The sequence below is a fragment of the Nicotiana tabacum genome, chromosome 1 (genome assembly GCF_000715075.1).
Source record: "Nicotiana tabacum cultivar K326 chromosome 1, ASM71507v2, whole genome shotgun sequence".
Classification (NCBI taxonomy): domain Eukaryota; kingdom Viridiplantae; phylum Streptophyta; class Magnoliopsida; order Solanales; family Solanaceae; genus Nicotiana; species Nicotiana tabacum.
In genome coordinates this window covers 22,896,313-23,040,491 of record NC_134080.1, presented here as the reverse complement: position 1 = coordinate 23,040,491, position 144,179 = coordinate 22,896,313, and the positions used below count along the sequence as shown (strand labels likewise).

General features: G+C 37.0%; 7 protein-coding genes across 14 annotated transcripts; 4 read left to right on the top strand and 3 right to left on the bottom strand.

Moving 5' to 3' along the window:
- Nucleotides 1-2,051: 2,051 nt before the first annotated feature.
- LOC107773983 (uncharacterized) lies at nucleotides 2,052-5,990 on the top strand. The gene is made up of 7 exons (XM_016593424.2): nucleotides 2,052-2,328; nucleotides 3,852-4,022; nucleotides 4,212-4,376; nucleotides 4,446-4,610; nucleotides 4,970-5,104; nucleotides 5,434-5,531; nucleotides 5,618-5,990. Exons 1-7 carry the CDS (start codon nucleotides 2,152-2,154, stop codon nucleotides 5,832-5,834), a joined length of 1,128 nt encoding a protein of 375 aa, XP_016448910.1. The 5' UTR covers nucleotides 2,052-2,151; the 3' UTR covers nucleotides 5,835-5,990.
- A 453-nt stretch (nucleotides 5,991-6,443) lies between these two features.
- Nucleotides 6,444-9,963, bottom strand: LOC107773982 (uncharacterized). 2 transcript variants are annotated; one of them, XM_075246997.1, is made up of 2 exons: nucleotides 8,202-9,962; nucleotides 6,444-6,930 (listed from the first exon to the last, which is right to left on the bottom strand). In XM_075246997.1, exon 1 carries the CDS (start codon nucleotides 9,859-9,861, stop codon nucleotides 8,236-8,238), a length of 1,626 nt encoding a protein of 541 aa, XP_075103098.1. In that variant the 5' UTR covers nucleotides 9,862-9,962; the 3' UTR covers nucleotides 6,444-6,930; nucleotides 8,202-8,235. The 2 variants fall into 2 exon arrangements, with proteins under 2 accessions (XP_075103098.1, XP_016448908.2); XM_016593422.2 differs by having other exon boundaries at nucleotides 6,843-6,980; nucleotides 8,202-9,963.
- Nucleotides 9,964-36,745: 26,782 nt separating this feature from the next.
- On the top strand, nucleotides 36,746-41,596 carry LOC107802892 (formyltetrahydrofolate deformylase 1, mitochondrial). Its single transcript, XM_016626476.2, has 8 exons — nucleotides 36,746-36,996; nucleotides 37,085-37,197; nucleotides 38,677-38,827; nucleotides 38,932-39,005; nucleotides 39,086-39,245; nucleotides 39,562-39,660; nucleotides 39,754-39,840; nucleotides 40,966-41,596. The coding sequence occupies exons 1-8, from the start codon at nucleotides 36,838-36,840 to the stop codon at nucleotides 41,116-41,118; spliced, it is 996 nt and encodes a 331-aa protein (XP_016481962.2). The 5' UTR covers nucleotides 36,746-36,837; the 3' UTR covers nucleotides 41,119-41,596.
- Nucleotides 41,597-41,907: 311 nt separating this feature from the next.
- Nucleotides 41,908-45,377, bottom strand: LOC107802891 (VAN3-binding protein). The gene is made up of 7 exons (XM_016626475.2): nucleotides 45,245-45,377; nucleotides 44,358-44,680; nucleotides 43,283-43,664; nucleotides 43,008-43,184; nucleotides 42,843-42,892; nucleotides 42,678-42,735; nucleotides 41,908-42,377 (listed from the first exon to the last, which is right to left on the bottom strand). Exons 2-7 carry the CDS (start codon nucleotides 44,619-44,621, stop codon nucleotides 42,142-42,144), a joined length of 1,167 nt encoding a protein of 388 aa, XP_016481961.1. The 5' UTR covers nucleotides 44,622-44,680; nucleotides 45,245-45,377; the 3' UTR covers nucleotides 41,908-42,141.
- A 3,827-nt stretch (nucleotides 45,378-49,204) lies between these two features.
- On the bottom strand, nucleotides 49,205-51,276 carry LOC107802889 (putative aquaporin TIP-type RB7-18C). The gene is made up of 3 exons (XM_016626472.2): nucleotides 51,072-51,276; nucleotides 50,310-50,560; nucleotides 49,205-49,853 (listed from the first exon to the last, which is right to left on the bottom strand). Exons 1-3 carry the CDS (start codon nucleotides 51,196-51,198, stop codon nucleotides 49,479-49,481), a joined length of 753 nt encoding a protein of 250 aa, XP_016481958.1. The 5' UTR covers nucleotides 51,199-51,276; the 3' UTR covers nucleotides 49,205-49,478.
- Nucleotides 51,277-56,499: 5,223 nt separating this feature from the next.
- On the top strand, nucleotides 56,500-64,910 carry LOC107802890 (uncharacterized). 2 transcript variants are annotated; one of them, XM_075246923.1, is made up of 11 exons: nucleotides 56,500-56,633; nucleotides 58,193-58,268; nucleotides 58,409-58,516; nucleotides 59,196-59,312; nucleotides 59,661-60,017; nucleotides 60,956-61,272; nucleotides 62,930-63,029; nucleotides 63,118-63,177; nucleotides 63,459-63,545; nucleotides 64,017-64,157; nucleotides 64,401-64,910. In XM_075246923.1, the coding sequence occupies exons 4-11, from the start codon at nucleotides 59,211-59,213 to the stop codon at nucleotides 64,728-64,730; spliced, it is 1,494 nt and encodes a 497-aa protein (XP_075103024.1). In that variant the 5' UTR covers nucleotides 56,500-56,633; nucleotides 58,193-58,268; nucleotides 58,409-58,516; nucleotides 59,196-59,210; the 3' UTR covers nucleotides 64,731-64,910. The 2 variants fall into 2 exon arrangements, with proteins under 2 accessions (XP_075103024.1, XP_016481959.1); XM_016626473.2 differs by lacking the exon at nucleotides 56,500-56,633 and adding an exon at nucleotides 56,669-57,174.
- A 9,541-nt stretch (nucleotides 64,911-74,451) lies between these two features.
- LOC107802887 (protein SWOLLEN 1) lies at nucleotides 74,452-91,739 on the top strand. Of its 6 annotated transcripts, none has more exons than XM_075246755.1 (15): nucleotides 74,452-74,828; nucleotides 78,131-79,974; nucleotides 80,095-80,613; nucleotides 82,262-82,572; nucleotides 82,658-83,118; nucleotides 83,697-83,749; nucleotides 83,841-83,948; nucleotides 84,020-85,863; nucleotides 86,171-86,279; nucleotides 87,325-87,499; nucleotides 88,512-88,579; nucleotides 88,666-88,775; nucleotides 88,981-89,796; nucleotides 91,207-91,301; nucleotides 91,457-91,739. In XM_075246755.1, exons 2-15 carry the CDS (start codon nucleotides 78,141-78,143, stop codon nucleotides 91,458-91,460), a joined length of 6,507 nt encoding a protein of 2,168 aa, XP_075102856.1. In that variant the 5' UTR covers nucleotides 74,452-74,828; nucleotides 78,131-78,140; the 3' UTR covers nucleotides 91,461-91,739. The 6 variants fall into 6 exon arrangements, with proteins under 6 accessions (XP_075102856.1, XP_075102752.1, XP_075102826.1 ...); XM_075246651.1 differs by having other exon boundaries at nucleotides 83,832-83,948; nucleotides 84,005-85,863; XM_075246725.1 differs by having other exon boundaries at nucleotides 74,498-74,855.
- Nucleotides 91,740-144,179: the final 52,440 nt, after the last annotated feature.

Sequence of the window (144,179 nt, the reverse complement as noted above, 5' to 3'; positions counted from 1 at the left end):
GATAAGTTATATTGATATAAGTTATGCCGGGATTGTTTTTTATCCATTGTTTGGTATGTTGTATTAAATATGACGATTGCATCATTTGTAAGAAAAATGTATAAGTTATACCGGTGCTAATTACCACACCATTTATAAGGTATAAGTTATCCCGGTGTTAATTTTAATCCTGGGATAACTTATACCTGATTTGCTAACCAAACGAAGTATTAAGGTGATATTAAATTTTTATACTAGTACTATACCTTCTTATACCCATGCCAAACGACCCTAAGAGATTTCTCCCAGATAAATAAATAACCCCATGTAGAGATGTGGGAACGGAAAATGGAGGAGGTACATACTGTTAAAGACTACTAACTTATATCGGATGTTTACGCGAAGTTAATTCTTTACCTTTTGAGGAAAAAAAAAATATGACAAGTTTTTGAAAAAAGAAAAAGGGGGGTTTGTTCTTTAACAGCAACTACAACAAATCTAATGTAATTTCACGAATGGAGTTTGAGGAGGGTAGTGTATATGAAGACCTTATCCTTACTTGGTAAAGGATTAAAGGGCAGTCTGATGCACAAAGCATCCCGCATTCACGCAAGATCTAAGGAAAAACCGCATTTCTAGTGTGTGATGTAAACAACCTAACCTAATGCAAGCGTTAGTAACTAATTAACTATTTTTACGGATCAAATTTGTGACCTATTAGTCACACGGAAATAACTTCACTCTCACTTATTTGAGAATTCATGAGAGATTGGTAAGTTAGGTTTCTTGATGTACGTCTTTTTCGAGGGTGACACATATCCACGATTGCAGATCAATTGGTCCATGCACATATATCCAGAAGTATCCAATATCCAAGAATTATACAACGAATTAGGATAAGATTTTGTATTGGAATATTGATAAATTGACTTGATTTTAAAGTAGCCATCAACAATAAATTAGAAGAGTATCATATGTGAACAAATATAGGAAAAAAAATTAAAATTTACATCATTGAAATTGGCTAATATAGGAGCAATATGATTGAGAAGAAGATAGAGTAGTGGGCTGTAATTCATCTATATTATTTGGCAAATTTAGTGCCAAGAAAATGTATAAACTTTTTAAATATATAATCGCTAGTATACACGCAATTGCAAAACAGAAAATTCAAAAAAAGAAAAAAAAACTCGCTTAAATTTAAGAAATTCAACAATTTATACATAATACACGTAAAAAGAGTATTCACCTATATTACAATACAATTTCCAAGTTCCAACAAAGATAATTTAATTGAACCCCTTCATTAAATATGGTTTCGCCACCTTTTTCACAAAAATTAATTAATATAATACATATGCTTATCGTATATGTATTTATTATCTAACTTAACTCTACGTTAGATAGGACAAATATTTTCCTTCACATATGCGGCTTTATAGTGGCAGTGGCGGCTACTATGGATGAAAGGTGGATGCACATTGGTCAAAGTAGGTTTAGGTTCTTAAGGGGTTGGTATTTCGTACCATATAAAAATTAATATTCCTTTTTTAATAAGGATAGACATAAAAAATTATTTTAAAGAAAGATCTACATGTCCAAGTATGGAACGTACATAATCATATGACTAAGTCTAAAATAATGGTAAGAAAATATTTTAAAATTGGAATAATATAATATTCCTTCCTTACACAATATTGGCACTCAATAATTACAAGATATACTTCTTTATTAGTCCAACTCCTCAGATCTGTGAGTCTCTATCATCCAAATTGACATAATACTGTTGCAGCCATACACACTTAGTCACGCAGCCGCACAACACTTAACTTAGTATTATTTTTAATTTTCTGTAGAATTATTATTTTATTTAATTCTTTTGAAATGATAGATGCTAAAAACATACAAACCCAATTGGTCAACTCATAAAAAATAGTTCGGTGCACAAAGTATCCGCTTTATGGTCCGGGGTCCTGGGATGGGCTGCATCCAAGCATCATTGGCTTCCACGGCTGAACAACTTAGGTCAATTCATATCTTAGGATATATATATATATATATATATGAAGCAAGTGACCAACTTGTAACTGCATTATAGAGTATCTCTGTGAGAGATTTGTGGAGACATTGCTTCTCTGTTTTTATTTTCAAGAATTAGATTACTCTGCAGCAATGGTAGCAATAGTTAAGTATGGGATAATTGGTGTTGGGATGATGGGAAGAGAACATTTAATCAATCTTTATCATCTCAAAAGTGAAGGAGTTGCTGTTGTTTGTATAGCAGACCCACATGTCCCTTCTCAAAAATATGCCCAAAAGTTAGCAGAATCGTTTAACTGGCCTCTCCAGGTATGAATTAAATCATCCTGTCACAATTTTGTTAATTTCTTAGTTTTCCACTTTGGTTTTATTATAATGGTGTCCGGATTAGCTTGACACGTAAGTCTACTATTTTATTGTGTACCTGATTGATCATCACGTAACTCTACCTACCAAGGGTTAGGCAGATAGAAGATTTAAATCCTTATTTCCGGTGATGATTTTCACGTACTCCATTGATCACTAGGCCTCATGCAAATAGCCTAAAGACACTTTCAGCCTGTTCAAAGGCACATTCAAGATTTTAGATTAACTGGGGCAGAGTAAACCTGCAATCGCTACATGTTGCTAACAATGAATTTGGATATAGTTTAAATGTATATTTAAATTTTTTTACGTAGTTCTAGTCGAAAGCAATGGGACGTTTGCACCAACTGCAAAAAAGGTAGATCCATATCTGGCGGAGTTTCAAAAGATTTGTTATTACTGTTAACACTATCAACATATCATGTCTAGATACAATGAATGGTCTGGCTTTTGAATTTGTTAGAAGTTTTGAAAGTAAAAAAAAAAAAAGAACTGTTACATTCTTAAATGTTATTGAGCTTTAAAAATCTTTTGCTGTTTCTTTGTCAACTTTTAGGATCACTCCTTCCCATTCTTGTTGCTGGCGGAATTCAATGTCTGCAATCAAAAATTCTTTTTTCACTTTTATATTTGAATCACTTATAACTATAATAATAATAATAATAGTAATAATAATAATAATAATAATAATAATAATTATTGTTATGTTTATTATGTAATAGAACCCCTTGGTATTGAATTGCTAAAAAAATCTGAAGCCATATTTGAAATAGTTTGTGAGACAAATAAACAACTCAGAAGCCCTTACCACCCAAGGTTGTGGTGTGGTGGTAATTATCCCTCCATCCTTGGCCAGAGATGTCAAGTTCGAATCGTGGGAATGGAATTGCCTTTGGTAGAGAGCACTTTACTTACAACCAAAGTTGGACTTTCCGGCACCAGTCCGGGTTTCTGTTGGCCTCAAAGCCGGTACTGGACACCGGGAGAAACAAAAAGAAACTCAGAAGCCCTTTACGATCTAAAATATATGAATGGAAACCTCAGCTTATAAAGTCATCTATCATGTGGTACCTGCTGCTGGAAGGAAGATGGATATATAACCTTGAATTTGAGCTAGTAATCTGGTTAATTAACTGGGAGTAGAAAAGATTCAGCGCCCTATAAAATCTCAATTCTTGGTCAAGCATTAAGGTTTCTTTTGCTGAACTTTGCTATGAACCCCATTGTCCATGAAAGACACCGTCAAACAACACATTTTTTACTCAAAACATATTAGGAAGTATCAGTTGCAAAAGCATAATATGGGAATGAATGTGTCATCCATTTACTGCTATAGGATGGTTGTTTTACAATGTACTCACTTAAAAGAAGTCACTACAGACATTATTGTTACATGTTTCTTTTAGCATCTTTTCCTTTTCTTTAATGATGAGTAACATTTTGATATGTCGTTGCATTGCATACAGGTTTTTGCAGGGCACAAGCAGATGTTAGAAAGTCGGCTGTGTGATGTGGTGGTAGTATCAACTCCAAACATGACTCACTATGAAATTCTAATGGATATCATCAATCATCCAAAACCCCATCATGTGTTGGTTGAGAAGCCTTTGTGCACAAATGTTTCAGACTGCCAAAAGGTCAGTAGTATCTCAAATACCTCTATTCCATGAGAAACAAAAAACCGGCATTAGCATAAATTTTTTGCATGTATCTTCTGGAGACATTGACTTACTTCTGTAGAGTTCCTAGGCCTCTTGTTTTCAGCTATGAAACATTCACTTTTTCCCTCTTATCATATTCTGAAATGGTTTTGAAATATGGATCAGGTCATAAATGCTGCTAAAAGCAGATCTGATATGTTGGTACAAGTTGGGCTAGAGTACAGATATATGCCACCTGTTGCAAAACTGATAGACATTGTTAAAGAAGGAGCTTTAGGACAAGTGAAGATGGTGGCAATTCGAGAACATCGATTTCCATTTCTTGTTAAGGTGGTAATTCAGCTAACAACTTTTACTTCCATTGTAGTGACAAATGCTAATGACTTGTTCTTCTTATAGGTCGATAACTGGAATAGGTTCAACTGCAACACTGGGGGTACTCTAGTAGAGAAATGCTGTCATTTCTTTGATCTGATGAGGCTTTTCATTGGAGCTAATCCTGTTCGTGTTATGGCTTCTGGAGCAATGGATTTGAATCACAAAGATGAAGTATATGATGGACGGGTAATTTACTTCTTTTGCTACAAAAGTTCAATTAGATATAAATAATCTGTAGAAATAGCATTTCAAAGAGCGCAAAAGCAACATTTAGCAGTCATCTATCTAAAACATAGAAAGAAAACTTGTCTAATTTTTCATGATTCATAACTTCAAAACTACCTTTTATTGGTCCTACTTCGTCAAATACTGGAACTGTGGAGCTAGCTGATCACTATCACGTAGTTTAGGGTTGACGACTGGCTAATCCACATAAGTTTTTGAACAATTCAAGATAAAGCAGAGTAAGCATGCTTAATTAAACATGGTTTTGGGAGATGTTAGTCTTGTGACATGGTCTAACTACTTCTGTTTTCGATATTCAGGTGCCTGATATAATTGACAATGCTTATGTTATTGTGGAATTCGACAATGGTTGTCGTGGCATGCTTGACCTCTGTATGTTTGCTGAGGGAAGTAAAAATGAGCAAGAAATATCTGTAGTAGGTGATATTGGAAAGGTAAATCTCTTCCCCTCTTTATCCCCTTCCGCTTCTTACACTAATGAGAGGGAGCTTTGGTGTAACTGGTAAAATTGTTGCGTTATGACCAAGAGGTCACGGGTTCGAGCCATAGAAACAGCCTACTGCAGAAATGCAGGTTAAGACTGCGTACGATAGACCGTTGTGGTCCGGCCCTTCCCCGGACCCCACACATAGCGGGAGCTTAGTGCATCGGGCTTCCTTTTCTTCTTACACTGATATTGTAATAAACTCCCACTTATGAATATCTTGCATAGTTTGCTCTGAACTCATCCTCCTCTTTTGATGTTCTTTCTCAAATTTAACAGGGTGAAGCACTTGTGCCTGAGAGCATTGTGCGCTGGGGTACACGAGCTGAAGGAAGAAATGGTGTACAAACATTACTAGCTGAAGATAAGCGTATAAAGTAACTCATTTTGCCTTATCTTGAGCTATTAAGTCTTTGTTATCGCTATAATTTCCTCATGTTTTCAATTCGATTTTCTTTGACAGATACGATGGGCTACATCATGGTTCAAGCTACTTAGAGCACCTCCAATTTTTGTCAGCAGTAAGAGCAAGAGGAGAACAAGCTCCTGCTGTTGGTTTACATGATGGTTTGGTTTCAGTAGCTATTGGAGTTGCTGCACAGCTTTCTATTCAGATAGGTCGAGCTGTTACTATTGAGGAAGTCATGAATGAAAAGTTTCTTCAATCTACTAAGTCTTAATATCCAGCCTTTAAAATTAGAATGCAGTAACAAAACAGATAACAAGGGTGGATAGTGCTTGATCTATTCTTGACTTGTCTACTATTCATCTTAATATTATGGAAGAATCATTTTACCAAGTATAAAAACTGTTAGTACACTGATGCATTTGATCAATCTGGTTCTTTAATAGTTTGGTAGCCAATGGCTAAGTTAATGATGTCAGTGGTGGAAAGGTCTAAGCTCGTTTTGCTTTTTATTTTCAGAAATTTCATAGGTTCGTGACTTTCAGATATGGAACCAGTTGTAAGCTGACAATTTTTTCGAATTGGTCAAACTATTCGTAGAAATGGAAAAGGAAGACCATGTGGAATCAAAGAAACATATGAACTTATCACTAAAAAGATTTAAATTGGTGCAAATTCTATCATCACCACAAGTTCTCTCTCGCTCTTTGCTGGAGAAGTGACATAACAGAATCACATGTAAAATTTAAAAGTTTATTTTCATGATTCATAAAGAGATATTGCCTATTTTGATGTTTCTGTTTGCCGTTAAACTATTTGTGATTATGGAAACTTGTCTCATCTTTGTTAACATGTTCATGTTGTTAGTATTAACAACTAGATGGAAAAAAAAAATTCCAAACCATGCAGTCATTACTGTTATGCTTCATTTGTCATGTCCAATACACAAGCGTGCACAACTAATGCAGTAGAAAGTATTTACAAAAAACTGATAATAACTCCAAGCCCCATCATTCTTCTCTAGCATTAATACTCATGTTACAATCTGCTATGTCAAAGTTGAGAAAGATGCTAGAGAAACCGAAATCAAGGTCAGCTGAAACAATTTTTGAATCAGAAGCATCATCCCAGGTGAAACAGTAAGCGCACTGCCATCTGCCAGAGCATGTATTGCTATAACATCTTGCTCCCTTCAATTTGTAGGACACTTTTCTTTAGCAGTATTGCGCTTCCTCCTCCGGCCTTCAACTGTCTCATCTGAGGTTGAACATCTTCTATTAAAACTGGTTCTAACTTTTATGCCGTTGAATCTCAGGCTCCATCCAAGCATGTCAACTTTTCTTCCCAAAAACATCCTCTTCTGAAACCACCTTCACATAGAGGAAAGTGATTTAATTTTTTCATAGCTATGTGGAACGACCTGGTTTTAAGCAAAAACCAATTTTCCATTATCCATAAGAATTTATACTGGCACTTTTTTCTTTCATCAAACACAGAAATTAGCCAATGATCGATGCTTACTTCCACGATGATCAACAGCCAGACTATGAGCAATAAGAAATTCGAACGCTAACTTAATACGTCAATAGATGCTTAGTGTACTCTATAAATCTCAAGTTAATTTGTCTAAATAGAGTACTTTATCTTCTTATTTTTTGCATAAACAATGCCTACAGGCTACAGTTCCAGGAGAGACAAGCTGATGGTATTGGTACTAGAAATTAAAAGCTCATGACAGGTGACATTAACTAGTGCTAGCTAATAAGTCTCTTTCAAGCATTCTCAGATGCAGCAAACAACAATCTCAATGTATCCTTCTAGCGCTATTAACTAGAAATTCTGCTAAATTCTTGACCGCATAATATTTTACTTAAACTTACAGTATGGGAGTCTATTCCATAACCTAGTCTGAATGTTATAACTAATATGCAGTTACTGAGAACGCTAATGCCCATGTATTCAATATTATATTAGAATTGGAAATAACAGGCTAGTGTCCCACGTTTGGTGCCCACAAGACACTGTTTTGGACCTTTGCTGTTTCTAAACTATATACGCATAACTCAATGATAAGTATCCCTGCTTTGGACTTGAGAAGTCATCGAGCATTGGACTAAATTTCTGGACATTGGACATATATATGCATCAGATTCATCACTGTCAATAAAGAACAGAATTCTTTTTTTTTTTTAATAAGGTAAGTAAATTGCATTAGAAAAGGAATCAAGAAGATGCAGAATTACTAATAGGAATCAAAATTTAACTTCAGTATAACTACAGGAAGCTAACCAATCAAAAAACTGAAAATAGCAAAAAGCTAGCTCCAAGCCATATCTACACTAGTACCAGGGAGCTAACAAAATCCAACAAATTATCAACTCTGTTTACAGGGGCATGAAAATTCCAACTGAATAAACTAAGCATTTAGCTTTCAGAAAGGGAGTTTAACAACAGAATGAAAATGTTTTGTTATCGACGTCTTAGATTGCTTCAACTAACTGAGAATCTGTCAGTTTTTGTAAGTAAACAAGGGTTCACAATACACAGATACAACAGAGCAGCATTTATGCAAATAAGAAACTTAAGTATGTCTAGAAAATGAATTCTCTTGATAGAAACAACAATGCAACAGAAAAATTACCTAAGAATGTAAAGCTCCCTACTGGGTCCTCGGTCTAACCCTCTGGTATTCCATCACAACCCTTTGCATTCTTGTGCTGCAACATGAACTCCTGAAACTTCTCTGTTTTCTGTTTCATATCTAAAATCATCTCCTCAGTGGCGTCAATTATTTGTTTTGGCAAATGAACCTCCAAATAATCAAACCACTCTCCAAGTGTCATTTTCTCTAAATCCACCTCCTTCTCCTCTTGGACTTCACTCATACTTACACCAGTATTATTAACTGACACCTTGCAACCCTCCCTTCCAAATTTCACGGCCGCCTCATCAATCACATTTCTTTCTACTTCCTCGTCGGCATTGTTATCTACTGCTTCTTCACGACCTTTTTGGTTTCTTTCCAACCTCTCCATCACCCCCTCTTCCTCCAAACACTCCCTTCTTGCGGCACTTCCCTTCCCTTTCTCAAGTTGCTTCAATTCCATGTTTCCACCTGCATTTTCATGGATATTTTCTGCATCTTTTTCCTTCCTTGAACATCTAGTCCTCCTTACATACACTTTCTTCTCTTTCTCAACATCAATTGCTACAGAATTCTTAGCGTCCTCCACAACATCATCCACATTTTTAACACTTACCACTTTCCTAGAACCCCTAGTCCTCCTCGGACTCGGCTTCCTCTCTTGCTTTGCATCAACTAAAGCAAGACTCTCAGTTTCCTCGACACCATCATCCACATTTTTAACACTTTCAACTTTCCTAGAACCCCTCGTTCTCCTCGTACACCGTTTACTCTCTTGCTCTGCATCAACCACGGCAAGCCTCTGACTTTTCTCCACACCATCATCCACATCTTTGACACTCTCCACTTTCTTAGAACCCCTTGTCCTCTTCGTACCCCATTTAGTCTCTCTTCCAACATCAACTAAAGCAAGATTCTCAGTTTCCTCCACATCATCATCCCCATCTTTAACACTCTCCACTTTCCTACTCCGTGTACCCCGTTTTGTTTCTCTTTCAACATCAACTACAGTAAAATTCTCAGCTTCCTTCACACTATCAACCATATTTTTCTCACTCTCCTCTTTCTTAGAACCCCTAGTCCTCCTCGGATTCGCTTTCCTCCCTTTCTCAACTTCAATTACAGTTAAATTCTCATTTTCTGCACTCTTAGAACTCCTCGTCGTTCTTTTAGAACCCACACCCACACCCACACCCACATTCTCAATTCCACCATTTCCAAACCCTAATTGGGGGCAATTTTCATATATAACCCCCAATTCCTTACGCCTAGCATTTCGCCGGGTATTTTTACACTTCATCTCAACTTCTTCAACTGAATCAACTTTCATTGCTTCAATTTTGACTTCGATGGAGGTTAATTCGCCGAATTTTATTTTATCACCATCGGTAAGTTTAGCGGGGCGAGATGGATCGACTGCTAAAGTGTTAAGAAATGTACCGTTGGAGGATCCGAGATCCTCGATCACCCATGAACCGGATTGGAAGTGGATACGGAGGTGTTTGGAGGAGATTCCAGGGTCTTTGATAGGGAGTGTGTTGCCGCGTACGACCCGGCCGATTTGGATCTTGTATCCGGGTTTATAGTCTAGTTTTTGCCCAGAAAGAGGACCCTTCTCCATTATTAGGTGGAGCGTTGGTCCTTCTGGTTCTTCCATTTCTTTGCTACGGGGGAAGAGGAGAGAGGAGAGCTTGGTGTAGTGAACAATGAATAGCAGAACGGTAGGATTTCAAATTCTTCTTAAAACGGAAAAAATAAAGAGGAAACAGAAAATTGGAACAAAATATTATTACTGTATGATTTAACAGAAAAAGAAAAAACAAATTGCACTTTAATCCTAGAAATATCGATAAATTTTAGGTTTGGTCCTTATAAAATATGATTATATATATTTAACTTTCAATTAATAGTAATATGCACTTTTAATCCATCTGCTTGTGAATCAACACAAATCTAACGAATTGTTAATCGTCATACCATTTAACTACCCATACATTATGATAAGGTTTTACCATTAGTTTATAATTCAAGGTAATATCATTCTAAAAATAGTCTAAATTTGATGTAGTTACAATATAAATGGACCAGAATATATAATTTAAAATTATTTGAAAGGTTAAATAGTCATATATTTTACGGATAACATAAAAGTTTACTAAAAACTGAAGGACTAAAAGTTCTATAATTTCAAAAAAATGTCTATGTTACATACACCATTATCAACTAATCGTGGGTACTACTTCATATATATTTTGACCTTAATTTATTATATAATCATTATAAATTAATGTGATTCGACGTGAATAAGGATAAGTATTAAATATTTACATCTTATAGAATGGTAGGCACAAATCATTCAACTGAAGTAAGTTAAAATTGGAACAAAAGCACCCTACTTATCAAATCGTTATTGACTCTTGCATGTACCTATTGAGGAGGTTGAGGAGTCCAACAATCCGGCATAGCTTCCGACAAGAAAACAAAGTAGCTCACGTTTTGGCTAAGGATGGAACCAAGCAAGCCAGAAGTGATTATCTGTCTATCATGACAACTCTCTCAGAACCTGTGTTATCAACTGTTCAAGCAGACAAAGACGGTTTAGTCTTGAAAACCTTTATGTACATCTATGATAGTGTCTATGCAACTAATCGTTCTACTGGAATGCCTTAGTATTATTAATAAAATATTTTCCTTTAACACAACAAAAAAGTAAGTTAAAATGATGTGACGAGCCAAAAGTCGTTTCATTTAGATTTCAAAGAAATCCCTAATAGCTCAACCGGACCAAAGGCGCACATATTCTATAGACTTAAAAACATGTATGCATTTAAACAATATTTGAAACTAAAATTAAAAAGTTTATGAAAGTTATTTATGTTTGTACGTGAATGTTACTTTTGCAAAACATTTGTAAATATTAAAGGTATTCAAGTAGAAATAAAATTTGTAAAACTTGAACTTATATATACTCTTATTGTAATAAATTAACCAAATAATGCTAAAAAAACGAACCAAATGCTACTTTTCACATATGTGCTTTGCATATTTTTCTCATAATAACTACATACAGTGGTGAAGCTAGGAAATTCCATAAGAGTGTTCAAATTTTGAACATCACTGGACTATGTAAGGATGTTCAAAGTCTATTTTTTTAATCAATAACAAGTACTAATATTTTACATTATACATAGTATAATTTTTTGGCGAAGGGTGTTCAGTTGACCACCCTTAGGCCAACAGAGCTTCGCCCCTAACTACATACTAGTAAAAAATTTCAGCCAAAATTGCACATTTTGGGAAAAAATTCTTTACAAATATCATAAAAAATCAACTTTATTTCCAAGAAATTAAATCCAAATTGTTATGATAAATATCATATTATGGTGGATGTTTACTCTTCCTCCATGATCTTCATGTCAAATGCTTAATGACATGTTTTCTATGTTCAATGACATATTCCATGACATATTTTCTTCACTTTTCATGCCTATATAAAGGCCTTGTAATAGATAGGAAAATACACACAATTAAAGAAAAAAATCTCTTCCTTCTCTCTATCTCCATTTCTTGTTCATGTTTTACTAAATTGCTTTTATTTCCTTGTTACATATTGCTACTTTGAGTTATATTTCATAACACGTTATCAACACAAGTCTCTAACCAATTGTGTATATATATATATATATATATATATCTACAAAAAATTTCCTACATCCGGAAAGATTACAATTAGAAGTCATGCATATCATCACCTTAAATGTAAAGAGAAACTACATATGGTAAGTAATGAAATGTAAGAAGGTATAATTATCTTATACTTTTCATTCCTTTAAAATCTCATATGCACATAACTTCGTACTATACCTGTATTGCATAAGCACATATTAATACTACATCTTTTATATCACATGAATGGAATAAAATTTTCGAAGTTCTATATGTGAAAATCATAGTAGTAGTTAATTGTTGATATGATGCATGTCATCGTAACCAAGGATATTTTATATAAATTGTCTTATGCATATTTATGTGTTAACTATCTTCAATCTGTCCTGCCGCTTTAAACATTTTCTTTTACTTGGATGAATATTTTTTTTCCTTTTGGATTTTTACACTTGCATATAGTACCAAAAAAAGGAATAAAAAATAAAATAAAATTGGTCATACTGATTAAAAGCATAAATCATCTTGAAGAAAACAAGAAATACTTCACATCTTTATCTAGGTTGATTAATTACTTCTTTGAAATTTGGAAAACAAACCAGCTATTGAGAAAGTATACTTCATAATTTATGGTCGTATCATTTGAAAGCAAACAATGATTAGTATGACTACTAGAAGAGGTATTTTTGAGTATCCATGACCTACTTGATGCTTGCTACTGACTTACCATTTTTAAGTATTTTATATGAATGATGCACAAGCTACAACTGGTAAGTTGTGACCTATAATGTCACTTTTCAGGTAATATAAATGTTGAATTTATATATTAGTACTATATATATGTATTGTTACCTATATGGTGTACTTTTGATAAATTTATTCACTAATTGCTTGGTTGAATTGAGTGAAAGAAAGTCATGGCATTTAATCAAATCCAATAGGTAGGGTATACCCTGAAAACAATAATATTTTTGAGAGAGACTCAATAAATATTATGACAATGATTTTATGATCCTTTTAAACTCTAATAGAATTTAAAAGAAATATTCTGACTACAAACGGTTGTATTTCATATAGATGTTACAAATAATTAATAAAGCTTTACGCTGATTTGAGATTTGTACACTTATTTAAGAAAGCAAATTTGATTTGTTAAGTTGCAAATTAGTTGTGTATAACTTTCTTGGCATGTGATTGAAATTAAGGCTTGAGAATGAATCTCAATATTGTTTAGCCTATTATGCCATTGATTGAGGGTAAGACATCGGGATCAAGTTCTGATGCTCCATAATGATAAGAGTTGAGTTTGGGTCCCAATTTATTATGGCCTAACATGCCTTTATATTGGTAAGATATTGGGTTTGAGTCCCAATGTACCATATTGATGATATAATGATGACTAAAGAAAAATAATATATTTTTCATGAAAAGGCATGAAAATTGTCCCACTTGATTTGCTCCATTCTTGAAGTGAATGTGATAGCAGTGCATAATAAGTTTCAATGAAGACAAGTGGTTGAACAATGAACGTGGGCGTTCCAAATATCAAAATAATAATAATCATCACTATGATTATAAAAGGAGAACAATAAGGGTTCTCAAAATAGTCCTTCAAAATGTGAAGGCAATGCTTACCATCAAATTGGTATGAAAATAATAAAGCACGTCGCTGATTATGATCCATTCCTTGAAGAGAATGTGACTTGTGATAAGCATTGAGAATGCAAACTCATTCCTAAAGTTGAATGTGGCAATATGTGATAAAAGCAATGAATAAAGACATGCAATTCATGATTATATGAATACCACACAACTCACCTCTAAGGGAGGTTTGAGTAAAATAAAGAGAATAAATATTATTGTGTGGTTACATGAATATGTCATTGGTCGCGTACATGTGATACGCCAAATATTATTTTGTCATGCCTTATAAAAGTTATTAAAGGCAAAGTTAAAGCAAGAAATGATTTTGCTTATGATGATTTTGACCATGACAATTTATTATGATATAATTTTATCCGTGAAGGAGACATTTACCATATGAATGGTATGATAAAAGATCTTGAAGTACAAAAATTGTTAAGAACTCCGGAAAAACTAATTTGTTACTACCCGGATGAATAAACTTATTCATGACATTGATATTATAAAGTCTCAAAAGAAACTTTTTGAGTTTCAAATATATAAGTCAAAGTGATTGGCATATTGAGACTATAAATGAAAGGAAGATTGAATATCTTCATATTTCTATAATCATACCGGGTAAATATGAAAGGTTACCCAATCTTCTTTCAATTTGTACTATACAAATATAAGCATGATGTTGGAATCATATGCCACAATTAAACTAGAGGTTTACTAAAACAAATATTAATTGGCATGACCGGTTGACCATCTCGGTTCAATTATGATGCGAAAAATTAATTAAGAATTACATTGACATATATTGAAGAATAGAAGATTCTTCAAGAATTCTCTTGTGCTGCTTATTCTCATGATATACCAGTTAAAGGTTGGGATTGAATCCCTTGATTTCTGGAAGGAATAAAAGGTGATATATATATGGGCTCAGTCACCTGCCATGTGGACCGTTTACTATTATATGATTTTAATAGATGCATCTATTTTATGGTCACATGTGCATTTGTTATCAACTTGCAGTTTGGTTTTTGCAAGATTGCTTGCTCAAATTATTAGAGCACAATTCCAGAGTATAAATTATGATAATTTATCTTGATAATACTGGTTTAAATCCAAGTAGGTTTAGCGGAAATTGTATGCCTCCAATTATAGCTAAATCATTGGTTATGAGAATAAAACTCCCAACAATGAAATTTGGTATGAGATGTATTATTTAATATACACCAGCACTTGTACGCATCTAGCCAAGTTATGAAAATTTCTCCCTATCACAATCGTTTCAGGGTCAGGAAACAAATAATTTCTATATAGAAATATGAATGTGCTATATGATTTAATTATGCTACCACAATGCACAAAGTTGGGTTCCCAAAGAAGGTTGGGAAATGTGTTGGTGATCCCAACATTAGGGGGAGAAAATGGATAGCTGAGAAAGTGATATGTGAAATAAATTATTATGAATACATATAGATCCTCGTACAAGAAAATATGAACTTGAAGTTCAAGTGATAATTAATTTATAAATTATTGCCAGACGCATTTGTTGACCCAAAGCTAAATGTCATATTTCAGCTGTTAATGCTCCAAATAGAATAAAGTCCATGAAGGATAGAGTATATGGCACGCATGAAGCATAACAGACCAATCGATTCCAAAGATAAAACTCTTTGAAGAAGGAGAGGGGCAAAATGGTCATAATAAGGAGGCAAGTGCTCTAGAAGAGCACCACGACATAACACTTCGTAAGACCTCATGTGAGAGGCTCAGGTACCTGAAAATAATGAGAAAAAGAGATCTCAATAAGTTATGTCTTTATTGTGTAATAATTGAACCGATATAAAATGATCGTCGACGGTATTGTTAACATAATGTAGCGCTCAATATTATTAATATTGACGAGGATCTTGAGCTCAAATCTGTCATGAAATTTGGACAGATAAATGATTGGCCAAATGAAAAATACGCAATGAAAATTGACTTCACTTGAAAAAATATGAAGCTGGGCGGATAGTCCCAACACCTGAAAGTATAAAGCCAATGGAGGTATAAATGTGTTCTTGTGCAAAAAGTTCATGTCGATAGACATAAAGACGACTTATGACACAAGAAAATTAGTAAATATCCTCACATTGACTATATGGAGACATGTTCTCTTATGGTGGATATAATTATTTCAAGTTTTAATCTGGCAATACATGAAAACTTGATATGCGTATAATGGAAATCATTGAAGGATTAAAATTGTTCTGAAGCATATTAATGTTTCCAAGAAATCTATTAAATAAAGCTTCAAAAATCCTTATACAGATTGAAACAATCAAGGCGCATGTGGTATAATCGCCTGTGTGAGTACCTATTGAAAGAAGGGTACAAGAATGATTCAATTTGTCCTTGTATCTTTATAAAAAGATCAGGATTTAAATTTGTTATAATCTTTGTGTATGTTGATTCAAATATCATTACAACTCCCAAGTAGCTTCCTAAAGCAGTAAACTGTTTAAAGAAAGAATTTGAAATGAAAGATCTTGGAAAGACAAAATTTTGTCTTAGTCTACAAATTGAGTACATGAAAAATGAAATTTTTATCAATCAATCAGCATACACTGAAAAGATTTTAAAGCGATTTTATATGGATAAAGCACATCCATTTAGTACCCCGATGGTTGTGAGATCACTCGATATAAATAAAGATCCATTCCGACCTCATGAAAATAATGAAGAACTTGTTGGTCCTGAAGTACCATATCTTAGTGCAATTGATGCACTAATGTATCTTGCTAACACTAAAAGGCGTGACATAACATTTTCAGTTAATGTCTTAACAAGATATAGCTCTGCTCCTACAAGGAGACATTGGAGTGAAATCAAACACATATTGTGTTATCTAAAAGGGACTACCAATGTGGGCTTATTTTATGGCAATGATTGCAATCCCGATCTTGTTGGTTATGCCGATGTAGAGTATTTATCTGACACACACAAGGCTTGATCTCAAACATGCTATGTGTTTACATGTGGAGGCACTGTCATATCTTGGCGATCGACTAAGCAATCAATCATGGCTACTTCTTCTAATCATGCCGAGATAATTTCTATTCATAAAGCAAGTCGAGAATGTATTTGGTTGAGGTCTATAATGTATCTTATCCGAGACAAATGTGGTTTGAAGTGTGACAAACTACCCATAATTTTGTATGAAGACAATGCAACATGCATAGCCCAATTGAAGGGATGATTCATAAAAGGAGATAAGACAAAGCACAATTTACCAAAGTTATTTTTCACACATGATCTTCAAAAGAATGGTGATATCAATGTGCAACAGATTCGTTCAAGTGATAATATGGTTGATTTGTTCACTAAATTTCTACTGACGTCAACCTTCAAGAAACTGGTGTACAAGATTGGGATGCGAAGGCTGAAGGATGTGAACTGATGCTCTCATCAGGGGGAGTTAATACGCGGTGTACTCTTTTTTCCTTACAAGGTTTTGTCCCGCCGGATTTTCCTTGCAAGGTTTTTAACGAGGCAACCAAAAGGCGTATATGTGTACTCTTTTTCCTTCATTGGGATTTTTTTTCCCATAGGGTTTTTTCCTAATAAGGTTTTAACGAGACACATTATTTATGGACATCCAAGGGGGAGTGTTATGATAAATATCATATTATGGTGGATGTTTACTCTTCCTCCATGATCTTCATGTCAAATGCTTAATGACATGTTTTCTATGTTCAATGACATATTCCATGACATATTTTCTTCACTTTTCATGCATATATAAAGACCTTGTAATAGATAGAAAAATACACACAATTAAAGAAAAAAATCTCTTCCTTCTCTCTATCTCCATTTCTTGTTCATGTTTTACTAAATTGCTTTTATTTCCTTGTTCCATATTGCTACTTTGAGTTATATTTCATAACACAAATACGTTTTTTCTCAACTTCAACTTCAAATACTACATTATTTTTATAATTTTAAATAAATAATGTCTAACCACTCACTTGAAATACAAATTCAAGTCATAATTTTAATTCACTTGGAATTTAAGTAATATGTCACTTGAAAATGAAAATACAGAAATAATTATTTCATGACCGACCAATTACCATGCCCTATTTCTATTTAGATTTATTTAAAAGCGATGAGGCCAACTCCTAAACCTGAAAACCATTTAGGTAAAAAACTATAATTATGACAAAAGAGAGGGGCAAGAAGTGTAATTACGCAAAAGAGATAAAAGGGCAAAATCCCCTCCAGATCAAATCTTCAGTAGTAGTCTAGACCCTCAATAAAAGTTCGATCCGATCGATTTTAGTTGCATAAACCCCAATCAACAACGCTCGTAAGTCATTTCTTCCGATCTCCCTCTCTCTTTTTTTTTGTGTACAAATATATGTATTTCAAAATTCCTTTTAACAGTTAATTGAAGGTTTCTTTTTCTGTGATTGCAATTTAATTTTGGGTGCAGATGACAGTAATAGAAGTGGAAGCGCCGAGCCCAATGAGGTACATGATGGGAGCAGCTGTAATGATGATCGGAGTTGTATTGCCGCTTGCTTATATGATGTTTAGGAACAAGCGTGTTCCTTCCTCTTCTTCTTACGCTAAACAGACGTAGGTATCTCCCTTTCTCTTATTTCCTTTAGTTAATTTTTTTTTTCTGATCCTTTATCTTGAATCTCACAAAGCGTGGTCTGGGGAGGATAGAATGTACCCAAACCTTACCCCTACCTTACGAAGGTAGAGAGGTTGTTTTCGATGATCCCGGCTCAAGAAGAAAAAAAACTAAAAAGGAAGCAGAAACAACAAGTAGTAACCACAGCAAGCAAAGGTGCAAAGGTGATATAATAGTCGGAGCGAAAGAAACAACATATAGTAAAAAATATCTACAGATATGAAGAAATGAAAGTACGAGATTAACACTAACAAGACATGAAAAATAAGACACGCCCGCTTAATCACTACCCTTTTACCCTAATTCTCAACCTTTATACCTCTATCGGGTCATGTCCTCAGTAAGTTGAAGCTGAAGTAGAGCCATGTCATGCCTAATCACCCCCCCCCCCCAACCTCTCACACCTCCTCACTGGGGCATATATGCACCTAGGGGTGTCAATGGTTCGGTTCGGCCGGTTATTTTATAAAATTTGTACCATACCAATTTTTCAGTTCTTCTATTATGTATAACCAAAATTAGACTTTTCGAAATCGTACCAATCATGTCGGTTTCTCTTCGGTATCGGTACGGTTCAGTTAATTTTTGGTATTTTTTTAAATATCATGTAAAATTCACCAGTAGAAGTAGAATGCAATAACATACGTTCTTTTATAGGACTTAGTAAAATTCTTTAGATATTTTTACTATTTAAAGGGTGATGAATTAAAAAACATAAAAGATGACTAGAGTATAGATTCATCAACTATTCTACAACAACGTAAAAGAACCATGCACCTAGGGGTGTCAATGGTTCGGTTCGGCCGGTTATTTTATAAAATTTGTACCATACCAATTTTTCAGTTCTTCTATTATGTATAACCAAAATTAGACTTTTCGAAATCGTACCAATCATGTCGGTTTCTCTTCGGTATTGGTACGGTTCAGTTAATTTTTGGTATTTTTTTAAATATCATGTAAAATTCACCAGTAGAAGTAGAATGCAATAACATACGTTCTTTTATAGGACTTAGTAAAATTCTTTAGATATTTTTACTATTTAAAGGGTGATGAATTAAAAAACATAAAAGATGACTAGAGTATAGATTCATCAACTATTCTACAACAACGTAAAAGAAACCAACCAAACGGCAAACAAAATATAAATCACACAAGTAGAAAGATATTAACCAAGCTAGGACTCAAGAATAAAGTTTATAGAAGATTAAATATTCAAAAAGGTAAATCTAAATTATATGGAAGGAAACATATTCAATACATTGTAGTTTGCTACTTGTAATCGCTATAATACTTTGTGTCTTGCTAATAAAGATACTTGAGATAACTTAGTTTAAGTATAAGTAGCATAATAGGTTTTAGGAACTAACATTTTGAGTTTAATTACTTGTTGGCTTGTAATAGTTTTCATAATTCCAAGGCCCAAAGAAAAATTTAATGCATTATTATTTTTAAACTTACTAGATAAATATATTTTCCACATGTAAAATTTATTCGGTACGGTTTGGTATTTTTTCGGTTTAATTTTATAAAATAAAAAATCTACCCTAATTATCGGTGCGGTTATAGATTTATATAAAAACTTACGGTTTCTTAAAAAGAAACCTAAAAATCGGTACGGTGCGGTATGGTTCGGTCGGTTTTCGAATATCCATTGACACCCCTAGATGCACCTTCTCTTCACATACCCGTACCATCTTAATCTAGCTTCCCTCATCTTGTCCTCTCAGGTGTCACTCCCACCTTTTCACAAATATCAACATTTCTTATCTTATCCAACCGGGTATGCCCACACATTCATCTCAACATCCTTATTTCCGCTACTTTCATCTTTTGGACATGGGTGTTCTTGACAGGCCAACACTCCTTCCTATATAACATAGTAGGTCTAACCACCACTCTGTAGACCCTTAAGTCTTGATGGCACCTTCTTATCACACAAAGCCCCCGAAGCGAGCTTCCATTTCATTCATCCTGCTCCAATACGATGTTTGACATCATCGTCTATCTCACAATTACCTTGAGTAATAGATCCGAGGTACTTGAAACTCCCTTTTTTAGGGATGTGTGAATCCAGCCTCACTTCCATGTCCGCATCATGAGTCGCGTCGTTGAACTTTCATTCCAAGTACTCTGTTTTAGTCCTGCTCTTCTTGAAACCTTTTGACTCCAGGCTTTGTCTCCAGACTTTGTCTCCAAACCTCCAGCCTCGCGTTAACACCACATCGCGTCTCGTCAATTAGTACTATATCATCCGCAAATAACATACCCCATGGCACCTCCTCTTGAATGTGCCGCGTCAGAACATCCATCACCCACGCAAATAAAAATAGGCTAAGCGCGGATCCCTGATGCAAGCCCATCCCGAGAGGAAGTGTTCCGAGTCGCCTTCCACCGTCCTAACCTTTATATAAGCACATATACGAAATTTGTGTATATAAATACAACAACAACAACATACTCAGTATTATCCCACATCGTTGGGTCTGGAGAGGGTAGTGTGTATGCAAACCTGACCCCTACCTTGTGAGGATAGAGAAGTTGTTTCCAATAGACCCTCGGCTCAGGAAAGTATAAGCACCATATTAATGAAAATGTAGACAAGGTACAGTACCAAAAAGCCATATAAAAGCAGGATAAAACAAGAAGATAGTAAGGAAGACCCTGACTAGAGAATAAATAACATGATATGATATGTACTCTTAGATTCTTTGTGTTTTAGAGAATCCTAATTGTACTTGACAAGACAAATTATTTAATATTGGCAGAGAATTTATATGAAGACCCTGATTAGTTTTGAATTGTAGTGGCGTTAATTGATTGGTTGAAATGACTATGAATGTGCATTTTTTCCGAATAAACTTTTTTTTGTCCGGATGTGTCGGGAAGTCTCACTTAGAGTTGGGGGTAAAAAGTGCTTCCTACCAAAGGCGATTCCTTTCCCAGGGCTCGAACCATAGATTTTCGGTTAAGGATATAGAGATACTTACCACCCCACCACAACCTTTGGTGATAGTGTGTGTATATATCAATCAAGTGAATTTTGTTCTTGAGGGATCAATTCAATAAAAGAAGAAAAAGGTAATTCGAGTCGGTCTTGAAACAATTCATTGCATTTTCTCTTTTTTTATTTTTTTTGATGACCGAGAAATCCGTTTGGGACCGATCCTTTGGACCAACTGCAGCCTTCGAAACTCGATGGATTCATTGCATTCATTGCATTTTCACTTAAACTTGCTAGGTATCGTCGTTGGAGCTCTTCATGCTCTGGTACCTTTGTAGAACATTAATTCATTTGTTCGTGTCTGAACACTTCCAGCCACGAATTTAGTGCCACAAGGTGCTCTATAATGTCGGGCACTCTAGAAAGATGCTATTTTGTTTAATCAATATGAGGGGAAATATTTATGTTCTGATGATGTTCTTTTGGAGTATATGGTGTATGAATTATGTGATTCTCACATGAAATATGGTCTTTAATTTCCAGGAACAAGGTTCTTATATAGAACGTGGAGGCATACGGAAAACAAGTCTTTGAAAAGGAGAAGGAGAAGAGCACAAGAGGGTGGTAGCTCAGCAACTCTTGTAAAAGCGTTGTACTTCTTATTTGGTTCCAGTTCTGCCGAACGATATAGTTTAGTTTTTCTGATTCAATTAAAAACAAATGAAAGGAAAAGGATAGTCGATATAGTTTCCTAGTGTTTAGTCCGTGTTTTCCTCTCAATGATATAGTTTAGTTTCCTAATCACGGATCAAATAGAAAGGAAACCTAGTGCCCCTGTATTCATATTCTTATTATCCCCTTTATTGTGAGTTGTTATCGTGATTTCTATTGCCTAGTATGCAAACTATAATACCAGCAATCCCTTTGGGCTTAACCAGAATTATATTTTGTTGCTCCAGTTTTACGGTTCAAGCCTGCGTTGATATATTTGATGTGCCTACGTGACCATGAAGATGCATACATTCCCAAGTTATGTGATGTTCACTAAAGCGTGGTACTGCCGAGTTGCAGTAAATTTTTCCATTTATCCTCTCTTTTTCAATACTTAGCATATGTAGTTTCTTGGTTCTTTTTGAGCAGAAGATGTTCATTAGGCAGTGTGATCTGCATCTTGGGCAGTGCATTTCTAACTAATGGGACTTATGGTGTATGCTTGATTGCTAGTTCACCTAGCTTTTACTGATAAGTGTCCCGTGGCCTCTTGTGATTCTGATGATTTCTAAGAAATATGATTTACAACATAGGTCCCATAGCTAACTTAGCTTTGCTACTATTTTCCTCATTCCTCTTGTGATATTGATGTATTTCAGTTACAGAAAGATTGTTAGCTTTGCTGGTAGGTTCCTCATCTCCTACATGATTGTGTGATAATATTTTAACGGGCAAAGGATCAAAAATACTCTTGAGCTATGCGAAATTAAACACTTTTACCCCCCATTAACAAAGTGACTCAAATTTGCTCTTGTGGACTAACATGCCTCATCTCTTAATTTTTTTTAATTATCATTTCTTATCCCAAATGATATACCACGTGTTTGAATTAAATCACCCTTAGGGCTCGTTTGGTATGAGGGATTAGGAATAATTAATCCCATGATTAAATTTGAGATGAGTTTATCCCACATTTGGTTGGGATAAAATCGTGGTATAAAAGCAACATATTAGTTATGCAGATCATGTGAGTACATTTTCTCATTCGGCATTGTAATGTAGTTTCATGAACGATTAATTTTTAATTTTTTGCTAAAAGTACACTCACTAGTCTTTTAGAGTATTTTTATTTTTTATAGCAATTATCCTAGTAAAACCTTTAAGTATATGTTATACGAGTGGTGAAGGATGGATGCTAAGGCTGCTTGGTGGGCCGGGCCTGAACCGGACCGGGCCTGCGGTCCTAACGGGCCTGGTGGGCCGGTCCTGGTGGTCCTGAGAAGCCCGTGACGGGCCGGTCTTCATATATTAGCCCACGAGCCCGGGACCGTTTAGCCCGGGACCGTCAGCCGGTCCTGGGCCGGGCCTGGCGGGCCCAACGGCTATTTTTTTTAATTTTTTTTTTTAAATTCTCCAACGGCCATATTTAAAATCTAGCCGTTTGGGCTGACAATTTGACCGTTTTTAAGTTTAGAAAATGCCCATTTGGCCCCCAAACTTTTTTTTAACCCCAAACTTTATATAATTACACTTTTTCCCATTTCTCAACTATAAATACTCCCTCATTCTTTCATTTTTATTCACCAATTCATCAATATCTCTCAATCTCTCTACTACAATTACTTAATTTATTGTTGAAATTTCGTGAAAAATTGTGAAGTTGTTGAATTGAAGTTTTCAAGTGTTCAACGATTTTTAATTTTCAAGAAGTTGTTCGGCAATCCGGTAAACTCGTTTCAACTCTTACGTTTTAAGAATATATTTTTGTGTGGTTTAGTTTGCATAATTATAATTAATATGACATTTTCTTTGAAAAAAATGTTTGGTAAAGGAAAAGATAAAACCGGTGAAAGTAGTGGCCAACCAACTACCCTTCCCCCGGCTCCCCGACCTAGAAAAGATAAGCAAGTTGAAAGTAGTCGCCAACCTAGACGTCCTCCTCCTTCCGTAATTCTTGATAGTGATCACACTTGTTTTCAATTTACTGATAGTGAATTTTGCCATAATATTGCACCAGGTGAAACATTAGATGATGAAATTATGAATGCTCTTTATCCTAATAAAACTATCTTAGAAAATAATGAGGAAAATGAGGATGATGATGAAACCCAAGCACCGGATTTAGATGATACACCTACTAGTCCTCTTAATAACCCAACTGATGCACCGACCGACCCACCTGTAGAAACTCCTACTTTTAATAGAGAACCTGCTAAACGCCTAGAAACATCATTAGTTTGGAATTTTTTTACTCAAGTAAGAGAACAAAATAAGGCTAAGTGTAAAACTTGTGGGAAATTAATGTCGCATAAATATACTGGAGACCGTAGCGGCACGGGTAGTTTGACTAGGCACATAAAAACACACCCTAGAGATAAGGCTAGATTTTTACAAATGAAAGTGCAGCTAGAGGGGACAAGTGTAGATTCTGCGGTTAATCCTAGTACAGGTTCAAATCTAGTTCAACCAAGAATTAACACTGTCACCGGAGGTATTTTATATTACGATCCAAATAGAGATCGTGAAGAATTAGCAAAGATGATTACTGTTATGTGCTTACCTTATACTTTTGCTTCTAATCCTAATTGAGTTCATTATATTAGAAAAGTTTTTAATCCTACTTATAAAGGTTGGCCTCGCGCAATAGTTAAGAGTGATATTTATAAATTCAAACATGAATATGAACAATATTTGCGGTATTTATTTACTCATATACCTAATCAGATTTCTATTACTTCTGATATTGGTAGAAGTGGTAATGATTGTGATTATCTAACTATTACAAGTCATTGGATAGATGAAGAATGGACAATGCAAAAACGCATAATTGCGTATAGAATAATTAATTCACGTCACAAGGTAAGTTTGTAGCTAACACTGTTGCAAATATTTGTAGATATTTTTTCTTTAGAGATAAAATAATGGTAATTTATATGGATAATGCTTCTAGTAACACTAGTGCTATATGCATGCTTACAACAACACTAAATCCTGCATTTACTAATATTTTCCATGTTAGATGCATTTGTCATATTTATCATTTAATTGTCGGTGATGGTATGCGAATTTTAAACATAGAAATTGAAAAGGTTAGAATGGCTCTTAATTGGCTTTTTTATTCAAACCGTAGAAGTAGACTTAGAGAGTATTTTAAAAAATGTGATGAATATGGCCTTAGAGAAAGAAATGTTCTTAAACCTTGCTCGACTAGATGGAATTGTATGTACGAAAGTTTAGTAGTTGTATATGAATATAGAAACCCAATTAATGCAACGTTTAATTTTCGGGTAGGTGGTGAGGATGATGATGAAATGCTTACTACTCAAGATTGGACGAATGTTAAAATTCTTTTAGATTTTTTAGAACATTTTCAAATTGCTACAAATGCATTTTCTGGGCAATATTATCCTACTATTTCAAACTGTTTAGTTTATATTGCAGCACTATCTGATTTGTTTGTTGAATTTGGTGAGGGTGGGGACATTTATGAACTTGCTATAAATGAAATGAAACAAAAGTTTAAAAAATATTTTTTCTTATCCCTCCTATTTATGGTCTTGCTGCAATGTTAAATCCTACAATGAAATTGGGAGGTCCTCATTTTTGGTATTCAAATATTTATAAGGCTTTAGATCTTTCAAATGAGGAAGTTGCTACACTTGCAGATGCAAAAGCCTCAATTAAAATTAATGCTCAAACAGTTTATAATGCTTATCAACTTGCCTTAGAGCATGCTAGGACAACTATTCCAACTCCTACTTCGTCTAGCTCACAATCGTCTAAAAGAGCTGCGGGCTTAAAAGCTCTTAAATCTTGGACGGAGTTCAGGGGTTCTCAAGGTGATAATTATGATGAAACTTCACATCTAAATGAGCTTCAAGTTTATTTGTCTCAGGGACTTGAAAAGGAGAATCCAGACGGCTCTTTTGATCTTTTGGAATGGTGGAAGGCAAGGGAAAAATATTTTTCGGTTCTTACAAGGATGGCTCGGGATATTTTATCAATTCAAGCTTCAACTGTTGCATCAGAGAGCGCTTTCAGTCAAGCAAGACTGCAAATAGGTGATCATAGAGCATCTATGAGGGATAGCTTGGAAAAATCAGTACTGTTTAGAGATTGGATCCGCTCGGAAATAAGAAACTTTGGAATTGCAGAATCACAACCGGCGATAGATGAAGCTTATGAAGAAATGATAGCGGAACTTGCGGAGGATTCGGCTTCGCCCGGAAGTGGTGATGAACAAGCTTCTTTTTCACCACCACCAACGCAACCTCCTCCGAACCTTGAAGGATTTATGAGATTTGTTAGAGATAATACATAGACTAATATGTAACTTGTGTTTTGGCACATCTTCCTTAGTTTTTTTTCCTTCTAATGGTGGTATTAGTACCTTGTTGTGCTCATTCCATTGGGGGAAGGAAGACTAAGAAAGATATGCCATTTTTGGTAATAAAAATTATAAGACATACCCTTGAATATCTTTTCGCAATATTTCTTTGTCTTTACTTGGAATTATTTATAAGCTACAATATATACATAACATACAATATATACTACAAGAAAATATATAAGTAATAAGTTATAATATATATACATAAGATACAATATATATACTACAAGAAAATATATAAGAGAATATATATACATAAGATACAATATATACTACAAAAAAATATATAAGAGAATATATATACATAACATACAATATATACTACAAGAAAATATATAAGTAATAAGTTATAATATATATACATAAGATACAATATATATACTACAAGAAAATATATAAGAGAATATATATACATAACATACAATATATACTACAAGAAAATATATAAGTAATAAGTTATAATATATATACATAAGATACAATATATATACTACAAGACAATATATTATGCATGACAATTTAGTGTTTTACTATTGTTTTGTTATTTTTCTTTTTCGTCAAGCACTTTAATAATTAGATCTACATATATACTATATATATATTTTTAATATACTACAAGAAATTGCCTTTAAAAAAAAAAAAAAAAAAAACTTCGTTAGGCCCGCGAAGCCCACGAGCCCGGCCCGTTTAGCCCAGGACCATATGGGCTTATGCCCATCACGGGCCGGTTACACCCGTTGAGCCCACGAAGCCCGGGACCGCCAGGCCCGGGACCGCCAGAGCCTAGGCCCACGAAGCCCAGCCCGTTTGGCCCACGAAGGCCCGGCCCTGGCCCAGAATACAGCCCTAATGGATGCTTAGTTAGGGACACATGGTGGCAAACTGATAAAGAGTTGGTAGTGGTGTAGGAGGCAAAATTGAATTATACACAGAATATAGGGGCAAAATTGACTAATACTCATATGTAGGAGTAAATTTGGTTCACTTTAGTTTATAGCTTGTTTGGCGAAGCTTATTTTTGGTCAAAAGTATTTTTTTTTTTTTTGCCAAAAGCACTTTTGGCAAAAAGGTGAGGTGTTTGGCCATGCTTTTGGAAGGAAAAAAAAGTGTTTTTGAGGAGGAGCAGAAAAAAGTAGTTTCTCTCCAAAAGCACTTTTTTGAGAAGCACTTTTGAGAAAAATACAGCTAGAAGCAGTTTTTTAAAGCTTGGCCAAACACTAATTGCTACTCAGAAGTGCTTTTCAAACTAATTAGCCAAACACAAACTGCTCATCACCAAAAGTACTTTTGAGAAAAACACTTTTGAAAAAAAGCACTTCTCAAAATAACCTGATTTTTTGCAGTTTAACCAAATGGGCTATTAGTTAGGACATGTGGCATATTAGTTGGCTAGAAATGCTAATTCTGGCTCAAACCTACCCAAAGGGTCAAATATACCCCTGTACTATTGAATATAGTATTTAGAAAGGCTTCGTTATACTATTGGTACTTTTGAGTCCCTACCGTCACAGTATTGAATATTTGTACCCTTTCATTAACGGAGGGGACACGTGTTCAATGTCTGTGCAATTTTCAGACCCAACTTAAATACCCATCTCACAATTAACTACCCGACTCACCCATTTTAATAACCCAATACCCAATTAAATGAAAACCCCACTTAAATAAAAACCCTTCTTATTTTACACCAGCCAGCCCTAGTTTTGTCTCTCTTTTCTAAGTCCGAGTTCTTTACTGAAGTTTGGCGATAGAAGGTTTGCGCATGAAGTTTGGCGATTTAGGGTTAGACGAGTTCAAAGGTACCATTCTTCTCCATGAAATTGTTCATTTTTTTGTTTTTTCAGTTGATTTGTTATGCTATTTTGTTGAATGTTCTAGCTGGTATAAGTTTTGTGTTCTAGGGTTTCGAATAATTTCTTAAATGTGGTTTAGGGTTTTTATTTTTGTATTGTTTACATTTTTTGTTGTATCTAGATAGTCCCATATAAATTTGGTTACTTTTTGGTTGGTAGTAAAGAAATGGGTCCTTTAAATCATTTGCATGTCTGGCATTTTTGGCGTTATTTGTTGTGTTGTGAATTCTTTATTAAGGGAGGGCCCTCATAGTGCCACTGTAAATGCAGATTCTGTCTTTCTTTATTGTTGTGGAGGGGGATCTCACATGTTTATTCCTATTTTTTATGCCTCTTTTGCTAGAATTCTTTATTGTTTTTTAAATTTTTTCTGTCTTTTCTTTGTTGCATGTTTGCAGAAAGTCAGTGATGGTATTAATTGACTTAATATTTAATTATGGCGATGACTGGATTTGCAACCCACAAGTGCTATACCCAACGAAAGTGCAGCACATTAAGAAAGGGTATGACCCAGGCCTTCTATCTTTTGCTGATTTAGTCAATGAGTTCGTAGAAAATCTGGTGTATGTAGGAGTTCAACAACTAATAATTGAAGGCCCTTGTGGTACACTTTATGAGATTGTAGGGGATGAGGGTATTAGACATTTGTTGAAGCTAATTTGTAATAAATATAAAGTAATCAACCTGTTTGTTTGTTGATGAATGTGATCCTCCCTTACATAGTATATCCAATATTGTAGACCATAATGTGGATGAGGTTGGCACTAATTGCAACTTGAGTGATATAGGGTCTGACTCTAGTACTGATGCTGATGGGTATGATTCTGAAGAACTGAAACTGTTAAAATCACAAAAAAGAGGGACATAACTGAACAACTTAATGAGTACAAGGAGTTGTATAAGGGTATGACCTTTAAGGATACTGCAGAAGCTAGGAAGTGTCTTAGGTTGTATTCTTTGGCCAATAAGAAATAACTGAAATTGGAGAAGAGTGACAAGATTAGGGTTAGGTATACTTGCACAAACACAAAAGACTGCCCTTTTGTTTGTTTAGTATCCAAGGAAGGGGATGTTGGGGTTAAAATTAAGACCCTAAATCCAAACCATAGTTGTGGCATTTCATTTGATAATTCTACTGTTGACTATCACACAATAGCTCAATATTTAAAGAGGAAGTTACAAGATGATCCAAAATATAAGGTAAGGGAGATAAGGGCTGACTTGAAGAGGATATTTGAGTTAAATGTTAGTCATGGGAAGTGCAAGAGGGCAAAGAGGATGGTATTGGAGACTCTAGAGGGCAGTTTTACTGATGAATACTATAAGCCTGAGGCTTATGCTATTGCATTAAGGAAAAGTAATCCTGGAAGTGATATTGTTATCAATCTTTCAAAAAATACACTTGCTGAAGGGAAAAGAAGATTTCTTAGGATGTACATTTGCTTTCAAGCAATGAAAATGGGTTTTAGTTTGGGGTTTAGACCATATATTGGTGTTGATGGTACATTTTTTGAAGGGGAAGTCCAAGGGAATATTGCTAGTTGTTATTGGTCAGGATAGTAGCAATCACTTCTACCCTTTGGCATGGGCAGTTGTTGACAAAGAAACAAAGGCAACCTGGATTTGGTTTATGGAATTACTAAAGAATTCCTTGAACCTCAAAGATGGTGAAGGGATCACTTTCATGTCAGACATGCAAAAGGTAACTTTCATGTTTTATTTTATTTCTTCTGTCATTTACTTTGGTGTTTTATGCACACTAGCTGATATAATTTTTTTTGGTTGACTTGAAAATATCTAGGGGTTAACTGAAGTTGTCAGAACTGTCCTTCCAAAAGCACACCACAGATTCTGTGTCAAGCATATTGAGGCCAACTGGTGCAAATCATTTAATATTGGAGAACACAAGAAGCCGCTTTGGTGGTGTGCATGGTACACATATGAAGAGGAATTTAAAGATCAACTAAAGAAATTAGGAGAATTGAAGAAGGAAGCTGTTGAGGTCTGTTGAAGTATCCACCTCAAGCTTGGTGTAGAGCTTACTTGGATATTGTATGCAAGAATCAATCAGTTGATAACAACCTGACTGAATCCTTTAACAAGTGGATTCTGGATTCTAGATTCAAGCCAATAATTAAGATGTTGGAGGATATAAGACTCAAGGTCATGAACATGATTAGGGTACATGAAGATGAAGTGAAGACATGGGCTATTGATTTCAATCCAAAAAGCATGCAATTGTATAATGAGTATATACAGATTGGTCAATGTTGTAAAGTCAATGCCAATGGTGACAATGAGTATGAAGTGTCTTGAGGGAGGTGATAAACATTGTGTTAGGCTGGATTTAGGGATGTGTACTTGTAGGGCATGGGGTCTTAGTGGAATCCCATGCCCTCATGATATTGCAACTATGCTCCATAAGAATATAGACCCACTAACAGGAATGCATTGGTGGTTTAGCAAGGAGGCATACTTATTGACTTACAAAAACAAATTACAGCCTGTTCCAGGTGGAAAATTTTGGAAAATTGAACCTTCCCAAACAATGGAACCACTAGATTTTGTGAAGATGGCTGGCAAGCCAAAGGTTAAGAGGGACAGGGAGAAGAATGAAGCAATTAAAAGGCAAGGAGGGTGGTCTTTGTCCAGAAAGGGTAGGGTGATAACATGTGGTAAATGTGGACAATCAAACCATAATGCAAGGACCTGTGGCATGATAATTTACCTCAATTATCTAGCTGTGTTTAGCTTTATTTGTGTTTGTGTATATTACCTGAATTATCTTCTTTGTTTAACAACCATCAAAGGGGAAAGGCAAGGCAAAGCAACCTCAAAAGAAGCAAAGATCTTTAATAGATAAGGAAACAGAAGAAGATATAAGCTTATAAGCACCTCCAGTATCTCAACCCAGTCAAGGCACAGAATTTACCTTTATGCCAACACCTACAGCTAGGAGAGTTGGGCAATCAAGCAAGAATGTAGATGCTAATATCCCAGAACTTGGCAATGATGAAGATGTTGTTGTTAGGCCTATGCCTATCTCAGAAATTATGACAAGACTTCAAAAGAGACAAAAAATAGCTATACCAACTGGGACAAGATCAATTAACTTCACAGGTGACACCCATGGTGTTAGTGAGCCCAAAGATCTTCCATATACACCACCTTCACTTACCTGGAAGGGACAGTTTGCTACAACTGGGAATCAGCTAGAGAAGCAAAGGCAGCAGAGGATTGGGAAGCTGCAAGAAAGGAAAGGAAAATGAACCTCAAGTTTAGGACTATTTTGTTTTGTTTTTGGGATGTAATTAGTGCAATCCAACTATACTTTTGTAGTATTTAATGGTCTTTGATGTTGTTAGTACTGAAACTTGAAATGGATGTCATCTTATAACTTAGTATTTTAAGTTTTTGGGGTTATAGAATGACATCCAATTATCAAGACATGTATATTGCTGTGGCAGTACATTTTAGATGGTTAATGTTGAATGTCAATGATGTTGCATTTGTTTTGCTAATTACTGCAATTGTCAATGACGTTGCCTTTATTTTGCTAATTCTGTTGTTATGCTAATTACTGCAATTGGTATAGTTACTACAGTTATAGCCAGTTGTGTGCTAATTATTGCAGTTGATATAGTTACTGCAGTTAAAGCCAATTGTGTGCTAATTACTGCAGTTGGTATAGTTAAGGAAATATGCAGGTATGTTCTATAATTGATTTACTCAAAATATGTAGTTATGTAAATATGCAGTTGTGTTCTGCAGGTATAAATATGCAGTTCTGCAGTTGTGTTCACTTGAAATACACAACTGATTACTACACTAATGCAAGCAACTGGTGCAATCAATACCTTTTTAATACACACTAACTAAGAAGAACTGAACGCAAAAGACGTGAAATCAAAAACTTCATTGCAATTAACTTTATCCGAAATACAAAACAAAGTAATGAAATCAAAAACTTCATTGCAAAATACTACATAATGTCCACCAACACAATGCTACATATTCTGAGCTTCATTTCATCAAGAAAGCCGTAACAAATCCAACAAATAGCTCACATGAAATTATAATGAACATCTTCAACTTAAACACTTTTTCTTCCTACTCTCTTGCTTTGTTTGCTTCAACAATATTTATAGCCTCTAATGCATCCACTTTTGCATCAGTCTGTCCCTTTCAATCTTGCACGCATCCAATGCCTTATTCAGGGTAATAAGCTGAATTTGAGCAACATCAAACTTCGACTTGAAATTGTTAATAACAACCAAAGCTTTGTCAGGTAAGACTTCGTCTTGCCACTCCCAAAAACCACAAGATTCATTCTTACAAAGAAAATCAATACAAAATAGCTCAGAAAACTAACAAAATTGGAATTTTATAAAAAAAAAGGTCAAAATTATATAAATCTATAGATATATATCACTTACTTCAGGTTTCACGCACTAGAATCTCCTACCAGGGTTATAAACAGTGGTTGAAGTGAAGTGGTTGACAATATTACCACAAAAGCACCTTCTTTTCGAAGAACAACTGGATTCAGACATTGAACACCCACTTATCCAGCCTAAATTGATGAGGGAAAGAAACAAAATCGAACAGATACATGCGAATTCAAGTTCGACTATGGAGGAAACAATAAAATATGGAGGACACAATTTCAGTATAGAGAGGAGTTAGATTATGAAATTAAACTGATATAGACGAGGGTTTTTATTTAAGTGGGGTTTTCATTTAATTGGGTATTGTGTTATTGAAATGGGTGGGTCGGGTAGTTAATTATGAGATGGGTATTTAAGTTGGCTCTGAAAATTGCACAGACATTGAACACGTGTCCCCTCCGTTAATGAAATAGTACAAATATTCAATATTGTGACGTTAGGGAGTCAAAAGTACCAATAGTATAAAGAAGCCTTTCTAAATACTACATTGAATAGTACAGGGGTATATTTGACCCTTTTTCGAAATAAAAACATAAAGAAAATAAGGTCTATTTATCCAAAAAGGTAATTTTGCGCCAGTTTGCTGAAGACCGGGATATATTCGAGACCTACTTTTAAATAAGGGTAAAATTGTTCAATTTCGCATATTTCAGGAGCTTTCTTTAAAAACAATAAAACCTTTTTTCTATTTTAATTGTGTTCACTTCCCAGCAAAATTTTGGTTTTACCGCAACCTTGAGTAACTTTAATAGACTACTGAGTTTTGTGGATATAATTGCAAAGCAATTTTTGGAAAACTACAAGCACAATTGAGATGGCATCGCAACAAATGTCGTCAGACACTAACTATTACTAGTAGAAAAGTTATATGGACTTACACCAAGTATATACACACATTGGATTTGAACCGGTGATGTACCGTGAGTTGTAACAATAAATTAGGGACATTGCTACAATTTATTTTTGTCAAAATATACTCTAGAGGTAAAAGTAAGTTGCAACAGTTTCTTTTAGCTAATTGAATTCTATTAAGCCCATGGGCATTGGGAGACAAATTGCTCATGGTTTCTGTTAAAAAGGTTTCGTGACATAACTTGCACTTGATCCATGCTAATATAGTCCTGGTTATGCAGAGAATATTTCAAGAAAGAGTTGTTAGCCGCAAGAAAGCTGAATTCAATATATTGAAATATGAGAGAAGGGAATCAATGACCCGATTATTCAAGTAAAACAACAAAACATGAACACTAGGAGGAAGTTGATATTCTTTTTGTGTTCTGAGAAAGAAAAATAAATTAATATAATACCAGAACGTATAGAGATGTAGTAGCGATGATTGTGCCTTATTCTCGTTCATACATCCCCTACGCCTTTCATATCCCATTTGATGTAGTCAATATTATTGGCGAGTTCACGCCTTCACTGGTCAACCAATAACAATCGCTCCTTTCCCATTCCATTTTCTTACCTAAAAATACATAATCTATAAATGATTAATTGAGAGCACTAACCACTAATTAAGCAAAGTTGATTGGGCAAGTATTCTTACAGTGAGATCATTACAGGCATCCCATAATTGTAATGATATACGTCCAAAATCTGAACAATAAAAAATAGGTGTAGTAAAGTCCAACATGCACGAGCCAACGTTAAGCTCTGGTAGTTACTTCTTCCCCACTATGGACTCCACATTCTTTGCAATTCATTTATCTCTTTTATGACTATGAAGAACGTTACAATCCATCTCGTTATTTTCATATGCGTTGTTTCCATAACAATGTAAAATGTATTACTCCCTCCGTTTCATATTACATGAGGTAGTTTGACTCGGCACGGAGTTTAAGAAAAAAGAAGAAGACTTTTGATACTTGTGGTCTTAAAAGCATAAGGGGAAATATGTTTGTAGGGTCATGATATTTGTGTGGCTATAAAAGCTTCTCATTAAGGGTAAATGGGTAAAATGAAAGAGTTTAAAGTTGAATTATTTCCAAATTTAGAAATGTGTCATTTGTTTTGGAACAGACTAAAAAGGAAAGTACCTCATTTAATATGAAACGGAGGGAACACATTTTAAAGTTTAGTTTGATTGCATCAAATAGAAATCGCCATTGAGACCGAAGAAGAAGATCCTCGGGATACTCATGAACTGAATATTATCAAAGGTTTGAGACCATTTTCTAAAGGCTAAAAACATGTAACTGTGTTACATTTGGCACAATTGTAAAAATATTACTCCCTCCGTTTCAATTTATGTGAACTTATTTCCTTTTTGGTCTGTGCCAAAATGAATGACCCCTTTCTTTATTTGGAAATAATTTACCTTTATGCAATGATTTATAGCCACACAAAATATATGTGCCTCATTTTACACCACAAGTTCAAAAGTTTTCTCTCTTTTCTTAAACTCTGTGTCCAGTCAAATGGGTTCACATAAATTGAAACGGAGGGAGTAGTATTTATGTATGTTTATTGCACGAAGACGCTACAAGACTTTAAAAAAAATTGGATTACATATTTTTATTTTTCTTGTTTGAACTATAAATTCTCACAATGCAAAATATGTTTGGCCGTAGTATATATAGCCGACCGAGTGGGATTTAACTGCAGTTGCTATATTTGTATATTGTTGGAGAGGTATGAGTTTTATTTATACTACGAGTTGGTATGTATTATAAGTTTGGATTAGTAATAATGTCATGCTAATATGTAGTTGTTAAAATATATTTTTATTTTGAACTATTATCAAATATTAAATATTTTTATCTAACTTGCAAGATTTGACGATTAGTTATTAACTATTTTTCTCTAACTTGCATTCTTTAACGCATTTTAAGTGTAAAAAGGACAATCCACTTTATATGGCATTTTGATCTATCAAACATTTTCCCTTGGAGCATTCCAGAGATGCATTTTAAGGCGCTAACTTAACACAACACATTCTCTAACGAAATTGGCATTTAGGGTGTGTTTGGTACTAAGAAAAATATTTTGTGCAAAATATTTTCTAATATTTTTTATATCTGATTAGCTTAAATATTTTGAAAAATATTTTTCTCATGAACTCATTTTTCTCTAATTGAAAGAAAATGTTTCTTTATCAAGATGAGAAAAAAATATTCTTCAAAAGTTTTTTTCAACATTCCACATCATATTTCCCACCCCAACCACCCATCCCCACGCCCATCTAATATTTAACGAAATATTTTTATTCGTACCAAACATACCTTTAGTAATTGTTCATCTACTTATTATTTTTTTCCTCTCACATATTTAATTCATGCCCTCATTATATATACACCTCCTCACCATCATTCACGAGAAGCGTTTAAGTTTCAACAAGACCATCTCACTGCCAACTCCTACATCTTTACATAACATTCTTCTTCTTCTTATTCAAGAATACTGTCACCATTAGAACCAATTAAGAGGCACATATTTAAGTCGTGACATACATAATGTGTTTAAATAAAAATTTATGATAAGTTTAAATCCAAACAAGCCGTAAGGGGCTATCATACATTTTGCCTTTTATAAACACTCTCTCTCTCAAAAAAAGGCATATTTGATTACATAAAGAAGCATTAACATATATATATATATATATGTATATATATATATATATATATATATATACACACAAAAAAATTAGGAAAAATAAATAATCAACCCGCTGGCTATTTGCCTTTAGAAAAGTGATTCGAGCCTAACATCATGTTTGGATGGTTGTTTTCCATTGTATCCTATTCTTGAAACAATCAATTTGATGTGGTGAGATTATTTTTTATTTTTCTTTCCAATTATATCCTAACTTATTATTTTATAATTTTATTTTACTATTTGCTTTTTTTTTTAATCCAAATCTCCTAACCTATAACCTACGTCTTCATTCAGTTTTTCCTTCTGCCGCTTCCAACTCCAACATCAAGTATAAGTTTTGCCTTCTATTTGTTTTGTTCTTTCTTCTATTTTGATTTTTAACTCCAATTCTAATTACTTTATCTCCAATTAGTTATATAATATTGATTTTTAATTTCAATTCTAATTATTTTTTGTGTAATTTTTTATAATATTTAAAACAATTGATGATATTTTAGTAAATTTATCAGTACAATATCGTAAAGTCAAACCAAACAATAAAATATTATTCGACAATAGCAAATAGTACAATTTATCCAAACATAAAGTTCCTATTGCTCAATAATCTGTAACGGTAATCTGAGGAAGGAAAAAAAAATCAAAAAAACATTTACAAGATTTGGTTGGTAAAAGGGAAGGAAGGCCAAAGTGGCGAAGGAGTGGGGAGGGATCATGAACTTCCTCCATAGAGTAATATCCCCAAGCTCTCGTTCACAAGTTCTTAGATTTGCGAAAAGGTCCTTCAAAACTACACAAATCCCTTTTGGGTCCATTGCTTACTCCACCACCTCAAGCTCCTTGGTCCATGGCATTCATCAATTTCATTGCCCGGTAAGTCTTCCCTGTCATTTCATAGTTTTGTTATATTTAATTGGACTGATATGAGAATTAAATTTCCTTTTTTTTAATTTATGAATAGGATGTGGTAGGAATACTTGCTAAACTATCGGAGTGCATAGCATCAAGGGATGGAAATATTCTCACTGCTGACATTTTTGTTCCTGACCACAACCATATCTTTTACTCCAGAAGGTTCTTTTTCTTCTTTCAAATTTACTCTTTTTATTACTTTTAAATAAATGAAAAATTGGAAAACATTTCGGTGAATTGTTAGATAAGTTATTTCGTATTGGCATGAAATAGTTTGGAGTGGATGCATGATTAAGCGACTGATATCCCATGATTGCTGATAAAATTTGGTTTACTGACTACGACATTGCTTATATAGGGGAGACCAAATTTCCTTTAGAGCATACACTAGGTGTCAAAGAGTTGAAATAGGTTTTGCCCCTGCATCCAAGACGGGGGCGGAGCTAGCCTTTAGTTTACGGGTTTGGCCGAATCCAATAAGTTTGGTCCAAATCCTGTATTTGTCTTAGAAAATTCATTGAATATGGACAAATTATTAATTAGAAGACAATAGCTTAATAGAACTGTTATCCCGAACTCATAAGCTTCCAATCCTAGCTCCGCCAATGTCCAAGGCAATTCATAAGTTCATTCTCAAAGTCAATGGGTGTGTCTCAACACCTTGAATAAAGTTAGGGACTGTTTGGTTCTCGGACTAATAATACATGAACTATAATACATTTATTGTTATACAGTAAATACTAATGTAGGGATAGTTATATAGTGATATTAATGTACACATAGTTATGTGGCTATTGTCTACTTTATAGGCTTTAAATGCTCTTGTACAGGTATTTTTGGTACAGATATTATGATTCTGTGTTATATCCCGCATAAAATAAGACAAAGATTTACACACAAGTCATATCAATATTAGTAATACAGAATATAATACTGGAAAAAAACATTGCAATAGTGTGCAAAATTTTATTGGAGAACCAAATGTTATTTTAGCTATTTGGTAGTTGGGGTTGTTTTTTCTTATGCGACTAACCAAACGACCCTAAAATTTTGATCTGTTGCAATATTCCCTGACTTCAACTCTTTGGTCTATATATTACTAATAGTTAAAGGAGCATTATGATTCTTTTAGGCCTCTGTGGAATTGTTAACTCTATGCTCTCTTAAGGCCATGTTGTAAAATCTCTGATCTCCTAAGTTAAGGAGGTTTTCTGAAGATTAAACCGTAAATAAAATTAAAAACACAAAAACCATTCATTCTATAGGTAAGTTGAAAAACAATATTGTGTCTGGGATAGCCTAGTGTAAAAAATCCTCCTCCTCCGTCCATAAAGTTAGGATCAAGTCACTAAGGAAGCAAAATGGGAAGGGCCACAGGTGAGCTCATGGGTATTGGTGGGGCTGGAGTTTAAGAAGGTTAATGTGTATGCTTAGGGTTGGTGGTTGGATTATTTGTTGAAGTCCATTGATAATTGTTTACTCTTTGCTTTACAAGGCAAATGCTCGTGTTCCAACAATAATATGAACAAATATTCTCTGTTCTGATGTGATTAATCAGCTGTCTTCGGACCCTTGTTTACCTTTCTTTGTCTTCCAGTAACTACAACAATTAAAGAAACTAATTCTTGCTGCAACTTACAGCGAGTTTGTCTTTGACCCTGCTAAATGGCCACGTGAGCAAATGGATGCAGACTTCTCTAAACTCGCTAAAATGTTCAATGCAATGAAGTCTGTTGTTCGGGTGCCTGATATCGATCCCAAATATAAGATCGCAGTTCTTGCTTCAAAGCAGGTATTGATTTTCAAACTTCTCAGAGCTGTTTAAACTTTAATCATTTTAAAAATAATTAAACCTTTTAGAGAGTAATCATATAAATAGTCACAATTTCGGCACAGGAACACTGTCTTGTGGACTTGTTGCATGGTTGGCAGGACGGACGGCTTCCCATTCACATAACTTCTGTAATAAGGTAAAGTACGAAACTTCTTCATTATAGTGATTCAATGTCATTATAAGGACCGTTAATGATGTCATATGCTTTTTCACCAGCAACCATGAGCGGGGTCCAAACACTCATGTGATTCGGTTTCTTGAGAGGCATGGAATTCCATACTATCATTTGCCAACGACCAAGGAGGATAAAAGAGAAGGAGAAATCTTGGAAATAGTTCGGGATACTGATTTTTTGGTGCTTGCTAGATACATGCAGGTAATCAACCCACGAGACATAACTGTTACTCTTGTTTTTTCTTACATAGAAATAATTGTTGATCTGTTCCGTTGGGACAGTTCTTTATCATGCAACATGTTCTAGATTGCTTTCTTTTTATGGTCCGACAAATTGATTTAAAGTAGTCTTTCATCTGATTTGTTATGACATGCACTATTACAGATACCTTGTATTTTTGGACCCTTAAGGTGCTTCAGTATAATACAAATCTGCAGTCGTACTATTAGACAGATACCTTGTATTTGGGCCCTTAAGGTGCTTCTGTGTAATACAAATCTGCAGTCGTTTTGTGCAGGTATTGTCTGGAGACTTCTTAAAAAGCTATAAGAAAGATATCATTAATATTCACCATGGCTTGTTGCCATCATTCAAGGGCAGTAATCCATCTAAGCAGGTTCCTTCCCTGTCTCCCTTTCTTCAAGAAGTCGTTTTCATGTTTTCCTCTATGGAATTATAGTTTTATAAGATTTATTTTATCTGTTGCTAGGCTTTTGATGCTGGCGTTAAGTTGATTGGGGCGACAAGTCACTTTGTTAGTGAAGAACTAGATGCAGGTCCAATCATTGAGCAAATGGTAATAGTTTTCATGTTTGTAAAGCTTCTTATGTACTCCACGATTCCAAGTGTTTGCTTTAGAAATTGAACTGCTTGGTGATCTTTGAAAGGGTGATGATCTTTATCTTTATTAGATTTTCATCTCTTTTACTTGTGAAGCTAAAGGTATCTGCCTTCTTCCAATATTCTCTGACCGAAATATTTGCAAAATAATTGACATATACTTGTAAGATGTGAGGTATCTAGAAATATTTAGGTTGACATAAGAATTGGTTTTTTGATAGTCTGGTTTTATTGGATCAGCTTTGCTTGTTTTCACCTTTTTGTGCTTTTCCAGCCAAATATTATAAGCTATCATTTACCAAAGAATTGGTCGTTGATTTGCACTCCCATGTTAAACTTGGTCATTATGAAGTTTTTAGTTTGCATTCGAATTGAACTAACAAGGTTCAGAAGCCCTAATGTCAAAAGCTGTTTTAATAGGGACTGGTGGTGTAACCTACATCAAGACACAGTATGCATTGTAAAACATATGGTATTCAATTTCCTTAAAGAAATTATAGCTTCTCTCATGCATCTGTATTATGCATAAACAAAGGGGTTTACTAGGTGAAATTGTGTTCTGAAAGCAACATGTCATTCCTGTTCATTGATGCTATTCCTTCTTATTTTGATCCCTCGCTTTTCCTCTCTTGTTTGTATGCGGTTTGTTCCTCCGCTCATAGTTCCTTTTTTTTTTTTGGAGTAAGATTCATCCGGTCATAGTTTCTCCATGTTATTTTATAGTTTTTTACATGTACTTGATTGTTTCCTTCTTAATGCAAGTCTCACCAGCTCACCTTGTATTTGTAGTTGCAATCCGAAGGGTGTCAATTTACACCCCTTTGTTGGAAAATTATACTGTGTAAATAGGTTATATGTTAAATTCCCTTGGCTTCTTTGTGTGTCTACTTTATATTTTGACTTCCTTTAGTGAAAATCCTAGCTCCGACACTGGTTGAGACCTTCTAATTTATCTATCAGATGTACAATGACTAACCTTGAAGTATCTTTTGGGATACTAGCTATCTTTTCCCAGTAGGTTTTGACCATCACTGTAGATATGCACTCCCAGCTTTAATAGTTGCAAGCTTTGATCTCTCAGGTTGAAAGAGTTTCTCATAGAGATAATTTGCGGACTTTTATACAAAAGTCTGAGGATGTTGAGAAAAGGTGTCTTGCAAAAGCAATCAAATCATACTGTGAGCTGCGTATTTTGCCGTATGAGGAGAGCAAGACTGTTGTGTTTAGGTCCTGATTGAAAAGGGAGCTGGGATAGCTGCATCATTATCTTTCTATTCTGTCCATCATTCAGTGATTGCGAATATCATCATTGTCACTTGGTTATCCAAGTAAACTGCCATACATGACATTCTGAGAAGTAAAGATGAAAAAGATGAGTGTAGTTTGTAACAGAACTGCCAGAAAAAGCAAGTTATGAAAAAGGAATGAGAAATAAAGAGGTTTCATCTGAAATGTTGTTGAAAATTCGCAGATTTAAGACAATGTCTTGATCTTTCTTCCCCTTTTCCACTTGGAGCAAATATTTGTACAAGTTCCAAATTGTGATCTTATTATCAAAGTGCCTCAAAGCTGCTTTCAATGGTTGTAGAACGTTTAAATTTATTGTCATTTGAGTTATGTTACTGTATAACACTGCAGATGATGAATTTCAGATGGTCTTCAATGTCAAATTTTTACTTAGTTTTCAAGCTGGATTTTATCTGCCCCCAAAATAACTGCATATCTTTGTCCTTCTCATGTGTTAAGCCATTTCATCCCTCATTGTTTATCTGTCTTTGCTCCTGTTCATATTATAGTCATAACATAATGATAAGTTGAAGTGAGGCTCAGAATATAGCGTGTGTGTGCGCGCACATTCTGCACTAAAGAAGATGTCACTTTGTTGTAATAGAGTTTTCTCCATTTATTTGATATGAACAAAAAGGGAATAAAGGGAAAAAAATATTGAAATATAAACAAGAACAAGTCCCAGGAGAATGACATCTTTCTTCAAAATTCAAGTGTATTTAACTAATAAGTTGGGAATAATGAATTCGTTGTTTCCATTCTCCTTTATTCAAGCCTATTTCATCCCAAACCGTACTAGGAAAATTTACAAAATTCTTACAAACAAGACTTGGCCTCAGAATGCCAAGCTTTCAGATGCTAAATTCTTGTTGAATAGTGAAAAGTCATCAATGGACAAACCAAGTACTATCTCAAACATCTTTATACAGAAAGTAACACAAAAATTGAAAAAAAGAAACTAATATGTTAGTCAAATGCTCTTGTTAATGTTCAACATTGTCATTGAGCCCTCGGTATCTTCAAATAAACTGACTCGATCAAGAAGCTTCTGAATTCTATCAACCCATTTTTGTTTTTGGCTTTTGTTCTTGCAGTTGAACTCCAGAAGACCCTGAGCCGTCTTTACTCCAAGGTACAAATCTTGACTTTCAGTCTCTTTCTTGAACAACCATGCATCACTTCCATCACACACTTCATAAACAACACCTGTCGCACACCAATAGAGTCAGAGGCAGACACAACATGAGTTCAATGGGTTCAACTGAACCCAACATTTTCGACAGGAAGCATTGTGTGTGTGTGCGCGTGCGCGCGTGTGTAAAAATCACTAAAATTTCAAACAGTGCAATGGATTTAGTGGTAAGAGCCTTAATTGCTGAACTCATCAAGTTTAAATTCTAGATTTGACTCAGAATGGAGTGCATCGTTTATTGAACAACTCTAATAGAGGAAATGGAAAAAGAAAGAACAAAAATAACTGTCATGAAATGTAGGGGGAGAGCTTACATTTGTTATTTTTAGAAAAAGCTCCACCAACATGTTTACTCTTCAACTTGATTACAACCTGTCAATTCAACAGAAGTTAGTGATTCCATTTTTGTGCATTCGCAACTCAATTTATGAAATTTATGATACCTCAAAGAAGAAAATCTTGAAAGCCTATTGACAGACCTGAGATTTTTTGTTTATATATACAGACACGCGTTTCCATCGGTGCACACCTAAGAATTCAGAATAAAAAAGTAAAATTAGCAAGTAGAAAATTGAATGATCTTTAGTTGGACATTGTGAAATAACAAAACTAATAATACTTCTTGAATATAAATCAGTGTTCACCTTTCCTTGTGATATGCACCAATTCATCTACAAAGGGGGAATCGTGTTCGTCCATGTCATTAGGGAAAGCAGCAAAACTTTGATCTTCTACCATGCTTTTGTCACATGGACTTATAGATGCATTCCTCCTTGCTTCTTTTGGTAATCTTGACTTAAGAGTTGCTTCTCCTCTCAGAGCTTTTCATTCATAGCAATATGGTTATTGTTAATAAACATGTGTATCAATAGCTCAAATCCATTTGCAAGAACATAGGAATTAACTAATACATATGTACCTGTGGCAGCTGCAGCTGTGAGTGTGACAAGATCACTAGCACTATGTATGTCCACTGCTGATCTAACAACTGAGGCTACACGATCATGTTCTGCCCCGGCTGATTCAGCCATTTCAAGGCAATGTGAGGCCAAGAGTTCGGTAGCTGATGCTAAAGCCATGCTCATCTTTGAGCTTGAACCATTCGAGTTCTCTGCTGCTGTTACAGCAGCCAATGCTGCAGCTAGTCCTGCTACAGATAGGACAGCGTGCATATGCGCATTTTCTAGGCGCGCCTTTTCTTTCTTCTTGACTATGCTACTGTTAGAATCCTTAGGATGGAACCACCTTACAATCCCCCCGGTTCTTCGCCCATTTTGTGAATTCGACATCTTGGTTCCTGGCTGCCAGAAGATCATCACTCATAAGATATTTGAGAGGTTAAATTTCTTTCAACTCTTTGAATTGGAATGTTGTGGATAAAAATTCAGCATCTTACAACAAATTAAGACAAAAATGACTTAGTCAAATAAGTTTTCTTTCTTTTTTGGACCTACTCCAACTCCACTTATGTGAGGTTGCTCATATTGTTGGTCCCAAGATAAGATACAAGGAAAAGTTGACAGTCAGCAACATGGACAATGAAGATTTATATAGTTAACGCGAACTTGCTTGTATGTGTATGTATATATAATATATATATATATAGCATTTTTATGGTTTTATATTGCTTACAAACACCAAATGGTCAATTCCCTATTTCCCCTCTTGCTTTAGTGGTGTTAGGCGGTAAGTTTGTTTGACTTTAGAACTTAAAGGACTCAAAAATCTCATGTCACCAAGTTCAAGATTGAAAAAATGCAAAAAATTGAACCATGAAAAATGAAATTATAGTCAAGAAAGTATGTTGGGCTCAACCAGCCCAAAGATACTATGATATTGTCCGCTTTGAGTCAAGCCGGCACGATTTTCCTCAAAAAGCAGCACACAATTAAGAGATTCTTATACAGGCTCCCAAGTGGGACTTTATTCGCACACCCAACAACATATTACATGAATGGAAGCAAAAGAAACAAAAGCTGAAGTAGGAAACTTACCAGTTGTGGAGGTGGAGAAACTGACTCAGGAATCACACTAAATTTCCTGTCAAAAGTATGGAGTTTCTGTTTCTGAGCAAGAGCTTTTGATAATTCAGAAGCAGAAAGACTCCATGATCTTGACAAGAAATCCATAGGCTCCATTGGTGTTTGTGGTTGATGTAAAGAAGGTAAATCGGCTTTCATCTCTTCATCCTCTTCTACACTCACAAGCCAATTATCTGAATCATTCTTCTTCCAACCCAACAGATAGTTTTCCTCCATAATATTTCTTACTTCCTGTTTTCAGCTCTCTCCAATTCTCACCCTTTTGCTATATTTGCCTGAATATTTTAGTGTTCAAACCAAAGAAGAGTAAAGCAACACTTGAAGTATACTACTATTAAGTAGTGGACAATTAGCTTGTAGTATGACTCATGATTATGTTTTTGTAAAAAATATTTTTATTTTTATTTTAGCTAAAAAAGTGAGTCAGCTGCCATGCGTGGGGCTCGGGAAGGGTCGAACCCCGCATTTCTGCCAGATAATGTTTCTACAGCTCGAACTCATGACGTACTGGTCAAATAATTTTCAGCATTTGATCGGTGAGAGTAATATTATTAAACTCGAGGGTGTCTTAACGAAATATTTGAGTTCTAAAGATCCACCAAGTATTAATTTGAGAAACATGAAGTTAAAAGTGAAGATAATTGTAAAAAAAAATGATTTCCGTAGGTAAGCGATGGAAGTCATTTTCCTATTTCTTGATGGATAAAAATGTTTTCTAACTAATTTTATGCAGCAAAATAATTTTTTCCTGAAAAATATTTTCTCGTAAAATGACTTCCCGTCGTATCAAATATTTTGTATCTTAAGAAATGAGTGAGAGGGGTGAAGGAATGGCTTACCTTGGCAATCTGAGGATTGTATACAAACACTAATGGCAGAAAAAGCAAGTTAAAAACATACACACTTTGGTTTTAGCTTTAATTGTAGAATAAGTTTATATATAGGAGAGACAATAAAGCAAACAACAGAGGTACATGATAGCTAACATAGGCACACACATACACACACTTGGTCTCGTGCTCCCAAGAATTCAGGTTGGTGTCATAAGGACAGAAAATAATACCTTAAAATATACGTCCTCGTGAAAAAAAAATACATTGGTATTCACGTATTCCAAACCAATTAATATTCCTTTTGAAAAAACCACCAATAAAATAACATTAATTTGACTAAAACCTAGAAAACATTGTCCTGATTGAACGGACCCTTTGTTTCCTAACGTTAAAACACTGGCTACAAAAGGTTGGATTTTAGTTTATACACAGGCACACGAGCCTACAGTGTGAACAACATTATTGTATTCCAACCAGGATTTAACTTCTATATATAAATAGTGTAAAAAAAAAAAAAGTAGTACTATCAAAGTATTCAATATGTTTTTGCATGTAATGTACCTTATTTTTCAGGTTACTAGACTCACCTATAAAAAATAGTTTGTTGCAGTTATATATCCAGAATTTAATATTTATGAGTTTAGTTATATATCCAAAATTTAATATTTACTAGTTCAACATTTAAATTTTTTAGTAATGATCCAATTTTATTTTTAATATTATGGGTCGAGGCCTACCATCTGTGACAATTTTAGTAAATTTCCGCACATAAATTTAAGTTTTATTAGAAATATTGGATTCAAATGAATCCGGTACGAAAAATCTATATCTATCCTTATTTTTGGTAACCTAATACTGTAAAAAAAATCTACACTACATAGAAACTTAAAACAACTAAAAAATGGGTAGTGGGGATCAAATCTATCATATATGTTTGAGACATAACTTTCGGTGGTTCTTAACTTTGGGAGTACACTATTACACGGTTTAAAAACAGTGCTTTAATAATAATAAAAACTTTGCGAACCTTGGATTTGGGAAGAGGCCGTGTAGGGACAAGATGAGGTATAATATAAGATAATTAAAAAGGTTTTTTAGTGTATAAAGTGGTGTGACGTGCAATTCGGAAAGTTGATTTTTCAAGGGTGTAATTGATTAAATCGACAAATTGGAGTTAGAGATGGACTTTTAAGATTGTAATATTTCCTCCAAAGATATATAATGGTTAATCCTTCAGTAATGATTCTGTGGTTAGAATTTAGAAGGGTAGTCTTGGCGTAACTGATAAAGTTGTTGCCATATGATCAAGAGGTTACGAGTTTAAGTCGTGGAAACAGCCTCTTGCAGATATGCAAGGTATGACTGTGTATTATAGACCCTTGTGGTCCAGTTCTTCTCCGGTCGCGTGCATAGCAGGAGCTTAGTGCACCGAGCTGCCCTTTTTATGGTTAGAATTTGCGCTTTCACTTCTTTTAGTTTGGTAATTGGTTATATGCATAATGATCTTTCTTTGGTTACATGGGAATTGGGATAAGGCCGGGGCAACAAAATGTTCAAGAATGTAGTTAATTATCTGTTTTATCTATCAAATTAATGTCTTTTAAATAATAAGGTGGTTTTTTAAGACAAATCCTTTATAGAACAAGTTCGTAACCTTAAACTCATTCAGTTTGCCATTTTTTAATGAATTTAATTTGTATATACTAACTATGTAAATGAATTAACATAAATAAATTTTATTAATGTAGTTTAATATGTTATAGCAGATTGATAGTGGACACTAACAATAATATAAATTAAACTTTTCTTTAATACTTTCTCACTAGAGAATGCAGTAATTGGAACATAATTAAATAAACAAAGATCTTAATCATACCAAAGTGGTGATAGCAGAAAAGATAGGCTTGTGGGATGATCATGAACAGCAAAAATTCTTCAAGTGCAAGTGATCAGACTTGACATGCTATATAGCTAATTATTATGGCAGGACAGCTTGGTGCACAACGCATGGCACGTTCATGCATGGTTCGGGGAAGGGCCACACATCATAATATATAGCGTTTTGGCCAAGCTTCTCCTATCCTTTTTGGGAGAAAAAAGTGATTTTGAGAAGAAGCAAAAAATAATAGATTCTCTGCAAAAGTATTTTTCAGAAAAATACACGTAAAAGTCTGGTCAAACACTAATTGCTGCTTAGAAGTGCTTTTCAAATTAATTAGTTAAATACAAATTGATTCTCCCCAAAAATACTTTTGAAAAGATAAAAAAACACGTTGGAAAAAAATACTTCTCAAAATAAGCTGATTTTTGCAACTTGGCGAAACAGGCTCATAGACAGTCTATCCTAATACAAGCATCAGTGGCTGACTTTTCGGTTCTAACCGGTGACTTATAAACCACATGCAGATAACTTTATGGTTGCTCCCCGGTTCTCGGCCTTGTGTAACTAGCTATTATCTTACGGATAAAATAACTCAAAAAGCTGACTTAGAAAGTGAAACTCAGATGAATTTTACAGCTGCATTTGGCTGCTTTATGGTCGAGGAGATCACTACATAAATGGGAGTAATAGTGACTATAGTGAAATTTTTACTTGGAATCCCATGCGAGCACAATGATTTCGCTCCCATATTTAGCTGCTGCTTTTTGATCCTTTCACATGCCTATACCCAAGAGTATTTGCCATAGGAATCAATCATTGTTTTGCAACTTTGGGAAAATAGCCACTATTATGCGTCCATTTTACTCTCATTATTTCCATTGACATGTATCATTATCATATCTCAAAGCACTTGAGGAATAATTTGAGACTTATGCATGCGTTACCAAAAGAAATTAGTGGGGAAATAGAGTTGAGGCATTAAGCTACCTCACCTAATAATCGATTTTTAAGTAGGCAACTCTTTTAAACTTAAGTGATAATACTGGTATATATTTATTTAGTTATATATAAAAGAGTGGGGAAAGAACAAAAATACATGCAGTTTATCTATGCATATACCACATACTTGCAAAAGATGGCTAATGAACATGATCATTTTCCTCTTCCATACACGGGCGGAGCTAGAAGCCCGTTTATGTGTTTGGTCGAACTCAATAACTTTTACTTAAATAGTGTATTTGTATTTTTTTTAAATTATTAAATATGTACAAATATTGAATCTAGAACTGAATTATTAGCATTTGAAATTTGTTTTAAAATTCAGAACCCATAAAATTAAAATCTTGACTCCGTCTCTGCTTCTATATCCCCTCCCACCCTTGGAAGGCAAAGGAAGAAAATTCCATAACTTGTGAACTTAGTACAGTACTCAGACCTCTCTATAACAACATTCTTATATAATGACACTTCACTATAAAAGCCAAGTTTTTTCGGAACTAATTTTAATGTTATGTTATAATAGCACTTCGCTATAACATCCAAAAATATTCGGAACAAACGAGGTTGTTATAGAGAGGTTTGACCGTATATAAGAACGGACACCCTGCTAAATTTTTTGGATGGATAATTCAAATTAAATGTGATTATTCGCCTCCTCATTGACTTGTGAAAAGCAAGTGTAAATTTTCAAAATAGAGCTTTATTGTAGTGGGAATATGTAGTCCAATCAATCATACAGGGAATAACTTTTACATCCATTGCAAATTTGATCCATTACAAAGTAGAAAGGTAATTGCAATGTTTAAAAAGCCAACCCTCAAGGATTGAATAAAAAGAGTTGAGATATTGCTTTTTGCACACTCTTATGAAAAAGATGCCTTTTGATTAACTTTCTCATCACGCGGCAAAAAGAAAAAAAATCCACTCTTCTTTTATGGTTAAAGTTCTAAAAAGTCTTGAAAAGATTAGGGCATTGATTTTATTACGTTTAACGTACAAATGCATGATACTCCTTCTATTTTAATTTATGTGTCTTAGTTTGATTAAATTGCCAAATTTCAAGGTGACTTTGAATATAGGAAAAATAATAATTGCAAAATATTACAAAAGGAAATATCCACATTTTCTTAAATAAAATGAAGTACAAGTTGTTGCAGAGCAGAAATTACAAAGCTCACAAAAAATTAAATGTTACATTTGAAAAACACAAATGACAAGAGGGAAAACTACACAATATAGCCGCTTCCAAAAATAATAGCTGATAAAATATATATTTTTAATACATATTTTTTGTATACTTGACTAAAAAATGTAATTATTTTTGAATGGTCGGTCAATGTGTTAGCCCGAGAACGATCTCTAAGCATAGTCTTCAGAGACTGGAAGTGGATCATGTGATCCAATAAACACATCACCATAAATAAGCCCAGCTAATCCTCCACCAATAAGTGGGCCGACCCAATAGATCCAGTTTTGAGAGAAATCTCCAGAAACCACAGCAGGCCCAAAAGATCGAGCCGGGTTCATTGACCCACCACTAAATGGGCCAGCAGCCAAGATATTAGCTCCAACAATGAACCCAATTGCAATTGGTGCAATTGTTCCAAGGGAACCCTTTTGGGGGTCTGCTGCTGTAGCATAAACAGTGTAGACAAGTGCAAAGGTAATGACTATCTCCATTACCACTCCCTCAAATCCAGTGAGCCCAGCAGCAACTCCATGGGTAGGAACAGCCTGCAAAAGCCCAATATTTGAGGCCCATTAAGTTAGAAATGACACCAGGTAGCCACTTTAAGGAGCTGTTATTTAGGAATTAGCCTATGTATCCTAAATTTCAGTTTTCAGTTTAATTTTTTCAGAACAAAAAGATCCTAAATTGTCCTGAATTTGAGATTTTTGGTTCAAATTTTCATGACAAAATAAGTATTGGCTAATACCTAAGTAGCAATCCTAAGATTAGCTATTTGTGTACTTCCCCCTTATAAATTAGCCCTGTTGCTCAAATAGTCAAAGTCAGATTTAATGTTTATTTTTTCTAGTAAGTATACATAAATTATACATCGATTATATACGGTTATACAAATATTATATATGGATTATACATTTGTCGACTATTTTTAATTTAAGTGGTTGGATGGGCGGTTAGTTGGGTTAAATTGAACAACCCCTAATTCTCCACATAATACATACCAATCCGCCAGTAACAAATTTGAGGAGAAGGCAAGCAACTGTAGAGCCAAGCAATTGGGCAATCCAGTAGAAGAAACCAGTCAAGATAGTTATATTGCCACCAACAGCCAATCCAAAGGTGACAGCTGGATTCAAATGGCCACCTGAGATATTGGCTGCCATTGAAACTCCAACAAACAATGCAAATGCATGAGCCACCGCAACTGCTACTAAACCAGCTGGGTCTAGAGCTGCATCTGTTGTCAACTTATCTGCAAAATCCCCCAACAAATAAAAAATACTATAGTTTGATATATAATATATTTTTTTCTACTAAATAGACACTTCGTAGTGGCGAAGTCAGAAATTTCCTGGAGGTTGTTCAAACTTGTAAGAAGTAAAAAAAAATTCCCGATAAAAAGTGTTCAATATATATTGGATACATCTAAAATTTAATATTTTACTTTTATACATAGTGTAATTTTTCAACAATTGACCACCCTTAGCTAGGTGGCTTCGCCCCTGCCCATAGCATGCAAACTTTAATAAAAAAAAGCCTTTTGAAACATGTATGTTTTCTCATTGGGCGTCTGAGACTCATAATCTTTTCTAAGAACATTTCTATGACGATAAGCATAAAGACATAATTAGTTCCACGACATTGATCATATAAACTTATTATATTCTGTCTTTGTAACGAAATAGAGGTTAAATTTGAGTGACTTATGACATCACAATAAGGAAAGTAAACATCAATAGATGTTACAATAATATATTACTTACTGTAAGAAATTGCAGATCCAACACCAGCAAACACAAAGAGAAGAGTAGCAATGAATTCAGCTAGGTATGCCTTGATTGAGGCTGCACTAACAGAGTCATTATAGTTACCAAAGGCAATCTTCGCCATTTTTGCTCCCAACTAAAAACTTGCTAATTAATCAATTATGGTATTTGCTAAAAACTTGATCGTTTTTGAAGTTCCAGAAATAATAGCTTATATAGTTGAGACTATAATTAGAAAGAAACAAAAATAAATAAGTTTATTTGCCTATTGGGTTAGGTTTCACCGGCCATGGGGCCTTATTTGAGTAGAATCCGGCAAATGATTGGTGCCGGCCCAACCCACCGGCTTTCTTTGATATAATATTACACATTATTGGGGTTTAATTAGGCAGACAACTAATTAAGTTCAATTACATATATAGTAATGGACATTCCAATAAATGAATTGGAAATTTTGGTTAGTTAAGCTTAACTACTATACGACAACCTTTCAAAGAGGAAAAAAGAATCTTACAAAAAACTAAAGAAGGATAGGTATTTGTGATGTCATTTTGAGAATAAAATAACCAAAACCAGGGGAAATCCGTGGTTTAGTACATACATCTATGTCACACCTTAGTTTTTTTTGTAAAAAAATTGTTTAAGGTTTGATGTGTACTCTTTTTTCATAAATGTAGTACTAGTATTATCCTCGTGTTTCCTATATTTAGATTGTTATTATTTTTTTGTTTCGATTATATTATTTTTCTAGCTGTTATTACTGTTTTTTATTTTGCTTTTTTAGAGCCGATGGTCTATCAGAAACAGTCTCTCTGCCTTCATAAGGTAGGAATAAGATTTGTGTACATACTATCCTCCCCAAACTCCACTTGTGGGAATACATTGGGTATTGTTACTGTTTTTGTTTATACTTTTAATGTGGTTGAAAATAAGAAAGGGTAAAAAGTGAATTAAGGGGCTATTTTAATTGTTGTACTTTGATGTTGTTTTCTACTTCCATTTTAAAAGGTTATTAAGTTAAACCTATTTTGCAAATTAAGAGAGAATTGCTCTAATGATTAGAGTTCTTTCACTTTCAACGACCCTTGGGAAGAAGGGTCATTGACCCTTGGAGTTTCATATCACCAAAAAAGGAAAGAGAGAGAGAGAGAGAGAGAGAGAAAATGGACTTTGAGGGTTTACCAAATCAAAAGCAAAATAAAAGAAAAAGTAAAACCTCTTCTACGATTTTAGAACAAATTTTCTTAAACAATTAACAAAGGAGAAGAGCTATAAAGTTTTGAAATTGAAGGCATGGAGAGTGGAGACAAGAGGATGAAAAAGAGGCGAAGAAGAACCAAAAGCAATGATCACTAAATTAATCGACAGTATTTTCATGTTTTCTTAATTTAATCCAGTTTCACACATACATGAAACATGAATATTATTAGAATCGTAAATATGATGAATCTCAAAGTGAAAACTACGAACACTGAATTATCTTAAGTTTCAAGTTTTGAAATTCAAATTCACTCAACATATTTTTCAAAAATAACCTCTAACATATTATAAAATATATTAGGAGACTGTAGATAGATATCGACAGTGAAAGAATATTGTAAAAACAAATGATGCCGAAATAATGAATTATGGATTTTATATTCATATGTTCATTATGAATTGTAATTAAACTTTTGGCCTAATGCATGGTCCATGCCAAGTGAAAACGACCACGCTATAGACAATAATTTAGAATCGTCTAGCACTCTATCTCTAGACTATTAGCTTGTTTGGTCAAGCCGCAAAAATCAGCTTATTTTGAGAAGTGCTTTTTTTCAAAAGTATTTTTCTCAAAAGTACTTTTGGTGAGAAGCAGTTTGTGTTTGACTAATTAGTTTGAAAAGCACTTCTGAGCAGCAATTAGTGTTTGGCCAAGCTTTAAAAAACTGCTTCTAAGTGTATTTTTCTCAAAAGTGCTTTCTTAAAAAAATGTTTTGGAGAGAAGCTACTTTTTTCTGCTTCTCCTCAAAAGTATTTTTTTCCTTCCAAAAGCTTGGCCAAAGAGCTCAATTTTTGGTCAAAAATACTTTTGGCCAAAAAGAAACTTGGCGTGACTAATATAAATCTCAACATAAATGACATTAGCAGGTAAATTCATTTTATTTGTGCAAGTTTCGGCAAATAAACTTACTTGACACTACATCGGTGCCTAAAGCCAATTTTTAATCTGGGGCCTTTCAGAAGAAAAAATAATAATAATTCATCTATATTTTTAATTGAAGTCTATTTTTCTAACTTTTTAAGATGTAAAGTTGTTAATAGTTTCTTTTTATAAATAATTTAATCTCTCATAAGATATTGTTGATCTTAGATAATAGAACCAGATTCAATAAGTTGATAACTTGATATCGAAATAATTTTTTATGTTCTAATATACTTGTTGAAATGCTTAAAACCTGAGGGGAAAGGGGGGGGGGAAGGCGAATATACTTTTATTCAACGGTACACTTGAACTCTTATTTTTTTATAGAAAAAATAAAACTCTTTTTTTTCAACAGAGAACACTATAACTTTTAATTGGGGAAAGAGAGTCACTATCCCTAAACCCTTGTCGCGAATATAAAACTTTTCATTATTTAAATTTTACTATTAACATAATTAGTGAAGTACCTATATTATTATTCACCTTTTACATTTCTCACTAAAAACGTGTAATAAACTTTTAGAATCTGTTTTTTGGTATCTTCAATAGTCCAAGTCTTATTTTTTATCTTTACCTTATATAAAATATTTTACTTTTTATTTTAAGATACCCAATATATTTAGACCCTACCTCTAAAGATTGTTGTAAGATGTATATGATCTAACTTATTACCTTATTTAGATATATTGGGTTCGAGTCCTGTGCTTAAACAAATCCTGTTAAAATGTGTTCTCTCTTTTACTAGGCCTGAGGTGGTACGAATCTAGATTAGTCGGGATTTCAATACAAATACTAGTAGAAAATAAAAAGAAAATTTTTGGGCCCCCCAGAATTGGGGGTCTAAAGCCTTTGTTTTAGTGGCTTGACCTTTGGGCCGCCGTTGCACAGCTTGGAGCGGCTCAGACCGGAATTCAGAATTGGTCAACAATTGTAGTGTCGGGTTAACCCGGATCGGCCTATCGAACCCTTAGTATATACACTAAGTTATTTTGAAGATTTTTTATTTTAATAGTGCATTTGTGACGTGAACGATAATCTAAGTCAACGCAGAAATTGACCAAAATGTGGTCCAAAATCTAAATTTTGAAACTGGTTGAATTCAAAGCTCTCTAGACTCTTTAAGTTTCTACACTCATCAATGGCTGATTTATTGCACCTTCATTTAACTATTACTATTACGTATTACCAACCATGCATGGTGGTGAGACCCATTTTTTCGGTGCATGCATGCTCTGATTTACTAGTCAGTATTGCCCAACATTTTGAAAGCTACTATTCAAGAATCTTTCTTCCAGTTTTATTCTGATTGTTAATAACTTTAAAGAAACCAAATCCTATGCAGAATAAACTCTCTATTTTTTTATCTCAAGATTCCGTGAGGGAATCTGAGGCGGATATAAGATTTTTATAACATAATTGTATCGAGAAAAATAAGTATTAAGTGGAATTAATTCCTACTTCTCTAGATAAATACTTCAACATTCAATCAAGTGCACCAATTAGCTTTTTTGTAGCATGAGTGTCGGCCACAGATCAATTCTAAAAAATATGTACATAAAATACCTAATTTAATAGAGAGACCATCGATTCACATGCCCATATGTTGGGTTATAAATCCGCCCGGGGAAGAAATATAGTCCAATATTGAACCACAAACATAATTTATTTATCCGGTTTAACCACCTGGTAGTGGAAGTTCACTAACTCGATTGATCGGAATTTGCACTGTGTAAACCCACTAAAGGGATAAAGTGCCCTTTACTATTCGAAAGGTTTTCTATTTTCCTAAGCTTATACGTGATATTTAAAATAGATATTTAAAATATCTCATCATATTCTTTGATGGTCACAGACGTGTTTGTGTCTTTGCAAGGGACGAAAAAATAAGTACATGTCATGTTCTGGTACTGTATACGGTCGAAACCGGTTCATCCATCGTATGGCCAATCGAGACTGAAGCGTGGCAGGACAAAGTTTGATCTTGAGTTATATCGCACCTCGCGGAGAAAGTCCGGGTTTCGACTTTCATGGGGGGTAATAACTCAGTTCCTTTTGGAAATTGGGTATTTGAAGAGTCGCCACCTAATGGGTTATGGTGCGTTAGGGTATCTAGAGCGATTAACTCTTGGATTGGTTTGCATTACCAGAGATTAAGGTAAGGGCTCGAAATGACCTCGAGGGGAAGGTGTTAGGCACCCTCTTGGTCCACAACTGTGGGTCCCGACCGAACTTATACTTACAAATTAGTCCATTAACAAACAAATAGTTGAATCAAATAGTTGCAAGTAAAGCACGTTGGACGTTGTATAATTCAAATAGCAAGGCAAAGATTTTGAACAAATTGTATACATATAAAACAAGGTTTAAACAAAAGGAATTTTGGAAAAAAGGGAAGTCCTAGGTTTAAACAAGGTTTAAAAATAACGAGTCATTAATAAATTCGGCATATAATGAGTGATGCCATTAAAATAGAATCTCATTGTTGAATGAGGTTATATAGACTTATATTTTCCATTTCTTTTTTATTATATTACTTAGATTATGTTGAAACTTATTATATGTTATGTTGTAATTTACATAAGAGTATTATGTTATTTTTTTGAATTTTAAATTTATGTTATATTTGGATGTTTTTACAAAATATGTACTTTTAGTTTTTATAATTAATTAGAGCAAAATATTATTTTTACAATATTAGTTACAAATATATGGTTAGTAATTAATATATTTTTCAAGAAACAATATGCATCTTAATTGTCAAAATTTAATATAATTTATAAAGCATATATTTGTTAAATCCTAATTTAATTTTTTATAATTAACTTTATATTTAAAATTTAACTGTGTATTTATATTTATGCAACCAAACGGTACACTTATAATTATACTGTAATTATATTATGACAAACAAATAGATCGTATTATAATACAATGTAATTACTAGATTATGTAATTACTACCTTAATAATAACATCAATTTCAATTACTTGCAAATTTCCAGTGCTAGGGAGAGCTGAATGCTCTTGTACTAATGTCTTTCTTAAAAGACATAAATTTTTTAAAAGAATGATAATATAGACCGTTTATTATGACCGTCTATCAGTGTTTTAATTCATAAGATTTAACTCTTATGTATGAATTAAAAGTCAGCATCCGATGCTCAAATTCTTGGCACAGTTACACTTCTTCCTATAACAATTCCGTCTTTCAAAAAAAATCATCCCCTCAGTTTTCTTGTTAAAGTTCTGACCAAAATCAAGATTCGTAAATGCAAAGAGTGGCAGGTGAAATTAATTACCATCTCATTCAATGCTCTCAACTACACTTAAGTCATGCAATTCAATGCTTTGCAGCTAACTTGGTCCCATCTCTTTGTGGTAATTTCTATAGCTTTTCTATATCTATAATCTATAGAGTGTGTGTGTGTGTGTTTTACTAAGTAGTTGGCAACTTCACCATTCTTTTTCTTTCATCTTGTTCTAAACATTGTTCTCTGCATTCAATTTCTTCAGATTAATAATTTAGTATTGTCCAATTTATTTATTTTAAAAACCCCCATTAGAAATCATTTATCCTGCCTTCATTCCTTCATTTATTCTTTCTGTAGCCCATTCATCATAATCTTTTGTCCAGTCCCATTCATTTGTTTTTTTGTTGCTTTGTTAACTCATGCTAAAATATTTTTTTTTCTTTTTTTTTCTTGAGTTTATTAAGTATGTATGTACATGTCTGAGTTTTGTAGTGTATTCAAGAATGTAATGTGAGATATCAGAGTATTTTCTAGTTGGTTTCTAACAAAAGTGAAAAAACAATGAATGATATAGTGATAGATGAAAATCAGAGAAGAGTTGGGAAGAAAGAAAATGGCAGTTCTTGGAAATGTGCATATGGTTATGCCCAACATAGGCGTTGCAAAAGGTTCATTTTTTAGCCTTAGCTTACTTTAATTTTCCTCTAATCATGCGATTTGTCTGGTATTTGATGTTCCTTGGTTTATTAGATGGTTACTCATGGTTTAGATATTGAAGGAGAGCCTGGAGCAACGGTAAAGTTGTCTCTGTGTAACTTATAGGTTACGGGTTCGAGCCGTGGAATCAGCCACTGATGCTTGCATCAGAGTAGGCTGCCTACATCACACTCCCTTGGGGTGCAGCCTTCCTCGGACCTTGCATGAATAACGGATGTTTCGTGCACCGGGCTGCCCTTTTTCAAGGAGATATGAAATTTTGAGGAACATTGCCACTTAAAAATGGAATGCTGTCTTTTCTTGTATAGAAGACTAAATCTTTTTTTTTTTTTCAAAGACCAGGATTTCGAAATCTTCTGAATGATGTTCAGTTCTTGGATGTCCAAATTAGAGAAAAAAAATACTTGCCTTCCTCTTCAACTTATTGAATTAATCAGTAACGTCTAATTGGATGGTTAACTTTAACTTGAGTGTGAATGCATTTGTATATTTTGACTTGGCCTTATATGATTGTAAATTTATGTTGCAAGAAGAGCATGCTTTTTTGGCATATGAAGGAGAAAAAAGAAGAATCATTTTCAGAGTAGTTTATCAGTAAATCCTCTGAAATTAACACAAAATCATGTTATTACCACCTCATGTTAGCAACATGTATGAACCTTTACAAGATAAAATGGCTACAGATATTTGCTTGTTATGTTTAAGTTAATCCTTATTGTTTCTTTTCCTTGGATTCACATCCATGGTGAAAAATGACTAGAGCTGTGTCCAGATATTGCTGACCAAGAACATGAACTAACACAAAGGCGGAAGTTTACAAAAACTACAGTTGCTCAAATTAGGATGAGATTAATTTGATTAAGTAGGGAATCTTGTGTCAATTCATTCTTTAATTGCTAATTTAAATGTGCATGAATTAAAATTGAGTTGTGTCTTTGGCCTTCTAAGTTGGTTATGCTTTTGTCTCAGTGCTTCCGACAAAAACGTTGCTGTATCAAAAGGCGGAGACAGACAATCTGTAAGAAAAGAGTTGAATGAACCACCTGTAAGAGCTTCATGTTTTTCTTCTGTTGTATAAGCGAAATTTGAGGATCTTTAATAATTCGGGCTTGCTTTATTTAGAGGAATGATGAAGTTTGATTAGATAAGTAAATGACATGAGCAGATAAAATCTTGAATGTGCAGGTTTTGCTACCTTCAGCAAGGAGTTGTAAAGCAAGTCCATTACATGAATTCTCCAAAATTATTAGCAGAGAGGCAGTTCCAGGCCACAGAGTCTCCTTGGAAAAAGATGTAAATTTTATTCACTTAATGTCTATCATACATTACTATATGCAGTCAAATCCATTATCACATTTTTTTACAGAAAAAAAAATTGCCTATGCCATTTGTTGGATACTTCTGATTTTTATCTTCAACACCGTCTTGTTGACCTTGCTGCTACTTAAACTGCAGCAACTCGAGATACATTGAGCCATGCATCAAGCCAGTTAGTGTAAAGCATAAATTGATTCTAGGTCTATGCTGTTGGTATTGATAGAATTCTTATTATTGTTAAAGCTAGGTACTGAATGTACTTGTTCTCCAATCTTTGTCTACTAGGAAGTAGAGAAAAATTTACTTATTAAACAGACAATATTAGAAAAATTGAGGTTTCATGTTTTTCACTATCCATCTCTGAAAGTTTTACTAACTCATTAATGTAAGCAGGATCTTAGTAAAACTCCAATCTTGAAATTTAGGATAAAATGAACCTTGTTTTCCATGTTGGAAAATTAATTTGGACATCTATAAATGGAAATGAGGCCAATACTCCATGGATATACAGATTTCTGAGCACTTCAATATCATCGTGTTTCTCCTAGTTGGAACGGAGTACATCTTAGTTTCATTTGGAAGTCAAAAGTAACTTCTCAGAAACTTTACCAATATCTGAATCTATGGTTCTCTTTCACATAATCAATATGCGCAGATCGAGCAGCTACAAATGCGCTTGCAGCAAGAAAAATCAATGCGTATGGTGCTTGAGAGGGCAATGGGACGAGCTTCTAGCACCCTCTCTCCTGGACATAGGCATTTTGCTGCTCAGGTACCTGACCTTTGACAACTAACTTTTCTACTTTCTTTATCGCTTTAGTCCTTTGAGTTGTTTTGGTAAAATATAGGAAATGGAGCATCAGATAATGGTTTTTTACTCCTGCAATCTGCTAATTGGAATGGTTGATTACCATGTCTTCTAGTAACTCTATACAGTTCTGAAGATTGTCCTTGACTTGAGTTTTCCCATTATAGTTCTGGATATAGTTCATATATATATATATTCTTTGTCTATAAGGTTGACAACATCAAATATTGGATGTTCTCTTCTCATTTTCAACTCCCAGCCTTGGCTCTGCTCAACTTAGTCAAGGTTAATATGGTTTTCTTCTCATTTCAGACAAAAGAGTTGATAGCTGAGATTGAATTACTTGAAGAAGAGGTTGCAAACCGTGAGCAGCACGTCCTTTCTCTGTACAGGAGCGTTTTTGAAGAATGCATTAGCCGGCCTTCTTCTGAGCAAAGTTCGGTCATGACTTCTCCAGCACATAGTAAAGCTGAGTCTAGAAAACACCCAAGTATAATATCAAGTGCCTTTTGCTCATCCAAAAAGTTTCCTTTGCGGACATTCCAAGCTCTTGCTGCCATAAATGAATTGGGAAAAAGGAACTTGTCGCAGTCAAAATCAAGACATGCTTCATTTTATAATAGTAAAGCTAATGCACACATTCAGAAAAGTTGTTCAGCCCATGCTAAGGTAAGGTTCCAACCCTAAGAGTAAAAAAAATCCGAAGAGTATGAGAAGTTCTGCTAACGTGGCCACACCTTAACACTTTGCTGTAGTTGGTCGGTCTCTTGCTTAAGCCCCTTGTCCAGTCAGGATCCATATGGCGAAAAACATGAATCCTAGAATTCTTGTTTTTTCTGCTAGGAAACTGAAAACATTAAAAGGACAAACCACTTTGACTTTTGTTTATTTGCTTCTGATATTTTGCTACCATTAGATTTTTTTTACCAGTATGAAGCACACCTAAAGTTGAATACGTGGAGTATAATTTAAGCATGTCACCTTACGGCTTACGCCATGCATGCATTTATATCCAATTTAACATTTTGTGTTGGTTCTTAAATATTGAAACCTAAAATTATGTGCATGGAGAAAGTTGGAACTAAAGGTGAAGCTAAATATCATAAGGAATTCAATTTTTGAGCAGTTGTAACTAACTTAATACAGCTCTAGGTTCAAAATATCTTACTTAGTCTTTGGTTTTGGGCTGTACTTGTTATCCAGGTTCTGGCATGCTAAAACTTGAGTTCCCCACTCATACTCAGTGCCCACATTATAGTATCAAATGGAATTCAATATCTATATTTTCTTTTAATTTTCTTTGACACTTCTAAATAGCACATCCAATATTATGCAATGCTTTTATCCTCTAGTGTTCTATTACATTCTTGTGGTGTGCTCTGTGCTGAATCTGCCTTTTGCTTTACTAACAAACAAGCTGTTCTATTGGCCCTTTATCATTCTCTGCTGAAAGGGGATCCAAATTACTCACTATGAAACATTCAATCCCAATTATGTCAAAGAAATACCCTTTTACTTGTAGAGCTTTCATTATTTGTTTCCTCTAATTCATCGGAGCAACGTTTTCCACATGATCGACTCATGTTATTTTCTGTCAATTATTGCAGGAGCAAACATCAATGGAGAAAGCTCCTCTGTCCCGAAGTCTTAAAGACCATCTTTACCAGTGCCCCAGTAAGTTGTCTGAGGAAATGGTAAGGTGCATGGCTGCAGTATACTGTTGGCTCCGTAGTACAGATCAGTCGAGCAGTACTGAAGAAAAGCGATCACCTTTGTCATCAGGGTCATCCACTAATGTGATAATTCCAAAGCATGATATTAAAGAAGACAGAGATTGGTTTTGCAAATCCACTATTGAAATATCTTGGATAGCAACAGACAAGAATAAATTCTCTCGTGCATCTTATGCCATCAGCAACTACAGGTGCATTTCATTGATAGCATAAAAGAAGCTTAAACTACATAAGTTTACCACTGAAAAGTTGAGGCCCTAAGAAAGAGAAGTCTTGAGTTCGCTGCCACTTCTCTATGCTGCTTTCTTGAATTACAAGATGGTTGTTTCTCCCTTTTTTAATGATTTTGTTTGTCCTAGAGCCACCATTTGAATCAGAATTTACTTTACAACAAGAACAACAACAAACCCAATAGAGTCCCACAAGTGGGTTGTGGGAAGGGTAGTGTGTAGCCAGACCTTACCCCTACCCTGAGGGTAGAGAAGTTGTTTCCGATAGAACCTCGGCTTAGAAAGATGAAAAGAACACTAGGAACAAACAGTAACAACAACAAAGGCCAGAAAGATAATACTATTAGTCTAAGAGCCAGAAAAATAGATGAAAGAAAGCAATAACAACGGCAAGATACTAGGAAATTGTAGCGGAAGATTGTAAGAAAACAATATGTAATACTAGCAACCTAAGGCAAGATACTATCAGACTAGCCCTACTAACCCGGTGCGGGAATAGAACAACGCTCGACTACCTACTAACCGTCAATCCTAATTCTCGACCTCCACACCTTCCTATCAAGGGCCATGTTCTCATAAGCCGAAGTCGCGCCATGTCCTGCCGGATTACCTCTCCCCAATACTCCTTAGGCTGCCCTTTACCTCTTTTCATACCCGCCAAAGCCAACCACTCACACATCCTTTCTGGGGCATTTAGGCTTCTCCTTTGCACATGCCCGAACCATCTAAGCCTCGCTTCCCGCATCTTATCCTACATTGGGGCCACGCCATCCTTCAGAATTTATGTTATGCTCCAAATTATAGCCCGGAAAAGAGACTTCGGGTTAACCTTTAGTGCTCTTTTTTCTTCTAGAAGTGTAACACCTATTAGTCAGGTCACTAGCATCCATTGCATTTCTAGACTAAACTATGTAGAAGACCAAATAAGCACTCTCGAGAAAGCCAATCGCTGTTACAGTTAAGCATTTATTTCCTCCTTAAAGAAAGGAAACGGGAATGAATGAGAGGCTGTAACCATAATTACGGGCCAATTCTGTATTTGGATCATTTGCCTAACGTAGTTATCAGAGGATACCCGGAAAAGCTCTGGAAATTCTTCACTTTCTCACCAGTAGCATTATGTTTAATCTGGGTCATTTTGTAAAGCATCATCTCTTTTAGATACTAAGGAGTTCTGACCTACTGGATAAGCTTTTATGATATTACAATTTTTCTTTGATCGGTTAGGATATTACTGTTTTGAAGACGGCCCGATATAGAAGAAGTACTAAGTGTCTAAGTGGAATTACAGATTACTATATCCTAAGTAGACCTTGCATCCTTTTGTAATGCCTTTAGAACTTTTCTATTGCTTGAAGGTGAAAGATACTAAGTCAGAGGAGATCTTGTTGCACCAACTATTCTATAATCAATAAAAATGATATAGGTGGAAGATACATTTTCATAATTTGCTAAGGGGCTCAGGCTTTTCGTATCATCTTTCTGTATTTGGTGCAATACATGCTATATATGCTGGTTTATCTCTCTATAGCAAAGACGCCTATAAAGCAACAAAAGAAAAAAAACAGATGACATGATAATCTCCACTCTGATATGTATCTTTGTTTCAAACTTTCAGAGTTTTGGTGGAGCAATTGGAAAGAACAAATATCAGTCAGATGGAAACCAATGCCAAGATGGCATTCTGGATCAATTTGTACAATTCCTTAGTTATGCATGTAAAGACGGCTCTTGCTTGCTTGTATTGTTTCTCCTTTTGGATTTGTTTATTATGTTTCTTTACATTTCCTTCTTTGTCTTATCTAGGCATATCTGGCATATGGAGTACCACAGAACTCTCTTAGGAGGTTGGCATTGTTTCACAAGGTAGTCTAATCTAATTTGTGTTTACTATGCGTCATTCTCCTTTTATTCTTTTTGTCTATTATGGATTGCAAGTATTTAAATATGCATACAGATTGGTATCGGAGTTATGGTCCTTTTCTTTTCTCTTTAAATGATTTTCTCTGTTATCCTTCATTCTAATTATTTATTAGGATGGGAATGCATAGAAACACTGTCTGGTTGCTGATTGATCTACTTCGCTTATTTATCATAGATGTATCTTTGAGTATTTGAATCACCATTTGCTTCTCTGTATAGTGCAGGCTGCTTACAATGTTGGTGGCCAGATCATAAGTGCCAATGCCATTGAACAGTCGATTTTTGGCCTGCGTACGCATCGGATTGGACGGGTATTCACTATTTCAAATTTAGAATGGCTAAAAGCTCCAGTTAAGGAATAGCAGTATAACATCATTAGAAACTAATTTGGATCCTGCCTCTTTTGCTCATTTTATGTAACAATAATTTAGCAAAAAGATTCTCTGTGCCGGTTTCCATTCTCAGCTTATAAGTACTTGTTTGGGACTAAGACATAGTTAAAGTTATTGTAGCCTTATGCAATATGTACAATTGTTTCTCAATTTTTTTTTTTTTATATATATACAGTAGTATGGTATGTTATTATCTTCCAATATGCACTTTCTCAAAGAGAGGAGAAAAATTTAGGGCTTCAGCAGTTGTGGCTGATTTAAATGCCAAAAGAAATATGAAAATGATTAAAGTCCTCTTGAAATATACACTAGCTACAAAAAAGCCTAGTAAATCCACAGTTTTTACTTTAACAACACTTGATGATTTTTCTTTCTTAACTCCAATTACAGTGGTTGGAGACCATTCTGTCAACTGCTTTACGGAAAAGATCGGGCGAAGAAAAGCAACTCATCAGTTCAAAATTCGCCCTTCAAGAGTTCCAGCCCCTTGTTTTGTTTGCTCTTTGCACTGGCGCTTTTTCCGATCCCATGGTAAGTAGTTATGTTTTCTCATTTTATTTTATTTTTTTGTCTTGTATATTTCCTGTGCACCAGAGCTTCTTTTGATCTCTCGGTAAGTAGTTGCATTTTCTCCTTATATTGGTAAACCAACAATATCGCTTTCTTGAGGACTTCTTGATAGATTTGAAGCAAAACGGAGTAATATCAATATACATTGGATCTAAACAGATTGTCAACATCTAACACTTCTTCGGTTTCTTTCTTCTTTTCTAGCTGAAAGTGTACACAGCCTTAAATATTGTGGAGGAATTGGAAGCGGCAAAAAGAGAGTTTCTACAGGCTAATATTGTTGTAAAGAAGTCAAAAAGGGTATTCTTACCTAAGGTTCTCGAAAGATATGCGAAGGAAGCAAGTATTCCAGCGGATGATCTTCTTAACTGGGTTATGGAAAACGTTGAAAAGAAGCTTCGCGATTCCATACATAAATGTGTTGAAGGAAGAACCAATAAAAAGTCATCTCAGATAATTGAATGGCTACCTTACTCTTCAAGATTCCAATATGTAATTTCAAAAGATTTTACAGAGAAGCCTTGGTGGGCATAGAAGTGTTGAATAATGTAGAGAAAGTCTTGAGTTGATCTTTCTGATGCACATAACTAATGCTTAAGCCTTGGTTCATTCCTTCAGTTTGTAGGGTTATGATTTGATCTGGTAATCAAGTGAATGTACATTGGCTTCAATTCATCTGCAGGTTCTAGCAAATCGAGTTACTTAGATATTCAACTTTTAATTTGTGAAGTGCCAAGATATGGTGTAAATTTAAAAAAATCACATAAATACATAGAGCCAACGCAATGGAATATTAATAAAAACGTACCATTGTTGTTCAAGCGTTGTAAGGAATCACCTTTGTAAAACTTTGACAGAAAAACCTAGAGTCTTCTAGCATGTCTATAATAGGATACCAGACTTGTGGAGTCGCATGCCTATTTATAAGTTAGCTAGGGACTCTTAGGCAAATATTTTAGCCCTAAGTACGATTACCCTAGGGACTCATAATTAATAGTTTCCTTCCATCAAGGAAACTTCTTAATATTCATAACAATAAAATCTTATCTAATAAAGCAATTACTTGGGAGACAAGTTAAACAAATTAATTACCATAATATGTGGGCCACAAAAGTCTCTTGAAAGAGACGTGTAATTCTTACATTCTCCCACTTGGTCCACATATTATAATCAGATAATCCTGTATGAGTGACAATTATAACAATATGGCCACATACTTTATCACTCAACTAAAAGTTATGCAATAATCACTTTAACTAGAAGATATCCTTACACGAATCATGGCGGTCATGCTCTTAAACAAACAATTCCTTCCATGTATTACAATGCACAATATATTCTAATAAAGTGTCTAACAACTTTATGAATGAAAATATAAGTAATTCAATGCCCAACTTTATTGATCCAATGATCACAAAGTAATACATGAAAAACTAAAGTGTGCATTGTCATGCATATCAAAATAAACATAATGTCCAGACAAACTGTTAGAGAGTAAAGCAAGGCTACATTGAGCTACTAAGACCCATATGGGTTACATGATCCTTGAAAATATTAGCCGGCACACCTTTAGTCATAGGATCAACAATTATCAAAGTAGTACTGACATGCTCAAAACACACATCTTGCTTCTTGACATAATCTCTAACTATCAAATACTTTATGTTGATATGCTTGCTTCGGCTGCCACTTTTATTGTTCTTAGAAAAGAACATTGCAGCTGAATTGTCACAGAAGATTCTCAAGGGCCTTGAAATGGAATCGACAATCCTAAAGCCGCAAATAAAGTTCTTCAGTCATAACGCCTGTGATGTAGCTTCATAGCATGATATAAATTCAGCTTCCATAGTAGATGTTGCAACAATCGTTTGCTTGACACTTTTCCACGATACAACACCTCCAGTGTCTTTTCATCCACCCAATTTAGAGTATGAATATCCAATCATTTCCAGTGAGTCAGAGTACTTGTATGTGAGCTTAAAATCATTGGTTCATTGCAAATATCTCAAAACCTTTTTACTAGCTTTCTAATGGACAAGACCAGGGTTACTTTGATATCTGTCAAACATTCTTACCGCAAAAGCAATATCAGGTCTAGTACAGACATGTGCATACATAAGGCTCCCAACAAGTGAAGCATATGGAATGTTTTTCATTTGCTCATTTTCCAACGCATTTTGTGGACATTGATTCAATGAGAAATTGTCACCTTTAATTATGGGTGCTGCTATAGGTGAACAATTTTCATTCTGAATCTTTCCTTAATTCTTTCAATGTAGACCCTTTGAGATAGTCCAAATAATCTTTGGGATCTATCTCTATGAATCTCTATGCCAATGACATAAGAGGCTTCACCCATATCCTTTATTTCAAAATTCTGGATAAGGAACTGTTTAGTCTCGTGCAACAACCCCAAATCACTACTTGCAAGCAAAATGTCATCCACATATAGGACTAGAAAAATATATTTGATCCCGCTTATCTTAAGATATATACACTGATCAATGATGTTCTCCGTAAATTCAAATGAAGAAACAACATTATAAAATTTAATATATCATTGGCGGGAAGCCTGCTTTAGCCCATAAATGTATTTATTCAACTCGCAAACAAGGTTACTTTTGTCCTTATTACAAAATCTTCAGGCTGACGCTTGTATACCTCCTCTTTAAAATCTCCATTCAGGAAAGACATTTTCACAGCGATTTGGTATAGCTCTAAATCAAAGTGAGCTACTAATACCATGATTATTTTCAATGAATCCTTCTTTGATACTGGAGAGAAGGTTTCATGGTAATCAATGTCTTCCCTTTGAGTAAAACCCTTGGCTACAAATCTGGTTTTATACTGTTCGATATTACCAGATGAGTCTCTTTTGGTTTTGAAAATCCATTTGGAACCTATAGTAGAGGATCCCTTTGGTAATTCATCGAGATTCTAAACTTTATTTTCAGACATAGATTCTAACTCTTCTTTCATGGCATCATACCAAAGTGTAGAGTTTTCCCCACTCATGACTTGTGAAAACGAGCATGGATCATCTTTTAGTCCAATATCATAATCAGACTCTTGGAGATATACAACATAGTCACTAAAAATTACTGGTTTTCGAACTTTTGAGGATTTTCTTATTCCCACTGGTTCAAACACTTCTTCGGTGGATTCAGGTAAAGCGGGTTGATCTTGATGTGGTTCCCCAAGTGGTGGTGACTCTTGAACTTGTTGTTATTTAGATAATTCATGAGAATTTTTCTGAGCAACATTCAAGTTTTCAATAAATAAAGGTACCACAGGTAGTTCCCTTATTTCTTCAAATTCTACCTTTTTGAGTCAAACCACTTCCACTTTCTTCATGCTCCTCAAGACATTTAGTATTTCTAGCATCAATAATTTTAGGAGAATGAGAAGGACAATATAACCTATATCCCTTAGAGTTAATCACATAGCCTATAAAATAACCACTTATTATTATTTTATCCAACTTCTTTAGTTGCGGGTTATAAAGCCTCACATCAGATGGACATCCCCAAACGTGTAAATAGTGTAAACTAGATATCCATCCTTTCCATAGTCCAAAAGCTATCTTACGGACAACCTTTGATGGAACCCTATTTAAAATATACACAGCGATTGTTAAGGCTTCATAAGGATAAAGGTAAACTTGATCTGCTAATCATGCTTCTTAACATGTTCATTAATGTCTGATTCCTTCTTTCTACTATACCATTTTGTTGTGGTTTTCCTGGCATGGTATATTGGGCAATTATACCTTCACTTTCAAGGAACTCATCAAATGGACCCTTAACTTGTCCCTTATCTGTGTACCTACCATACTATTCTCCACCCTATCAGATCTTATAATTTTGATTTGAGCACCAGTTTGTTTCTCTACTTTTGCTTTGTAAACTTTAAAAGCATCAAGTAGTTCTGATTTGTTAAACAGAAAATAGAGATACATATATCTTAAATAGTCATCAATAAATGAGATAAAATATTTCTCACTATTCAAGCAAGGGGTAGGAAAAAGTCCACAGATGTCTGTATGTATGATCTCAAGCAATTGGGAACTCCTTTTTAGCACCTTTTGTTGATTTGTTGGTGTGCTTATCCTTTATTCAGTCCACACAAGTCCCAAAGTCAGAAAAATCAAGAGCTTTTAGAGTTCCATCATTAATCAACCTTTTGACTCTTTTAATAGAGATGTGTCTCAATCTCTTGTGCCAAAGACTTGATGAGTTCTCATTGATAATACATTGCTTAGTGCCAATTTCTTTGTCATGCAAAGGTAAAACATTGCATTCAAATGTGGGATCTAGCTCAAGTTTATATAAATTTTCGTTAAAATTTCAAAAACAACAACTTTATTGTCGTTCAAAAGTTTCACAAAAGGATAGTGAAAATTCAAATCATATCCACTAATTGATAGTCTTGAAAGAGAAATTAAATTTCTAGAATAGTCTGGAAAATAAAAAGTATTTTCTAAATTTAAGTGAAAATCATCCTTCAAAATGAGCTTATAAGTCCTCACGCCTTTCACACGTGAACACGTCCTATTGCTAGAATAGACGTATTGTTCACTTTCTATCGACTTCCTCTGAGTTAGAAAGCCCTACATGATTTTGGCAATGTGAATTGAAGCACCAGAATCAATCCACCATATATTATCAGAAACTTCAGTAAAATTAGATTCATAACATACAAAGGTAAAATTACCTTTCTTATTAAGTCATTTATTGTATTTCAGACAATCATTCTTCCAGATTCCCTTCTTCTTACAGAAACGACAACCATCTTTGTCAAAGGTGTTTTTCTTCTTCATGGAAACTCTTTTGCGCTTCTTTGCATTTCTTTTACCATGAGTCACCGTATTAACACTTTCAGGTGTCTCATGCTTCAACCTCTCTTCTTATTGAACATACGTGGTCAAGAGTTCATTGATTGACCATTTATCCTTATGTGTGTTGTAAGAAATCTTGAACGAACCATATTCCGTATGAAGTGAGTTGAGAATGAAATGCACAAGAAATGGTTCATCAGACATATCAACCTCAAGGGACTTAAGTTCAGTAAGCAATGTCTCTCATCTCCATAAATGTGTTCACGCACTAAACGACTTCCGCCAAAAGTCATACTTGAGAGCCTCTTCATAGGAGTATTGGCCAATGCCTTATCGGAGCTTACAAATTGTTCATCAATTGCCTTCATATAAACTTTGATTTATCGCTATTAGGGATAGAACCCTTTAATGATTTGGCTTATGTGGGCTTTGATGAGCATTAAACTTAAGCGATTAGATCGCTCCTACCGCTCATAATTAGCCTTAGCCGCTCGTGTACTTGATTCCGTGGGAATAGGTGGTTCATCCACATGGAGTGTCAGGTCCAGATCCGAGCATCCTAAAGTGAGAAGGACTTTCTCCTTCCAGTCAGTATAATTGTCACCAAAAACTATTGGAATTCGAGCATTCTCATTAAAAATAGTGGTAGGAAAAGCGGTAAAGACTGCAAAACAAGGATAAACATACATGAGCTATGAAGTACAATCCATCAAAGGTGAATCACGTAAAATACCGATTCTAAGTAAATTCTAGACCATCATGTGGGCGGAGGTTGCAACCCATGCATAGAATTTACTTTACTTTATTAGACTAGTAACACAAAATTAATAAAAATTAATCCGTACCTTTGGGCATAAGATAATTTTCAACTTGAAGGTTTACTACCTCATTCCAATTAACCTTACTAAAATGGTTATCTCCCTGTAGGGCCGGGTTACCTTTTTAATAAGATAACTGGACTAAATAGATGTCATTATAACCTTTAACCACTAAAAAACAACAACAACAACAACAACAACAACAAAAAATAAAATATTGATTACATTCTTAATAATGAGCAAGACGAAGTATAAGCAGATGCCTATATAGACCCATTAGGAAAACAATTCTAATAATTAAACTAATTACTTTAAATTAGTAGCAACCTTATATGTAAGTTCTAGACTCCTCTTTCAGAGGATAAAATAATTTAATATTCATTAAAGTTGATAACAAACAGATTTGAAACAAGAAGACAAGTTATGGATAGTTCATGTCACATTAAATATCAAACTGAATAAGATATTTAATGTCAGCAAATTTTGTTGCACAAACAGATTCAATTTTCTAATTATAATCAAACATCATAAGAATAAAATATTCGTAAGCGATGAACCACCAGAACAGAAACGTAAATCCAAATTCAATGGAGTAACCTAGACACACGAGGCGTCATAATCCTAATCTTACTATAAAACGTCAAACCACGGAACCTAATCAGATTACGAGTGTTTCTTTCTTACATTAAAACACAACTGACGAGCAAGGAGCAGAATGCCGACAGAAATATATATAAAGGTCACACATATTATGAAGTCAACTACAATACACTAGGAGGTCAAAACCGTAAAATTTCTCCATGCGATAGAGAAATTTCATGTTACATGAACATGGTAAATTACAGTCACAATTACCATCAACAGATACTAAACAACACGGCTAAAGGCAAGTTCTAATATCACGATGTAGAAAATCACATAAATACATAGAGCCAACGCAACGGAATATTAATAGGAACATATCTTCAACCATTGTTGTTCAAATATTGTAGGGACTCGCCTTCGTAAATCTATAACAGAAAAATTTATGAGCCTTCTAGCCTGTGCCTATCGCAGGATGTCTGACTGATAGAGTCACATGCGTATTTATAGGTAGGCTATGGACTTTTAGGCAAATACTTTAACTCTAGGAACTTCTTCCATAAAATACGATTACCCTTGAGACTCATAATTAATAGTTTTCTTCTATCAAGGAAACTTCGAGATATGCATAACAATAAAATCTTATCTAATAAGGTAATTACTTGGAAGACAAGTTATTAATCAAATTAATTACCATAATATGTGGGCCACAAAAGCCTCTTGAAAAATACGTGTAATTTTTATAGTAAATACTAGATAAAAACTGATACAATTGTTGCTACTCCACTGTTTTGTCAAGTTTATGGCACAATTTGGAGGCAAGTGAGAAACACATACAAGAAAACGATTCAGTATATGGTCTAGCGGTCAATGAAGTATAACAAAAACCACGAGGACGAAAAATCAAATCCCAGCAGAAGCAAAAAATTTGGGTGATTTCTCTCCATTTGACGAGAGGCAGACGTAGCACTCGGGCACTGATTCATTTGAACTCATTATTTTTAACGTAAAATATAAATTTATGTATAAGGGGAAGGAGAGCACAGAAAACATGGAGATTTTTTTTTTGGGGGGGGGGGGGAGGGGGAGGGGGACAGTAGCATAAAAATTATTTTTATAACAAAAAAATTCCACCCTCTAACAGTGGCGAAGCTAGGATTTTCATTAAGGGGAATCAAAATATAAAGAAATAAACTCATCAGAAGTCGGGGGAGGGGGTCATTATATAGTATATATACATATTTTTTAAAAAATTACCGAGCTAAACAGTGTAATTTTCCGAAGAATCCGCCACTATTGTCTAACGAAACACTAGAAAATATTTTCGAATTTCTTTTTCACTCACCAACCAAACAAGGGAAAATAAGTGGTAAAACCACTTATTTTCCAAAAAAATATTTTCACGAATACATTCTCCATGGAGAACATTTTCCTTCGTACCAAACACGCCCTTACTTTCACTTAATTTGCCACATACTAAGCTAGCATTTGGCCATAGATTCCCAAATTGTTTTGAAAAATCTGATTTGGTTGAAATTTGATTTGAAGATGAAATGTGATTGGACATCAGTATTCAAAACATATTTCTAAAATTTATTTTGGAAAAACATGAAACATAACTTATACCCACAAGTTCTAAAAACTATCATAAATACCCAACAATACTATTATCAATAACATTCATTATATTATCGCAAACCATAGTCTTGAGTATAAGTATATTTGGTACAAAATTATCATTTTTATAATGAACTACATGTACGCTATCAGATGACCAAGAAGACGAAGCAACATTGTTACAAGATAATAAATGGTGGGCTCTTTTATAAAATATAAAAGTTTGGGGCAACTTTTAAAAAATATAATAATGATATTTTGGCCCAAAAACAACTACTGAGCTGGTTTTGAGATTTGGGATTTGACATTTTGCCAAAATGTAGCCAAAATCTATGATCAAATATGTGTTTACCAAATAAAACCCAAATTTATTTTGGCAAAATCTATGGTCAAACGGGTAATGCCATGCATACAAAGTCAACTCAAATTTCATCAAGCGTGCGAGTGATTATTAGTTTATTACTTAGACAGACTCAATGAAATTAATTCGATTTTGTCACAGACTCAAACGATTGGTAAACAAAATATGTGAGATTTTTGTAAGATGAATTTCTTCAATTCATATTACAAGTGGTTATAGGAGATCGTTTTCTCATATTTTTATTGGTTTGCGTCTGTATCATGCATTTTATTTCAAAATTTAATTTTTCATTTACCATTTATTACCCTACTAATTTTTGAGAATTCATTAAATACACTATTTTAACTTTATTTTAAAAGAAAATTCCCATTGTGTTGCAAGTGCCTTAGCTTTACTCGAGTCTAAAGCTTGTGTGTGTCTTATGTTAGTTGTTGAACAATTGAACTTCCATTTATCGTAAGATCTGAAAAGATTTTTATAATGGATAAGTACATTTTATTTATACTATTTGCCAAAAAATATTCTAAGGAAAATTATATTTATGTCTCAAATGGCTTTCTTTCTCGAAGGAAATTGATTTCTGTTCTATCACCTAAAGGAGAGAAAGCCAAAAAATAAAATTAATTTTTTTTGGTTCATATTTAGATGCACCAAAAGATAAATGCATGTCATGTTATTTTATATAAGAGTGATGTTCTGTGCTTTACGGTGGAATTGCATTGGGTTAATTGTTGTCATTGTCGAATATTTGTTGTCTAGTTATGAGTGACTAATATAGGGGTGAGAGTCGGTTCGGTTCGATTATGAATATTATCGATTTAGCATATCGGTTATCGGTTTACAAATTTGATAAATCGATAACCGAACCGATAAGATATTGATTTTCGGGTATCGGTTAATCGGTTATCGGTTTACCCGATAAGATAACTCACTCTAGAGTTAAGCAAAACAAAAAAGACAATTCGCCGGAGTTAAGAAAAAAAGAGAAGAATTCACATATAGCATACTAAAGACTTATGCTAGGAGTAACTAGTAAGGTCTATGAAGAATGAAGATGAAACAACTGAAAAGTGAGGTTGAGAAAGAATATGAGAGAATGAACTGAAGCCCTAGCATTTGTATATACTTAAGGATAAAGTCGTAATTTTATTAATTCTTATTGGGTTATCGGTTAACCCATTAACAAAATTGGCAAACCGAGGCCCGAACCGATAACCCAATAGTAAAAAAATTCTAAATCATTATCGAACTGTTAACCCAATAACCTGATATCGATAATCCAATAAAAAATTAACGGTTCGGGTTATCGGTTTTACCCGATATATGCCCAACCCTAGACTAATATATTTTTATATATAACTTATTATTTAAGGAATATAGTTTAGTGTATGTACCACGTTAATAGCATGTTTGACTAATTTTGTTTTTGGCTAAAGTGTCTTTTTTTTAGTGAAATGTATTTTTCTCAAAGTGAAGTGTTTGACCAAGCTTTTAGAAGAAAAAAGTGTTTTTGAGTAGAAGCAGAAGCAATTTTGAGAAATAAAAAAAAAATACTTTCTCATCGAAAATATTTTTGAGAAAAATATACTTAAAAATACTTTTAAAAAACTGAGTCAAATATTAATTTTTGCTCAAAAGTAATTTTAAATTAATTGGTTAAAGTGCTTTGAGAAAAATATTTTTCAAAATAAGATAGATTTTAGAAGTTTGACGAAATATAGTTTTAGTTAAAAAAGGAAAACAATAATAAAAAGATTAAAGAAGATCTATTGGTAACTCATCTGCGGGTGACTTTAAACGACCGCCCGTCGCTTTAAACCATAGAACAACACGTCTCATTGGCTCCAAAATCACCAGAACCAATAAGATACCACCACCTCATTATATTCTTCCTTTCCTTTTTGTTTTCATCCTTATCATTCCTCATTATTTACATAAAACTCCTCAAAATTTCAAAACTTTACATCACCTCTGAGATTTGATCCCCTAGTTATTCCTTGCTATTTACACAAAACTCCCCACTTTTTCAAAATTCGATCCAGTCCACGTGAAAATAAAAACAAATTTTCACACAGTAAACCCCTTTAGTCACACACAGAGATAAACACACTATTTTTCGTACATATATAAGAAGCTCATTTGCACTCAATTTCGCTATTTTCTTCACTTGCTCACTTAAAAAATTCTTCTTCGTCGCTGAAGCTGTGGAGGTTACAGGCGGAGATATTTATTCTTCCGACGACGTCGTTTAGGTGTGCGTGTTTTGGTTTTAAAAGAGCTAGGTTTAAAGTTAGGGTTAGGGTTTGGCGATTTGGGAGTTGTTGCGTAAAACCCTAGATGGTATGAAGCATCGCGTAGCTGATATCGTTTGGGCTGAGTTGATCGACGGTTGAGATCTTATCACCGGATGGAGGGAGGTAGCAACTCTACACTTAATTCTTCTGGTAACTGTTCATTTCCTCAGCCGTGTAATTTTTTTTTCAACTGTAGTTTTCATGGTAGTTAAATGCAGGTGTGTGACTAGTTAGACTTTGATTTTTATCTGAGTGGTCGCTTGAGTTTTATAAAAGTTGTCCTTTTTTGGTCTCTCTGATTACAACCGAGAGAAGGCAAATTCTAAGATTTATATGTGAAGGGGAGCCTCGGAGCAACGATGAAGTTGTCTCCGTGTGGCATGGAAGCAGCCACTAGTGCGTACCTTAAGGTAGACGGTCTATATCGCATCTGGTCCTTCCCTGGATCTTACGGGATGCTTTGGGCACCTGACTGCTTTTTTTGTTTGTTTGTAGGATTTATATGCCACTAGAAATTTAGAGAACTTCCAATATCAGTATTTTTATTATTATTACTATTATTTTATAGAGTTAACTTATTTTTCGCTTTTATTTTTATTTGGTATGATGATGACATGAGTTGAGCTTAAATGGAGAAATATGCTAAGTAAAGATTCATATAGCAGACCCCTACTTGTTTGGGACTGAGGGGTAGTAGTTGCTATTGTTGAAACAGTTAAACTTTGGAGCGTCTTGGTGGTTAAGGATGAAATGGTGATTTTTTGACTTGGTAAAAAGTTCATTTCTTTAGGTCTGTAGCTAGGTACCATGCCTACCTTTGCTAGTTGAATCCTCAATATCCATTTAGCTTCTTTTGGACCTATTCCAATACTCATTTGTCTTTTTCCTTGTAAAGGAAATACACATTTATCTTTTTGAGGCAAATTAGGGAGTCTTTACCTAGAGGTTCTTAACACGAGGTTCTTTACATTTTTCACCCACTCACAAATCTCTAATCAAAATAGAAAGATTCTTGGCAAAAGTCATTTTAGCGCCCAACGTGTCGCTTAGTGGTCAATGAAGTGGGTTGATAGCCTGAGGTCTCAGGTTCAAATCCTAGCGTAGACAAAAACACTAGGTGATTTTTTTCTATTTGTCAAAGCCTTGGTGGATTGAGGTTCTTGGCACCTGATGTTGGTGGGAGGTAATAGGTATCATGTGGAATTAGTCGAGGTGTGCGCAAGCTGGTCTGGACACCACAGTTATAAAAGACATAGGGGAATTTTTAGCTACCTGTGTTAGGAGAGAGTGGGTTGAAAAGGTTTAAGGCCTTTTTTATTTGCATTTTGTATGTTGTTTAAAACTTTTGTGCATCTGTTAGTAGCTTCTATAATCTTCTGTTCCTGACGCGGTAGTTTAAGTGCCGCACCCGTGTTGACACGCCACTAGTATGGGTGTGGGTATGGGATTCGTAAGGGATTTGGCCAAATAATTTTGGGTACTTTGACCACGACGGGCGGAAAAATTCGAGACGAAATACAATTTGATTCTCGAAGTCTGAACCAAAACTAGGATAAGTTTGAAGAGAATAGCACACCTTATCTAGAAAATGAATTCCTTAATTATCTACAACTTGAGAATAAAAAAAAATCTACACTTTACAAGCTATATGTAAGTATTCCACAAAATTTCTCATAATTTAGAGATATTATTGTATTTTTGAATTATATTTAGCCGTGGATCTCTGCGCCCGCGTCCGTACTGGGATCCGTATCCCCGAATCTTAGAATTTACATCTCGAAGGATCCGATCTTTGATTCGTACACGTGTCGGATACCCGCACCCGTGTCCGAGCAATTTAGATCTTCTGGATTTTCTTTTTAGTTAGGCAACTTTTAGAGAACTATGAATGGTACAATGTTTTTATTGTTTTGTGTTAGCGGGCAGGTACAAAGATAATGGAAATTCAAAAAAAGAAAGCAAAAGAGAAAATAGAAAAGAGATGAGAAGATAATATACAAATATGAATGTTATAGGCAATAAATGGTGTCAGAAATCAACTACCTCATATTAAGGAATTCAATGAAGCACCAAATCTGTTTGAACCCCTCAAGAGGCAGTGAAATCCTCATACAAGCTCCAATGAATGCTTCGTACAACGATGGCATACAACCATCACAATCTTACAAAATGAAGTATCAATCATCCAATTATCAAAGTTGTCTGAACTAAACATCCTATTTGTTGTATAGGGTTATAATAGCTCCCAAGCAAATACCAAAAATGTCCCTCAAGCTAAGACTTAGCATTAACTAGTTGGGATGGATGGATTAATCTGATGTACTTATACTGTTTAGGTATGATTTTGTGGAATAAACATTGAAAAATATCAGATTGGAGTTATGGGCTACAAACTTGAAATTTGAATAGAAGATGATCAAGAGTAAATAATGTGCTTTGAAAATGTTAATGACACACGTCACGACCTTATTGGTGCTTGACGTTACACATGTTTTGGTCGAGAAAAAAATAGCGTGTTAGACATACTTTGGAAAGATTTGGTGTGTAAGGAGTTACCTGTGTTGGAGGGGTGTGTCAAAGGGATTTGGCTTCAAGGTTAGGGGGTTAACTATGTATTCTGCCAAATATAAATAAAAACTATTAGAAGTTCTATACAGCCTCAACCTAATTACTTTGTTTGCTGGTTATTTTTTCCTTCATTCATGTATGAGTAATTATTGAAAATCAGTTGAAGGTTCTGAGGCATATTAATAGAAGCTTCATTTCATGATGTGTTGTCAGCGAAGGATTCTTGGTCGTTTCTTTTTTGTTATTGGCATTATGCTTGTGCATTTGATATACTTCTTTTGTAGTGGTTCAAGTGTGTCTTTCTTTGGTTCACTTTGATGTTTTTCAAGATTTTACTTGGGGATAATTTTGATTTAGCTCTAGTATTGTTGTCGCATCTTTGCATTGGTGCTTTTATATGGTAATCTTCCCACTTTATTCCGTAATATACCATAGATGAAACTGTCACAATGAGGATGTTATTTCCTGGTAAAACCAAATTCCAGACATCAAAAAATAGTCTTGATACACTTTGAAACAAAGCTAACTTGGAGCCAAATGTTGATCTGCCACATCGAAAAGTTTCTTCTGAATTTGATAACAATCAGTAAACAATGATTACACTATATAATCTCACTTGATGAAGAAAATGAATATGATCAACCAAGTTGCAAACATTTGGCTTGAAGTTTAGCTCACATGCCAATTTATAAGTACAACCACAATACTTATCCCAAAAAGGTACAACCACAAACATTTGGCTGTCAAAGTTTAATTTCTTGGAAAGTTTGAATGGCTTAAGGAGGAAAATCTTTTAATATATACTCCATGAATTTCATTGTTAATCGTTTGACTAACTTATATGTTTTGCTGTCCAGGGATATACAGATGGATTACAATGACAATGATTATCAAAGTCATTTAACTGGTGAAGACAGCTCCAAAGTTTCCTCTGTTTTGCATCCCTATGCTCTTCCCAAATTTGATTTTGACGATAGTCTTCAGGGGCATTTAAGATTTGACAGCTTAGTTGAAAACGAGGTTTTCCTTGGTATCCCCACTCAGGAAGACAACCAGTGGATAGAGGATTTTTCTCGGGGAAGTAGTGGAATAGAGTTCAGTTCAAGTGCTGCAGATTCTTGCTCCATACCAAGGCGTAATAATGTGTGGTCTGAGGCAACATCAACAGAATCTGTTGAAATGTTATTGAAATCGGTTGGGCAAGAAGAAATGGTTCCAGGGGACACTATTATTGAAGAGTCAGATGCTGGAAATGAATTGGGTTGCTTAATCCAGCCAGTGGAATCTAATTTGAAGTTGGATGATAAAAGAGACGATATTAAAGAGTCCAGCTCAGCAGCACCAGCAGATGAGTCAGTTGAGTTTACTGTTACATTCTCTAAGTGTGAGAGAACAGAGAGAGAAGGTAAACATATTGCATGCGCTGCAGAAATGCAGGCGTTGGAACGTATTGCTGATAGATGTTCTGACATTGCTGGTGAGAGATGTTCTGGAGTTACTGCTGAGGAAAAGTCACAGACTGAAATAAAAAGCATTGATGAGAATCTAGGGGAAGCTAAAACTTCACAAGATGAATTTCTACCTGATAAATCTGATAGACATCCATCTGTTCCTGTAATTCAAAGTGCAATTAACGAGTGCCTTACAGATGCTCGTCCTGTGAGTGTGGAGATTTTGGATAGTCAGCATAATTTAACCAGCTGTCATAGTGGAAATACAAGTGGTTTACCAAGTGAACATCACAAACCAGAGGAGAAACAAATTTCTGTGAGCAAAGAGAAGAGTAGTACAGGTGATGAAAAGCTGTGTGGAAGTGGCGTTGAAAGTGAAACTTGTACCTCTAATGCCAGTCCTCTCTCTCTCTCTGCTTCAGAACTGGAAGTAGTAAAAGAGCTTCCAACTGATACCAGGATGATTAAATTACAGGAATCTTGCGTGCAAAGGAACGAATGCAGTTTTACTGCTGATGGATGCAAAGAAGATGCTTCTTCTGCTGAACCTCCTGAGATTTGCGGATTGGTGACGGTTTCCTCAAAAGTCTCGGAAGATAAGCTACAGGCTGAAGGTAATAGCATACTCTGTGAGGATGAGGAGGCATCTATAAGTCAGTGTTTAGATTCAAGAGACTCCGAGGACCAAGAAAACGGCTCCAAGGGTCAGATGGAGGTCTCTGCTGTGCAGATATCAGATGGACTGAGTACTTGCAATGAGAAAGAGGAAAATATTCTTGAAAGTCATATCCCACTTAATCTTGGTATGTCAGAGGCATGTACAATATCAGAGCTCTCCGAGCCGTCAAAGCCGAATAATGGTAACGGTAATTGTACTTATTCTCTGGAAGGTCCGAGTAATATACAAGAGGCATCTATTTCTGCTGAACTTATTGTGGAGAGGCCAGTACCTGAGAATTTGGAAACTGGAAATGATGCTGATAGGGTCTCCAAGGGGGATGCATGTGCTGGAGACCGCGCCTCCTCGTCTGTGCCTGTTGGATCGATGGACATATGTGGAGAAAGCTTCCCTTGTGTGGTTGATGTTGATACTACTAATGAGGATGTCTCTAGCGGTAAGGAAAAGGAGGAAGTGCTGCCAGTAGAAAATGAGACAGAGAGATCATGTGAGCGTGACCATGGGGTTAGATCCTCCTCTGTGGGTGAAGAACCTGGAAAAATCTCTGACCATTCCGCATTGATTAAACAAGGTATCATTTTCTATTTCTCATTTTAGTGCTTAAATATTGTAGACGGCCAAATGTGTTTTAGAAATTTAGCCTGTTATAATTTTTTGCTACTTCTTACTGCTACTTGGTGTGACTTTGCAGCATCAAATGCTGGGTTTGAAGGTGGGAGCTTAATCTCAGGTGGCACACCAGTGAGTGTTCCGTTGCCTTCTGGTAGTGGCGCTATTGCAACTGAGATAGTTAATCATGATGAAAAGCTGAAGCCAGTATCAGTTTTGATGGGTTCAGAGCATTTGGCAGAAAAGGAGAAAATGGAAGTTGTTCCCAGTGTAGAAGCACAAGTGGCAACACTGAAGGAGTCTATTGCAGGCCGTCCAGGTCCCCTTTCCGCTGATGAAAAAGATGCATCTGGTGACTGTCATATGGATATAGCACCTGTGATTGTTAATCAGAACAGTTCTATTCAGGGTAATCCCGACACAGCAAGCGACGTTGAGCAAGCAGCAATTGCTGAAGCAAATAGCGAGTGCTTTAGGCATGTGGAAGCATGTGCAATGAATAGTGGTTCAACTATCAAAGAGGGTGATGGTGCTGAGGCAGCTGCTCTTGCAAGGAATCAGGAAATAATTGTAGAAACAGTGGAATTGGGAAAAGTTGGAGGTTGGTCTTTTATTTCCGGCACTCATATAATTATATCTATGATCTGTTGGTTGCTCAGCGATTATCATTTATTCTTGGAAAAATGGGCTTATTTAGGTATACTTGTCTCCCCCTTCCCTTTGCTCCCTCTGGACTGTGGTAATTTAATATATAATTTTTGTTTTAAATTTTCTCAGTTTTATCTACCACAACATCTGGTTGTTGTTTGCTAATGAACTATTTACAAGCTAGTTTTCTTTCTCATTTCATTGTGAGAGAACTTCTTGTTAGTGAACATTTTGGACTTCTATGTTGACTATCAATGATGTCAAAGGCATGCTTAAAGCGTGCTTAAGCCCTGAGGCGAGGCGCAATACATGTTGAGCGCTTAGAGCGCGCTTCGGCTCGCTTAGAGAGCACTTCAGTACCATCATCAAGGCTCTAAGGCATACTTTTCCTTGCCAATGAGTAATCTTAGGGAGGGGACACTAAATAATTGATATTTCACTTTATCATAATTTGTTTTCAATTTTCAATTTCGTTGTTCATATATTTATTAGTCATGCTTATAATTATTAGTCTTAGACTACAAATACACAATTGTATCTTTTCCGTCCATTTGCACCTTTCTTCATCAAAGTCCACGTTTTATTTGCACTTTGCGCTTAAAGCCCCAACGCCTTTGATAACACTCTTAACTACTGAAGAGTTGTCTTTGTGAAAGCATGACATAAGCAGTGGTGTTTGCATTTCATTGAATGCTTTGTGGCCTTATGAGATCCCCATTTATTATGTACTGCAGATGGGTATAATACTAACTGGTCTCAGTGTCCATCATCTTTTGAAGTCAATGGTGTCATAAGCCTCTTAGTGAACATGGGCGATTTGTAGGTTACTTGTTGCTGTTTTATCTTTATTTGCATATTGAGATGTCAGGTTTTGCATACTTATATTCTTCTGCTTTTTCTTTTGTGCTTTATGACCTGTTCATTCTCTCTTTAGAACCAATTGTATTGCTTGTTCAGTGATCAACTGATTGACAGATTGAATTGTCTTACTGTGTCAGTTATCTATGCCAAATGGAAGAATTGAAACATGATCATAGGGCCTTATGAACTCAAAGATAACTTGGACTCTCTCTCTCTCCTCCCTCCTCGTTTCATTATACCAAGTACCTATTAGATGACATTATGAGAATAACTTCACAATTCCTTTCTCATTTTTAGCCTTTTCAAATATCGCTAATCTATAGGCAATATCTCTGTGATCATATATGTGCATGTGTAATAAACATATGAAAGCATATGAGTATACTTCAAGTAATGCTGGACGAGCTCAAGGTTCTTCATTTTGTCAAATCACACAATTATGAGTTTATTTTAAAAAATGGATAGAAGAAGAAAAGAGCTTTGGACTCATTTGAAATTTTAGAATGTCTCTTGGTCGGGAAGGGGCTGATAATAGATAATGGTTGGTAATGATTTAGATAGAAACCTGCAAAAAGGAGCATTGCCTGGGTGGAGTGCAATACATAGCATCGAGTTCCTTGAAAAATTCTAAATGAGAATTGAAAAGATTGGTAGCATTCGACGCTTGTTCTTTTCTGCGAAAGGCCTTTTTTTTTTTTACAAACAAAAGGAGTTTTGAAATGATTTAGTTGCCTTTGCAGTTCAGGAAAGTTCTGGCGTAATTGGAGGACCTAAACATGATTCTGTTGCTTTCGTAAGTTGTTCTGCTATTTCACCAAGTGAAAAGAAAACAGCAGAGATTAGAAGTAGTGCTGTAGTTGAGAATGTTGCTCCCCTTGTTGATACAATTGAAATTGGTGGTAAAGCGCAGTCCACCTCCATAAGTTCAGGAGAAAATGCTTCCACTAAAGCAGATAGGAGCTTTACTTTTGATGTAAGTCCATTGGTTGTTAATGCTAAGGGAGAAGCAGACAAATCAATCACTAGTACTCAAGCTTCCCAACTAACTGAGGTCTGCATTGTCTTCTACAATCGTATTATTTTATTTTTGTATTATGCTTCTCATAGCTCCTTAATCTGTTCTGACTGAATTACAGTTGAAGGCTGGGGATGGACTGCTTTTGACATCTGGCAGCAGACAAACTGATACTAAGATCGTGCAAGAAATTTCTCTTGTAAGTCCTCTAGTAACTGACAAAGCGGCTCAGTCTGGAGGTGCTAAGGGTGAGCGCAAGGCAAGACGTGGCTCGAGTAAATCAAGTAAAGAAAATCCTAAGAAGGGAAACCAAGTGAAGGAAACAAACTCATTGAAGCAGTTGGATAGAAGAGACAAATCAGGTGCTCTGTTTAGCCCTTCTGTTGCTGCGCAGAAATTGCAAATTGAAGCTGGAAACAACGAGCGCAATATTACAAAGTCCAATGGGGTTGTTTCCTTTCCAACTTCAAGTTTGCCGGATTTAAACACTTCATCTACTGCATCTGTATTGTTTCATCAGCCTTTCACAGATCTGCAACAAGTGCAACTGCGAGCTCAAATTTTTGTTTATGGGTCTCTGATGTGAGTCCTATATGCCACGTTCTTAATTTATATGCATATGTGCTGGTAGCTATCCACGTTAAAATAAGACCATGTAGTGTAAGCACAAAAATTGCACTAGAGCATGTTTGGATGTAGGTATGACTTCATATGGCGGTGGGTAGGAATGCTTGTTTCCTCTTTTTTGATTATGGGAATTAGCAACAAAACTTTCAAACCACCTACTACTTTCCACACCAGAGCTGCATTTAAAGAAGAAAATTATAAAGGAAATAAGAAAAAGGAGAGAGTAGACTTTTGAATTGACAGGATAGATTTGAAGGTGAGAAAAGAAAGAGAACGAGACGAGTTATTTAGATTGATAGGATAGACTTGAAGATGATATTTCTTTCTTCCAGTTTTGTTCAAGTATATAGTTTTGAGTTCAAGGAAAGGGAAGAACATCTACTATTTTGGTGGGTGTCCAATTGGTCTGATTATTTGATGTTGCTAGACCAACTCACTAGTAATGCATACTGGAAGGATTGTGAAATAGCCTGCCCATCTAACATGTATATGATGTATATGTTTAATTTCATTGTTTCAAATGGTTGCTGCAGACAAGGTGCTGCACCAGACGAGGCTTGCATGATTTCAGCTTTTGGGGCATCTGGTTAGTTTGTCTGCTTGTGTTAGTTATATTTTCATGTTTTACTTTCTTTTCTAAAACTTGGACAATTTATTTGTTACTTGAGGCTCTGCAGATGGAGGGAGAGGTCTGTGGGACCCTGCTTGGCGTGCGTGTGTTGACAGGATTCGTGGACAGAGATCTCACACTGGAAACAATGAAACTCCGTCTCATCCACGTTCAGGTAGAGGATCTCTATTTTTTCCCCTTCATGTTATGCTGCTACTGATTGTACTTTAGAAATGAGAAATGCAGGTCCCAGAACTCCAGATCAAGCTAACAAGCAGGTTATGCATCAAAATAAAGTTACTACTCCGGCAACTGGACGAGCAAGCGGCAAGGCTATCAATTCACGCGTTGTTAGTCCTATTATACCACTTTCATCCCCTCTTTGGAATATACCTACCCCCTCATGTGATGGGCTGCCATCTAGTGGCATGGCCAGAGGTGCTGTCATCGATTATAAGGCACTTTCTCCTATGCATCCCTATCAGACTCCACCAGTACGAAATTTTGTGGGACACACTGCCTCTTGGCTACCACAGGCCCCTTTCCCTGGTTCCTGGGTTGCTTCTCCACAAACTTCTGCCTTTCCTGCATTGCCTGTTACAGAGCCTGTGAAATTAACCCCCGTAAAGGAGTCATCCTTGTCCATTTCTGCTGGTGCAAAGCATGCAATGCCTGTTTCAGTGGCTCATGCTGGGGAAAGTGGTATTCTGGCTGGGGCTTCTCCGCGTGATGAAAAAAATGCCTCAGTGTTGCCTGCTGATCAGAAATCTAGAAAGAGAAAAAAGGCATCTGGTACTGAGGATCGTGCCCACAAATCTTTGCGTGGTTCCTCTTCTGAATCTGTTCCTGCCCCTGCAGTATGTACTCAATTATCAAGTAAAGCCCCGGCATCTGATAATTTTGGCCAGTCATCATCGGTTGCTGTTGCACCATTGGTTGCTCAAAGCCAGACAGGACCTGCATCTGCTCCCATACTTGGCCATTTTTCAACGTCAGTTGTCATAGCACCTCTTTCTAGCTCTGCCCCTGTAAACAATTCTGATATACCGATCATCTCTATCCCATCTTCCACTGATCTCTCTAAGAGAGAGCTTTTAGGAAAAAAGGCCTTAACTTCGGAGTATTTAGGCAAAGTTGAGGAGTCTAAGCTGCAAGCAGAGGAGGCCGCTGCAAGTGCTGCTTCTGCAGTCAGTCACTGCCAAGATGTGTGGAGCCAATTAGATAAGCAAAAGAATTCTGTTTTGGTGGCGGATGTGGAGGTTAAGCTGACATCTGCTGCCGCTGCTGTAGCAGCTGCTGCTTCTGTTGCAAAGGCAGCCGCGGCTGCTGCTAAGATTGCATCAAATGCTGCAATGCAAGCTAAACTGATGGCGGATGAGGCATTGATAGCATGTGGAGTGAGCAATCCTGATCAAACCAGTGCTGTCTCTTTCCATAACATGAACAACTTGGAGAGTGCCACTCCTGCTTCCATATTGAAAGGTCGAGAAGTTAGCAATAGTTCTGGTTCAATTATATTCGCTGCTAGGGAGGCTGCGAGGAGAAGGATTGACGCTGCTTCCGCTGCATCAAAAAATGCTGAGAACTGGGATGCTATAGTTAAGGCTGCGGAACTGGCAGCTGAAGCTGTGTCACATGCTGGAAAAATTGTAGCAATGGTTGATCCTTTGCCCCTGAATCAATTAGTGGAAGCTGGTCCTGATAACTACTGGAAAGTTTCCCAAGCACCTTCTGGGCATGGCGGCAAGGGTAAAAAGGTGAATGGGGATGAATCTGGTATTTCAATTGTCGAAAAGATTCCTGGCATCTTTTCCAAGAGATCTGAGGGTCCGTCTGATGAAGACACGACCCCTGCTTGCGAGCCTACTGGTGTTTCAGGCAACATGGCAGAGGACAACGTGAGGAATGAAGAGGTTATTCAAACTCCCGTTACAGGTGTCGAAAAGGATGTAAGAGGAGCAAAGGGTCATAGTATGCCAGAAATGAGCAAGACTGCAGGCCTAAATGCTGACTCCAGGTTGGCTTCCCATGATGTGGAAGCATGTGGAGATGCTGCAAGCTCTAAAATGCAAGAAGGTTCCCTTGTGGAGGTTTGTTAATAATAACTTTATCAGCCTTTGGCTGCCTTATTACTTGTATGATACTCGGTGTAAGATCCTATTGAAATGAGTAGTTCTGGGAGAATTTCCCAGTGTTCTTTTGCATCGAATTGTTTTCTGAGGATTTGTGCACGTACAGAAGCTATACATTTGGAACTTGCGCTTTTCTTCTTTAGGGAATTTATTTTATCCATCATGCCCCATTTTCAGCGGCGCTTCACTGTTTATTTGTTTGTTTATTTTATTGATGATGTAGCTCATTGCTGATTTAATTTATTAATAATTTTTGTACTGACAGGTTTTTAAAGATAGTGATGATGGTAAGAGAGCCTGGTACTCAGCCAAAGTGTTGACTTTGAAGAATGGAAAAGCTCTCGTTTGTTACACTGACCATCAATCTGATGAAGGTAAGCTGAAAATGATACATTTTTGCAAGTTATTTGATTGGTGTGGAGAGACGTTGGTCTTGAGTATTAGGGGAATAAGTGAAACTTGCCTCTCCAATTGTTCATTGCATCTGGGATGAGTAATTAGTGTTCAATTTGGGATTTTTGGATGCAATTGCTGCTAGTCTAAGCATATCGTCATGCCTATGCTTGTAAGTTTAATTTTTGTCGATGCTTGTTAACATTACAACATGGTTGGGGGCTTGAGTTGAGTCCTAGGGGGTTAACGTTGAAAAAATTCTCTGTCGCCCTGTCCAGGGGGAGGGTTTTAGGCAGTGGGGTTTACCCAATCAAGAAAAAAGAGATTCATTCTCTTTTTGGACTCTATCAAAGAAAAGAACCCACGAATGGTGAAAATGCAAACAAGAACTAGATGATATGCATCTCTTGTTTTGTCTAATGATAGTAGATTGAGTTGGTTAAGAAACAAAAGCTCATATCTTAAAATTAGAATGTGAGCTGGAAGTATGGGGCCACTTACATTTTACAATTGTAGCATGGCCTTATGGAATATTGCATTTCCCAAGTTGGCTGGAGTAATATTAGAAGTCCCTTGTTTGGTTGGGCGTGTGGTGGTTAGTGAACTTCTAAAGTTCAACCATTAATTGACTTGTAATATTCAGCAAAGACTTGCTAAGCGCTCACTTATCTATTCTTTGCCTTAAGTTGTGTTTCTTCAATTTTAGTAAAGACCTTGCCTTTTTTTCCCCTTGGAGTTTCTCATTTAGTTCAATAGATGTCACAAGTGGTAAGTTAGAACTTCTGCTCTTCGTGGAATCTGAAGTCCAACAATTGTTACCTGGAACTCAGTACTTACATTCTTTTGCCTTCCATAAAATCTAATTTCAAAGTTTGTCATGACCTGACCCTTGTTTCTGCAGTAATCAGATAATTTTAGTCGTACATATGGAATATGACTAGGAAACCAAAAAACATCATTCTTTGTTGTCGTTATGGCTAAGGACTTTGTGGCTTAAAAACTGGTTTATACCTCTGAATCTTTCAGGGCTTGAACAGTTAAAGGACTGGGTACCTCTAGACGCAGACAGTGACGAAACACCAAGAATACGTCCCGCACATCCGGTGACTGCTCTGCAAGGAGCAAAAAAGAGGCGAAGAGCAGCTGTTAAGGAGTATACCTGGTATGTAGGAGATAGAGTTGATGCATGGATCGACTATCGGTAAGTTCAAATCTCTTTTTATCACATTAAGTCGCCAATTCCCTCTCCTAATGATTGTGAGTTCTAGTCTTCTCCTTCAGTCCTTGACAATGAATGTTTTTTTGGGATGTATGTGTGTAGGTAATATATATGCATCAGAACAATTTCTTTGATTTATGACATATCCTTTTGGTTAAATTATTTCCTGCATTTTAAGATGATAATTACTAAGTTGGAGAAGGGTAGAGGGGCGAGCCCATAATCCTCAAGTTTTGAAGGATGCGGATGGCCCAACGGATCGGCTCCAGACTGATTTTTGTGTCATAAAAAAAGCAAAACAATTGATAATAGTTTTTGACTTGTGGCATTATAAGAATATTGTTCATCAGCTTTTGAATGTCTAGAGGTCTTATTCTCCTTTGAGCTTTATTACATGTGCCTAATATGGCAATTCATGTTACGCTAATAAATTTACATTGTTGAACAAGCACTTTTCTTGATAGAATTTGTAATGTAGTTCGCACTGTGCTTCCAAAAGAAATAAATATACATATGAAATTTTATTATTTTTGATCTTATTCTCAAGTTCAGAAAGCAACCAGAGCTTCAGGCTAGTGGTAGGATCGCAACGCGTGATGTTTGGGTTAGGCACACTTTGCGGGTTCAAATCCTGCCACAGACAAAATCCTGGTACTTAAGTGGAGAAGGATGGAGGGGCGAGCCCCGCTATCCATAAAGTTTCGGACCTAGCCCATGGGAATTTCTCAGTTATAGAAAAATGGAAGTAATTTATCATAAAATCCTGTTTGTTTTTATCTCAGTAATTCAGACTTTGTCAGGCCAGAGTTGGCCTGAGGAGATATATTCTTTTCTTGTTTTTTCTTCTAGTTTTCGCCGACCCCAACCTGTTTGGGACTGAGGGTTAGTTGTTGCTTTTGTTGTTTTCTTTTCAGTTTTGTAGTTTAATATCTTTTCTCAATATGAATTTCATTTTTCCAACATCTCGTTTTCTTTGCCCTATCCTGTGTCTTAGCTGGCGAGAGGGGGTCATTGCTGAAAAGAACAAAAGGGATGAGACTACATTTAGTGTCAACTTTCCAGGTATTTTTAATGTTTGAGACTCAATTTTTTTCTACCATTCTATGTGGTTGATTAACTGGTAAGATTTTCTTGCGTCATTTCTTCAGCTTATGGAGATACCGCAGTTGTCAGAGCATGGCATCTCCGACCAACTCTTGTATGGAAAGATGGGGAGTGGGTGGAATGGTCCAGGTCAAGACATGACTTCTTGTCCCAGGTCTGCATGTATACATACCTTCTAGTCTTCTCTTTTTATCAAATCTTCAAGAATTTGATTTATTCAGCTTAGTTGTTTATCTATGGTCAGTGTGGTGTGCCTTATTTGTGACCTGGTTGTTTATTACCTAAATAGTACCTAGTTGTTAATCTACAGTCAGGGTGATGTGCCTTATTTTTGATCTAGTTGTTTATTACATAAATAGGGCGATACACCTAAGGAGAAGCGAATTAAGCTGGGAAATCCTGCTAGTGAGGATACAGGAAATGACAGTCTCTCAGAGAAAATGGTTCCGTTGGTGCCAGTGACAAATGAACCAACAGCATTGCTTCCTTTGTCAGTCAATGAAAAAACATTCAATATTGGGAGTAACAAAAATGACAATAAGCCCAACACACTTCGAACAATGAGGTCTGGTTTGCAGAAAGAGGGATCAAAAGTTTTTGGTGTTCCTAAGCCAGGAAAGAAAAGGAAGTTTATGGAAGTAAGCAAGCATTACGTTTCAGACAGGGCAACTAAGAGTGATACTGCACATGGTTCAGCTAAGTTCACAAAATATTTGATGCCTCGAGCAACAGGAGCTGGTGGATGGAAAAACAGTTCTAGAATTGACCCGAAGGAGAAACAAGTGACTGAAGCTCGACAGAAACCTCCTAAACCCAATAAGCTTCCTAGTTCAAATAGAAATTTGAAGGATAATAGTATTACTTCCGCTGGAGATGCTAGCGGAGCGGTAGGTGATGCAGTCAAGTATAATAAGAGTGAAGGACAACAGCCTAATGTGGTCAGTTCTGTGGCAAATGCTGAAGGCGGAGCTGAAGGTCCCATGAAATTTTCTTCAGAAGCTCTCCCTGCCAACATCGCCAAGAAAGCGTCAACATCATCTCACAGAGGTGAGGGCATGAAGAAGAAGATCCCTGTATCTAGGATGAAGTCAAGTAACGTTGAAGTACAGGACAAATTGATACATGAAGTTAATGAACCCCGGAGATCAAACCGAAGGATTCAACCAACATCAAGGGTAAGCCTTCTCTTTGATTTAAGTATACTCAACTTCTGTGAGGATAGACTCTTTCTTTTATCAGCAAAAGATAAGTTTATTGATTTCCAGCAATAAGTGAACTGCCTCTCTACCTAACATTGTTCCTCAAGTTATCTTATGGTCTGTCTGGCTTGAAAGAAACAGTAGAATTTTTGAAGGCAAAAGAAGAAATTTACAGTGCCTTAAACTTAATTGCATTTTGTTGATCGCTTTTTGGTGCAAACTGGTTTTGGTACCATATGTAGATGATATTTTAGACGCAATTGCTGATTTGCACAACCTGTAATTACGCCTGTTGCTTAGTGCAAATATTTATATAATATATTATTTACCCATCAAAAAAAAAAGTGAACTACCTCTCTACCTTCATTAGGTAGGGGTAATGTTTGCGTACACTTTACCCTCCCCAGACCCCACTATCCCACTGGCTTCTTGTTGTTGAAGTGAACTGCCGGGATACACGCGTGCACACACACAGAGTGTAGCTACATCACAGGTTGTGCTAAAAAGTTTCAATCATGGCTAATAACATTAGCTTAAGCCATTTGCACAAAAAAAATAAAATAAAGCGGTTTATCTGTATATCATTGTAGTTGCAGAATCTTTTTTGCTCTAAAAATTTGTTGCGTTTCTGTCCTTGAATGGAGAATGGACGTTCTTTCAGCATTTTTGGGGATTAGTTTTTGGACAATATTGAGATTGCTTTAGTAAGCACGTTGCTAGCAATTAGTGCAGTCTAGATTAACTAATATGTTAAAGTGAGTATATTTGAGAACATTAGTTAAGCTAGCAAAGGTTTCCAATATCCTAAAATTAGGTGTCAAATGATTGGAGGGCGTTGAAGCAGTAGGATTTTATTTGTCTTGACCAATGAAAAGACATCATTAGAACATAGAAACACCTGCATCATGAAGAGTCTAAAGCGAATTGGAAAATAGACAGTTTACTTAACCTGTTGTGTTTTAAAGTTGACCACCCATTTCCTGCTTGTTTTTCCTTTCACTGCCTGATTTAATTTGTAAGCTGGGAGAAGAAACAATCTTTCATTTCATATGGCCGTTTTAAAGTGTGCTCTTGGTATGCTCTTTGGAAGAGAATGTTGGGAACTTATATTGTGCCATCAGTAACCTGGCCCCACCATTACAGTGCCATCCTTTCCCACTATTTTGGCTACCAAGTAAAGATCGAATTCAGCCCTTTTTAAATGTCATTTCCATTAACAATTGGAAGAAATCACCCTCCGGCTCTTCATGGCTACCATTTATGTTTTGTTTAAGTTGTCTTATTTCATTAATTAATGGTACTCAGGTAAGCCTGCATACAGAAGGTTTAGATAATTGCTGGTTAGGAGCAAAAAAGTTAAATTGGTGTTTGATTTGTTACGTGCAGTTATTGGAGGGACTACAGAGCTCGCTGATCATCTCTAAACTTCCATCTATTTCACATGATAAAGGTAACAGAAGCCACAGCAGGGGTGCATCAAGGCAAGTTTGAAATACCTCCCATTTGAAAAAGAAAATGCAGTAAAAAAGATTCACGTGTCTCGAGTTCTTTCACTGATCTTTTGCCGCTTTAGTATGTTAGCCAAACTATCGGAAAGCAGGATTTGGGTTGTAAAATTGCTCTTTTTTCCCCGCAGGTAATATTGAAGGTGGAAAAGCGCTTATAAATGTGTCTGCTCAGCCCAGATTATCTCATGTAGCTATTAGGATGGCCTAGCGTTTAATGTTTTTCCTGTACATTTAATATAGAGATGAAAATTGGGATGGGAAGTTCTCACTTCCTGGCTGTAAAATTTAGGCAGTAGATGTCCATAATGATTTAGTCCTTTCCAGAATTTGTGGAGGACTGTTCTAGCCGAAATAGGTTGTAAATGGGACTTCTTCATGTTGGTGGTTAAAATTGCAAGAATTATTTAGGAACGATCTATCTTCAAATATTTGCAGTCTTCGCAGGGGTAATACTACCTGCGAAGACTAGAAGGCCGATCTAATAGTTACCTTAATATGCCATTGGAAAATGCCCTGGAAACAATTTTCATTTTTAGCGGCTGATGTTTACCATCATTGCTCCAAGCATAGTATGCAACCTTTCCATTCTATCATTTACCTGCTCAAAACTAGCAATTGCAGGTTTTCACGGTTCCTTTTAGGAGTGAACAAGTGATCTTTGTACGAATAATTGGACTGCCCAATTATTAATCCTTTCTGGTTCATTTATCCTTTACAACTCTTGCGGCTACATCCGAAGAATCATTATTCGCTAAAACTGAAGTGCAGTCGAGAATCAACCTTTTTCCAGTTAGGTCGGGGGCTAGAGATTAATAAAGGGAAACAGCCTAAGTACCACACATCTGATAGGTTAAAGATTCATTTTAGGCAGAGAATAAGTAGGGAAAATAATATTGTTTAGCCGTTCTCAAGATAATAGACGAAAAAATGTATAATGTTTGTGTATTTTTTTGTATATGTTATGATAAATATCATATTATGGTGGATGTCTACTCTTTCTCCATGATCTTCATGTCAAATGCTTAATGACGTATTCAATGACATATTTGCTATGTTCAATGACATATTCCAGGACATATTTTCTTCACTTTTCATGCTTATATAAAAGCCTTGTAATATATAAGAAAATACACACAATTAAAGAAAAAAATCTCTTCCTTCTCTCTATCTCCATTTCTTGTTCATGTTTTACTAAATTGCTTTTTTTTTTCCTTGTTCCATATTGCTACTTTGAATTATATTTCATAACACGTTATCAGCACGAGTCTCTAATCAATTGTATATATATATCTACAAAATTTTTCCTACATCCGGAGATTACAATTAGAAGCCATATATATCATCACATGGTTAAATGTAAAGAGAAACTACATATGGTAAGTAATGAAATGTAAGAAGGTATGATTATCTTATACTTGTCATTCCTTTAAAATCTCATATGCACACAACTTCGTACTACACCTGTATTGCATAAGCACATATTAATATTACATCTTTTATATCACATGAATGGAATAAAATTTTCGAAGTTCTATATGTGAAAATCATAGTAGCAGTTAATTGTTGATATGATGCATGTCATGGTAACCAAGGATATTTTATATAAATTGTCCTATGCATATTTATGTGTTAACTATCTTCAATCTGTCCTGCCGCTTTAAACATTTTCTTTTACTTGGATGAATATTTTTTTTTCCTTTTGGATTTTTACACTTGCATATAGTACCCAAAAAAAAAAGGAATAAAAAATAAAATAAAATTGGTCATACTGATTAAAAGCATAAATCATCTTGAAGAAAAGAAGAAATACTTCACACCTTTATCTAGGTTGATTAATTACTTCTTTGATATTTGGAAAACAAACCAGCTATTGAGAAAGTATACTTCATAATTTATGGTCGTATTATTTGAAAGCAAACAATGACTAGTATGACTACTAGAAGAGGTATTTTTGAGTATCCATGACCTACTTGATGTTTGTTACTGACTTACCATTTTTAAGTATTTTATATGAATATTGCACAAGCTACAACTGGTAAGTTGTTACCTATAATATCACTTTTCAGGTAATATAAATGCTGAATTTATGTATTAGTACTATATATGTGTTAGGTGTACTTTTGATAAATTTATTCATTAATTGCTTGGTTGAATTGAGTGAAGGAAAGTCATGGTGTTAAATCAAATACAATAGGTAGGGTATACCCCGAAAACAACAATATTTTTGAGAGAGACTCAATAAATATTATGACAATGATTTTATGATCCTTTTAAATTCTAATAGAATTTAGAAGAAATATTCTGACTACAAACGGTTGTATTTCATATAGATGCTACAAATAATTAATAAAGCTTTACGCTGATTTGAGATTTGTACACTTATTTAAGAAAGCAAATTTGATTTGCTAAGTTGCAAATTAGTTGTGTATAACTTTTTTGGCATGTGATTGAAATTAAGGCTTGAAAATGAATCTCAATATTGTTTAGCCTATTATGCCATTGATTGAGGGTAAGACATCGGGATCAAGTCCTGATGCTCCATAATGATAAGAGTTGGGTTTGAGTCCCAATTTATTATGGCCTAACATGCCTTTATATTGGTAAGACATTGGGTTTGAGTCCCAATGTACCATATTGATGATATAATGATGACTAAAGAAAAATAATATATTTTTCATGAAAAGGCATGAAAATTGTCCCACTTGATTTGCTCCATTCTTGAAGTGAATGTGATAGCAGTGCATAATAAGTTTCAATGAAGACAAGTGGTTGAACAATGAACGTGGGTGTTCCAAATATCAAAATAATAATAATCATCACTATGATTATAAAAGGAGAACAATAAGGGTTCTCAAAATAGTCCTTCAAAATGTGAAGGCAATGTTTACCATCAAATTGGTATGAAAATAATAAAGCACTTCGTTGATTATGATCCATTCCTTGAAGAGAATGTGACTTGTGATAAGTATTGAGAATGCAAACTCATTCCTAAAGTTGAATGTGGCAATATGTGATAAAAACAATGAATAAAGACATGCAATTCATGATTATATGAATACCACACAACTCACCTCTAAGGGAGGTTTGAGTAAAATAAAAAGAATAAATATTATTGTGTGGTTACATGAATATGTCATTGGTCGCGTACATGTGGTACGCCAAATATTATTTTGTCATGCCTTATAAAAGTTATTAAAGGCAAAGTTAAAGCAAGCAATGATTTTGCTTATGATGATTTTGACTATGACAATTTATTATGATATAATTTTATCCGTGAAGGAGACATTTACCATATGAATGGTATGATAAAAGATCTTGTAGTACAAAAGTTGTTAAGAACTCCGAAAAACTAATTTGTTACTACCCGGATGAATAAACTTATTCATGACATTGATATTGTAAAGTCTCAAAAGAAACTTTTTGAGTTTCAAATATATAAGTCGAAGTGATTGGCATATTGAGACTATAAATGAAAGGAAGATTGAATATCTTCATATTTCTATAATCATATCGGGTAAATATGAAAGGTTACCCGATCTTCTTTCTATTTGTACTACACAAATATAAGCATGATGCTGGAATCATATGCCACAAGTAAACTAGAGGTTTACTAAAACAAATATTAATTGGCATGACCGGTTGACCATATCGGTTCAATTATGATGCGAAAAATTAATTAAGAATTACATTGACATATATTGAAGAATAGAAGATTCTTCAAGAATTCTCTTGTGCTGCTTATTCTCATGATATACCAGTTAAAGGTTGGGATTGAATCCCTTGATTTCTGGAAGGAATAAAAGGTGATATATATATATGGGCCCAGTCACCTGCCATGTGGACCGTTTACTATTATATGATTTTAATAGATGCATCTATTTTATGGTCACATGTGCATTTGTTATCAACTTGCAGTTTGGTTTTTGCAAGATTGCTTGCTCAAATTATTAGAGCACAATTCCAGAATATAAATTATGATGATTTATCTTGATAATACTGGTTTAAATCCAAGTTGGTTTAGCGAAAATTGTATGCCTCCAATTATAGCTAAATCATTGGTTATGAGAATAAAACTCCCAAAAATAAAATTTGGTATGAGATGTAATATTTAATATACACCAGCACTTGTACGCATCTAGCCAAGTTATGAAAATTTCTCCCTATCACAATCGGTTTAGGGTCAGGAACCAAATAATTTCTATATAGAAATATGAATGTGCTATATGATTTAATTATGCCACCACAATGCACAAAGATGGGTTCCCAAAGAAGGTTGGGAAATGTGTTGGTGATCCCAACATTAGGGGGAGAAAATGGATAGCTGAGAAAGTGATACGTGAAATGAATTATTATGAATACATATAGATCCTCGTACAAGAAAATATGAACTTGAAGTTCAAGTGATAATTAATTTATAAATTATTGCCAGATGCATTTGCTGACCCAAAGCTAAATGTCATATTTCAGCTGTTAATGCTCCAAATAGAATAAAGTCCATGAGGGACAGAGTCTATGGCACACATGAAGCGTAACAGACCAATCGGTTCCAAAGATAAAACTTCTTGAAGAAGGAGAGGGGCAAAATGGTCATAATAAGGAGGCAAGTGCTCTAGAAGAGCACCACAACATAACACTTCGTAAGACCTCGTGTGAGAGGCTCAGGTACCTGAAATAATGAGATAAAAAGATCTCAATAAGTTATGTCTTTATTGTGTAATAATTGAACCGATATAAAATGATCGTCGACGATATTGTTAACATAATGTAGCGCTCAATATTATTAATATTGACGAGGATCTTGAGATCAAATCTGTCATGAAATTTGGACAGATAAATGATTGGCCAAATGAAAATACGCAATGAAAATTGACTTCACTTGAAAAAATGTGAAGTTGGGCGGATAGTCCCAACACCTGAAAGTATAAAGCCAATGGAGGTATAAATATGTTCTTGTGCAAAAAGTTCATGTCGATAGACATAAAGACGACTTGTGACACAAGAAAATTAGTAAATATCCTCACATTGATTATATGGAGACATGTTCTCTTATGATGGATATAATTATTTCAAGTTTAATCTGGCAATACATGAAACTTGATATGCGTATAATGGAAATCATTGAAGGAGTAAAATTGTTCTGAAGCATATTAATGTTTCCAAGAAATCTATTAAATAAAGCTTCAAAAATCCTTATACGGATTGAAACAATCAAGGCGCATGTGGTATAATCGCCTGTGTGAGTACCTATTGAAAGAAGGGTACAAGAATGATTCAATTTGTCCTTGTATCTTTATAAAAAGATCTGGATTTGAATTTGTTATAATCTTTGTGTATGTTGATTCAAATATCATTACAACTCCCAGACAGCTTCCTAAAGCAGTAATCTGTTTAAAGAAAGAATTTGAAATGAAAGATCTTGGAAAGACAAAATTTTGTCTTGGTCTACATATTGAGTATATGAAAGATGAAATTTTTATCAATCAATCAGCATACACTAAAAAGATTTTAAAGTGATTTTATATGGATAAAGCACATCCATTTAGTACCCCGATGGTTGTGAGATCACTCGATATAAATAAAGATCCATTTCGACCTCATGAAAATAATGAAGAACTTGTTGGTCCTGAAGTACTATATCTTAGTGAAATTGATGCACTAATGTATCTTGCTAACACTAAAAGGTGTGACATAACATTTTCAGTTAATGTCTTAACAAGATATAGCTCTGCTCCTACAAGGAGACATTGGAGTGAAATCAAACACATATTGTGTTATCTAAAAGGGACTACCAATGTGAGCTTATTTTATGGCAATGATTACAATCCCGATCTTGTTGGTTATGCCGATGTAGAGTATTTATCTGACACACACAAGACTTGATCTCAAACATGCTATGTGTTTACATGTGGAGGCACTGTCATATCTTGGCGATCGACTAAGCAATCAATCGTGGCTACTTCTTGTGAGCACGTGATTTTTGCCTCACAAGAACTACTCCAAAAGAAATCATAAATAATTTTTCTTTGTATATGATTTTTGAATTTTCGTGGCATTTTATCTGTGTATGTTTATTTTATTCTAATTAAAGAAAATACAGAAAAATAATAATATAGGTACATGTGCATTTAGGAATTAATGTTGCATTTTCATAATTTATTAATCATTGGTTTATATAAAAGGATAAAATAATAAAAAATAATATATTTAGGAATTAATTAACCATAATTTGATTAAAAGAAAATCACAAAAATATGCATATGTGTTTTTTGCCATTGTGTTGATTTTATTTAAATGTTTAATTTGTGTGTTAATTATTATAGGTGTTAAATAATATGTGTGTAATTTTATTTTTTGATTTTTACTATTTATTTAGGATTTTTGTTTAATTTTCGTAATTAAAGAAAAATGGAAAACGGGTAAATGTAAAGGAAATTCGGATTGGGCCAGGAGAAATTCAGGCCCAAAACTCATCCCTGACCTAATCCAGACAAGCTGGTCTCAGAAACAAACGAAACAACGCAGTATGATGATGAAACTACCCCGTTTCGTCATCCTTCAATCTGAGCCGTTGATCGAACAAATCAAACGGTTCAGTGCAGTCCTGGCTTGGTTTGAAACGACACCGTTTCAAGTGCTCAATCTGAGCCACTCAATTTCTTTGATCCAACGGCTTCAAGGCCTCCCCATAACCCGATCCAATTCGCCCTCCCCGGGCCAACCCATACCCCTGTTTAAACCAAACGACACCGTATAATTTTAACCCCTTTCATCCTGACCATTGATCGTAATAGATCTAACGGTTAAGATCAAAACAACCCCTCACTATATAAGCCCAAATCCTTACCCCACCCCCAAACCAAACACCCCCCCGCTTCTTGTTCATCGTCTCCTTCGGAGACAGACCCAAACCCTAGCCGCCTTAGCTCCCTTTCGCCTGAAACCCGGCGGAAACTACGCCGCCGGCCACCACCTTAACACCCTAGCTTCCCCACGACATCCTCTTTCCAGATCTAATGCTAGTTTCCTTCGAATCATCACCAATCTTCTCGAATTTGCAGTCGAAGAGTTCGTCTGAAACTTCACCTATTATGATGACCAGCAAATTAACACCACAACATCCCCTGACCACCCTCGTCATGAATCTGGTAACCGTTTAGTTCGAATCTTCCCGGAACTTCTTGAATCTTCAATCGAAGATTCGAGCATAACTCAACTCACACCAAACCATCCCAAATTGATACCTAACACTCACCTGACCCCCCTTAGGCCTACACCAACGAAGGTTTGGTTCGAATCAAGCGGGAAGTGTTCGAACCCCAAATCAGACCCTCAAGAACCCTAAAAATCCAAATCATGGAATCCGTCCAATTAAATGAAGATTTGGGGTCTAATAGACCTTAATCGATGTATTCTCAGTTTCGATTAAAGTTTGTTTCACCTCAAAAATGTCCAAATTCAAGTTCGAGCCTGGGTCCGTATATTTCTGAGTTTCTGAGGTATTTTATTTTTCTTTTTATTCATTTTTGTATTCATGTTTTTCTATCTATGTATCTGTTTAGTTTAGTTTTATTAATTTTCCATTTTTATCAATTAATTCTGCTCATCTCAATAGACCTTTTATTTGGTCCAAATCTGTCATTTGTTTATGATTGCTGTAATTATTATGTGTGTGATCGATTAATAACTTGCGTCGATTAGTTAGTTTCCATTTTAATTCTGTTAATAACATTGAAATTACCCGAATTGCCTATTTCTTTGTTTGCTGATTTGATCAATGTCAGTTGTAATACGTAATCGTTCAATTAAGCTTCATTGAGTAGGTCGTTCGTATAGTTTGAATCAATTGACATTCTGTTGTTTATAATTTTCAAATTGTTAGTCATCCGGTTAGTTCAGATGCTGTTTTGAGTATGAGCATTATTCTGAATCACTGGAACCTTCGTATTTGATGTAGTTTCTGCCGTAAAATGCTAGCTGAATTGGTTATAGCTGTTAATCGAGTCAGTTTTGGTTAATTGATTAGTTAAACAGATTTTGATACAGTAGTTGTATTGGGCTAGGACAGTAAATCACAGTGGTTTTCAGGGGCAATTTGGGAATGAAACAGTAGGAATAATATGTTAGTATTAGTGTGTTATTAGTGGAATGTTAATGTCTTTAATTTAATGTGATAATGGGGAACAAAAGGAAATGGGGGGCTGAAAATCAGGGAAAAGGCTTCCTTAATGGGATTTAAAGTAAAAAGAGCAGATTTTTAGTGGGGAATTCTGATTTTTGTTGAAAAGAAGAAGGGTCGGGCAGATTGTATAAAGAGGGGGGCAGACTGGAAAGAGAAAAAAAAAGAGGATCTGAAAAATACTGGAAAAAAAATCAGGCAGAGAGAGAATAATAGACATAAAATTGGAAATAATACAAAGCTTTGCATTAAGAGTTGGAGTTCTCAAGCTCAAGAGTTTTAGGCTGCTTTCTTTGAGTGATTGACAAAACAGAAAACTACTATTTCCTTGCATCTGTCTGTGATTAGTTTTATGTTGTCATTTCATTACTTCACTGGATTTCTGGACTGTTTGATTGCTGGGATTGTTTCTGTTGGTTGTCATTCTGTTGGTGCTGATTGTCACTGTTGTTAGCTACTGGTCTACTGATCTTCACTTATTCTTCTGTGTCTACTATCAGGTACACTTTCGAATCATTATGATGCGGCTTTTGTAGTGAAAAGAAATACTCAAGTAGTCAAATATTTAATTTGTATTTGCATGTTTAATAGCCAAATGATAGGCAGATGTATAATCTATCTTTGTAATTCAAATCAAGAACATGGACGATGGAATTTATATTTGGCTAGAACTATTTTCTTTTGATTATAAACTGTAATTTGTTAATTATTAATAGTTTTCCAGTGTATGTTATTTAGAATTCTATTTCATTTCGAATTAAGTATATTGAGTTGTTGGAATTAAACAAGTTTAGGTAATCCTAATTGGAGCCGGCATCAGTCTGAGATAACAAGTTAATCGTGAACCTGCTGATAAACCTAGTTAAGGCATAAATTTGGACTAATTGTGTGAATTAGGTATTAAGGTTTGGTTCAGGCAGCTCGTTTGTTTAAAAAGGGGATTTGTTTGGTTTGAAGGGGTAATTGTTTGAATAGGTTTAGTTTTGCCAGTTTTAGGCAGAAATAAAAAGGCCATTAATTTTATAGAATCCGTAGGCTTGACATATTTGAAGCGCGATTCAATGTAGAAAGGATAAGAACCTTAATCCAATAGGTTATCCAAGTTAACGAGTTAGCTTCAACAAACTTTTGTAAGCATCAGTAATTAAGGTGGGTTTAGTTTCAAATAGTTGAAAAGCATTTAGTCCCAATGAATCAATTCGTCTAACCATGCGAGTTTAATCCAGCTATAGGTTAATTAGTTTTTTTTTGAATATGTTATTTGTCGATGTTGTATTTTATTTATAATTTCCATTTTAGTAATCTTCTCTTTCAATAACATTTGTATTAATCTAGCAATTAATATGTTACGTTTTTTTAGCATGTAATTAACTAGGATTATTTTCTTTTATTTTAGAGAACAACCTAAATAGAAATGTAGTCACTTTAGGACCATTCTTTTAAAAAAGAATGAGATGAGCCTCCCCATAGTGAATTACAAATTGCGGGGCCCTCAGTAAATATTTACTATAAAAATTGCTTAGACTTCGGAATGAACCGTTTAGCAAACTTTCACGGCCCTACCCAAAGTAAGTGATACGCCAGTCGCTTTAGGCGCGCTTTTAATAATTTAATTTTCTTAAAACTCGGGTGCACATTTATGTGACCCAAATCAAAATCTCAACAGAGTCGAAATATGTCGATAACCACGGGTACATTGATGTGACATGGTTCGAGATATATTTTCACGATGTTGCAATTCTCTATAAAATAATAATAACAATAAAGCGGTTAAAAGTTGAAATTGCACTATAATTTTTGAACATGTATTAAAATAAGATATTTTAGCCATTACAACAGTTTAAGCGACCGTGCTAGAACCACGGGATTCGGGGGTGCCTAACACCTTCCCTCGGGTTAACAGAATGCCTTACTTAGAATTTCTTGTTCGCAGACTTCATTTGGAAAGTCGAATATTTTCCTCGATTCGGGATTAAATTGGTGACTCGGGACACCCTAAATCTTCCAAGTGGAGACTCTGAATAAATAAATAAATCCCGTTTCGATTGTCCTTTAAGTGGAAAAAACTCCCTTGTGTGACAGCTCTGGCGACTCTGCTGGGGACCGAACCCAGAATCTCTGGTTCAGGGTTCAAAATTCGAGCTTAGATAAATTATTATATTTGGCTTTATCTGATTTTTACATGTTTGAGCTTAATATGCAAAATGATGCTTTTACTGCTTTTATATTATTTGAACTGTACATATAAACTGTGCCGAAACCTTCTCCTCTTACCTACGGGGATGTGCTTACTGGTTAAGACTCCCTATTCTGTTAGTGTCATACCCTAAATAAAAGAGGCTCGGAAAGTTTCTAAGCCGGTTGGCCTTTTGGTTCCCGGAAAGAAGCTCCTTCCTCAACTCGAGTTGTCCGCTCGGGTGCACTGTATAGAACAAAGACCCAGGTTTTGAACATAGAATAACGTGACTTCATGCCGGATCCCTAGTAGGAACGCTTATTTGCATCATGTTGCATTTGACTTAGGGGACTCAACACAGGGGTTGGGTCCGTCTAGGACTAGCAACCTGAAATGGAAAAAGACCATCCTGCTGCATCCTGTGTGTTGTGCGCATTTATTTGCTTCAGATCTGCATGCTGACCGGCTTCTGAAATCAAGAATTTTTGAAAAAAAAATTTTGTGAAAAAAAGAAGAAGAGAAAAATAGCAGTGTAGGGAGATAACTACTTTTTAGAAAAATAAAACCAATGTCCAAGTAGTATCAAAACCCTGCCGAAATTTTGAAAAAAAAATGAAAATGTTTTTTTTTGGTTTAATGTGTTTGAAAAAAAAGAAGAAAGGAGTCTTGTTTACAAGTTTAGTTTATGTTGGACGAACTACGCCGGTTTGATTCTCACAGGACGTGAGATACGTAGGCAACCCTCGTCAGGTCCAACCTCCCATTTTGTAAAAATAGAAAAAAGATGTCAAAATTTTAATTTTCTGTCATAGAGTCGGGTGATGCCGTTTTTATCAAAAATAGTCGAATGTTCCCAAAAGGAACGCCGGAAGGCTGACTTTGTATAAACGACCACTTTTGTCATTTTTTATTTATTTATTGGTTAACTCGCACAACCTTAAAATCTTCGTCCCTGAAGTGCTGAAAGGTCGTGGTCGGGAGATCTGTTTTTTTTAAGGAAAAATGATCAAATCGTTTTTTTAGTCAAATAAATTTTCGCTTGTTTAATCTTATTAATAAATGTGCAGAATGAGCACGACTCAAAATGAGCCTTTTTCAATAATGAATAAAATTCCCCTCCAATTGCGGCTATGGTGGAATGATTTAGACAAAGAAGGGCATGACAAAATCAAGAAACATCTGAAAGGTCTCACGAGTTTGTTGGATATCAGGCCTCAAGGAGATATTATAAGGGCACTGGTCCCTCACTGGGACCCTGCGCACAATGTCTTCCACTTCTCGGACTTTGAACTCACCCCAACTTTAGAGGAAATAACAGGGTACATCGACAGTACTGAGGTTCCATTGAGGCATAAATACCTGGTTGCTCCAAGAGCCGTAGCGGTGCACCGGTTTTTGGACTCATTAAAGATAGTCAGAACAATCCATAACCCTGACTTGGCAAAAAGTTTTTGCACTATGAGTTTCATATACCAAAGATATGGTCACATAGGAGGATTCGACAAGCCATAAAACAAGTTATGCAGTAAAAGTAACCGTCGAAAGTGGGATGAACATAGACGGGTTACTTTCATGATAACCTTCTTAGGGCTCTTAGTGTTCCCAAGAAAAGACGGGAATATTGACATAAAAATAGCTGGGGTCGTCAGTACTTTGCTCACTCAAAAAGATAGCACGCTGGCGCCCATGATTGTATCTGATATGTTCTGAGCTCTCACGGCCTGCAAAGCCGGAGGAAACTTTTTCGAAGGTTGTAACTTGTTATTACAAATGTGGATGACCGAACACCTATGTCACCGAGCCCAGTTCCTGAGCCATGGATCTTCTGAAAAGACCTGCATAGAGGAATTCTACACCAGAATTAATGAGGCCCACCTACCTGAAGGAGTCTCGGCGTGGACCTCATATTTCCGGACCCTCAACACCAGTCAAATACAGTGGACACTGGGATGGTTACCGATCGACGAAGTCATATACATGCCAGCAGCTAGGCCCCATTTTCTCTTGATGGGACTTAAGAGCATTCAACCTTATGCACCGTATCGGGTTTTGAGGCAATTGGGGAGATGTCAGATAGTGCCCAAAGATGAAGATCTAAGTACCCAGGTGATTGAGATCAGTTCCGATGGTCAGTTTCCTGAAGCAAGAGTCCGCCAGATTTGGAGCCAATGTCAATACTAGAGGCAAATACTTGTGTGCTGAATCAGGCAAGAGGGGAAGTTTCACCTGGATATCGGGCTTGGTACAAAGGGGAAATGTCATCTGGAAGGCCTACTAAAAGATCTCACCTTCAAGAATTTGCTAAGTCCTCACAAGAGCATTGGAACTGGTTGGCCAAAGAGCGGGAATATTTTGCCGAAATAGGAAAACTGAAACAACAGATTCAGGATCTGAAATTTGAGAACAGAGTGCAGGTTGCTGCCGACAAGGGAGAAAAGAACAGATTAGCCAGAGAAAGTGAGACCCTCAAAGATCAAACCCGGAAGATGAAAATGGATGCAGACAACCAACTGAGAAGCCGGGCTGATAAAAGGTTGATAGCAGGGTTAAGGAATCAGGTCGCTGAAGGCCAGAAAGACTTGGAAAGATCCAAGGCTAGCATAGCAAGATTACGGACCAGGTGGGCAAAAGTTACAACAACACGGAGAAAGCACCTATGGCAAGTGAAAAGGGATTACGAAATGAGTGTTACAACATTGAGAGAAATAAATTTCACTCTCAGTGATCGGGTCCTTAAACAAGCCCGGGATGCTAAAACAGACAGGGAACGCTGCTATGATTCAATAACCCGAATGGGAGAACAAATGGAGAGGTTCCAAGAGCAGCTCATTGACAATACTCGAATATTAGGACTAAAGAATCAACGAATAGAACAACTGTGCATAGAAAGGGATAGAATCAGGGGTAAGATCAATGAGATTGGGCGCTACATCACCACGAAGTGCCTAACATGTGAAGAAATGCCCCGGGATATCCTTTTTGCCTCAGTCATGGGTTATGTCCACCAGATCATGGAGGAATTAAAAAGCTTGCAAATGGGCCTATCACCAAAGCCCGCGGAAAGGCCGAACGATGCCTCGCGGGCACCAAAATTCAAAGCTTTAATGTATCCCTAATTCAAGCCTGCACTTGTTTGTTTTTTAGAGTCTGTTGTCTACCCCTATGTTCTCTTCAAACATTGTTAGTAATATGGAGTCTTTATTTCGTTTGTTTTCTTTCAAATAAGCAGTTTGTAATAGCATATTTGGGTAATAAAAGGTAAAATTGGGTCTTTATTTTACTTGTGGCAGAACTACGCCCGGTCTGATTCATGCGGGGACATGATACGTAGGCAATCTACATAAGATTCGACCACCACCACAAAGATAAAAATAAAGGAAAAAGTGAATAAATAAAGGATATAAGCCGGAATGACGCATGCAATCGAAGCAAAAACATGTTAGAAATGGTTAAACTGCCTAGGAACATTGCATTCCCTGATATGAAATTACACTATGTGTTAAACTCTAACGCTAACAAGTTTGTTGTTCCATTATCAGAGAAAGATTTCAAAACAGTTAGCTCGTTAGAACGTTCTGGCAGATTACCGTTACCACACAAGATCAAAAGGGCCCATTCCGGAAAGTATGTCTGGATCGGACAAAAGTGTTGAGGAGGAAAAGACAGAGATGCAAATGATGAAGGAGGAAATGGACAGGTTGAGACAAGAGATTGCGGGGATGCACTTAGCCTGGGCTAAGGGACAAACACCACCAATACTTCCCCCTACTCCTACCCTTTCACCAGCTCGGACTCCGGAATACCCTTCCACTGGTCCATCAGTGAGCTTCCCTATGGCCCAATACTATCAGGGAGAAACTTCCTATAATCCCCAAGCTTCACCACCTAAACAAAACCCTCCTCCACCAACTGTTCCTATTTTCGTGGCACCTCCACCCGCCACGTTGCAAAAATCCCCTGATGAACCAATGTTTCAGGCTCAAGACAATCAATACTATCCTCCTGAACTCACCTTCAAACCGCCCGAGCCATACACTTACACCCCTCACCTTCAGTTCCCTACAGAAACTGAAAGGCCAGCTAAAAATCCGGAGCAGGATGAAGTGCTCCATAAAGTGAAAAGCCTGGAGCAATCCTTCAGGAATATGCATGGATTGGGCAGCCAAGTTAGTGTGGCCTACAAAGATCTGTGTCCATTTCCCGATGTTCAATTGCCGGCAGGTTTTAAGATGCCAAAGTTCGACTTATATGAGGGACATGGTGATCCCATGGCACATCTATGAGGTTTCTGCAGTAAGATAAGAGGGGCAGGTGGAAAGGATGAGTTGGTGATTGCCTATTTCGGTCAAAGTTTAAGCAGGTCCGCATTAGAATGGTACACGATGCAGGATCCTAGCAGGTGGTATACCTGGGATGATCTGGCACAAGCATTTGCAGGTCATTTCCAGTATAACCTTGAGATCGTCCCCGACCGTCTCACACTGTTAAAACTTGAGAAAAAGCCCGGAGAAAGCTTTAGGGAATTCGGATTCCGCTGGAGAGAACAAGCAGCAAGAGTCGATCCGCCAATGAGGGAAGGTGAAATGGTGGACTACTTCTTACAAACGTTGGAGCCAACCTATTTTGGTCACTTGGTGACGTCGGTTGGTAAATCTTTCAATGAAGTGGTAAAAATGGGCGGCATGGTTGACAAGGGACTCAGGTCCAACAAGATAATGAGTTATTCGGCGATCAACGCCACAACTCAGGCTATCCAAAGCGGCACGGGAGGTGCGCTTGGGAAAAAGAAGAGAGAGGAGGTCGCAACAGTCGAAACAGGTACTTGGTCCAGATCAAGAGGTCCAACCCCTCGCTATCAAATCAGATCCCATTACCCAAACTACCCACATAATCCATACAACCCTCCTCAACCCTATTATCCACCACAAGAGCCCCACTTCTCCGTCCATCATGCTCAAACTTACACCCAGCCTCCGGCTCATCCGCAATGGCGTGCGCCGGCTTCCCAACATGCATATTTACCTCCACAAAACACATATCCACCTCCACAAAACACATATCCACCACCGAGGGCCTACAAGAATCCTTCAGGGCCAAGCTTCCGCGGAAATCAGGCTTTCAGGAACGAAAGGATGCAGAAGCCAAGAACATTCACTCCGTTGGGAGAAACCTATACTACTCTATTTCACAAGTTGAAGTAGATAGGCCTACTAAGTCCTGTTGAAACTAAATTGCCAAATCCCCTTCCCAGAAATCTGGACCATTCAGTAAGCTGCGAATATTGTTCGGGTGCTCCCGGGCATGATACTAAGAAATGTTGGAAGTTGAAGACTGCCATACAAGATCTTATTAACACAAATAGGATCGAGGTTCAAGCACCAGAGGCACCCAACATCAATGAAAATCCGTTACCGGTGCACCATGAAGCCCACATGATCGAATTAGTGCACGAAAGAGGGAAACCAAAAACACCCTCACAAACGGTAATGATGATTCGCGCCAGTTCTAATGAAGAGTCGACCAGCGGAAAGGCAGTGGTACAATAGGGAAAGGTATATGAAAAGCCATTTGTGGTAGCAGGGAAAGGATCGTCTGTTGCTGCGAAGAAGCCAGAGTCAGTCAGAGCAGTGTTGCAGGGAGTAACAAACAAACCAATGTTGGTAGTAAAAGGGGCCCACATCGAACCAGTTGTTATCAGGCCAGTCATACAGTTGCCGATAACAAGTGAGAAAGCTGTGCCGTGGAGCTACAGTCAAGTGACAGTGACGCATAAGGGGAATGAGGTTGTGGAAGACGTATGCGAGGCACAGGGGTTAACTCGATCGGGAAGGTGTTTTGCTCCCGCAGAATTGAGAAGGGTCAATCCTGAAACAATAAAGAAGCCAGTGACGGAGGAAGAAGCAGAGGAATTTTTGAAGAAGATGAAGGCGCAGGATTACTCAATTATAGAGCAATAGAGAGAGACCCCAGCCCAGATTTCGTTGCTATCTTTGTTAATCCATTCAAACGATCATTGTCAGGCCTTAATGAAGATTCTGAACGAGGCCTATGTCCCGGACAAGCTCTCAGTGAACCATTTGGAGAAAGTAGCGCACAAGATCTTCGAAGTAAACCGAGTGACATTCTCTGACGATGAGTTACCAGTAGAGGGTACTGAACACAATAGAGCACTCTACTTGACGGTAAAATGCGAAGAATTGGTGGTCACTCGAGCACTAATTGATAATGGTTCAAGTGCCAATATCTTCCCTTTGGCCACTCTGAACAAACTAAAGGTTGCGGATGATAAGATCCACAAGAACATTGTCTGCGTACGAGGTTTTGATGGGGGCGACACTGACACAGTGGGTGATATCGTACTGAAATTAACCATTGGTCCAGTCGAGTTCACCATGGAATTTCAAGTAATAGATGTGGCGGTGTCGTACAATCTTTTGTTGGGACGACCCTGGATCCATGCAGCTAAAGCAGTGCCTTCTACACTGCATCAAATGGTCAAATTTGAATGGGATAGACAAGAGATTGTGGTACACGGGGATGACGGCACACACGCCGTCAGTGATGCTATTGTGCCCTTCATAGAAATCGACGATGATAAGGGCCCATGGGTTTATCAGGTTTTCGACGCAGTCTTAGTAGACAAAATTCCTGAGGGCGGGGCCTTCCACTTCCCATAATCACAGCTGCAACCTTCATGATAGCCTCAGAAATGTTGAATAATGGGTTTGTACCAGGGAAAGGTCTGGGGGTTGATCTGCAGGGAATGATCCAGCCAATTTCTTTGCTAAAAAACCTGGAAACTTTTGGGTTGGGATTCAAGCCTACCGCAGCGGATGTGAAACGGGCCCGCAAATTAAAGAAAAGAGTCTGGGTCCTTCCTAAGCCAGTCCCACGCCTGTCCATATCATTTGTCAAAGCAAGGTGCAGAAAGTCGCCGGTCCCGAAAGTTCTTGGACCTCTGATGGGGCCAGACGGAGATTTGAATGAAAGTTTTGGAAGAGTGTTTGCCGACGTCAACATGATAGAAGTTGGAGAGGGTTCCAGTAAGGCAGATATACAGTTTGTGGGTCCTAAGGTCAAGGTCAACAGTTGGATGGTTACTCCTCTTCCTACTTGGAGGGAGTCTTGGTAGTTGGCTCTGATTTTCCTTGTCTGTTTTCTGGATTATTCCAGGGTTGTAATCCAGATTTCTTTTTATTGTGTTCAATAAAGTGTGAAACCTTGTTATCCCATAATTCAATAAAACGAAAAAGTTTCTTCTTTATTTCTTATTTTATTTTTTATTATTTTTAATTTTGTTTCTTTCGTTTCTTTTTCTGAACAGTTCTTTTCATACTGGTTCTAATGACATGGCATGCACAACGGATCTTCAACCTAGTCTAAAAGATCAATCTGATTCCGAGCTAACCATACAAGAGGTCGATTATGATAATGAATCGGAATACGATGAGGATGAAGCATTCGAGGAGATAAACAGGGAGTTAAGCCAGTTTGAAGAAAAATGCAAACCCAACTTAAATGGCACAGAAGCCATCAATTTAGGGGATGCCGGCGATATCAGAGAAACTAAAATAAGCATCCACATTGCACCAAATATCAGGGAGGAATTGATCAAAACACTTATTGAGTTCAAAGATGTTTTTGCATGGTCATATGATGACATGCCGGGGTTAAGCACAAATTTAGTGGTTCATAAATTTCCCACTGACCCGACATGCCCTCCCGTCAAGCAAAAATTGAGAAAGTTCAAAACGGATATGCGTGTGAAGATTAAAGAAGAAGTAACCAAGCAGCTGCAAGCAAAGGTTATTCGTGTCACTCGATATCCTGATTGGTTGGCTAATGTGGTGCCGGTACCAAAGAAAGATGGAAAGATCTGGGTGTGTGTCGATTACCGCAACTTGAACAGCGCAAGCCCTAAAGACAACTTTCCTTTACCCAACATCCATATCTTGATCGACAATTGTGCCAGACGTGAGATCGGATCTTTTGTGGATTGCTATGCTGGGAATCATCAGATTCTGATGGATGAGGAAGATGCGGAAAAGACAGCCTTCATTACGCCGTGGGGAACTTATTGCTACCGGGTAATGCCATTTGGTTTGAAGAATGCTGGGGCGACGTACATGAGAGCAATGACCACTGTGTTTCATGACATGATCCACAAAAAAATTGAGGTGTACGTAGACGATGTGATCATAAAGTCCAAGCATCAGGAAGACCACGTAGCAGACCTAAGGAAGTTCTTTCAAAGACTTCGAAGGTATGATATTAAGCTCAACCCGGCCAAATGTGCATTTGGTGTTCCATCTGGGAAGCTTTTGGGATTCATCGTCAGTCGGCAAGGTATTGAACTGGATCCGTCAAAGATCAAATCTATCCAAGATTTGCCACCGCCGAAGAACAAGACAGAAGTAATGAGTCTGTTGGGAAGGTTGAATTACATCAGCAGATTTATTGCTCAACTCACAGCAACCTGTGAACCCATTTTTCGGCTGTTGAAGAAGAATGCTGCAGTAGGATGGACAGCGGAATGCCAGGAAGCATTCGACCAGATCGAAGAATATTTATCAAATCCACCTGTATTGGTTCCACCTGAGCCAAGGAGACCGTTAATTCTTTATCTAACGATCTTGGAAAATTCGTTTGGCTGCGTGTTGGGGTAACACGACATTACAGGAAGAAAGGAGCAAGCCATCTATTATCTCAGCAAGAAGTTTACAGTATATGAGGTTAAGTACACTCAACTCGAGAAGACATGTTGCGCCCTAACTTGGGTGGCCCAGAAATTGAAGCATTATTTATCCTCATATACTACTTATCTCATTTCCTGTTTGGATCCATTAAAGTATATTTTTCAGAAGCCTATGCCCACAGGAAGGTTAGCAAAATGGCAAATATTACTCACGGAGTTTGACATCGTCTATGTGACGAGGACAACCATGAAGGCCCAAGCGTTGGCAGATCACTTGGTTGAGAATCCTGTTGATGAAGAATACGAGCCGTTGAGGACGTATTTTCCTGATGAGGAAGTAATGAATATAGATGAGTTGGACTTACCTGAGGAACCAGGTTGGAAGCTTTTCTTTGATGGAGCCGCAAATGCGAAGGGAGTTGGAATAGAAGCAGTGCTTATTTCTGAAACAGGACATCATTATCCTGTTTTAGCTCAACTGCGTTTCTATTGTACCAACAACATGGCTGAGTATGAGGCATGCATTTTGGGTTTGCGATTAGCGGCAGGCATGGATGTCCAGGACGTCTTGGTCTTGGGGGACTCGGACCTCCTGGTGCATCAGATTCAGGGTGAATGAGAAATACGGGATTTGAAGCTCATACCATATCAACAATGTTTGCACGATCTGAGCAAGCAATTTCGATCAGTGGAGTTCAGACACATCCCAAGAGTTCACAATGAGGTTGCCGATGCATTGGCTACTTTAGCATCAATGTTGCACCACCCAGACAAAATTCATATTGACCCATTGCACATCCAGGTTCGTGATCAACATGCCTATTGCAACATGATAGAGGAAGAAGTGGATGGCGAGCCATGGTTTTATGACGTCAAAGAGTACCTCAGGATGGGGATATACCCGGATCAGGCCACCGGAGATCAAAAAAGAGCCATTCGGCGATTGTCAAATGGTTTCTTCCTCAGTGGGGGAGTGTTGTACAAAAGAACCCCAGATTTGGGATTGCTGAGATGTATAGATGCCAGTCAAGCCACGACAGTTATGACAGAGGTACATGCTGGAGTTTGTGGGCCACATATGAGCGGATATGTATTGGCGAAGAAGATTCTTCGAGCAGGATATTATTGGCTCACTATGGAGCATGATTGTATTAGTTTCGTACGAAAATGCCATCAGTGTCAGATATACGGAGATCTGATTCATTCTCCACCAACGGGATTGCACACAATGTCAGCACCATGGCCATTTGTGGCATGGGACATTGATGTCATTGGGCCTATTGAGCCGGCAGCTTCGAGCGGTCACAGGTTCATTCTGGTAAGCATTGATTATTTCACCAAATGGGTTGAAGCCAAAACTTTCAAGTCAGTAACCAAGAAGGCAGTGGTGGATTTTGTCCATTCCCATATCATCTGTAGATTTGGGATCCCGAAAGTGATAATCACGGACAATGGTGCTAATCTTAACAGCAAGTTGATGAGAGAAGTATGTGAACAATTTAAGATTACACACCGTAACTCCACACCATATCATCCCAAGGCGAATGGAGCTGTTGAAGCAGCCAACAAGAACATCAAAAAGATATTGAGGAAGATGGTAGAAGGATCCAGGCAATGACATGAAAAATTACCATTTGCATTGTTGGGTTATCGCACTACCGTCCGGACTTCAGTAGGTGCAACCCCTTATTTGTTGGTATATGGAACTGAAGCAGTAATACCGGCGGAAATTGAAATTCCATCCCTTCGGATTGTCGCTGAGGCTGAGATTGATGATGACAAGTGGGTCAAAACCCGTTTGGAGCAATTGAACTTGATTGATTAAAAGAGATTGGCAGCTGTGTGTCATGGCCAGTTATATCAAAGGAGAATGGCAAGAGCCTACAACAAGAGGGTGCGCCCCAGAAAATTTGAAGTGGGGCAACAAGTGTTGAAACGAATCCTGCCATACCAAGCAGAAGCAAACGGCAAGTTCGCCCCGAATTGGCAAGGACCATTCATTGTAACCAGAGTGTTGTCCAATGGCGCTTTACGTTTAACAGATATCGAAGGGAAATGCGTCGACATGGCTATCAATTCCGACGCAGTTAAGAGATATTATGTATGATCTCTTTTGATTGTAATTGTCATTTGTTTGTGGTTGACATTTATCAGAGAATGAAATGACGGAGGCAATTCTTTCTTCTATCATAACACTTTAACCTTTGCCTACCCTTTTGAGCCTTATTATTCTTTCATATCCCTCTTTTGGAGTTAGTAATTAAAAAAAAAGAAAAAAAGAGAGAAAAACAATAATAAAGACAAAAGAAAAATCACAAGAAAAACAAAAGAATTGGGAACTACGTTTGACCTGATTCCTCAAAGAAGGATACGTAGGCGCCTCACGGCTCGGTCATAGTGTAACCAAAAAATAAAAATCCCCAAGCAAGAAGAACTGGGGCAGAAGTTGTGAAAAGAAAGTTTGTTTCCAAGAGTTGTACTGTTTCAACCCTCCAAATTATTTTAAACTTTTGATAACCCTTTTCCTTTTAGCCATACACAAAAAAACTATATTGATGTCCAAAAAAGACCTCCCGATCAGTATCCGAGGAGTGCCAAGTTCATGCACGTGGAAGTCGGAAACAACACTTTAATCCCCATCAGAGAAGAGGATCATAAACTGGAAATGAATGGATAGCCGAAAGAATCCCCAACAAAGAGCGTCATATCAACAACACTCCAATCCCCAGCTAAAAAAAAATAAAATAAAATGAGAGAGTATTATCAGTGAAAACCTTCACAGGCACCATGAGGCGACAAGAGTTGAGAGAAATGAGAGAGTCTTATTAGTGAAAACCCCTCGAAGGGCACTATGAGGCGACAAGGCAAGGTTGGCGGAAAGGGTCCACATTTGGCAAAAGTTGAGTATTTATTTATCCCCAGCGAGATGAGGCCATATGAAAGATGGATTGGTACGAATAGACTGGGTTGATCAAACTAGAATGCACGACATGATCGTTGGGATTGGTTATATCATTCAGATAAGTTCTTTTCTTTCCTTTTTTCCCAGCATTTGTTCAGAAAAACTTCTTCTTTTTCTACCTTTTAAAATTATAACTTTTTCATTTCTTGGTTTAAAAGACTTTACTTCCCCAACATTTTATTGTTGAAAAGGATTTTCAGAGCTTACTACCAGTTGCCAAAATGGTGCAAAGCAAAATCCAAAGATAAGGCGACAAAGCGAAAAGAAGTTTGTCGCAAGACCAAATGATGAATGGGTTTAGATCCTAAGAGGCCCAAATTTCCAAGGGAAGTTATGGATCAAATTCCAAGATGATCCCTAGCAGATTTGCGAGATACAGGAACAACTCTGATAGATTCTCGACCAAGCTCCACAATGGTCGGACAACACGGAGCGGGGAAGGAAGAGAAACGAAAACCATCCCCAGCAGGAATATCAGCCCCAACAATCAATATTCTCCCCAGCAAGTTTTATAGCAAAGCAGGGAAAAGAAAAGGGAAAAATCATCCCCAACAGAAGTGGCACGACCACTCGCCCCATTTTAAACTGACAAATTTTTCTTTGATTTGAAACAGGGAAAGCAAATATTATTGACCGCAGGAAGACAGGGTCACAAAGAAGATTATCAAATTGGGGCAGAAAATTTTCTCTCATTACGAAAATTTTCTTAAAATCAGATAGTCATTTGGGAAAGAGAGAAGATAACACAAGTGTTGAAGGAAGAAAAATCCCCAGCAGTATACGAGAAGGGAGATACAAGTTTTAAGAGAAAAGCAATCTTGGAAGAAGCAAGATAATTAGTATCATCCCCACCATTGTTAAAAGGAGAAAGATAATTCCCCAGCAGTGTTATTCCCGGCAGGTTTCAGGGAAGTGAAAGCACCAGCTTTAAAGGAAATAGTCTTTGAAGAAGGAAAATGACACATTGATGAAATAAAATATCGGTGTTATCCCCAGCAATTTTCAGAGGAATAAAACACCAATTTTGAAGTAAGCAGTTGAAGAAGTCAGGAGCATGCCTGGAGAATGGAGGCTGAATTATTTTGAGAAAGTTGTTGAAGTCAGGAGCCCGCCTGGAGAATGGAGGTGTTAAAATTTAAGAAGTTGAAGAAGTCAGGAGCCCGCCTGGAGAATGGAGGTGTTAAAATTTGAGAAGTTGACGAAGTCAGGAGCCTGCCTGGAGAATGGAGGTGTTAAAATTTGAGAAAGTTGTTGAAGTCAAGAGCCCGCCTGGAGAATGGAGGCTGAATTATTTTGAAAAGTTGTCGAAGTCAGGAGCCCGCCTGTAGAACGGAAGTTGTTATATTGTAAGTTGGAGTCAGGAGCCCGCCTGGAGAATGGAGGTGTTATTTTTCGGAGTTGTTGTTGAAGTTAGGAGCCCTCCTGGAGAATGGAGGCTGAATTATTTTGAAAAGTTGTCGAAGTCAGGAGCCCACCTGTAGAAAGGAGGTTGTTATATTTTAAGTTGGAGTCAGGAGCCCGCCTGGAGAATGGAGGTGTTATTTTTCGGAGTTGTTGTTGAAGTCAGGAGCCCGCCTGGAGAATGGAGGTGTTAAAATTTTGAGGAAGTTGAAGAAGTCAGGAGCCCGCCTGGAGAATGGTGGTATTAGAATTTAAGAAGTTATTGACGTCAAGAGCCCGCCTGGAGAATGGAGGTGTTAAAATTTTGAGGAAGTTGTTGAAGTCAGGAGCCCGCCTGGAGAATGGAGGTGTTAAAGTTTTGAGGAAGGTGTTGAAGTCAGGATCCCGCCTGCGGAACAGAGGAGTACATTTCAAGATCAAACAGAAGTCAGTAATCAGGAGGAGTACAACAAAGATCCCCAGCATAACAAGCTTTAATGTAGGAAGCAGTGTCCCCAACAGACAGAACGGAATAATAAAACTTATGCTCAAAAAAGGCAAAAAGGCCAGTGTCATCCCCAGAAGTTTTCAAAAGAAAGGCACCGGAGGAAACACAAGCCGATAAAAGCGAGGCAACCAGAGCAAGGGGAAGACAGATAATATTTTGTAATTCCTAGCTTAGTCTAGCTTCTTATTTTCTTTTGGCACGGTGTAATAAGGAAATCGAGGCAGTAGAAACAGCAATAACAACAAAAAGCAGTTCCATGGTAGTCCCAGCTACCAAAACTTTCCGAACTACATTAACCTGATTCCCTTCTAGCCAGGGATATGTAGGAAACCTTTGAAGCAAAGGTTCGGTTAAATCCTTTTCAAAAAATGCTTCACACGGAGTATTCCAACGGGCAAAAATCGCTCGTATCCGCTCACTTTATCTTTGTACGAAAACTCTTCATATTTTCGGACAAAGAGGGGCAGCTGTGAGCACGTGATTTTTGCCTCACAAGAACTACTCCAAAAGAAATCATAAATATTTTTTCTTTGTATACGATTTTTGAATTTTCGTGGCATTTTATCTGTGTATGTTTATTTTATTCTAATTAAAGAAAATATAGAAAAATAGTAATATAGGTACATGTGCATTTAGGAATTAATGTTGCATTTTCATAATTAATTAATCATTGGTTTATATAAAAAGATAAAATAATAAAAAATAATATATTTAGGAATTAATTAACCATAATTTGATTAAAAGAAAATCACAAAAATATGCATATGTGTTTTTTGCCATTGTGTTGATTTTATTTAAATGTTTAATTTGTGTGTTAATTATTATAGGTGTTAAATAATATGTGTGTAATTTTATGTTTTGATTTTTACAATTTATTTAGGATTTTTGTTTAATTTTCATAATTAAAGAAAAATGGAAAACGGGTAAATGTAAAGGAAATTCGGATTGGGCCAGGAGAAATTCAGGCCCAAAACTCATCCCTGACCCAATCCAGACCAGCTGGTCTCAGAAACAAACGAAACGACGCAATATGATGATGAAACTACCCCGTTTCGTCATCCTTCAATCTGAGCCGTTGATCGAACAAATCAAACGGTTCAGTGCAGCCCAGGCTTGGTTTGAAACGACACCGTTTCAAGTGCTCAATCTGAGCCACCCATTTTCTTTGATCCAACGGCTTCAAGGCCTCCCCATAACCCGATCCTATTCGCCCTCCCCGGGCCAACCCATACCCCTGTTTAAACCAAACGACATCGTATAATTTTAACCCCTTTTATCCTGACCATTGATCGTAATAGATCTAACGGTTAAGATCAAAACAACCCTTCACTATATAAGCCCAAATCCTTACCCCACCCCCCAAACCAAACACCCCCCGCTTCCTGTTCATCGTCTCCTTCAGAAACAGACCCAAACCCTAGCCGCCTTAGCTCCCATTTGCCTGAAATCCGGCGGCAACTACGCCGTCGGCCACTACCTTAACACCCTAGCTTCCCCACGACATCCTCTTTCCAGATCTGATGCTAGTTTCCTTCGAATCATCACCGATCTTCTCGAATCTGCAGTCGAAGAGTTCGTCTAAAACTTCACCTATTACGATGACCACCAAATTAACACCACAACATCCCCTGACCACCCTCGTCATGAATCTGGTAACCGTTTAGTTCGAATCTTCCCGGAACTTCTCGAATCTTCAATCAAAGATTCGAGCATAACTCAACTCACACCAAACCATCCCAAATTGATACCTAACACTCACCTGACCCCCCCTTAGGCCTACACCAACGAAGGTTTGGTTCGAATCAAGGCGAAAGTGTTCGAACCCCAAATCAGACCCTCAAGAACCCTAAAAATCCAAATCATGGAATAAGTCCAATTAAATGAAGATTTGGGGTCTAATAGACCTTAATCGAGGTATTCTCAGTTGAGAATACGTCGATTAAAGTTTGTTTGACCTCAAAAATGTCCAAATTCAAGTTCGAGCCTGGGTCCGTATATTTCTGAGTTTCTGAGGTATTTTCTTTTTCTTTTTCTTCATTTTTATATTCATGTTTTTCTATCTATGTATCTGTTTAGTTTAGTTTTATTAATTTTCCATTTTTATCAATTAATTCTGCTCATCTCAATAGACCTTTTATTTGGTCCAAATCTGTCATTTGTTTGTGATTGCTGTAATTATTATGTGTGTGATCGATTAATAAGTTGCGTCGATTAGTTAGTTTCCATTTTAATTCTGTCAATAACACTGAAATTACCCGAATTGCCTATTTCTTTGTTTGCTGATTTGATCAATGTCAGTTGTAATACGTAATCGTTCAATTAAGCTTCATTGAGTAGGTCGTTCGTATAGTTTGAATCAATTGGCATTATGTTGTTTATAATTTTCAAATTGTTAGTCATCCGGTTAGTTCAGATGCTATTTTGAGTATGAGCATTATTCTGAATCACTGGAACCTTCGTATTTGATGTAGTTTCTGCCGTAAAATGCTAGCTGAATTGGTTATAGCTGTTAATCGAGTCAGTTTTGGTTTATTGATTAGTTAAGCAGATTTTGATACAGTAGTTGTATTGGGCTAGGACAGTAAATCACAGTGGTTTTCAGGGGCAATTTGGAAATGAAACAGTAGGAATAATATGTTAGTATTAGTGTGTTATTAGTGGAATGTTAATATCTTTAATTTAATGTGATAATGGGGAACAAAAGGAAATGGGGGGCTGAAAATCAGGGAAAAGGCTTCTTTAATGGGATTTAAAGTAAAAAGAGCAGATTTTTAGTGGGGAATTCTGATTTTTGTTGAAAAGAAGAAGGGTCGGGCAGATTGTATAAAGAGGGGGCAGACTGGAAAGAGAAAAAAAAAGAGGATCTGAAAAATACTGGAAAAAAAAATCAGGCAGAGCGAGAATAATAGACATAAAATTGGAAATAATATAGAGCTTTGCATTAAGAGTTGGAGTTCTCAAGCTCAAGAGTTTTAGGCTGCTTTCTTTGAGTGATTGACAAAACAGAAAACTACTGTTTCCTTGCATCTGTCTGTGATTAGTTTTCTGTTGTCATTTCATTACTTCACTGGATTTCTGGACTATTTGATTGCTGGGATTGTTTCTGTTGGTTGTCATTCTGTTGGTGCTGATTGTCGCTGTTGTTAGCTACTGGTCTACTGATCTTCACACTTTATTCTTCTGTTTCTACTATCAGGTACACTTTTGAATCATTGTGATGCGGCTTTTGTAGTGAAAAGAAATACTCAAGTAGTCAAATGTTTAATTTGTATTTGCATGTTTAATAGCCAAATGATAGGCAGATGTATAATCTATCTTTGTAATTCAAATCAAGAACATGGACGATGGAATTTATATTTGGCTAGAACTATTTTCTTTTGATTATAAACTGTAATTTGTTAATTATTAATAGTTTTCCAGTGTATGTTATTTAGAATTCTATTTCATTTCGAATTAAGTATATTGAGTTGTTGGAATTAAACAAGTTTAGGTAATCCTAATTGGAGCCGGCATCAGTCTGAGATAACAAGTTAATCGTGAACCTGCTGATAAACCTAGTTAAGGCATAAATTTGGACTAATTGTGTGAATTAGGTATTAAGGTTTGGTTCAGGCAGCTCGTTTGTTTAAAAAGGGGATTTGTTTGGTTTGAAGGGGTAATTGTTTGAATAGGTTTAGTTTTGCCAGTTTTAGGCAGAAATAAAAAGGCCATTAATTTTATAGAATCCGTAGGCTTGACATATTTGAAGCGCGATTCAATGTAGAAAGGATAAGAACCTTAATCCAATAGGTTATCCAAGTTAACGAGTTAGCTTCAACAAACTTTTGTGAGCATCGGTAATTAAGGTGGGTTTAGTTTCAAATAGTTGAAAAGCATTTAGTCCCAATGAATCAATTCGTCTAACCATGCGAGTTTAATCCAGCTATAGGTTAATTAGTTTTTTTTTGAATATGTTATTTGTCGATGTTGTATTTTATTTATAATTTCCATTTTAGTAATCTTCTCTTTCAATAACATTTGTATTAATCTAGCAATTAATATGTTACGTTTTTTTAGCATGTAATTAACTAGGATTATTTTCTTTTATTTTAGAGAACAACCTAAATAGAAATGTAGTCACTTTAGGACCGTTCTTTTAAAAAAGAATGAGGTGTGCCTCGCCATAGTAAATCACAAATTGCGGGGCCCTCAGTAAATATTTACTATAAAAATTGCTTAGACTTCGGAATGGACCGTTTAGCAAACTTTCACGGCCCTACCCAAAGTAAGTGATACGCCAGTCGCTTTAGGCGCGCTTTTAATAATTTAATTTTCTTAAAACTCGGGTGCACATTTATGTGACCCAAATCAAAATCTCAACAGAGTCGAAATATGTCGATAACCACGGGTACATTGATGTGACATGGTTCGAGATATATTTTCACGATGTTGCAATTCTCTATAAAATAATAATAATAATAATAAAGCGGTTAAAAGTTGAAATTGCACTATAATTTTTGAACATGTATTAAAATCAGATATTTTAGCCATTACAATAATTTAAGCGACCGTGCTAGAACTACGGGATTCGGGGGTGCCTAACACCTTCCCTCGGGTCAACAGAATGCCTTACTAAGAATTTCTGGTTCGCAGACTTCATTTGGAAAGTCGAATATTTTCCTCGATTCGAGATTAAATTGGTGACTTGGGACACCCTAAATCTTCCAAGTGGTGACTCTAAATAAATAAATAAATCCCGTTTCGATTGTCCTTTAATTGGAAAAAACTCCCTTCCGCGCCCTTTTAAGGTGGCGCGGGTGAAAAAGGAGGTGTGACACTTCTTCTAATCATGCTGAAATAATTTCTATTCATGAAGCAAGTCGAGAATGTATTTGGTTGAGGTCTATAATATATCTTATCCGAGACAAATGTGGTTTGAAATGTGACAAACTACCCATAATTTTGTATGAAGACAATGCAACATGCATAGCCCAATTGAAGGGATGATTCATAAAAGGAGATAAGACAAAGCACATTTTACCAAAGTTATTTTTCACACATGATCTTCAAAAGAATGGTGATATCAATATGCAACAGATTCGTTCAAGTGATAATATGGTTGATTTGTTCACCAAATCTCTACTGATGTCAACCTTCAAGAAACTGGTGTACAAGATTGGGATGCAAAGGCTGAAGGATGTGAACTGATGCTCTCATCAGGGGGAGTTAATATGCGGTGTACTCTTTTTCCCTCACAAGATTTTGTCCCACAGAGTTTTCCTTGCAAGGTTTTTAACGAGGCAACCTAAAGGCATATTTCTAAATATGTGTACTCCTTTTCCTTCATTAGGATTTTTTTTCCCATAAGGTTTTTTCCTAATAAGGTTTTAACGAGGCACATTATTTATGGACATCCAAGGGGGAGTGTTATGATAAATATCATATTATAGTGGATGTCTACTCTTCCTCCATGATCTTCATGTCAAATGCTTAATGACATATTCAATGACATATTTTATATGTTCAATGACATATTCTATGACATATTTTCTTCACTTTTCATGCCTATATAAAGGCCTTGTAATAGATAGGAAAATACACAATTAAAGAAAAAAATCTCTTCCTTCTCTCTATCTCCATTTCTTGTTCATGTTTTACTAAATTGCTTTTATTTCCTTGTTCCATATTGCTACTTTGAATTATATTTCATAACAGTGTATGATATATACAAAAATTATACAAATTGTTATACAATTTTTCGGTTACCGAATGTAAACAATTTTTGGTGTGGGCTAAAAGTGAAAAAAGCCCGAATAAGTAAAAGGCTTGAATTCTAGGGCTTTTTAGCCAATTGATTATATGTAGGTGTGCAGATGAAAGTAGCTGAAATGAGGATGTTGAGATGAATGTATGAGCATTCTAGGTTGGATAGAATTAAAAATGAAGTTATTCGGGACAATGTGGGAGTGGCCCCTGTGGAGGCAAAGATGCGTGAAGCGAGGTTGAGATGGTTCGGGCATGTTAAGAGGAGAAGGAGGGGTAGAGGTAGGCCAAAGAAATCTTGGGGAGAGGTGATCAGGCATGACATGGTGCAACTTGAGCTAATCGAAGACATGACCATAGATAGAAGAGTGGAGGCTGAAGATTAGGGTAGAAGGTTAGTAGATAGTCATGCGTTTTCCTTTGTCTTATCTAGTTCGATAGTATTAGTGCTAGTACGGTACCTTTTTTCCTTAGTTTGCTATGTTCGCATGCCTTGTTCTGTTATTACTTGCCATCGGTAATTCCGTAGTTTGCTAGCAGTACTTCGTTCATATTCTCGTTTGCTGCCTTAGATTTGTTTTCTAAATATATTGTCTTGCTATTACTTGTTAGCGGTACCTTTTTCATATTATATGTAGCTATCTTCGATTTAGTTTTCTAATTATTAGTCTTGCTATTACTTGTTATTAGGACTTCTTTCACTTTCTTTAGCTGAGGGTCTATCGAAAACAATCTCTCTGCCCTTCTAGGGTAGGGGTAAGGTTGTGTACATCCTACCCTTCCCAGGCCCCACTTGTGGTATTATATTGGGTTGTTGTTGATTATATATAAGTTATTATTATGGAAGTACTAAAATGGGTGATAAGTTAGCAATTTAGCTAATTTTTCTAGTGTTTTGATAGAGTTTTATGCCCCGTTTGTTGGAATTAATTGATTAATTATGCTTTAAATGATGAAGTTTCAAGGTGTGAAGTGATTAGAGAGCCTAGAGTAAAAGAAAAGCATAAAAACATGCATAAGAATGGTGAATGGAAGCTTAAAGTGCTAAAAGAATGAAAATAAAGAAAAGTGGAAGATAGCTAAGCAACTCAAGCATTGGAAGCTGAAGATTTTAGAGTGTTCTGGAATTAGCTATGCTGCCCTGCGTAGCCACGCTCCCTACCTTTGCCAAATGAAGACCTAAAACATTACAAGAGAGAGTTGTTGGGCGTAGCTATGCACCACTTTTTGCGTAGCTATGCTGGCATCCGAAGGACAATTTTGTCTACTTTTGGGACATAGTATAAATAGTTATTTTAAGTCATTCTAGGGAATCTCTTTGGCAAGGAGACTTGTGTAGCAGCTTTTGGGATTTCCTCTATGGGATTTTGGGTGACTTCCTCATTGTTCTACACATTTTTTTTCCTTTTTAGCTATTAGTCTTAGATTTTCATCTCTTTTTGTATTTTCTTTTCTTAATATATCTAGCTAAGTTTATTAAGTTAGGATTGTGAACCTTAAGTGTGGTTATATTTTTGGGTTATTATATAAATTCGAAATTTGATTAAGCTTTGTGTTATCTAATTACTCCATGCTTTATTGATTGATTTTGTGGTTGCAAACACTAAATCCATGCCTATTATGCTTATTCTAGCTTGGAAGAGTAGAACTTAGCTTACGTACAAAGTAATAGCAAGGAATTAAGTGGGTTAACGATTTAATTAATGAAATTTAGATAGGAATAGTGTGATTTCTACTTGGGCTAATCAATTTCTTATCATTGAGCCTTAGTTATCTTGGAAGAGCAACTTGGGGTAGAAATCTCTTAAGTGTTGGAAGACATTTGTTACATCTCGTGTTTTCGTACGTTAAAAGTTCGTCATCAGTTAATCGACGTAGTCTCGAGGATGAGATTATCTTGATGTTAATGTATTTACGCTATTTATAACAAGCGATAAATAAGTGTCATGAAGGATAAAAGGTGCACGAATTAAAGAAAACGAGTTTCGTTGAAAGTGGCCAATTTGGGATAAAATATGGGTCGAGCAATAATATCCGATAATTATGGACTAGTACCATGCAAGGTATCATATGACTACGGTAGTATAATGTATAAAGTATATATATAAAGTATATTAAATATAAGTAGAATTTTAAGTAATTTGTGGCAATTTTTAAATTATGCGGGTAATTGGTTAATTACTGGATAACGGAACATTGCCCAGTTAACTAATAAGTGGATAAAAATTTATAAACTACACCCCCTCAAAAAACATGGCAGAAGGCCACAAAGTGAAGGTATGACTCTTGCTAAAGCCGTGACTAGGTGGCAATTGGTGGCTAAGAAAGGGATACATTATTATGATTAATATAACATCTTACCATCAGAACTTAAGAAACTTTACAAAGACAAAAGATGTTACAAAGACAATATTTCAAAAAAGAAACAGAAGCTTAATTCCATCCGAATTTTGCGGTTCTAAAAGAGTACGGTGCAATCTTCGTCAAGAATATTTTACGGAGTTTTTCCTACTCCAGGTATGTTAAGGCTACCCCTTCTTTCTTTTTGGCATGATCCAAATTATACAGAACGAACGAGCAAACACACGGTTTCCATAAATTACTCTATTCATAGAAATACTAGGGATGTCTATATTCTTGATTTCCCCATGTGAACTATTATTATCTTCTGTTCATGGGTCCCAGAACAATATGTATTTGACAATGTTTGTTCGAAAGGCGTATTGATGTTTATAGCTTACTAGAGGATTTACGATCCAGCAGAATTGCGGTTATAAATTTAATGCTAGCTGTCTTGTTTATAATAACCTGTAGCGTGAGAATATTAGGCCTATTACTATCAATATAATGTACTCTTTTCATATTATGTCTATAACAATGTATTACTGCAAAAATTGAAGTTTCATTTCATATAACTATTCTATGTTGAAGTTCAATTAAACTTTATTTAAGGATGACACTCCGAAAAGATTTTATTGACGTACTTTTCATGCATTGCATTCATTTACATTAACCCATGACCAGATGACGTAATATATGCGTATATATGTATATTATATGTATGTGGGATATGTGAAAAAGGTTACGGCGTTATATATGCACCACCACCTTATCAGTTGATATATGTTGATGATATTGCCCACAGTGGCCGATCCGATATGATGGGATGCCCTCAGTGGCGTGATGATGTTATGTACACCTATACCCATGCATGACACGACATTTATATACACGTGCATAACACTAATATTTTTTTAGAATTTACAAAGTTATTCACATTTACAGATGGATTTCTTTATTCCATGTTTCATCTATGCCTTTTACGTATAGATTTTCATGCCTTACATACTCAGTGCATTTTTTGTACTGATGCCCTATTTTACAGGGCTTGCGTTTCATGCCCGCAAGTGCAGATAGGCAGCTGACGGTCCCCCTTATTAGGATCCCTGATCAGCAAGAGTTGGCGTGCTCCACTTGATCCAGAGCTTCTTTTGATTTTGATACGATATGTTTGTGTATATATATATATGGGTATGGGTATGACGTGGCTCAGTCTCGTCTTTGTAGAGTTATGTTTCTATTAGAGGTCTGTAGACGGTATGCCTAGTTGGATAGTATATGGCCTTGCCAGCTTTCGGTTTTGAGGTATATAGTTGTCTATTGTAGCCTTGTCGGCTCGCCCTACGTATGTTGTATGTATATGTATGTAGGCCTTTTTGGGCATGTTTCCTTCATGTATATTATTCTCATAATTCAGCAGATGTTATTCGAGTTTATATATCTTAGACACATGCTTAGGGGTGTTTGACAGATAGGACTCGGGCACCCGTCGCGGCCCATCGGTCTGGGTCGTGACAAAAGTGGTATCAGAGCAGTTCTGTCCTAGGGTTGTCTACAGAACGTGTCTAGTAGAGTCTTGTTTATGGGTATGTTGTGTACCACGCTTATAGACCGGAGGCTACATAACATATAGGATGTTATCCTCTCATTTTATCTCAGATCGTGCGATACAAAAATTCATGTTCCTAACGATATGTTATATTTGCAGCGATGCCTCCAAAGAGTACGGCCACCCAGAAGGGAAAGTTCGTGGCTGGTGAGACCACTAGTCGAGCGCCACGAGTTACCAGGGCTAGGGGAGAGTCTCATGGTGAGGTTCCATCTCAGACTTTGCATACCCCGCCCTTTTCAGAAGAGCTCCGAGGGGCACCAGCTCCAGTGCCTACCCCTGTACATTCAGCAACTCAGCCAGATACACCAGGTTAGGAGATGAGAGATTCTATTCAGCTATTAACCCAATTAGTAGCCGCGCAGGCTCAACATCAAGAAATAGGTATTGGTCATGCAGATATGTCTGTCAGTGCGAGGGTTCGTGACTTCATTAATTTAGACCCTCCGGTATTTACTAGGGCATATCCGAACGAGGACCCTCAGGTATTTATTAATAGAGTGCAGAAAACGTTACAAGTAATGAAGACCACTGCGACTGAGTCAGTTGAGCTAGCTTCCTATAGACTCCGAGATATTGCAGTTAATTGGTACGACTCTTGGGAATTTTCCAGAGGTGAGGATGCCCCTCCAACAGTATGGAAGGAGTTTACAGAAGCTTTGCTTCGTCATTATCTGCCACCAGAGCTTAGACGGTCCAGAGTTGATAGGTTCTTGACCCTTCGGCAGGGTAACATGAGTGTTCGGGAGTACAATTTTTAGTTTGATTTGTTGGCTAGGTATGCACCCACTATTGTATCTAATATGGAGGATCTGGTTCACTGGTTCGTGATGGGATTAGAGCCTCACTTGCTTAACGATTGTATATCGGTCTCACTTCAGCCAGACATGGATATTTCTCGTATTCAGGCATACGCTCAGGGTGTAGAGGAGCTTAAACAGAAATAGAGGGTCGATCGTGAGCATGATAGGGCCTATAATAAGAGAGCGAGGTCTTCGGGCCCTTCTGGTGAGTTTCGAGGTGGTCAGAGGCAGCATACCCGAGGTATCCAGCCCTGCCATCAGTTAGCGCGCCCCCTCAATTTGGTAGTAAGAGATTTGATTGTTCCTCATATTTAGGGTCTAGTCAGAATTTCAGGGCCTCAGGTTCTCAGTATAGGGGTAAGTCAAATCAGATGAGGCCGCCCTTGCCACGATGTGCTCAATGTGATAAGCAGCATACCGGGCAGTACCGTATGGGATTAGGTGTTTGTTATACTTGTGGTTATCCAGGCCACGTTATAAAGGATTGTCCGATGAGAGGTGATGCAAGCATAGCTCATCCAGCAGGATCTGTAGCTGGTTCGTCATCATTAGTACGCCCCCTAGGCAAGGTACACAAGCACCAATGAGTCATGGCAAAGGCAGAGGCGGAACATCTAGCTTGAGAAGTCCTCAAAACCGTATTTATGCGTTGGTAGGACGACAGGGCCAGGAGTCATCGCCTGATGTTTTTACAGGTATATTATCAGTCTCCTCATATGACGTATATGCACTGATTGACCCAAGTTCCACCTTATCATACGTTACTCCGTTAGTTGCTAGTAAGTTTGGAATAAAACCTAAATTGGTTAAACCTTTTGAGGTGTCTACACCAGTTGGGGACTCAGAGATAGCTAAGCGAGTATATAGGGGTTGCATAATAGTAGTTCATAGTCGATCTACCGTAGCGGACCTAATCGAGTTGGATATGGTAGAATTTGATGTTATAATGGGAATGGATGCTGTCTTCTTGTCATGCCAACGTTGATTTGAAGATCAAAGATAATCCGATTTCAATTTCTTGGGGAGCTTGTTTTGGAGTGGAAAGGTAATACGGCGTCAACGAGAGGTAGATTTATTTCCTATCTCATGGCAAGGAAGATGATCAGAAAGGGTTGTATTTATCACTTAGTTCGGGTTCAGGATGTGGAAGTAGAGTCACCAACCATTCAGTCCATCCCTGTAGTTAATAAGTTTCCCGATGAGCGTCCCGGTCTCCCACCAGAGCGAGAAATTGAGTTTGCTATTGACCTACTACCAGATACTCACCCAATATCTATTCCTCCCTATAGAATGGCCCCCGTAGAGCTGAAACAGTTGAAAGAACAACTAAAGGACTTCCTTGAAAAAGGCTTTATTAGACCTAGCACATCACCATGAGGAGCAATTGTGTTATTTGTGAGGAAGAAAGATGGTTCCTTACGGATGTGCATTGATTATAGACAGTTGAATAAGGTGATGATCAGGAATAAGAACCCGCTATTGAGGATTGACGATTTATTTGATCAGTTGCAAGGTGCTAAGTGTTTTTCAAAAATAGACTTGAGGTCAGGGTACCATCAAGTAAGGGTTAAGGAGGAAGATATTTCGAAAACAACATTTAGAACCAGATACGGGCACTTCAAGTTTCGTGTTATGTCGTTCAATTTGAATAATGCTCCAGCAGTATTCATGGATTTGATGAACCGTGTGTTCAGACCCTTATTAGATCTGTTCGTAATAGTATTATCGACAATATATTGGTGTATTCTCGTTCAGAGTTCGAACATGCAGATCATTTGCGTATTTTGCTCAGAACTCTACAAAAGGGAAGTTGTATGCAAAATTCTCTAAATATGAATTCTGGTTAAACTCTGTAGCTTTCCTTGGGCATATCATTTCTGGTGAAGGCATCCGGGTGGATACACAAAAGATTGAGGTAGTAAAGACTTGGCCTAGACCCACAACACCGACGGAGGTTCGTAGCTTTCTTGGTTTGGCAGGTTATTACATGAGATGTGTAGAGGGATTTTCTTCCCTTTCAGCACCTTTAACAAAGTTGACTCAGAAGGGAGAAAAGTTTCAATGGACTGACGCTTGCGAGCGGAGTTTCCAGGCCTTAAAGGACATATTAACTTCATCGGTTCTAACGCTCCCAGAAGGGACCGATGGTTATGTGATCTATTGTGACATTTCAGGCGTTGGATTGGGTTGTGTGCTGATGCAGCATGGTACGGTTGTAGCCTATTCTTCTAGACAACTAAGAAAGTACGAGAAGAACTACCCAACCCACGATTTAGAGTTAGGCGCGGTGATTCATGCACTAAAGATGTGGATGCACTACTTATGGCGTTCATGTTGATATCTATACGGATCCTAAAAGCCTCCAGTACATCTTCAAGCAAAAGGATTTGAATCTACATCAAAGGAGATGGTTGGAACTACTTAAAGACTATGACGTTGATATTTTATACCATCCAGGGAAGGCGAACGTAGTAGCTGACGCCCTCAGTCGTAGATCATGGGTAGCCTGTTGTATTTACAGCCAGAAAAGAGGGGAATAGCCCATGAGGTTCATCAGCTAGCTAGTCTTGGAGGTCGGTTACTGGACTCAGGTGATATTGGAATTACTATTCAGGATACGACAACATCCTCTTTAGTACTGAAGTAAAGGAACGCCGGTACGAGGATATTGTGTTAGTTCATTATAGGGATACCACCCTTCAGAAGGAGAAGACACCATTTGAAATTACAGAAGATGGGGTCCTCAGATATCGAGGACGATTATGTGTCCCTAATGTTGCAGGGCTACGTCGGTAGGTTATGGGAGAAACTCACTATTCTCGTTATTCTGTCCATCTAAGAGTGACAAAGATGTATCATGATATCAGGGAAGTGTATTGGTGGGACGGAATGAAAAAGGATATAACAGAGTTTGTTGCTCAGTGTCCTAACTGTCAGCAGGTTAAGATTGAGCATCAGAAACCCGGTGGGTGATTGCAAGCTATGAAGATTCTGACTTGGAAATGGGAAGTAATCAATATGGATTTCATCGTGGGCTTACCTCGTACCCTACGTAAGTTCGATTCGATATGGGTGATTGTTGATAGGCTTACAAAGTCAACTCATTTTCTGCCCGTCAGGGCTATATATTCCTCAGAGGATTATGCACGGCTTTATATTAAGGAGGTAGTACGACTACATGGTGTCCCTGTATCTATTATCTTGGATAGAGGAGCTCAATTTACAACTAACTTCTGGAGGTCATTCCAAAAAGGATTGGGGACTCAAGTAAGTCTTAGTACAATATTTCATCCCCAGACAGACAGACAGGCTGAGCGTACTATTTAGATACTGGAGGATATGTTACGAGCTTGTGTAATGGACTTCAAAGGTAGTTGGAATGATCATCTGCCGCTTATTGACTTCGCATATAATAATAGCTACCATTCCAGTATTCAAATGGCTCCATACAAAGCTCTTTACGGATGGAAGTGTAGGTCGTCTATAGGTTGGTTTGATATTGGAGAATCTGGATTATATGGGCCAAACCTGGTTCAGCAAGCCTTAGAAAAAGTAAAGCTTATCCGGGATCGACTATTGACAGCTCAGAGTCGTTAGAAGTCATATTCTGATGTGCGGCTACGAGAATTAAAGTTTGGGGTTAATGACTGGGTATTCTTAAAAGTGTCACCTATGAAGGGTGTGATGAGATTTGGAAAGAAAGGTTTGCTTGAGGACAAGCAAAGGTTTAAGTTTGGGGGAGTTGATAAGTTAGGATTTTAAAGTGTTTATGTCCCTACTTGCCTATGCTTTGAGTATAAATTGATACAAAAACAGTCCCAAAATGCTCACAAGTTGTGCTTGATTGCAGGGTTGATTGACAAAGTGACGAGATGTCAAAAATCGGCTCAAAAAGGAGTGAAACCTGCTCAAGTATCAAAGACCAAGAGAAGTGAAGAAAAAGGGGGCCTAGTGCGGACCGCGTAACAATGACCGCGGCCGCACTAGGAGGTTCAGAGACATAGCATGTTCGGGCTTAAAGTCACGCGGCCGCGGTAGGACATGTGTGGTCCGCGGTAAAAGCTTCGCGGCCGCACTCCTTCTCTGTGCGGTCCGCGCTCATAGGGTTCAACAAATGGGCATTTGTCCTCATGCGGTCCGCGGTCACGTCTGTGCGGACCGCGCCAGTTGCCTTCACGGACGCAGTACACTCCCACGCGGTCCGCATCCCCCAGTTCAAGTCATCAAACAACTGAAACCCAAGAGCCAGTGCGGCCGCGGTCCGTTTTGTGCGGCCCGCACTGTCCCCACAGGGGTATTTTTGTCTAGTTTTTCCAGCCTAGTATAAATAGAATATTTTACTATTTTTTAGAGAGGAGGTCAGATCTGAGAACATGAGAATAGCTACGCTTGGTGTTGTAGCCATTTTTGGCATATTTGCTTCCCATTAACAATAGATTATTGTAGTTTCTTCTTAGTAATTAATATGTGTAGTTCTTCATCTATTTCTTTAGTTTCTTCTTTAATTATGTGTAGCTAAACCCATTAGCTAGGGTTGAGGCTCAACCCTAGTGTGGGTAATTGATGGGTGTTGCCATCTAGGGTTAGATTGACTATGGGTGTTTGTTATTTGGGTTGATTTTATGATTTAATTTAGAATTGGTGGTTGCAAACACTGATTCAAGCTTTGTGGGTTTAACTCTTCTTGAGAAAGAGAGTTTATGACCTCAAAATTGACCCAACAAGGAATTGGGATGGACTCATGAGAAATGATAGTCCCAATTAACGGGTTAAATCTCGAGAGAGTAATCATTGTCACACCTCCTTTTTCACCACACCCCCGGAAGAGAGTATATAAGGGAGTTATTTCCAACTTAAAGTGACAATCGAAACAGGATTATTTTATTAAAAATTCAGAGTCGCCACTTGGGATAATTTATGGTGTCCCAAGTCACCGGTTCAAATCCCGAATCAAGAAAAAGATTGACTCTGTTTAACAGTCCGCGAACCAGAAATCCGAGTAAGGAATTTTGTTAACCCGGAAGAAGGTGTTAGGCACTCCCGAGTTCCGTGGTTCTAGCACGGTTGCTCAATTGTTATATTCGGCTTAATTATCTGATTTTAAAAACCTTTAAACCTATGTGCAATTTTAACTTTTAAACCGCTATTATTTAATTAGTTAAAGGAAAATTGCAACGCCATTTAAAATATGTTTCGAACCGCGTCACATAAATGCACCCGCAGTCCACAACACATTTTATCTAACGTTGTTGATTTAAATTTGGGTCACATAAATGCGCACCCGATTTTAGGAAGGTAAATTATTAAAATAGCGCGCCTAAAGCGAGTTATGAAGTTGTGAGTTATCTATTACCTAGATTAAGATTATTGTAAGGTTATCACCTACAGAAATTGACGTGGGAAATGGGTCCACTTTTACTCTTGTTAAATTAGGCCCAGTAGAGAAAACTTCTTTTGGCCCATACAAGTATTCAAGAAATTGGGCAAGATTATTAATTCTATACAATGTTAAGTCAGGCAGATGATAACTTAATAGCTCAAACATTTGAAATATTTTGTCATTCCAACTACTTATCTAATTAACGAAGCAAATCCACGGCTCAATTGTCCTACTACACCAATTACTCCAAAGTTTTATTTTTTAAAGAAAAATCTTAATTTAATAATATTTTCAGAACCCAAACAAATAAGCAATCTAACAACATCTCAATGGTCACAACTCTTATTTCAAATCAATCGAGTAAATTAATTATAAAGGAACAAATAAGAGTCATCCGCTAAAATGCTAAACATTAACAAAAGAAACGATGAAATCACAGTTTATCCATGTTGACCGAAAAGCATAGAGCATACAAAATATTTTCAGACATCACTAAATTATATGGCACCACGAAAATGAACAGACCTTTTTATATAAGAGAGTACAAAGATGGAACCTCGGTGAGAAATCTCGAGAAAATTTGACCAGGAACGAAGAACTCGTTGGCGAAACACGGACGTAACCGGTAATTCGACACCTCAATGGAAATCCCGAGCTCCACTTCGATGGCTTTAATTAGCTTTCTCAATAATGGAATCTTTCCAAAAGCTCAAACTTGTTCAAGAATGCCTACGACAAAACGAATTTGATCTGCAATCATTATCATCTTCGATTGCACACTTCTATATGTTGCTTTGGACAGTGTAGTCGAAGGGGTGCTCTAATGGTGGAGAAGAAGGTACAGGCCCTTGGTGGCCTTAGCTTCTTAGGTTTCTTGTTTGAATGGAGAAGAAGACCAAATCCAGGGGGGGAGGTCTGTTATTTTGTTCAACAAAAAGCCATGGATGAATGCTTCCAGAATATCCTCCCCGAGAGGGTAGGGTTCTCTGTGTCTTATAAGCTTTCAAATCTCTTTTCTCCTGATTTTAAGCCTTAGTGGACAATTAACTATACTATCTTTAACCCTTAAAATCAGCAAGTGTTGTCTTCACTACTAGTTGTCTTTCCCTTTTTACAATCCCACTAACTTAGTGTTTATTAACTAATATTATTATGTCCCAAGCTTTTTTAACGGAAGTGTAGTCCAAACAATTGATCAACACAGTTTCAATTCAAGTTCTTATAAGAGTTCAATGCAAAATACATAAATATCGAATTAAAAGAAAATCACACAATTTAACTTAAACATTAAAAATGCAAAATACCTATTTTTTTTAAATTTTCATATATTTATTAATTAATTCCAAAATGTCAAAGTAAATCCTAAAATTAACTACAATATTTTTTTTGTATTTTTCATTAATTTTACAAATAAACATGCACAAAGAAATGCAAACAATAACAGAAAATATCATGAAAATTCACAAAATTGCATACAAAATTATTTTATTTTGAATTCTTTGGGAGTAATTCGTACAGGGCAAAAATCACGTGCTCACAGCTGCCCCTCTTTGTCCGGAAACATGAAGAGTTTTTCTGCAAAGATAAAGTGAGCGGATACGAGCGATTTTTGCCCATTTGAATACTCCGTGTGAAGCATTTTTTTTTTGAAAGTTTTGACCGAACCTTTGCTTCAAAGGTTTCCTACATAACCCTAGCTAAAAGGGAATCAGGTCAATGTAGTTCGGGAAGTTTTGGTAGCTGGGACTACCATGGAACTGTGATTTTGCTGTTACTGCTGCTACTACTGCTTACTGAACTCCTTATTACACCATTGCTAGAAAGAAAACAAAAGCTAGACTAAACTAATGATTACATAATCTTATCTATCTTCGACTTGCTCTTGTAGTCTTCTTTCTGATTTCTGAAATGGGATTCGTGCTGGGGGTATTTTTGTTGTGACCCTCCGCATTACTGACTTCTGACTTGATCTTGACGTGCATTCCTCTGTTCTGCAGGGGGGCTCCTGACTTCATCAACTTTAAATATAACAACCTCCGTTCTAACAGGCGGGCTCCTGACTCCTTCAACTTAAAATTTAACAACCTTCATTCTATAGGCGGGCTCCTGACTTCATCAGCAACTTTGAAAATAATTCAGCCTCCATTCTCCAGGCGGGCTCCTGACTTCATCAGCAACTTTGAAAATAAATCAGCCTCCATTCTCCAGGCGGGCTCCTGACTCCAACAACAACTTAAAAATAATTCAGCCTCCATTCTCCAGGCGGGCTCCTGACTTCATCAGTATCTTTGAAAATAAATCAGCCTCCATTATCTAGCCGGGCTCCTGACTCCAACAACAACTTAAAAATAATTCAGCCTCCATTCTCCAGGCGGGCTCCTGACTCCAACAACAACTTAAAAATAATTCAGCCTTCATTCTCCAGGCGGGCTCCTGACTTCATCAACAACTTGAAAATAAATCAGCCTCCATTCTCCAGGCGGGATCCTGACTTCATCAACAACTTTGAAAATAAATCAGCCTCCATTCTCCAAGCAGGCTCCTGACTCCAACAACAACTTAAAAATAATTCAGCCTCCATTCTCCAGGCAGGCTCCTGACTTCATCAGCAACTTTGAAAATAAATCAGCCTCCATTCTCCAGGCGGGCTCCTAACTCCTTTAACTTGAATCATCTTCTTTCAACTGCTTCCCACAAAACTGGTGTCTTATTCCTCCGAAAACTGCTGGGGACAACACCGGTGTTTTATTCACAACTATGTTATTTTCCTTCTTCACAGACTACTTCCTTTAAAGTTGGTGCCTTCATTCCACTTGGAGCTACTTTCCTCAAGCTGGTGTTTTCACTTCTCTGAAACTTGCCGGGGATAACACTGCTGGGGAATTATCTTCCTTCTTTAAGACTAGTTACTTTCCTCCCTTTAACAATGGTGGGGATGATACTGATTCGAAGACCACTACCCTTAAAACTTGGGTTATCTTGCTTCTTCCAAGATTGATTTCTTTAAAACTTGTATTCTTTCACCCGTAAACTACGAGGAATTCCACTTCCTTCAAAACTTGTGTTATCTTCCATCTTACCCAAGTGGGTATCTGATTTCAAGAAAAGTTTCGCAATGAGAGAAAATTTTCTGCCCCAGTTTGATCATCTTCTTTGTGGCCATGTCTTCCTACTGTCAATAATATTTCCTTTCCCTGCTTCAAATCAAAGAAAAATTTGTTAGTTTAAACGTGGTGGCTGGTCGTGCCACTTCTGCTGGGGATGGTTTTTCCCCTTTTCCTTTCCCTGCTTTGCTACAAAACTTGCTGGGGATGATATTATTTGCTGGGGATGATATTCCTGTTAGGGATGGTTTTTCTTTTCTCTTCCTTCCCCGCTCTGTGTTGTCCGACCATTGCAGAACTTGGTCGAGAATCTGTCGGAGTTGTTCCTGTATCTCGCAAATATGTTGGGGATCCTCATAACCTTTTAACTGTTGCTTTTCCGTTTATCTCCAACTTCCCCTGGAAATTTGGTCCTCTTGGGATCTAGACCCATTCATCATTTGGTCTTGCGACCAACTTCTTTTCGCTTTGTCGCCTTATCTTTGGCATGTCCTATTCGCAATTTGTTTTGCACCATTTTGGCACCTGGTAGTAAGATCTAAAAATCCTTTTCAAAACCAAACTGCTGGGGAGGTAAAGTCTTTAAACCAAGAAATGAAAAAGTGATGATTTCAAAAAATAGAAAAAGAAGAAGTCTTTCTGAACAAATGCTGGGGAAAAAGAAAGAAAAGAACTTATCTGAATGATATAACCGATCCCAACGATCATGTCGTGCATTCCGGATTAATCAACCCAGTTTATTCGTGTCAATCAATCTTTCGGACGGCCTCATCCTGCTGGGGATAAACAGGCATTCAACTCTTTGCCAACAAAACTCTCTCATTTTTTTTTCAGCTAGGGATCAGAGTGTTACCGATATGACTCTCTCTGCCAATTCATATCCAACTTATGATCCTCTTCTCTGCTGGGGAACAGAGTGTTATTCCCGACTTCCATTTGCATTGACTTGGCACTTCTCGGATACTAATCGGGAGGTCTTTTTTGGACATCAATATGGGTTTTTATGTATGGTTAAAAGAAAAGGGGTAACAAGAGGTTCAAAATAATTTTGATGGGTAAAACATTACAACTCTTGGAATCAACTTTCTTTCCCAAAATTATAAACACAAACTTCTGCCCCAGTTTTTTCTTGCTTGGGGATTTTTGTTTTTTGTTACACTATGACCGAGCCGTGAGGCGCCTACGTATCCTTCTTTGAGGAATCATGTCAAACGTAGTTCCCAATTCCTTTGTTTTTCTTGTGACTTTTCTTTTGTCTTTATTATCATTATTTTTCTCTTCTCTTTTTCTTTTGTTTTCATTACTGATTCCAAAAAAGGGGTATAAAAAAAATAAGGCTCAAAAGGGGAAGCACATGTTAAAGTGTTTGGATAGAAGAAAGAATTGCCTCCGTCATTTCATTCTCCGATAAATGCCAAGTACAAACAAACAACAATCAATTAAAAGAAATCATACATAATATCTCTTAACTGCATCAAAATTGATAGCCATGTCGACGCATTTCCCTTCGATATCTGTTAAACATAAAGCGCCATTGGACAACACTCTGGTTACAATGAATGATCCTTGCCAATTCGGGGCGAACTTGCCCTTTGCTTCGGCCTAATGTGGCAAGATTCGTTTCAGCACCTGCTGTCCTACTTCAAATTTTCTGGGGCGCACCTTCTTGTTGTAGGCTCTCGCCATTCTCTTTTGATACAACTGGCCATGGCATACAGCTGCCAATCTCTTTTCATCAATCAAGTTCAGCTGCTCCAATCGGGCTTTGACCCATTCATCGTCATCAATCCCAGCCTCAGCGATAATCCGAAGGGATGGAATTTCAACTTCTGCCGGTATCACTGCTTCAGTTACATATACCAACAAATAAGGAGTTGCACCTACTGAAGTACGAAACTGATACAATCACGCTCCATAGTGAGCCAATAGTACCCCACTTCAAAGAATCTTTTTCGCCAATACATATCCGCTCATATGTGGCCCGCAAACTCCAGCATGTACCTCTGTCATAACTGTCGTGGCTTGACTAGCATCTATACATCTCAGTAATCCCAAATCTGGGGTTCTTTTGTACAGCACTCCTCCACTGAGAAAGAATCCATTTGCCAATCGCCGAATGGCTCTCTTTTGATCTCTGGTGGCCTGTTCCGGGTATATCCCCATCCTGAGGTATTCCTTGACATCATAAAACCATGGTTCGCCATCCATTTCTTCCTCTATCATGTTGCAATAAGCATGCTGATCACGAACCTGAATATGCAATGGGTCAACATGAATTTTGTCTGGGTGATGCAACATTGATGCCAAATTGGCCAAAGCATCGGCAACCTCATTATGAACTCTTGGGATGTGTCTGAACTCCATTGATCGAAATCGCTTGCTCAGATCGTGCAAGCATTGTCGATATGGTATAAGCTTTAAATCCCGTGTTTCCCATTCACCCTGAATCTGATGCACCAGGAGGTCCGAGTCTCCCAAGACCAAGACGTCCTGGACATTCCATGTCTGCAGCTAACCGTAAGCCCAAAATGCATGCCTCATATTCAGCCATGTTATTGGTACAATAGCGTAGTTGTGCCGTAACAGGATAATGATGTCCTGTTTCAGAAATAAGTACCGCTCCTATTCCAACTCCCTTCGCATTTGTGGCTCCATCAATGAAGAGCTTCCAACCTGGTTCCTTGGTCATTTCCAACTCATCTATATGCATCACTTCTTCATCAGGAAAATACATCCTCAAGGGTTCATATTCTTCATCAACAGGATTCTCAGCCAAGTGATCTGCCAATGCTTGGGCCTTCATGGCCATCCTCGTCACATAGACGATGTCGAATTCTGTGAGTAATATCTTCCATTTCGCCAATCTCCCTGTGGGCATAGGCTTCTGGAAAATATACTTTAGTGGATCCAAGCGGGAAATGAGATAAGTAGTATATGATGACAGATAATGCTTCAATTTCTGGGCCACCCAAGTTAGGGCGCAACATATCTTCTCGAGTTGAGTGTACTTAACCTCATAGCCTGTAAACTTCTTGTTGAGATAATAGATGGCTTGCTCCTTCCTTCCTGTAATGTCGTGTTGCCCCAGTACGCAGCCAAATGAATTCTCCAGGACCGTTAGATAAAGAATTAACGGTCTCCCCGGTTCAGGTGGAACCAACACAGGTGGATTTGATAAGTATCCCTTGATTTGGTCAAATGCTTCCTGACATTCTGACGTCCATTCTACCGTAGCATCTTTCTTCAGTAGCCGAAAAATGGGCTCACAAGTTGCTGTGAGTTGCGCAATAAACCTGCTGATATAATTCAACCTTCCCAACAGACTCATTATGTCTGTCTTGTTCTTCGGCGGCGGCAAATCTCGGATGGATTTGATCTTTGACGGGTCCAACTCAATGCCTCGCCGACTGACGATGAATCCCAACAACTTTCCAGATGGAACACCAAATGCACATTTGGCTGGGTTGAGCTTAATATCGTACCTTCGAAGTCTTTGGAAAAACTTCCATAGGTTAGTTACGTGGTCTTCCTGATGCTTGGATTTTATGATCACATCGTCCACATATACCTCAATCTCTTTGTGTATCATGTCATGAAACACAGTAGTCATTGCTCTCATATACATTGCCCCAGCGTTCTTCAAACCAAATTACATTACCCGGTAGCAATAAGTCCCTCACGGCGCAATGAAAGCCGTCTTTTCCGCGTCTTCTTCATCCATCAGAATCTAATGATACCCCGCATAGCAATCTACAAAATACCCGATCTCGCATCCGGCACAGTTATCGATCAAGATATAGATGTTGGGGAATGGAAAGTTATCCTTTGGGCTTGCCCTGTTCAAATTGCGGTAATCGACACACACTCTGATCTTCCCATCTTTCTTCGGCACTGGCACCACATTAGCCAACCAATCAGGATATCGAGTGACCCGAATAATCTTTGCTTGCAGCTGCTTGGTTACTTCTTCTTTAATCTTCACACTCATATCTGTCTTGAACTTCCTCAATTTCTGCTTGACGAGAGGGCATGCCGGGTCAGTGGGCAATTTGTGAACCACTAGATCGGTGCTTAAGCCCGGCATGTCATCGTACGACCATGAAAAAATATCTTTGAATTCAATGAGTGCTTTGACTAGTTCTTCCCTGATTACTGGCTCGAGGTGGACACTTAGCTTAGTCTCTCGGACATTGTTTGTGTCCCCTAAATTGACGGCTTCTGTGTCATTCAAATTGGGCTTGAGTTTTTCTTTGAAGTGAATTAACTCCTTACTAATTTCTTCGAAGGCTTCATCCTCATCATCATATTCTGATTCGTAACCACAATCTACTTCTTGAACTATCATTCGGGATCAGATTGATTTTAAGACTGGGCTGAGGATTCCTTATGCACGCCATGTCATTAAGACCAGTATAAAGAGAACTGTACAGAAAAAGAAAAGAAGAAAACAAAATTAAAAAAATAAAATAAGGAATGAAGAAGAAACTTTTTTATTTTATTGAATTACGGGATAACAAGGTTTCACACTTTGATGAACACAATTAAAAAAAAGAAATCTGAATTACAATCCTGGAATAATCCAAAAACACGAAAGAAAAATCAGAGCCCACTACCAAGACTCCCTCCGAGTAGGAAGGGGAGTAGCCATCCAATTGTTGATATTGGCCCTAGGCCCCACAAACTGTATGTCTGCCTTACTGGAACCTTCTTCAGCTTCTATCATGTTGACATCAGCAAACAGCCTTTCAAAGCCTTCATTCAAATCTCCATCTGGCCCAATCAGTGGTCCGAGAACTTTCGGGACCGATAACTTTCTGATACCTGCTCTAACAAATGATCTGGATAGGCGCGGGATTGGCTTGGGAAGGACCCAGACTGTTTTCTTCAACTTGCGGGCCCGTCTCACATCCGCCGCTGTAGGCTTGAATCCCAACCCAAAGGTGTCCAGATTTTTGGGCAAAGAAACCGGCTGAACAATACCCTGAAGATCAGCCCCTAAATCTTTGCCTGGCACAAACCCTTTCTTCAACATCTCCGAGACTACCATGACAGTCGCAGCTACGATCTTGGGAAGTGGAAGGTTCTCGCCTTCAGAAATTTTACCCACTGAGACTGCGTCAAAAACTTGATAAACCCATGGGCCCTTGTCTTCGTCGGTTTCTATGAAGGGCACAATGGCATCATTAACGGTGCCTGTATCATCATCACCGTGTACCACAATCTCTTGTCTATCCCATTCGAATTTGACCATCTGATGAAGTGTAGAAGGCACTGCTTTGGCTGCATGGATCCAGGGTCTCCCCAACAGAAGATTATATGACACCTCCACGTCTATCACTTGAAATTCCATGGTGAACTCGACCGGGTCAATTGTCAACTCATCGTCAGAAAATGTCACTCGGTTTACCTCGAAGATTTTGTGCACTATTTTCTCCAAATGGTTCACTGAGAGCTTGTCCGGAACATGGGCTTCATTCAGAATCTTCATTAATGCCCGACAATGATCGCTTGAATGGAACAACAAGGATAGCAACGAAATCTGGGCCGGGGTCTTCCTTAACTGCTCTACAATGGAGTAGTCATGTGCCTTCATCTTCTTCAAAAACTCCTCTGCTTCTTCCTCCGTCACTGGGTTCTTTATTGTTATAGGATTGGCCCTTCTCAATTCTGCGGGAGCAAAACACCTTCCCGAACGAGTTAACCCCTGAACCTCACATACTTCTTCCACAACCTCCTTCCCTTTATGCATCACTGTCACTTGACTGTAGCTCCATGGCATAACTTTCTCACTTGTTATCGGCAACTGCATTACTGGCCTGATAACAACTGGTTCTACGCAGGCCCCCTTCACAACTAACACTAGTGTGCTTGGTACTCCCTGCAGCACTACCTTGACCGGCTCTGGCTTCTTCGCAACAACAGACGATCCTTCCCCCATTACCACAACTGGCTTGTCATCTACCCTTCCCAACTATACCACTGCCTTTCCACTGGTCGGTTTTTCGTTTGGACTGGCACGAATCATCATTACCGTTTGTGAGGGTTTCTTGGGCTCCCCTCCTTTGTGCACTAGTTCGATCATGTGGGCATCATGGTGCACCGGCAACAGGTTCTCATTGATGTTGGGTGCCTCTGGTGCCTGAACCTCGATCCTATTTGTGTCAATAAGATCTTGTACGACAGTCTTCAACTTCCAACACTTCTCAGTATCAATTCACGGGAGCCCCCGAACAATATTCATAGCTTATCGAGTGGTCTAGATTTTTGGGAAGGGGATTTGGCAATTTGGGCTCAACAGGACTCAATAGGCCTAATTGTCTCAATTTGTAGAACAGAGTAGTATAGGTTTCTCCCAGTGGAGTGAATGTTCTCTGCCTGTGCACCCTTTTATTCCTGAAAGCCTGATTTCCGCGGAAGCCTGGCCTTGAAGGATTCCTGTAGGCCCTTGGTGGTGGATATGTGCTTTTCGGAGGTGGGTATGTGTTTTATGGAGGTGGATATGTATTCTAGGGAAACGGCGCACGCCATTGTGGGCGAGCCGGAGGCTGGGTGTAAGTTTGGGCGTGATGGACGGAGAAATATGGCTCTTGTGGTAGATAATAGGGTTGTGGATGGTTGTATGGAGTGTGTGGGTAATTTGGGTGATGGGGTCTGGGTTGGTAGTGAGGGGAAGGACCTTTGGATCTGGACCAAGTACCTGTTTCGACTGTTGCGACCTCCTCTCTCTTCTTTTTCCCGAGCGCACATCCCGTGCCGCTTTGGATAGCCTGAGTTGTGGCCTTGATTGCCGAATAACTCATTATCTTGTTGGACTTGAGTCCCTCTTCAACCATACCGCCCATTTTTACTACTTCGTTGAAAGATTTACCAACTGATGTCACCAGGTGACCAAAGTAAGTTGGCTCCAAAGTTTGTAAGAAGTAGTCCACCATTTCACCTTCCCTCATTGGTGGATCGACTCTTGCTGCTTGTTCTCTCCAACGGAATTCGAATTCCCTGAAGCTCTCTCCAGGCTTTTTCTCAAGTTTCAACAGTGTGAGACGGTCAGGGACGATCTTAAGGTTATACTGGAAGTGACCTGCAAATGCTTGTGCTAGATCGTCCCAGGTATACCACCTGCTAGGATCCTGCCTTGTGTACCATTCTAGTGCGGACCCGCTTAAACTTTGACCAAAATAAGCTATCAGCAGCTAATCCTTTCCACCTGCCCTTCTCATATTACTACAGAAACCTTGTAGATGTGCCATGGGATCACCATGTCCCTCATATAGATCAAACTTTGGCATCTTAAAACCTGCCGACAATTGAACATCGGGGAAGGGACACAGATCTTTGTAGGCCACACTAACTTGGCTGCCTAATCCATGCATATTCCTGAAGGATTGCTCCAGGTTTTTCACTTTACGAAGCACTTCGTCCTGCTCCGGATTCTTAGTCGGCCTCTCAGTTTCTGCCGGGAGCTGAAGGTGAGGGGTGTAAGTGTATGGCTCGGGTGCTTTGAAGGTGAGTTCGGGAGGATAGTATTGGTTGTCGTGAACCTGAAAACTGGTTCATCGGATGATTTTTGCAATGTGGCGGGTGGAGGTGCCACGAAAACAGGAACAGTTGGTGGAGGAGGGTTTTGTTTGGGTGGTGGAGCTTGGGGATTATAGGAAGTTTCCCCCTGATAGTATTGGGCAATGGGGAAGCTCGTTAATGGACTAGTGGGAGGATGTTCCGGAGTCCGAGCCGGTGAGAGGGTAGGAGTAGGGGGAGGTATTGGTGTTGTTTGTCCCCTAGCCCAGGCTAGGTGCATCCCAGCTATCTCTTGTCTCAACCTGTCTACTTCCTCCTTCATCATTTGCATCTCTGTCTTTTCATCCTCAACACTTTTGTCCGAACCAGACATACTTTTCAGAATGGGCCCTTTAGATCTTGTGTGGTAATGGTAATCTGCCAGAACGTTCTAACGAGCTAAATGTTTCGAAATCTCTAGATCAACAACAAACTTGTTAGCGTTAGAGTTTAACACATATTGCAATTTCACATTGGGGATACAATGTTTCTAAGCAGTTTAACCGTTTCTATCATGTCTTTGTTCTGACTGCATGCATCATTCTGACTTCTTCTAAGTGCCTCCAAACTTTCCCTTCTTTTTTTAGTGGTGGTCAAATCTTATGTGGATTGCCTATGTATCATGTCCCCGCATGAATCAGATCGTGCGTAGTTCTGCCACATAAATGCGAAAGCAAATTTTGGGAATTTTCCATTTTCTTTATTGAAACATTATAATACAAACTAGACATTTTTTTGGAAAGGAGAACAAACCCGAAGTAAAACCAATTACGAACTAAAAAAACTACTGATACATTTTGATGCAAAAGAGAATATACAGACAGACAACAGACTCTAAAAACAAAACACTGACTCGAACTATGAATACATTAAAGCTCCAAAAGTTGGTGCCCGCGAGGCATCGTTCGGCCTTGCCGCGGGCTTAGGTGCGAGATCCCTTTCAAGTTGCTCCAGTTCGTACATTGTCCGCTTGACGAAAATCATTACTGCTGACATGAAGGTAGTGCGGGTCATGTCTTCACACATTCGACATCTCCTAATGATGGCATGGGCAATAGTCCCAATCTTGTTCTTGGTTCGACCTTTTTCTATGAGCAGGCACCTTATCTGATCACTACAGCCCCCCAAAACCTGAGAATCCTGGAGATGCCGCCTTTGCAGCTGCCATATTTCATCTTCCATTCGAGCCTGTAAATCGTAACAGTGTCCACTTTTGATTTCATAAGCTTCAGCTTGCTTAGCTGCCTTGTCCTCGAGGGTGGTCATTTTTTCCTTTAGTTTGGCGATGGTTTTTTCATATTCCTTCTTCACCTGCTGCAAGTACTATGTGCGCTCTTTTGTTATTTTTGCCCATTATGCCCGGAGCTGTGCTACGGCACCCTCGGATTTCTTCAAGTCATTCTGGTGCTCCATAATTTCCTTCTTTAATCCGTTAATCAATCTTTCATCCGACCGACTCCTTTGCTGATTGTCAGCGTCTATCCTCATTTGTCGGATCTGAGCCTTAAGGGCCTCATTTTCTTGGGCTAACTTGTTCTTCTCTCCTTCATCGGCAGCAACTTGTACCTTGTTCTCGAATTTCAGATCCTTGACCTGTTGTTTCAGCTTGCCTACTTCGGCCCGGTATTCGTGCTCTTTGGCCAACTAGTCCCACGGCTCTTGTGACACCTCAACGAACTCTTGAATGTGAGTTTTTTGGTTGGCGGTTCTGGCTCGTCCCTTCCAACGTCTCTCTTCCTGTACCAGGCGATATAAGCAGGTGAGATTTTGCCTATGGATAGGTCGCGCACTCGAGTGTTTACCGTTAAATACTGGCATTCATTCCATATAGAACGAACGGTTTCTTCATGAAATTGGCCGTTGGTGCTAACCTCGATTGCATAAACACTGAGATCTTCATCTAGGTGTACCACCTGACACCTCCCTAACTGTCTCATCACCCGGTAAGGCGCATAAGGATGAATGCCTCGGAGTCCCATTAAGAGGAAGTAAGGACCCATGGCGGGCATGTACACAATTTCTTCAACAGGAAGCCAACCCAATGTCCTCCCTATTTGTGCTGCAGTGATGGCGCGAAGGCAAGATACCCAGTCTTCAGACCCTTCTGGCAATTTGAGCCCTGAAACCCTCGTGTTATATCCTTTAATGCAACCTTCGTTTGTAGATCTATAGCTCATATACTGAGGATGATGACACAAGTGCTCGATCATCCACATCTGCAATAACAAATTGCATCCTTCAAAAAAATTTGCCCCAGCTTTACAGGCTGTGAGAGCTCGGTATATTTCGGACACTATCATAGGGACAAGCGTGCTTTTGTTGTTGGTAATCAGGACCTTGACGACTCCAGCCACCTTCAAATCAATATTTCTGTCTTTCCGAGGAAACACCACAATGCCCAAGAACGCTATCATGAAGGCGA

Coding starts and splice junctions, on each gene's coding strand:
- LOC107802887 (XM_075246651.1), top strand. CDS start 78,141: ATGGATTACAATGACAATGATTATCAAAGTCATTTAACTGGTGAAGAC. Junction 83,750..83,831: donor TTCAGCTTTTGGGGCATCTG/GTTAGTTTGTCT, acceptor TTGTTACTTGAG/GCTCTGCAGATGGAGGGAGA. Junction 87,500..88,511: donor GATGCATGGATCGACTATCG/GTAAGTTCAAAT, acceptor CCTGTGTCTTAG/CTGGCGAGAGGGGGTCATTG.
- LOC107802891 (XM_016626475.2), bottom strand. CDS start 44,621: ATGGAGGAAAACTATCTGTTGGGTTGGAAGAAGAATGATTCAGATAAT. Junction 43,185..43,282: donor CACAGCTGCAGCTGCCACAG/GTACATATGTAT, acceptor ATGAATGAAAAG/CTCTGAGAGGAGAAGCAACT. Junction 42,736..42,842: donor ATATAAACAAAAAATCTCAG/GTCTGTCAATAG, acceptor TTGAATTGACAG/GTTGTAATCAAGTTGAAGAG.
- LOC107773983 (XM_016593424.2), top strand. CDS start 2,152: ATGGTAGCAATAGTTAAGTATGGGATAATTGGTGTTGGGATGATGGGA. Junction 4,377..4,445: donor GATTTCCATTTCTTGTTAAG/GTGGTAATTCAG, acceptor TTCTTCTTATAG/GTCGATAACTGGAATAGGTT. Junction 5,105..5,433: donor TAGTAGGTGATATTGGAAAG/GTAAATCTCTTC, acceptor CAAATTTAACAG/GGTGAAGCACTTGTGCCTGA.
- LOC107802892 (XM_016626476.2), top strand. CDS start 36,838: ATGAACTTCCTCCATAGAGTAATATCCCCAAGCTCTCGTTCACAAGTT. Junction 39,006..39,085: donor CACATAACTTCTGTAATAAG/GTAAAGTACGAA, acceptor CTTTTTCACCAG/CAACCATGAGCGGGGTCCAA. Junction 39,841..40,965: donor GTCCAATCATTGAGCAAATG/GTAATAGTTTTC, acceptor TTGATCTCTCAG/GTTGAAAGAGTTTCTCATAG.
- LOC107773982 (XM_016593422.2), bottom strand. CDS start 9,861: ATGGAAGAACCAGAAGGACCAACGCTCCACCTAATAATGGAGAAGGGT.
- LOC107802890 (XM_016626473.2), top strand. CDS start 57,068: ATGAATGATATAGTGATAGATGAAAATCAGAGAAGAGTTGGGAAGAAA. Junction 57,175..58,192: donor CAACATAGGCGTTGCAAAAG/GTTCATTTTTTA, acceptor CTTTTGTCTCAG/TGCTTCCGACAAAAACGTTG. Junction 64,158..64,400: donor GCGCTTTTTCCGATCCCATG/GTAAGTAGTTAT, acceptor CTTCTTTTCTAG/CTGAAAGTGTACACAGCCTT.
- LOC107802889 (XM_016626472.2), bottom strand. CDS start 51,198: ATGGCGAAGATTGCCTTTGGTAACTATAATGACTCTGTTAGTGCAGCC. Junction 50,561..51,071: donor TGGATCTGCAATTTCTTACA/GTAAGTAATATA, acceptor GGGATTTTGCAG/ATAAGTTGACAACAGATGCA. Junction 49,854..50,309: donor AATTTGTTACTGGCGGATTG/GTATGTATTATG, acceptor GGGCTTTTGCAG/GCTGTTCCTACCCATGGAGT.